This window comes from Ascaphus truei, chromosome 4 (genome assembly GCF_040206685.1).
Source record: "Ascaphus truei isolate aAscTru1 chromosome 4, aAscTru1.hap1, whole genome shotgun sequence".
Classification (NCBI taxonomy): Eukaryota; Metazoa; Chordata; class Amphibia; order Anura; family Ascaphidae; genus Ascaphus; species Ascaphus truei.
Genome location: NC_134486.1, coordinates 3,877,648 through 4,021,826, shown reverse-complemented (window position 1 = coordinate 4,021,826; position 144,179 = coordinate 3,877,648). Strand labels below are relative to the sequence as shown.

Below are 144,179 nucleotides of genomic sequence, written 5' to 3'. Positions count from 1 at the left end.
ACACGCGGTGTGGCCCGGTCACATGTACTGTCCTGTTTCGGACACGCGGCGTGGCCCGGTCACATGTACTGTCCTGTTTCAGACACGAGGCGTGGCCCGTTACATGTACTGTCCTGTTTCGGACACGCGGCGTGGCCCGGACACATGTACTGTCCTGTTTCGGACACGCGGCGTGGCCCGGTCACATGTACTGTCCTGTTTCGGACACGCGGCGTGGCCCGGTCACATGTACTGTCCTGTTTCGGACACGCGGCGTGGCCCGGTCACATGTACTGTCCTGTTTCGGACGCGTGGCCAGGTCACATGTACTGTCCTGTTTCTGACACGAGGCGTGTCCCGGTCACATGTACTATCCTGTTTCGTACACGTGGCGTGGCCCGGTCACATGTACTGTCCTGTTTCGAACACGCGGCGTGGCCCGGTCACATGTACTGTCCTGTTTCGGACACGCGGCGTGGCCCGGTCACATGTACTGTCCTGTTTCGGACACGCGGCGTGGCCCGGTCACATGTACTGTCCTGTTCCGGACACGCGGCGTGGCCCGGTCACATGTACTGTCCTGTTTCGGACACGAGGCGTGGCCCGGTCACATGTACTGTCCTGTTTCGGACACGCGGCGTGGCCCGGTCACGTGTACTGTCCTGTTTCGGACACGAGGCGTGGCCCGGACACATGTACTGTCCTGTTTCGGACACGCGGCGTGGCCCGGTCACATGTACTGTCCTGTTTCGAACACACGGCGTGGCCCGGACACATGTACTGTCCTGTTTCGGACACGAGGCGTTGCCCGGACACATGTACTGTCCTGTTTCGGACACGCGGCGTGGCCCGGACACATGTACTGTCCTGTTTCGGACACGCGCGTGGCCCGGTCACATGTACTGTCCTGTTTCGGACACGCGCGTGGCCCGGTCACATGTACTGTCCTGTTTCGGACACGAGGCGTGGCCCGGTCACATGTACTGTCCTGTTTCGGACACGCGGCGTGGCCCGTTACATGTACTGTCCTGTTTCGGACACGCGGCGTGGCCCGGTCACATGTACTGTCCTGTTTCGGACACGTGGCGTGGCCAGGACACATGTACTGTCCTGTTTCGGACACGCGGCGTGGCCCGGTCACATGTACTGTCCTGTTTCGGACACGCGGCGTGGTCCGTCACATGTACTGTCCTGTTTCGGACACGCGGCGTGGCCCGTCACATGTACTGTCCTGTTTCGGACACGAGGCGTGGCCCGGTCACATGTACTGTCCTGTTTCTGACACGCAGCGTGGCCCGTTACATGTACTGTCCTGTTTCGGACACGCGGCGTGGCCCGGTCACATGTACTGTCCTGTTTCGGACACGTGGCGTGGCCAGGACACATGTACTCTCCTGTTTCGGACACGCGGCGTGGCCCGGTCACATGTACTGTCCTGTTTCGGACACGCGGCGTGGTCCGTCACATGTACTGTCCTGTTTCGGACACGCGGCGTGGCCCGTCACATGTACTGTCCTGTTTCGGACACGAGGCGTGGCCCGGTCACATGTACTGTCCTGTTTCGGACACGCGGTGTGGCCCGGTCACATGTACTGTCCTGTTTCTGACACGCGGCGTGGCCCGGTCACATGTACTGTCCTGTTTCAGACACGAGGCGTGGCCCGTTACATGTACTGTCCTGTTTCGGACACGCGGCGTGGCCCGGACACATGTACTGTCCTGTTTCGGACACGCGGCGTGGCCCGGTCACATGTACTGTCCTGTTTCGGACACGCGGCGTGGCCCGGTCACATGTACTGTCCTGTTTCGGACACGCGGCGTGGCCCGGTCACATGTACTGTCCTGTTTCGGACGCGTGGCCAGGTCACATGTACTGTCCTGTTTCTGACACGAGGCGTGTCCCGGTCACATGTACTGTCCTGTTTCGTACACGTGGCGTGGCCCGGTCACATGTACTGTCCTGTTTCGAACACGCGGCGTGGCCCGGTCACATGTACTGTCCTGTTTCGGATACGCGGCGTGGCCCGGTCACATGTACTGTCCTGTTTCGGACACGCGGCGTGGCCCGGTCACATGTACTGTCCTGTTCCGGACACGCGGCGTGGCCCGGTCACATGTACTGTCCTGTTTCGGACACGAGGCGTGGCCCGGTCACATGTACTGTCCTGTTTCGGACACGCGGCGTGGCCCGTTACATGTACTGTCCTGTTTCGGACACGCGGCGTGGCCCGGTCACGTGTACTGTCCTGTTTCGGACACGAGGCGTGGCCCGGACACATGTACTGTCCTGTTTCGGACACGCGGCGTGGCCCGGTCACATGTACTGTCCTGTTTCGGACACACGGCGTGGCCCGGACACATGTACTGTCCTGTTTCGGACACGCGGCGTGGCCCGGACACATGTACTGTCCTGTTTCGGACACGCGCGTGGCCCGGTCACATGTACTGTCCTGTTTCGGACACGCGCATGGCCCGGTCACATGTACTGTCCTGTTTCGGACACGAGGCGTGGCCCGGTCACATGTACTGTCCTGTTTCGGACACGCGGCGTGGCCCGTTACATGTACTGTCCTGTTTCGGACACGAGGCGTGGCCCGGTCACGTGTACTGTCCTGTTTCGGACACGAGGCGTGGCCCGGACACATGTACTGTCCTGTTTCGGACACACGGCGTGGCCCGGTCACATGTACTGTCCTGTTTCGGACACACGGCGTGGCCCGGTCACATGTACTGTCCTGTTTCGGACACACGGCGTGGCCCGGTCACGTGTACCGTCCTGTTTCGGAAACGCAGCGTGGCCCGGTCACATGTACTGTCCTGTTTCGGACACGCGGCATGGCCCGGTCACATGTACTGTCCTGTTTCGGACACGCGGCGTGGCCCGTCACATGTACTGTCCTGTTTTGGACACGCGGCGTGGCCCGGTCACGTGTACTGTCCTGTTTCGGACACGCGCGTGGCCCGGTCACATGTACTGTCCTGTTTCGGACATGCGGCGTGGCCCGTCACATGTACTGTCCTGTTTCGGACACGCGGCGTGGCCCGTCACATGTACTGTCCTGTTTCGGACACGAGGCGTGGCCCGGTCACATGTACTGTCCTGTTTCAGACACGAGGCGTGGCCCGGTCACATGTACTGTTCTGTTTCGGACACGAGGCGTGGCCCGGTCACATGTACTGTCCTGTTTCAGACACGCGGCGTGGCCTGGACACATGTACTGTCCTGTTTTGGACATGCGCGTGGCCCGGTCACATGTACTGTCCTGTTTCGGACACGCGGCGTGGCCCGTCACATGTACTGTCCTGTTTCAGACACGCGCCGTGGCCCGGTCACATGTACTGTCCTGTTTCGTACACTCGGCGTGGCCCGGTCACATGTACTGTCCTGTTTCGGACACGCGGCGTGGCCTGGTCACATGTACTGTCCTGTTTCTGACACGCGGCGTTGCCCGTTACATGTACTGTCCTGTTTCGGACACGCGCGTGGCCCGGTCACATGTACTGTCCTGTTTCGGTCACGCGGCGTGGTCCGTCACATGTACTGTCCTGTTTCGGACACGCGGCGTGGCCCGTCACATGTACTGTCCTGTTTCGGACACGAGGCGTGGCCCGGTCACATGTACTGTCCTGTTTCGGACACGAGGCGTGGCCCGTCACATGTACTGTCCTGTTTCGTACACGAGGCGTGGCCCGGTCACATGTACTGTCCTGTTTCTGACACGCAACGTGGCCAGTTACATGTACTGTCCTGTTTCGGACACGCGGCATGGCCCGGACACATGTACTGTCCTGTTTCGGACACGCGGTGTGGCCCGGTCACATGTACTGTCCTGTTTCGGACACGCGGCGTGGCCCGGTCACATGTACTGTCCTGTTTCAGACACGAGGCGTGGCCCGTTACATGTACTGTCCTGTTTCGGACACGCGGCGTGGCCCGGACACATGTACTGTCCTGTTTCGGACACGCGGCGTGGCCCGGTCACATGTACTGTCCTGTTTCGGACACGCGGCGTGGCCCGGTCACATGTACTGTCCTGTTTCGGACACGCGGCGTGGCCCGGTCACATGTACTGTCCTGTTTCGGACGCGTGGCCCGGTCACATGTACTGTCCTGTTTCTGACACGAGGCGTGTCCCGGTCACATGTACTGTCCTGTTTCGTACACGTGGCGTGGCCCGGTCACATGTACTGTCCTGTTTCGAACACGCGGCGTGGCCCGTTCACATGTACTGTCCTGTTTCGGACACGCGGCGTGGCCCTGTCACATGTACTGTCCTGTTCCGGACACGCGGCGTGGCCCGGTCACATGTACTGTCCTGTTTCGGACACGCGGCGTGGCCCGGTCACATGTACTGTCCTGTTTCGGACACGCGGCGTGGCCCGGTCACATGTACTGTCCTGTTTCGGACACGCGCGTGGCCCGGTCACATGTACTGTCCTGTTTCGGACACGAGGCGTGGCCCGGTCACATGTACTGTCCTGTTTCGGACACGCGGCGTGGCCCGTTACATGTACTGTCCTGTTTCGGACACGCGGCGTGGCCCGGACACATGTACTGTCCTGTTTCGGACACGCGGTGTGGCCCGGTCACATGTACTGTCCTGTTTCGGACACACGGCGTGGCCCGGTCACATGTACCGTCCTGTTTCGGACACGCGGCGTGGCCCCGTCACATGTACTGTCCTGTTTCGGACACGCGGCGTGGCCCGGTCACATGTACTGTCCTGTTTCGGACACACGGCGTGGCCCGGTCACATGTACCGTCCTGTTTCGGACACGCGGCGTGGCCCCGTCACATGTACTGTCCTGTTTCGGACACGCGGCGTGGCCCGGTCACATGTACTGTCCTGTTTCGGACACGTGGCGTGGCCCGGTCACATGTACCGTCCTGTTTCGTACACGCGGCGTGGCCCGGTCACATGTACTGTCCTGTTTCGGACATGCGGCGTGGCCCGGTCACGTGTACTGTCCTGTTTCGGACACGCGGCGTGGCCCGGTCACGTGTACTGTCCTGTTTCGGACACGAGGCGTGGCCCGGACACATGTACTGTCCTGTTTCGGACACGCGGCGTGGCCCGGTCACATGTACTGTCCTGTTTCGGACACACGGCGTTGCCCGATCACATGTACTGTCCTGTTTCGGACACGCGGCGTGGCCCGGTCACATGTACTGTCCTGTTTCGGACACGCGGCGTGGCCCGGTCACATGTACTGTCCTGTTTCGGACACGCGGCGTGGCCCGTCACATGTACTGTCCTGTTTCGGACACGCGGCGTGGCCCGGTCACATGTACCGTCCTGTTTCGGACACGCGGCGTGGCCCGGTCACATGTACTGTCCTGTTTCGGACACGCGGCATGGCCCGGTCACATGTACTGTCCTGTTTCAGACACGAGGCGTGGCCCGTTACATGTACTGTCCTGTTTCGGACACGCGGCGTGGCCCGGTCACATGTACTGTCCTGTTTCAGACACGCGGCGTGGCCCGTTACATGTACTGTCCTGTTTCGGACACGCGGCGTGGCCCGGACACATGTACTGTCCTGTTTCGGACACGCTGCGTGGCCCGGACACATGTACTGTCCTGTTTCGGACACGCGGCGTGGCCCGGTCACATGTACTGTCCTGTTTCAGACACGCGGCGTGGCCCGGTCACATGTACTGTCCTGTTTCGGACACGTGGCGTGGCCAGTCACATGTACTGTCCTGTTTCGGACACACGGCGTGGCCCGGTCACATGTACTGTCCTGTTTCGTACACGTGGCGTGGCCCGGTCACATGTACTGTCCTGTTTTGGACACGCGGCGTGGCCCGGTCACATGTACTGTCCTGTTTCGGACACGAGGCGTTGCCCGGTCACATGTACTGTAATGTTTCGGACACGCGGCGTGGCCCGGTCACATGTACTGTCCTGTTTCGGACACGCGGCGTGGCCCGGTCACATGTACTGTCCTGTTTCTGACACGAGGCGTGTCCCGGTCACATGTACTGTCCTGTTTCGTACACGTGGCGTGGCCCGGTCACATGTACTGTCCTGTTTCGAACACGCGGCGTGGCCCGGTCACATGTACTGTCCTGTTTCGGACATGCGGCGTGGCCCGGTCACATGTACTGTCCTGTTTCGTACACTCGGCGTGGCCCGGTCACATGTACTGTCCTGTTTCGGACACGCGGCGTGGCCTGGTCACATGTACTGTCCTGTTTCTGACACGCGGCGTTGCCCGTTACATGTACTGTCCTGTTTCGGACACGTGGCGTGGCCCGGACACATGTACTGTCCTGTTTCGGACACGCGCGTGGCCCGGTCACATGTACTGTCCTGTTTCGGACACGCGGCGTGGCCCGTCACATGTACTGTCCTGTTTCGGACACGCGGCGTGGCCCGTCACATGTACTGTCCTGTTTCGGACACGAGGCGTGGCCCGGTCACATGTACTGTCCTGTTTCGGACACGAGGCGTGGCCCGTCACATGTACTGTCCTGTTTCGTACACGAGGCGTGGCCCGGTCACATGTACTGTCCTGTTTCTGACACGCAACGTGGCCAGTTACATGTACTGTCCTGTTTCGGACACGCGGCATGGCCCGGACACATGTACTGTCCTGTTTCGGACACGCGGCGTGGCCCGGTCACATGTACTGTCCTGTTTCGGACACGCGGCGTGGCCCGATCACATGTACTGTCCTGTTTCAGACACGAGGCGTGGCCCGTTACATGTACTGTCCTGTTTCGGACACGCGGCGTGGCCCGGACACATGTACTGTCCTGTTTCGGACACGCGGCGTGGCCCGGTCACATGTACTGTCCTGTTTCGGACACGAGGCGTGGCCCGGTCACATGTACTGTCCTGTTTCGGACACGAGGCGTGGCCCGGTCACATGTACTGTCCTGTTTCGGACATGAGGCGTGGCCCGGACACATGTACTGTCCTGTTTCGGACACATGGCGTACCCCGGTCACATGTACTGTCCTGTTTCGGACACGCGGCGTGGCCCGGACACATGTACTGTCCTGTTTCGGACACGCGGCGTGGCCCGGACACATGTACTGTCCTGTTTCGGACACGCGGCGTGGCCCGGACACATGTACTGTCCTGTTTCGGACACGCGGCGTGGCCCGGACACATGTACTGTCCTGTTTCGGACACGTGGCGTGGCCCCGGTCCTGTTTCGGACACGCGGCGTGGCCCGGACACATGTACTGTCCTGTTTCGGACACGCGGCGTGGCCCGGTCACATGTACTGTCCTGTTTCGGACACGCGGCGTGGCCCGGGTCACATGTACTGTCCTGTTTCGGACACGCGGCGTGGCCCGGTCACATGTACTGTCCTGTTTCCGATACGTGGCGTGGCCCGGTCACATGTACTGTCCTGTTTCGGACACGAGGCGAGCCCCGGTCACATGTACTGTCCTGTTTCGGACACGAGGCGGGCCCCGGTCACATGTTCTCTCCTGTTTCGGACACGAAGCGTGGCCCTGTCACATGTACTGTCCTGTTTCAGACACGCGGCGTGGCCCGGTCACATGTACTGTCCTGTTTCGGACACGCGGCGTGGCCCGGTCACATCTACTGTCCTGTTTCGGATACGTGGCGTGGCCCGGTCACATGTACTGTCCTGTTTCGGACACGTGGCGTGGCCCGGTCACATGTACTGTCCTGTTTCGGACACGAGGCGTGGCCCGGTCACATGTACTGTCCTGTTTCGGACACCAAGCGTGGCCCGGTCACATGTACTGTCCTGTTTCGGACACGCGGCGTGTCCCGGTCACATGTTCTCTCCTGTTTCGGACACGCGGCGTGGCCCTGTCACATGTACTGTCCTGTTTCAGATACGCGGCGTGGCCCGGTCACATGTACTGTCCTGTTTCGGATACGTGGCGTGGCCCAGTCACATGTACTGTCCTGTTTCCGATACGTGGCGTGGCCCGGTCACATGTACTGTCCTGTTTCGGACACGAGGCGTGGCCCGGTCACATGTACTGTCCTGTTTCGGACACGAGGCGTGGCCCGGTCACATGTACTGTCCTGTTTCGGACACGAGGCGGGCCCCGGTCACATGTTCTCTCCTGTTTCGGACACGCGGCGTGGCCCGGTCACATGTACTGTCCTGTTTCGGACATGCGGCGTGGCCCGGTCACATGTACTGTCCTCTTTCGGACATGCGGCGTGGCCCGGTCACATGTACTGTCCTGTTTCGGACACGAGGCGTGGCCCGGTCACATGTACTGTCCTGTTTCGGACACACGGCGTGGCCCGGACACATGTACTGTCCTGTTTCGGACACGCAGCGTGGCCCGGTCACATGTACTGTCCTGTTTCGGACACGCGGCGTGGCCTGGTCACATGTACTGTCCTGTTTCGGACACGCGGCGTGGCCCGGTCACATGTACTGTCCTGTTTCGGACACGCGGCGTGGCCCGGTCACATGTACTGTCCTGTTTCGGACACGCGGCGTGGCCCGGTCACATGTACTGTCCTGTTTCGGACACGCGGCATGGCCCGGTCACATGTACTGTCCTGTTTCGGACACGAGGCGTGGCCCGGTCACATGTACTGTCCTGTTTCTGACACGCGGCGTGGCCCGGTCACATGTACTGTCCTGTTTCGGACACGCGGCGTGGCCCGGTCACATGTACTGTCCTGTTTCGGACACGAAGCGTGGCCCTTTCACATGTACTGTCCTGTTTCAGACACGCGGCGTGGCCCGGTCACATGTACTGTCCTGTTTCGGACAAGTGGCGTGGCCAGTCACATGTACTGTCCTGTTTCGGACACACAGCATGGCCCGGTCACATGTACTGTCCTGTTTCGGACACGCGGCGTGGCCCGGTCACATGTACTGTCCTGTTTCGGACACGAGGCGTGGCCCGGTCACATGTACTGTCATGTTTCGGACACGCGGCGTGGCCCGGTCACATGTACTGTCCTGTTTCGGACACGCGGCGTGGCCCGGTCACATGTACTGTCCTGTTTCGGACACGCGGCGTGGCCCGGTCACGTGTACTGTCCTGTTTCGGACACGAGGCGTGGCCCGGACACATGTACTGTCCTGTTTCGGACACGCGGCGTGGCCCGGTCACATGTACTGTCCTGTTTCGGACACACGGCGTTGCCCGATCACATGTACTGTCCTGTTTCGGACACGCGGCGTGGCCCGGTCACATGTACTGTCCTGTTTCGGACACGCGGCGTGGCCCGGTCACATGTACTGTCCTGTTTCGGACACGCGGCGTGGCCCGTCACATGTACTGTCCTGTTTCGGACACGCGGCGTGGCCCGGTCACATGTACCGTCCTGTTTCGGACACGCGGCGTGGCCCGGTCACATGTACTGTCCTGTTTCGGACACGCGGCATGGCCCGGTCACATGTACTGTCCTGTTTCAGACACGAGGCGTGGCCCGTTACATGTACTGTCCTGTTTCGGACACGTGGCGTGGCCAGTCACATGTACTGTCCTGTTTCGGACACACGGCGTGGCCCGGTCACATGTACTGTCCTGTTTCGTACACGTGGCGTGGCCCGGTCACATGTACTGTCCTGTTTTGGACACGCGGCGTGGCCCGGTCACATGTACTGTCCTGTTTCGGACACGAGGCGTTGCCCGGTCACATGTACTGTAATGTTTCGGACACGCGGCGTGGCCCGGTCACATGTACTGTCCTGTTTCGGACACGCGGCGTGGCCCGGTCACATGTACTGTCCTGTTTCTGACACGAGGCGTGTCCCGGTCACATGTACTGTCCTGTTTCGTACACGTGGCGTGGCCCGGTCACATGTACTGTCCTGTTTCGAACACGCGGCGTGGCCCGGTCACATGTACTGTCCTGTTTCGGACATGCGGCGTGGCCCGGTCACATGTACTGTCCTGTTTCGTACACTCGGCGTGGCCCGGTCACATGTACTGTCCTGTTTCGGACACGCGGCGTGGCCTGGTCACATGTACTGTCCTGTTTCTGACACGCGGCGTTGCCCGTTACATGTACTGTCCTGTTTCGGACACGTGGCGTGGCCCGGACACATGTACTGTCCTGTTTCGGACACGCGCGTGGCCCGGTCACATGTACTGTCCTGTTTCGGACACGCGGCGTGGCCCGTCACATGTACTGTCCTGTTTCGGACACGCGGCGTGGCCCGTCACATGTACTGTCCTGTTTCGGACACGAGGCGTGGCCCGGTCACATGTACTGTCCTGTTTCGGACACGAGGCGTGGCCCGTCACATGTACTGTCCTGTTTCGTACACGAGGCGTGGCCCGGTCACATGTACTGTCCTGTTTCTGACACGCAACGTGGCCAGTTACATGTACTGTCCTGTTTCGGACACGCGGCATGGCCCGGACACATGTACTGTCCTGTTTCGGACACGCGGCGTGGCCCGGTCACATGTACTGTCCTGTTTCGGACACGCGGCGTGGCCCGATCACATGTACTGTCCTGTTTCAGACACGAGGCGTGGCCCGTTACATGTACTGTCCTGTTTCGGACACGCGGCGTGGCCCGGACACATGTACTGTCCTGTTTCGGACACGCGGCGTGGCCCGGTCACATGTACTGTCCTGTTTCGGACACGAGGCGTGGCCCGGTCACATGTACTGTCCTGTTTCGGACACGAGGCGTGGCCCGGTCACATGTACTGTCCTGTTTCGGACATGAGGCGTGGCCCGGACACATGTACTGTCCTGTTTCGGACACATGGCGTACCCCGGTCACATGTACTGTCCTGTTTCGGACACGCGGCGTGGCCCGGACACATGTACTGTCCTGTTTCGGACACGCGGCGTGGCCCGGACACATGTACTGTCCTGTTTCGGACACGCGGCGTGGCCCGGACACATGTACTGTCCTGTTTCGGACACGCGGCGTGGCCCGGACACATGTACTGTCCTGTTTCGGACACGTGGCGTGGCCCCGGTCCTGTTTCGGACACGCGGCGTGGCCCGGACACATGTACTGTCCTGTTTCGGACACGCGGCGTGGCCCGGTCACATGTACTGTCCTGTTTCGGACACGCGGCGTGGCCCGGGTCACATGTACTGTCCTGTTTCGGACACGCGGCGTGGCCCGGTCACATGTACTGTCCTGTTTCCGATACGTGGCGTGGCCCGGTCACATGTACTGTCCTGTTTCGGACACGAGGCGAGCCCCGGTCACATGTACTGTCCTGTTTCGGACACGAGGCGGGCCCCGGTCACATGTTCTCTCCTGTTTCGGACACGAAGCGTGGCCCTGTCACATGTACTGTCCTGTTTCAGACACGCGGCGTGGCCCGGTCACATGTACTGTCCTGTTTCGGACACGCGGCGTGGCCCGGTCACATCTACTGTCCTGTTTCGGATACGTGGCGTGGCCCGGTCACATGTACTGTCCTGTTTCGGACACGTGGCGTGGCCCGGTCACATGTACTGTCCTGTTTCGGACACGAGGCGTGGCCCGGTCACATGTACTGTCCTGTTTCGGACACGAAGCGTGGCCCGGTCACATGTACTGTCCTGTTTCGGACACGCGGCGTGTCCCGGTCACATGTTCTCTCCTGTTTCGGACACGCGGCGTGGCCCTGTCACATGTACTGTCCTGTTTCAGATACGCGGCGTGGCCCGGTCACATGTACTGTCCTGTTTCGGATACGTGGCGTGGCCCAGTCACATGTACTGTCCTGTTTCCGATACGTGGCGTGGCCCGGTCACATGTACTGTCCTGTTTCGGACACGAGGCGTGGCCCGGTCACATGTACTGTCCTGTTTCGGACACGAGGCGTGGCCCGGTCACATGTACTGTCCTGTTTCGGACACGAGGCGGGCCCCGGTCACATGTTCTCTCCTGTTTCGGACACGCGGCGTGGCCCGGTCACATGTACTGTCCTGTTTCGGACATGCGGCGTGGCCCGGTCACATGTACTGTCCTCTTTCGGACATGCGGCGTGGCCCGGTCACATGTACTGTCCTGTTTCGGACACGAGGCGTGGCCCGGTCACATGTACTGTCCTGTTTCGGACACACGGCGTGGCCCGGACACATGTACTGTCCTGTTTCGGACACGCAGCGTGGCCCGGTCACATGTACTGTCCTGTTTCGGACACGCGGCGTGGCCTGGTCACATGTACTGTCCTGTTTCGGACACGCGGCGTGGCCCGGTCACATGTACTGTCCTGTTTCGGACACGCGGCGTGGCCCGGTCACATGTACTGTCCTGTTTCGGACACGCGGCGTGGCCCGGTCACATGTACTGTCCTGTTTCGGACACGCGGCATGGCCCGGTCACATGTACTGTCCTGTTTCGGACACGAGGCGTGGCCCGGTCACATGTACTGTCCTGTTTCTGACACGCGGCGTGGCCCGGTCACATGTACTGTCCTGTTTCGGACACGCGGCGTGGCCCGGTCACATGTACTGTCCTGTTTCGGACACGAAGCGTGGCCCTGTCACATGTACTGTCCTGTTTCAGACACGCGGCGTGGCCCGGTCACATGTACTGTCCTGTTTCGGACAAGTGGCGTGGCCAGTCACATGTACTGTCCTGTTTCGGACACACAGCATGGCCCGGTCACATGTACTGTCCTGTTTCGGACACGCGGCGTGGCCCGGTCACATGTACTGTCCTGTTTCGGACACGAGGCGTGGCCCGGTCACATGTACTGTCATGTTTCGGACACGCGGCGTGGCCCGGTCACATGTACTGTCCTGTTTCGGACACGCGGCGTGGCCCGGTCACATGTACTGTCCTGTTTCGGACACGCGGCGTGGCCCGGTCACGTGTACTGTCCTGTTTCGGACACGAGGCGTGGCCCGGACACATGTACTGTCCTGTTTCGGACACGCGGCGTGGCCCGGTCACATGTACTGTCCTGTTTCGGACACACGGCGTTGCCCGATCACATGTACTGTCCTGTTTCGGACACGCGGCGTGGCCCGGTCACATGTACTGTCCTGTTTCGGACACGCGGCGTGGCCCGGTCACATGTACTGTCCTGTTTCGGACACGCGGCGTGGCCCGTCACATGTACTGTCCTGTTTCGGACACGCGGCGTGGCCCGGTCACATGTACCGTCCTGTTTCGGACACGCGGCGTGGCCCGGTCACATGTACTGTCCTGTTTCGGACACGCGGCATGGCCCGGTCACATGTACTGTCCTGTTTCAGACACGAGGCGTGGCCCGTTACATGTACTGTCCTGTTTCGGACACGCGGCGTGGCCCGGTCACATGTACTGTCCTGTTTCAGACACTCGGCGTGGCCCGTTACATGTACTGTCCTGTTTCAGACACGCGGCGTGGCCCGTTACATGTACTGTCCTGTTTCGGACACGCGGCGTGGCCCGGACACATGTACTGTCCTGTTTCGGACACGCTGCGTGGCCCGGACACATGTACTGTCCTGTTTCGGACACGCGGCGTGGCCCGGTCACATGTACTGTCCTGTTTCAGACACGCGGCGTGGCCCGGTCACATGTACTGTCCTGTTTCGGACACGTGGCGTGGCCAGTCACATGTACTGTCCTGTTTCGGACACGTGGCGTGGCCCGGTCACATGTACTGTCCTGTTTTGGACACGCGGCGTGGCCCGGTCACATGTACTGTCCTGTTTCGGACACGAGGCGTTGCCCGGTCACATGTACTGTAATGTTTCGGACACGCGGCGTGGCCCGGTCACATGTACTGTCCTGTTTCGGACACGCGGCGTGGCCCGGTCACATGTACTGTCCTGTTTCTGACACGAGGCGTGTCCCGGTCACATGTACTGTCCTGTTTCGTACACGTGGCGTGGCCCGGTCACATGTACTGTCCTGTTTCGAACACGCGGCGTGGCCCGGTCACATGTACTGTCCTGTTTCGGACATGCGGCGTGGCCCGGTCACATGTACTGTCCTGTTTCGTACACTCGGCGTGGCCCGGTCACATGTACTGTCCTGTTTCGGACACGCGGCGTGGCCTGGTCACATGTACTGTCCTGTTTCTGACACGCGGCGTTGCCCGTTACATGTACTGTCCTGTTTCGGACACGTGGCGTGGCCCGGACACATGTACTGTCCTGTTTCGGACACGCGCGTGGCCTGGTCACATGTACTGTCCTGTTTCGGACACGCGGCGTGGCCCGTCACATGTACTGTCCTGTTTCGGACACGCGGCGTGGCCCGTCACATGTACTGTCCTGTTTCGGACACGAGGCGTGGCCCGGTCACATGTACTGTCCTGTTTCGGACACGAGGCGTGGCCCGTCACATGTACTGTCCTGTTTCGTACACGAGGCGTGGCCCGGTCACATGTACTGTCCTGTTTCTGACACGCAACGTGGCCAGTTACATGTACTGTCCTGTTTCGGACACGCGGCATGGCCCGGACACATGTACTGTCCTGTTTCGGACACGCGGCGTGGCCCGGTCACATGTACTGTCCTGTTTCGGACACGCGGCGTGGCCCGATCACATGTACTGTCCTGTTTCAGACACGAGGCGTGGCCCGTTACATGTACTGTCCTGTTTCGGACACGCGGCGTGGCCCGGACACATGTACTGTCCTGTTTCGGACACGCGGCGTGGCCCGGTCACATGTACTGTCCTGTTTCGGACACGAGGCGTGGCCCGGTCACATGTACTGTCCTGTTTCGGACACGAGGCGTGGCCCGGTCACATGTACTGTCCTGTTTCGGACATGAGGCGTGGCCCGGACACATGTACTGTCCTGTTTCGGACACATGGCGTACCCCGGTCACATGTACTGTCCTGTTTCGGACACGCGGCGTGGCCCGGACACATGTACTGTCCTGTTTCGGACACGCGGCGTGGCCCGGACACATGTACTGTCCTGTTTCGGACACGCGGCGTGGCCCGGACACATGTACTGTCCTGTTTCGGACACGCGGCGTGGCCCGGACACATGTACTGTCCTGTTTCGGACACGTGGCGTGGCCCCGGTCCTGTTTCGGACACGCGGCGTGGCCCGGACACATGTACTGTCCTGTTTCGGACACGCGGCGTGGCCCGGTCACATGTACTGTCCTGTTTCGGACACGCGGCGTGGCCCGGGTCACATGTACTGTCCTGTTTCGGACACGCGGCGTGGCCCGGTCACATGTACTGTCCTGTTTCCGATACGTGGCGTGGCCCGGTCACATGTACTGTCCTGTTTCGGACACGAGGCGAGCCCCGGTCACATGTACTGTCCTGTTTCGGACACGAGGCGGGCCCCGGTCACATGTTCTCTCCTGTTTCGGACACGAAGCGTGGCCCTGTCACATGTACTGTCCTGTTTCAGACACGCGGCGTGGCCCGGTCACATGTACTGTCCTGTTTCGGACACGCGGCGTGGCCCGGTCACATCTACTGTCCTGTTTCGGATACGTGGCGTGGCCCGGTCACATGTACTGTCCTGTTTCGGACACGTGGCGTGGCCCGGTCACATGTACTGTCCTGTTTCGGACACGAGGCGTGGCCCGGTCACATGTACTGTCCTGTTTCGGACACGAAGCGTGGCCCGGTCACATGTACTGTCCTGTTTCGGACACGCGGCGTGTCCCGGTCACATGTTCTCTCCTGTTTCGGACACGCGGCGTGGCCCTGTCACATGTACTGTCCTGTTTCAGATACGCGGCGTGGCCCGGTCACATGTACTGTCCTGTTTCGGATACGTGGCGTGGCCCAGTCACATGTACTGTCCTGTTTCCGATACGTGGCGTGGCCCGGTCACATGTACTGTCCTGTTTCGGACACGAGGCGTGGCCCGGTCACATGTACTGTCCTGTTTCGGACACGAGGCGTGGCCCGGTCACATGTACTGTCCTGTTTCGGACACGAGGCGTGGCCCGGTCACATGTACTGTCCTGTTTCGGACACGAGGCGTGGCCCGGTCACATGTACTGTCCTGTTTCGGACATGCGGCGTGGCCCGGTCACATGTACTGTCCTCTTTCGGACATGCGGCGTGGCCCGGTCACATGTACTGTCCTGTTTCGGACACGAGGCGTGGCCCGGTCACATGTACTGTCCTGTTTCGGACACACGGCGTGGCCCGGACACATGTACTGTCCTGTTTCGGACACGCAGCGGGGCCCGGTCACATGTACTGTCCTGTTTCGGACACGCGGCGTGGCCCGGTCACATGTACTGTCCTGTTTCGGACACGCGGCGTGGCCCGGTCACATGTACTGTCCTGTTTCGGACACGCGGCGTGGTCACATGTACTGTCCTGTTTCTGACACGAGGCGTGTCCCGGTCACATGTACTGTCCTGTTTCGTACACGTGGCGTGGCCCGGTCACATGTACTGTCCTGTTTCGAACACGCGGCGTGGCCCGGTCACATGTACTGTCCTGTTTCGGACACGCGGCATGGCCCGGTCACATGTACTGTCCTGTTTCGGACACGCGGCGTGGCCCGGTCACATGTACTGTCCTGTTTCGGACACGAGGCATGGCCCGGTCACATGTACTGTCCTGTTTCGGACACGCGGCGTGGCCCGGTCACATGTACTGTCCTGTTTCGGACACGCGGCGTGGCCCGGTCACATGTACTGTCCTGTTTCGGACACGCGGCGTGGCCCGGCCACATGTACTGTCCTGTTTCTGACACGCGGCGTGGCCCGGTCACATGTACTGTCCTGTTTCGGACGCGTGGCCCGGTCACATGTACTGTCCTGTTTCTGACACGAGGCGTGTCCCGGTCACATGTACTGTCCTGTTTCGTACACGTGGCGTGGCCCGGTCACATGTACTGTCCTTTTTCGAACACACGGCGTGGCCCGGTCACATGTACTGTCCTTTTTCGAACACACGGCGTGGCCCGGTCACATGTACTGTCCTGTTTCGGACACGCGGCGTGGCCCGGTCACATGTACTGTCCTGTTTCGGACACGCGGCGTGGCCCGGTCACATGTACTGTCCTGTTTCGGACACGAGGCGTGGCCCGGTCACATGTACTGTCCTGTTTCGGACACGCGGCGTTGCCCGTTACATGTACTGTCCTGTTTCGGACACGCGGCGTGGCCCGGACACATGTACTGTCCTGTTTCGGACACGCGGCGTGGCCCGGTCACATGTACTGTCCTGTTTCGGACACACGGCGTGGCCCGGTCACATGTACTGTCCTGTTTCGGACACGCGGCGTGGCCCGGACACATGTACTGTCCTGTTTCGGACACGCGGCGTGGCCCGGACACATGTACTGTCCTGTTTCAGACACGAGGCGTGGCCCGGTCACATGTACTGTCCTGTTTCGGACACATGGCGTACCCCGGTCACATGTACTGTCCTGTTTCGGACACGCGGCGTGGCCCGGTCACGTGTACCGTCCTGTTTCGGACACGCAGCGTGGCCCGGTCACATGTACTGTCCTGTTTCGGACACGCGGCGTGGCCCGTCACATGTACTGTCCTGTTTCGGACACGAGGCGTGGCCCGGTCACATGTACTGTCCTGTTTCGGACACGCGGCGTGGCCCGTTACATGTACTGTCCTGTTTCGGACCCGAGGCGTGGCCCGGTCACATGTACTGTCCTGTTTCGGACACGCGGCGTGGCCCGGTCACGTGTACTGTCCTGTTTCGGACACGAGGCGTGGCCCGGACACATGTACTGTCCTGTTTCGGACACGCGGCGTGGCCCGGTCACATGTACTGTCCTGTTTCGGACACGCGGCGTGGCCCGGTCACATGTACGGTCCTGTTTCGGACACACGGCGTGGCCCGTTCACATGTACCGTCCTATTTCGGACACGTGGCATGGCCCGTTATATGTACTGTCCTGTTTCGGACACGCGGCGTGGCCCGGACACATGTACTGTCCTGTTTCGGACACGCGCGTGGCCCGGTCACATGTACTGTCCTGTTTCGGACATGCGGCGTGGCCCGTCACATGTACTGTCCTGTTTCGGACACGCGGCGTGGCCCGTCACATGTACTGTCCTGTTTCGGACACGAGGCGTGGCCCGGTCACATGTACTGTTCTGTTTCGGACACGAGGCGTGGCCCGGTCACATGTACTGTTCTGTTTCGGACCCGAGGCGTGGCCCGGTCACATGTACTGTCCTGTTTCGGACACGCGGCGTGGCCCGTTACATGTACTGTCCTGTTTCGGACACGAGGCGTGGCCCGGTCACATGTACTGTCCTGTTTCGGACACGCGGCGTGGCCCGTTACATGTACTGTCCTGTTTCGGACCCGAGGCGTGGCCCGGTCACATGTACTGTCCTGTTTCGGACACGCGGCGTGGCCCGTTACATGTACTGTCCTGTTTCGGACACGCGGCATGGCCCGGTCACATGTACTGTCCTGTTTCGGACACGCGGCGTGGCCTGGTCACATGCACTGTCCTGTTTCTGACACGCGGCGTTGCCCGTTACATGTACTGTCCTGTTTCGGACACGTGGCGTGGCCCGGACACATGTACTGTCCTGTTTCGGACACGCGCGTGGCCCGGTCACATGTACTGTCCTGTTTCGGACACGCGGCGTGGCCCGTCACATGTACTGTCCTGTTTCGGACACGAGGCGTGGCCCGTCACATGTACTGTCCTGTTTCGGACACGAGGCGTGGCCCGGTCACATGTACTGTCCTGTTTCGGACACGAGGCGTGGCCCGTCACATGTACTGTCCTGTTTCGCACACGAGGCGTGGCCCGGTCACATGTACTGTCCTGTTTCTGACACGCAACGTGGCCAGTTACATGTACTGTCCTGTTTCGGACACGCGGCGTGGCCCGGACACATGTACTGTCCTGTTTCGGACACGCGGCGTGGCCCGGTCACATGTACTGTCCTGTTTCGGACACGCGGCGTGGCCCGGTCACATGTACTGTCCTGTTTCTGACACGCAACGTGGCCAGTTACATGTACTGTCCTGTTTCGGACACGCGGCGTGGCCCGGACACATGTACTGTCCTGTTTCGGACACGCGGCGTGGCCCGGTCATATGTACTGTCCTGTTTCGGACACGCGGCGTGGCCCGGTCACATGTACTGTCCTGTTTCGGACACGCGGCGTGGCCCCGGTCTTGTTTCGGACACACGGCGTGGCCCTGGTCCTGTTTCGGACACGTGGCGTGGCCCCGGTCCTGTTTCGGACACGCGGCGTGGCCCGGTCACATGTACTGTCCTGTTTCGGACACGTGGCGTGGCCCGGTCACATGTACTGTCCTGTTTCGGACACGCGGCGTGGCCCCGGTCCTGTTTCGGACACACGGCGTGGCCCTGGTCCTGTTTCGGACACGTGGCGTGGCCCCGGTCCTGTTTCGGACACGCGGCGTGGCCTGGTCACATGTACTGTCCTGTTTCGGACACGTGGCGTGGCCCGGTCACATGTACTGTCCTGTTTCGGACACGTGGCGTGGCCCGGTCACATGTACTGTCCTGTTTCGGACACGCGGCGTGGCCCCGGTCCTGTTTCGGACACGCGGCGTGGCCCCGGTCCTGTTTCGGACACGCGGCGTGGCCCCGGTCCTGTTTCGGACACGTGGCGTGGCCCCGGTCCTGTTTCGGACACGCGGCGTGGCCTGGTCACATGTACTGTCCTGTTTCGGACACGCGGCGTGGCCCGGTCACATGTACTGTCCTGTTTCGGACACGTGGCGTGGCCCGGTCACATGTACTGTCCTGTTTCGGACACGCGGCGTGGCCCCGGTCCTGTTTCGGACACACGGCGTGGCCCTGGTCCTGTTTCGGACACGTGGCGTGGCCCCGGTCCTGTTTCGGACACGCGGCGTGGCCTGGTCACATGTACTGTCCTGTTTCGGACACGCGGCGTGGCCCGGTCACATGTACCGTCCTGTTTCGGACACGCGGCGTGGCCCGGTCACATGTACTGTCCTGTTTCGGACACGCGGCATGGCCCGGTCACATGTACTGTCCTGTTTCAGACACGAGGCGTGGCCCGTTACATGTACTGTCCTGTTTCGGACACGCGGCGTGGCCCGATCACATGTACTGTACTGTTTCAGACACGCGGCGTGGCCCGGTCACATGTACTGTCCTGTTTCGGACACGTGGCGTGGCCAGTCACATGTACTGTCCTGTTTCGGACACGTGGCGTGGCCAGTCACATGTACTGTCCTGTTTCGGACACGCGGCATGGCCCGGTCACATGTACTGTCCTGTTTCAGACACGAGGCGTGGCCCGTTACATGTACTGTCCTGTTTCGGACACGCGGCGTGGCCCGATCACATGTACTGTACTGTTTCAGACACGCGGCGTGGCCCGGTCACATGTACTGTCCTGTTTCGGACACGTGGCGTGGCCAGTCACATGTACTGTCCTGTTTCGGACACACGGCGTGGCCCGGACACATGTACTGTCCTGTTTCGGACACGCTGCGTGGCCCGGACACATGTACTGTCCTGTTTCGGACACGCGGCGTGGCCCGGTCACATGTACTGTCCTGTTTCAGACACGCGGCGTGGCCCGGTCACATGTACTGTCCTGTTTCGGACACGTGGCGTGGCCAGTCACATGTACTGTCCTGTTTCGGACACACGGCGTGGCCCGGTCACATGTACTGTCCTGTTTCGTACACGTGGCGTGGCCCGGTCACATGTACTGTCCTGTTTTGGACACGCGGCGTGGCCCGGTCACATGTACTGTCCTGTTTCGGACACGAGGCGTGGCCCGGTCACATGTACTGTAATGTTTCGGACACGCGGCGTGGCCCGGTCACATGTACTGTCCTGTTTCGGACACGCGGCGTGGCCCGGTCACATGTACTGTCCTGTTTCTGACACGAGGCGTGTCCCGGTCACATGTACTGTCCTGTTTCGTACACGTGGCGTGGCCCGGTCACATGTACTGTCCTGTTTCGGACACGTGGCGTGGCCCGGTCACATGTACTGTCCTGTTTCTGACACGCAACGTGGCCAGTTACATGTACTGTCCTGTTTCGGACACGCGGCGTGGCCCGGACACATGTACTGTCCTGTTTCGGACACGCGGCGTGGCCCGGTCACATGTACTGTCCTGTTTCGGACACGCGGCGTGGCCCGGTCACATGTACTGTCCTGTTTCTGACACGCAACGTGGCCAGTTACATGTACTGTCCTGTTTCGGACACGCGGCGTGGCCCGGACACATGTACTGTCCTGTTTCGGACACGCGGCGTGGCCCGGTCACATGTACTGTCCTGTTTCGGACACGCGGCGTGGCCCGGTCACATGTACTGTCCTGTTTCGGACACGCGGCGTGGCCCCGGTCCTGTTTCGGACACACGGCGTGGCCCTGGTCCTGTTTCGGACACGTGGCGTGGCCCCGGTCCTGTTTCGGACACGCGGCGTGGCCTGGTCACATGTACTGTCCTGTTTCGGACACGCGGCGTGGCCTGGTCACATGTACTGTCCTGTTTCGGACACGTGGCGTGGCCCGGTCACATGTACTGTCCTGTTTCGGACACGCGGCGTGGCCCCGGTCCTGTTTCGGACACACGGCGTGGCCCTGGTCCTGTTTCGGACACGTGGCGTGGCCCCGGTCCTGTTTCGGACACGCGGCGTGGCCTGGTCACATGTACTGTCCTGTTTCGGACACGTGGCGTGGCCCGGTCACATGTACTGTCCTGTTTCGGACACGTGGCGTGGCCCGGTCACATGTACTGTCCTGTTTCGGACACGCGGCGTGGCCCCGGTCCTGTTTCGGACACGCGGCGTGGCCCCGGTCCTGTTTCGGACACGCGGCGTGGCCCCGGTCCTGTTTCGGACACGTGGCGTGGCCCCGGTCCTGTTTCGGACACGCGGCGTGGCCTGGTCACATGTACTGTCCTGTTTCGGACACGCGGCGTGGCCTGGTCACATGTACTGTCCTGTTTCGGACACGCGGCGTGGCCCGGTCACATGTACCGTCCTGTTTCGGACACGCGGCGTGGCCCGGTCACATGTACTGTCCTGTTTCAGACACGAGGCGTGGCCCGTTACATGTACTGTCCTGTTTCGGACACGCGGCGTGGCCCGGTCACATGTACTGTCCTGTTTCAGACACTCGGCGTGGCCCGTTACATGTACTGTCCTGTTTCAGACACGCGGCGTGGCCCGTTACATGTACTGTCCTGTTTCGGACACGCGGCGTGGCCCGGACACATGTACTGTCCTGTTTCGGACACGCTGCGTGGCCCGGACACATGTACTGTCCTGTTTCGGACACGCGGCGTGGCCCGGTCACATGTACTGTCCTGTTTCAGACACGCGGCGTGGCCCGGACACATGTACTGTCCTGTTTCGGACACGCGGCGTGGCCCGGTCACATGTACTGTCCTGTTTCGGACACGCGGCGTGGCCCGGTCACATGTACTGTCCTGTTTCTGACACGCAACGTGGCCAGTTACATGTACTGTCCTGTTTCGGACACGCGGCGTGGCCCGGACACATGTACTGTCCTGTTTCGGACACGCGGCGTGGCCCGGTCACATGTACTGTCCTGTTTCGGACACGCGGCGTGGCCCGGTCACATGTACTGTCCTGTTTCGGACACGCGGCGTGGCCCCGGTCCTGTTTCGGACACACGGCGTGGCCCTGGTCCTGTTTCGGACACGTGGCGTGGCCCCGGTCCTGTTTCGGACACGCGGCGTGGCCTGGTCACATGTACTGTCCTGTTTCGGACACGCGGCGTGGCCTGGTCACATGTACTGTCCTGTTTCGGACACGTGGCGTGGCCCGGTCACATGTACTGTCCTGTTTCGGACACGCGGCGTGGCCCCGGTCCTGTTTCGGACACACGGCGTGGCCCTGGTCCTGTTTCGGACACGTGGCGTGGCCCCGGTCCTGTTTCGGACACGCGGCGTGGCCTGGTCACATGTACTGTCCTGTTTCGGACACGTGGCGTGGCCCGGTCACATGTACTGTCCTGTTTCGGACACGTGGCGTGGCCCGGTCACATGTACTGTCCTGTTTCGGACACGCGGCGTGGCCCCGGTCCTGTTTCGGACACGCGGCGTGGCCCCGGTCCTGTTTCGGACACGCGGCGTGGCCCCGGTCCTGTTTCGGACACGTGGCGTGGCCCCGGTCCTGTTTCGGACACGCGGCGTGGCCTGGTCACATGTACTGTCCTGTTTCGGACACGCGGCGTGGCCTGGTCACATGTACTGTCCTGTTTCGGACACGCGGCGTGGCCCGGTCACATGTACCGTCCTGTTTCGGACACGCGGCGTGGCCCGGTCACATGTACTGTCCTGTTTCAGACACGAGGCGTGGCCCGTTACATGTACTGTCCTGTTTCGGACACGCGGCGTGGCCCGGTCACATGTACTGTCCTGTTTCAGACACTCGGCGTGGCCCGTTACATGTACTGTCCTGTTTCAGACACGCGGCGTGGCCCGTTACATGTACTGTCCTGTTTCGGACACGCGGCGTGGCCCGGACACATGTACTGTCCTGTTTCGGACACGCTGCGTGGCCCGGACACATGTACTGTCCTGTTTCGGACACGCGGCGTGGCCCGGTCACATGTACTGTCCTGTTTCAGACACGCGGCGTGGCCCGGTCACATGTACTGTCCTGTTTCGGACACGTGGCGTGGCCAGTCACATGTACTGTCCTGTTTCGGACACACGGCGTGGCCCGGTCACATGTACTGTCCTGTTTCGTACACGTGGCGTGGCCCGGTCACATGTACTGTCCTGTTTTGGACACGCGGCGTGGCCCGGTCACATGTACTGTCCTGTTTCGGACACGAGGCGTGGCCCGGTCACATGTACTGTAATGTTTCGGACACGCGGCGTGGCCCGGTCACATGTACTGTCCTGTTTCGGACACGCGGCGTGGCCCGGTCACATGTACTGTCCTGTTTCTGACACGAGGCGTGTCCCGGTCACATGTACTGTCCTGTTTCGTACACGTGGCGTGGCCCGGTCACATGTACTGTCCTGTTTCGAACACGCGGCGTGGCCCGGTCACATGTACTGTCCTGTTTCGGACATGCGGCGTGGCCCGGTCACATGTACTGTCCTGTTTCGTACACTCGGCGTGGCCCGGTCACATGTACTGTCCTGTTTCGGACACGCGGCGTGGCCTGGTCACATGTACTGTCCTGTTTCTGACACGCGGCGTTGCCCGTTACATGTACTGTCCTGTTTCGGACACGTGGCGTGGCCCGGACACATGTACTGTCCTGTTTCGGACACGCGCGTGGCCCGGTCACATGTACTGTCCTGTTTCGGACACGCGGCGTGGCCCGTCACATGTACTGTCCTGTTTCGGACACGCGGCGTGGCCCGTCACATGTACTGTCCTGTTTCGGACACGAGGCGTGGCCCGGTCACATGTACTGTCCTGTTTCGGACACGAGGCGTGGCCCGTCACATGTACTGTCCTGTTTCGTACACGAGGCGTGGCCCGGTCACATGTACTGTCCTGTTTCTGACACGCAACGTGGCCAGTTACATGTACTGTCCTGTTTCGGACACGCGGCATGGCCCGGACACATGTACTGTCCTGTTTCGGACACGCGGTGTGGCCCGGTCACATGTACTGTCCTGTTTCGGACACGCGGCGTGGCCCGATCACATGTACTGTCCTGTTTCAGACACGAGGCGTGGCCCGTTACATGTACTGTCCTGTTTCGGACACGCGGCGTGGCCCGGACACATGTACTGTCCTGTTTCGGACACGCGGCGTGGCCCGGTCACATGTACTGTCCTGTTTCGGACACGAGGCGTGGCCCGGTCACATGTACTGTCCTGTTTCGGACACGAGGCGTGGCCCGGTCACATGTACTGTCCTGTTTCGGACATGAGGCGTGGCCCGGACACATGTACTGTCCTGTTTCGGACACATGGCGTACCCCGGTCACATGTACTGTCCTGTTTCGGACACGCGGCGTGGCCCGGACACATGTACTGTCCTGTTTCGGACACGCGGCGTGGCCCGGACACATGTACTGTCCTGTTTCGGACACGCGGCGTGGCCCGGACACATGTACTGTCCTGTTTCGGACACGCGGCGTGGCCCGGACACATGTACTGTCCTGTTTCGGACACGTGGCGTGGCCCCGGTCCTGTTTCGGACACGCGGCGTGGCCCGGACACATGTACTGTCCTGTTTCGGACACGCGGCGTGGCCCGGTCACATGTACTGTCCTGTTTCGGACACGCGGCGTGGCCCGGGTCACATGTACTGTCCTGTTTCGGACACGCGGCGTGGCCCGGTCACATGTACTGTCCTGTTTCCGATACGTGGCGTGGCCCGGTCACATGTACTGTCCTGTTTCGGACACGAGGCGAGCCCCGGTCACATGTACTGTCCTGTTTCGGACACGAGGCGGGCCCCGGTCACATGTTCTCTCCTGTTTCGGACACGAAGCGTGGCCCTGTCACATGTACTGTCCTGTTTCAGACACGCGGCGTGGCCCGGTCACATGTACTGTCCTGTTTCGGACACGCGGCGTGGCCCGGTCACATCTACTGTCCTGTTTCGGATACGTGGCGTGGCCCGGTCACATGTACTGTCCTGTTTCGGACACGTGGCGTGGCCCGGTCACATGTACTGTCCTGTTTCGGACACGAGGCGTGGCCCGGTCACATGTACTGTCCTGTTTCGGACACGAAGCGTGGCCCGGTCACATGTACTGTCCTGTTTCGGACACGCGGCGTGTCCCGGTCACATGTTCTCTCCTGTTTCGGACACGCGGCGTGGCCCTGTCACATGTACTGTCCTGTTTCAGATACGCGGCGTGGCCCGGTCACATGTACTGTCCTGTTTCGGATACGTGGCGTGGCCCAGTCACATGTACTGTCCTGTTTCCGATACGTGGCGTGGCCCGGTCACATGTACTGTCCTGTTTCGGACACGAGGCGTGGCCCGGTCACATGTACTGTCCTGTTTCGGACACGAGGCGTGGCCCGGTCACATGTACTGTCCTGTTTCGGACACGAGGCGGGCCCCGGTCACATGTTCTCTCCTGTTTCGGACACGCGGCGTGGCCCGGTCACATGTACTGTCCTGTTTCGGACATGCGGCGTGGCCCGGTCACATGTACTGTCCTCTTTCGGACATGCGGCGTGGCCCGGTCACATGTACTGTCCTGTTTCGGACACGAGGCGTGGCCCGGTCACATGTACTGTCCTGTTTCGGACACACGGCGTGGCCCGGACACATGTACTGTCCTGTTTCGGACACGCAGCGTGGCCCGGTCACATGTACTGTCCTGTTTCGGACACGCGGCGTGGCCTGGTCACATGTACTGTCCTGTTTCGGACACGCGGCGTGGCCCGGTCACATGTACTGTCCTGTTTCGGACACGCGGCGTGGCCCGGTCACATGTACTGTCCTGTTTCGGACACGCGGCGTGGCCCGGTCACATGTACTGTCCTGTTTCGGACACGCGGCATGGCCCGGTCACATGTACTGTCCTGTTTCGGACACGAGGCGTGGCCCGGTCACATGTACTGTCCTGTTTCTGACACGCGGCGTGGCCCGGTCACATGTACTGTCCTGTTTCGGACACGCGGCGTGGCCCGGTCACATGTACTGTCCTGTTTCGGACACGAAGCGTGGCCCTGTCACATGTACTGTCCTGTTTCAGACACGCGGCGTGGCCCGGTCACATGTACTGTCCTGTTTCGGACAAGTGGCGTGGCCAGTCACATGTACTGTCCTGTTTCGGACACACAGCATGGCCCGGTCACATGTACTGTCCTGTTTCGGACACGCGGCGTGGCCCGGTCACATGTACTGTCCTGTTTCGGACACGAGGCGTGGCCCGGTCACATGTACTGTCATGTTTCGGACACGCGGCGTGGCCCGGTCACATGTACTGTCCTGTTTCGGACACGCGGCGTGGCCCGGTCACATGTACTGTCCTGTTTCGGACACGCGGCGTGGCCCGGTCACATGTACTGTCCTGTTTCGGACACGCGGCGTGGTCACATGTACTGTCCTGTTTCTGACACGAGGCGTGTCCCGGTCACATGTACTGTCCTGTTTCGTACACGTGGCGTGGCCCGGTCACATGTACTGTCCTGTTTCGAACACGCGGCGTGGCCCGGTCACATGTACTGTCCTGTTTCGGACACGCGGCGTGGCCCGGTCACATGTACTGTCCTGTTTCGGACACGAGGCATGGCCCGGTCACATGTACTGTCCTGTTTCGGACACGCGGCGTGGCCCGGTCACATGTACTGTCCTGTTTCGGACACGCGGCGTGGCCCGGTCACATGTACTGTCCTGTTTCGGACACGCGGCGTGGCCCGGCCACATGTACTGTCCTGTTTCTGACACGCGGCGTGGCCCGGTCACATGTACTGTCCTGTTTCGGACGCGTGGCCCGGTCACATGTACTGTCCTGTTTCTGACACGAGGCGTGTCCCGGTCACATGTACTGTCCTGTTTCGTACACGTGGCGTGGCCCGGTCACATGTACTGTCCTTTTTCGAACACACGGCGTGGCCCGGTCACATGTACTGTCCTTTTTCGAACACACGGCGTGGCCCGGTCACATGTACTGTCCTGTTTCGGACACGCGGCGTGGCCCGGTCACATGTACTGTCCTGTTTCGGACACGCGGCGTGGCCCGGTCACATGTACTGTCCTGTTTCGGACACGAGGCGTGGCCCGGTCACATGTACTGTCCTGTTTCGGACACGCGGCGTTGCCCGTTACATGTACTGTCCTGTTTCGGACACGCGGCGTGGCCCGGACACATGTACTGTCCTGTTTCGGACACGCGGCGTGGCCCGGTCACATGTACTGTCCTGTTTCGGACACACGGCGTGGCCCGGTCACATGTACTGTCCTGTTTCGGACACGCGGCGTGGCCCGGACACATGTACTGTCCTGTTTCGGACACGCGGCGTGGCCCGGACACATGTACTGTCCTGTTTCAGACACGAGGCGTGGCCCGGTCACATGTACTGTCCTGTTTCGGACACATGGCGTACCCCGGTCACATGTACTGTCCTGTTTCGGACACGCGGCGTGGCCCGGTCACGTGTACCGTCCTGTTTCGGACACGCAGCGTGGCCCGGTCACATGTACTGTCCTGTTTCGGACACGCGGCGTGGCCCGTCACATGTACTGTCCTGTTTCGGACACGAGGCGTGGCCCGGTCACATGTACTGTCCTGTTTCGGACACGAGGCGGGCCCCGGTCACATGTTCTCTCCTGTTTCGGACACGAAGCGTGGCCCTGTCACATGTACTGTCCTGTTTCAGACACGCGGCGTGGCCCGGTCACATGTACTGTCCTGTTTCGGACACGCGGCGTGGCCCGGTCACATCTACTGTCCTGTTTCGGATACGTGGCGTGGCCCGGTCACATGTACTGTCCTGTTTCGGACACGTGGCGTGGCCCGGTCACATGTACTGTCCTGTTTCGGACACGAGGCGTGGCCCGGTCACATGTACTGTCCTGTTTCGGACACGAAGCGTGGCCCGGTCACATGTACTGTCCTGTTTCGGACACGCGGCGTGTCCCGGTCACATGTTCTCTCCTGTTTCGGACACGCGGCGTGGCCCTGTCACATGTACTGTCCTGTTTCAGATACGCGGCGTGGCCCGGTCACATGTACTGTCCTGTTTCGGATACGTGGCGTGGCCCAGTCACATGTACTGTCCTGTTTCCGATACGTGGCGTGGCCCGGTCACATGTACTGTCCTGTTTCGGACACGAGGCGTGGCCCGGTCACATGTACTGTCCTGTTTCGGACACGAGGCGTGGCCCGGTCACATGTACTGTCCTGTTTCGGACACGAGGCGGGCCCCGGTCACATGTTCTCTCCTGTTTCGGACACGCGGCGTGGCCCGGTCACATGTACTGTCCTGTTTCGGACATGCGGCGTGGCCCGGTCACATGTACTGTCCTCTTTCGGACATGCGGCGTGGCCCGGTCACATGTACTGTCCTGTTTCGGACACGAGGCGTGGCCCGGTCACATGTACTGTCCTGTTTCGGACACACGGCGTGGCCCGGACACATGTACTGTCCTGTTTCGGACACGCAGCGTGGCCCGGTCACATGTACTGTCCTGTTTCGGACACGCGGCGTGGCCTGGTCACATGTACTGTCCTGTTTCGGACACGCGGCGTGGCCCGGTCACATGTACTGTCCTGTTTCGGACACGCGGCGTGGCCCGGTCACATGTACTGTCCTGTTTCGGACACGCGGCGTGGCCCGGTCACATGTACTGTCCTGTTTCGGACACGCGGCATGGCCCGGTCACATGTACTGTCCTGTTTCGGACACGAGGCGTGGCCCGGTCACATGTACTGTCCTGTTTCTGACACGCGGCGTGGCCCGGTCACATGTACTGTCCTGTTTCGGACACGCGGCGTGGCCCGGTCACATGTACTGTCCTGTTTCGGACACGAAGCGTGGCCCTGTCACATGTACTGTCCTGTTTCAGACACGCGGCGTGGCCCGGTCACATGTACTGTCCTGTTTCGGACAAGTGGCGTGGCCAGTCACATGTACTGTCCTGTTTCGGACACACAGCATGGCCCGGTCACATGTACTGTCCTGTTTCGGACACGCGGCGTGGCCCGGTCACATGTACTGTCCTGTTTCGGACACGAGGCGTGGCCCGGTCACATGTACTGTCATGTTTCGGACACGCGGCGTGGCCCGGTCACATGTACTGTCCTGTTTCGGACACGCGGCGTGGCCCGGTCACATGTACTGTCCTGTTTCGGACACGCGGCGTGGCCCGGTCACATGTACTGTCCTGTTTCGGACACGCGGCGTGGTCACATGTACTGTCCTGTTTCTGACACGAGGCGTGTCCCGGTCACATGTACTGTCCTGTTTCGTACACGTGGCGTGGCCCGGTCACATGTACTGTCCTGTTTCGAACACGCGGCGTGGCCCGGTCACATGTACTGTCCTGTTTCGGACACGCGGCATGGCCCGGTCACATGTACTGTCCTGTTTCGGACACGCGGCGTGGCCCGGTCACATGTACTGTCCTGTTTCGGACACGAGGCATGGCCCGGTCACATGTACTGTCCTGTTTCGGACACGCGGCGTGGCCCGGTCACATGTACTGTCCTGTTTCGGACACGCGGCGTGGCCCGGTCACATGTACTGTCCTGTTTCGGACACGCGGCGTGGCCCGGCCACATGTACTGTCCTGTTTCTGACACGCGGCGTGGCCCGGTCACATGTACTGTCCTGTTTCGGACGCGTGGCCCGGTCACATGTACTGTCCTGTTTCTGACACGAGGCGTGTCCCGGTCACATGTACTGTCCTGTTTCGTACACGTGGCGTGGCCCGGTCACATGTACTGTCCTTTTTCGAACACACGGCGTGGCCCGGTCACATGTACTGTCCTTTTTCGAACACACGGCGTGGCCCGGTCACATGTACTGTCCTGTTTCGGACACGCGGCGTGGCCCGGTCACATGTACTGTCCTGTTTCGGACACGCGGCGTGGCCCGGTCACATGTACTGTCCTGTTTCGGACACGAGGCGTGGCCCGGTCACATGTACTGTCCTGTTTCGGACACGCGGCGTTGCCCGTTACATGTACTGTCCTGTTTCGGACACGCGGCGTGGCCCGGACACATGTACTGTCCTGTTTCGGACACGCGGCGTGGCCCGGTCACATGTACTGTCCTGTTTCGGACACACGGCGTGGCCCGGTCACATGTACTGTCCTGTTTCGGACACGCGGCGTGGCCCGGACACATGTACTGTCCTGTTTCGGACACGCGGCGTGGCCCGGACACATGTACTGTCCTGTTTCAGACACGAGGCGTGGCCCGGTCACATGTACTGTCCTGTTTCGGACACATGGCGTACCCCGGTCACATGTACTGTCCTGTTTCGGACACGCGGCGTGGCCCGGTCACGTGTACCGTCCTGTTTCGGACACGCAGCGTGGCCCGGTCACATGTACTGTCCTGTTTCGGACACGCGGCGTGGCCCGTCACATGTACTGTCCTGTTTCGGACACGAGGCGTGGCCCGGTCACATGTACTGTCCTGTTTCGGACACGCGGCGTGGCCCGTTACATGTACTGTCCTGTTTCGGACCCGAGGCGTGGCCCGGTCACATGTACTGTCCTGTTTCGGACACGCGGCGTGGCCCGGTCACGTGTACTGTCCTGTTTCGGACACGAGGCGTGGCCCGGACACATGTACTGTCCTGTTTCGGACACGCGGCGTGGCCCGGTCACATGTACTGTCCTGTTTCGGACACGCGGCGTGGCCCGGTCACATGTACGGTCCTGTTTCGGACACACGGCGTGGCCCGTTCACATGTACCGTCCTATTTCGGACACGTGGCATGGCCCGTTATATGTACTGTCCTGTTTCGGACACGCGGCGTGGCCCGGACACATGTACTGTCCTGTTTCGGACACGCGCTTGGCCCGGTCACATGTACTGTCCTGTTTCGGACATGCGGCGTGGCCCGTCACATGTACTGTCCTGTTTCGGACACGCGGCGTGGCCCGTCACATGTACTGTCCTGTTTCGGACACGAGGCGTGGCCCGGTCACATGTACTGTTCTGTTTCGGACACGAGGCGTGGCCCGGTCACATGTACTGTTCTGTTTCGGACCCGAGGCGTGGCCCGGTCACATGCACTGTCCTGTTTCGGACACGCGGCGTGGCCCGTTACATGTACTGTCCTGTTTCGGACACGAGGCGTGGCCCGGTCACATGTACTGTCCTGTTTCGGACACGCGGCGTGGCCCGTTACATGTACTGTCCTGTTTCGGACCCGAGGCGTGGCCCGGTCACATGTACTGTCCTGTTTCGGACACGCGGCGTGGCCCGTTACATGTACTGTCCTGTTTCGGACACGCGGCATGGCCCGGTCACATGTACTGTCCTGTTTCGGACACGCGGCGTGGCCTGGTCACATGCACTGTCCTGTTTCTGACACGCGGCGTTGCCCGTTACATGTACTGTCCTGTTTCGGACACGTGGCGTGGCCCGGACACATGTACTGTCCTGTTTCGGACACGCGCGTGGCCCGGTCACATGTACTGTCCTGTTTCGGACACGCGGCGTGGCCCGTCACATGTACTGTCCTGTTTCGGACACGAGGCGTGGCCCGTCACATGTACTGTCCTGTTTCGGACACGAGGCGTGGCCCGGTCACATGTACTGTCCTGTTTCGGACACGAGGCGTGGCCCGTCACATGTACTGTCCTGTTTCGCACACGAGGCGTGGCCCGGTCACATGTACTGTCCTGTTTCTGACACGCAACGTGGCCAGTTACATGTACTGTCCTGTTTCGGACACGCGGCGTGGCCCGGACACATGTACTGTCCTGTTTCGGACACGCGGCGTGGCCCGGTCACATGTACTGTCCTGTTTCGGACACGCGGCGTGGCCCGGTCACATGTACTGTCCTGTTTCTGACATGCAACGTGGCCAGTTACATGTACTGTCCTGTTTCGGACACGCGGCGTGGCCCGGACACATGTACTGTCCTGTTTCGGACAAGCGGCGTGGCCCGGTCACATGTACTGTCCTGTTTCGGACACGCGGCGTGGCCCGGTCACATGTACTGTCCTGTTTCGGACACGCGGCGTGGCCCCGGTCCTGTTTCGGACACACGGCGTGGCCCTGGTCCTGTTTCGGACACGTGGCGTGGCCCCGGTCCTGTTTCGGACACGCGGCGTGGCCTGGTCACATGTACTGTCCTGTTTCGGACACGCGGCGTGGCCCGGTCACATGTACTGTCCTGTTTCGGACACGTGGCGTGGCCCGGTCACATGTACTGTCCTGTTTCGGACACGCGGCGTGGCCCCGGTCCTGTTTCGGACACACGGCGTGGCCCTGGTCCTGTTTCGGACACGTGGCGTGGCCCCGGTCCTGTTTCGGACACGCGGCGTGGCCTGGTCACATGTACTGTCCTGTTTCGGACACGTGGCGTGGCCCGGTCACATGTACTGTCCTGTTTCGGACACGTGGCGTGGCCCGGTCACATGTACTGTCCTGTTTCGGACACGCGGCGTGGCCCCGGTCCTGTTTCGGACACGCGGCGTGGCCCCGGTCCTGTTTCGGACACGCGGCGTGGCCCCGGTCCTGTTTCGGACACGCGGCGTGGCCTGGTCACATGTACTGTCCTGTTTCGGACACGTGGCGTGGCCCGGTCACATGTACTGTCCTGTTTCGGACACGTGGCGTGGCCCGGTCACATGTACTGTCCTGTTTCGGACACGCGGCGTGGCCCCGGTCCTGTTTCGGACACGCGGCGTGGCCCCGGTCCTGTTTCGGACACGCGGCGTGGCCCCGGTCCTGTTTCGGACACGTGGCGTGGCCCCGGTCCTGTTTCGGACACGCGGCGTGGCCTGGTCACATGTACTGTCCTGTTTCGGACACGCGGCGTGGCCCGGTCACATGTACTGTCCTGTTTCGGACACGTGGCGTGGCCCGGTCACATGTACTGTCCTGTTTCGGACACGCGGCGTGGCCCCGGTCCTGTTTCGGACACACGGCGTGGCCCTGGTCCTGTTTCGGACACGTGGCGTGGCCCCGGTCCTGTTTCGGACACGCGGCGTGGCCTGGTCACATGTACTGTCCTGTTTCGGACACGTGGCGTGGCCCGGTCACATGTACTGTCCTGTTTCGGACACGTGGTGTGGCCCGGTCACATGTACTGTCCTGTTTCGGACACGCGGCGTGGCCCCGGTCCTGTTTCGGACACGCGGCGTGGCCCCGGTCCTGTTTCGGACACGCGGCGTGGCCCCGGTCCTGTTTCGGACACGTGGCGTGGCCCCGGTCCTGTTTCGGACACGCGGCGTGGCCTGGTCACATGTACTGTCCTGTTTCGGACACGCGGCGTGGCCCGGTCACATGTACTGTCCTGTTTCGGACACGTGGCGTGGCCCGGTCACATGTACTGTCCTGTTTCGGACACGCGGCGTGGCCCCGGTCCTGTTTCGGACACACGGCGTGGCCCTGGTCCTGTTTCGGACACGTGGCGTGGCCCCGGTCCTGTTTCGGACACGCGGCGTGGCCTGGTCACATGTACTGTCCTGTTTCGGACACGTGGCGTGGCCCGGTCACATGTACTGTCCTGTTTCGGACACGTGGTGTGGCCCGGTCACATGTACTGTCCTGTTTCGGACACGCGGCGTGGCCCCGGTCCTGTTTCGGACACGCGGCGTGGCCCCGGTCCTGTTTCGGACACGCGGCGTGGCCCCGGTCCTGTTTCGGACACGTGGCATTGTCCATGTTTTGCGGACACCACATTGATTGATTTATTTTGGAACAGACACAAATATTTATGTGCAATATAAAAGGTTTTAATAAAGACCCCGGGGACCCCTCAGGGAGCTCAATGTGAGCGCCCCACGCAGGGGGCGGCCCGCGCTATATACATATATATATACCCACCCAGCAGGCAGGACACATCGCGACAACACGCCACAGGTGGAGGAGTACAATGGGTGGAGGCGTGTGCACATATACGTACACAGAGCACGGACATTACATTGACTTGCTGCCTCGGGAAAGAAAGATGGCAGTTGCCTCTGACGCCATTTTAACTATTGGCAATATATTGTACAGCTCTCCGGCAGTGAAGGGGTTAGCAGATTTGGGTTTTCTTGGTGAGGGTCGGAGATGATGCAGGGAGGGGGAGAAACACAGCACCTTACTGCAAAGCTGTCCTCTTCCACACGCACCGCTCTGCACTGCTACACACACACACACACACACACACACACACACACACACCGCACTGCTTCCCCCCCCCCACACACACCGCTCTGCACTGCTACACACACACACACACACCGCACTGCTTCCCCCCCCCCACACACACCGCTCTGCACTGCTACACACACACACACACACCGCTCTGCACTGCTACACACACCGCTATGCACTGCTTCCCCCCCCCCACACACACACACCGCTCTGCACTGCTTCCCCCACACACACCGCTTTGCACTGCTTCCACTCACACACACACAGCTCTGCTCCCACACACACACCGCTCTGCACTGCTTCCCCCACACACACCGCTCTGCACTGCTACACACACACACACACACACACCGCTCTGCACTGCTACACACACCGCTATTCACTGCTTCCCCCCCCCCACACACACACACCGCTCTGCACTGCTTCCCCCACACACACCGCTTTGCACTGCTTCCACTCACACACACACAGCTCTGCTCCCACACACACACCGCTCTGCACTGCTTCCCACACACACACCGCTCTGCACTGCTTCCCCAACACACACCGCTCTGCAGTGCTTCCCCCACACACACACACCGCTCTGCACTGCTTCCCCCCCACACACACACACACACCGCTCTGCACTGCTTCCCCCACACACACCGCTTTGCATTGCTCCCACTCACACACACACAGCTCTGCACTGCTACACACACACACCGCTCTGCACTGCTACACACACACACCGCTCTGCATTGCTTCCCCCCCACACATACACACCGCTCTGCACTGCTTCCCCCACACCGCTCTGCACTGCTTCCCCAACACACACCGCTCTGCACTGCTACGCACACACACACACACACACACACACACACACACACACACACACACACACACACACCGCTCTGCACTGCTTCCCCCCCCCACACACACACACACCGCTCTGCACTGCTTCCCCCACACACACCGCTTTGCATTGCTCCCACTCACACACACACAGCTCTGCACTGCTACACACACACACCGCTCTGCACTGCTACACACACACACCGCTCTGCATTGCTTCCCCCCCACACACATACACACCGCTCTGCACTGCTTCCCCCACACCGCTCTGAACTGCTCCCACTCACACAGCTCTGCTCCCACACACACCGCTCTGCACTGCTTCCCCAACACACACCGCTCTGCACTGCTACGCACACACACACACCGCTCTGCACTGCTTCCCCGAACACACACCGCACTGCACTGCTACACACACACACACACACACCGCTCTGCACTGCTCCCACACCGCTCTGCACTGCTCCCACAACGCTCTGCACTGCTACACACACACACACACACACATACACCGCTCTGCACTGCTACACACACACACACACATACACCGCTCTGCACTGCTTCCCCCCCCACACACACCGCTCTACACTGCTTCCCCTACACACACCGCTCTGCACTGCTACACACACACACCGCTCTGCACTGCTACACACACACACCGCTCTGCACTGCTACACACACACCGCTCTGCACTAATACACACACACCGCTCTGCACTGCTACACACACACACACACACAGCTCTGCTCCCACACACACACCACTCTGCACTACTACACACACACAGCTCTGCACTAATACACACACCGCTCTGCTCCACACACAGCTCTGCTCCACACACACACCGCTCTGCACTGCTACACACACACAAGCTCTGCACTGCTACACACACACAAGCTCTGCACTGCTACACACACACACACACACACACACACACACACACACACACACACACAGCTCTGCACTGCTTCCCCCACTGCACACAAAGCTCTGCACTGCTTCACACACACACACACAGCTCTGTACTGCGGAACTCACTGTCAGAATACACGTCTCTCTCTGTACGGGCGTCAGAATACACGTCTCTCTCTGTACGGGCGTCAGAATACACGTCTCTCTCTGTACGGGCGTCAGAATACACGTCTCTCTCTGTACGGGGGCAGAATACACGTCTCTCTCTGTGCGGGGGCAGAATACACGTCTCTCTCTGTACGGGGGCAGAATACACGTCTCTCTCTGTACGGGGGCAGAATACACGTCTCTCTCTGTACGGGGCAGAATACACGTCTCTCTCTGTACGGGGCAGAATACACGTCTCTCTCTGTACGGGGCAGAATACACGTCTCTCTCTGTACGGGGGCAGAATACACGGCTCTCTCTGTACGGGGGCAGAATACACGTCTCTCTCTGTACGGGGGCAGAATACACGTCTCTCTCTGTACGGGGGCAGAATACACGTCTCTCTCTGTACGGGGGCAGAATACACGTCTTTCTCTGTACGGGGCGTCAGAATACACGTCTCTCTCTGTACGGGGGCAGAATACACGTCTCTCTGTACGGGGGCAGAATACACGTCTCTCTCTGTACGGGGGCAGAATACACGTCTCTCTCTGTACGGGCGTCAGAATACACGTCTCTCTCTGTACGGGGGCAGAATACACGTCTCTCTCTGTACGGGCGTCAGAATACACGGCTCTCTCTGTACGGGGCGTCAGAATACACGTCTCTCTCTGTACGGGGGCAGAATACACGTCTCTCTCTGTACGGGGGCATAATACACGTCTCTCTGTACGGGGGCAGAATACACGTCTCTCTCTGTACGGGGGCAGAATACACGTCTCTCTCTGTACGGGGCGTCAGAATACACGTCTCTCTGTACGGGGGCAGAATACACGTCTCTCTCTGTACGGGCGTCAGAATACACGTCTCTCTCTGTACGGGGCGTCAGAATACACGTCTCTCTCTGTACGGGGCGTCAGAATACACGGCTCTCTCTGTGCGGGGGCAGAATACACGTCTCTCTCTGTACGGGCGTCAGAATACACGGCTCTCTGTACGGGCGTCAGAATACACGTCTCTCTCTGTACGGGGGCAGAATACACGTCTCTCTGTACGGGGGCAGAATACACGTCTCTCTCTGTACGGGGGCAGAATACACGTCTCTCTCTGTACGGGGGCAGAATACACGTCTCTCTGTACGGGCGTCAGAATACACGGCTCTCTCTGTACGGGGGCAGAATACACGTCTCTCTCTGTACGGGGCGTCAGAATACACGTCTCTCTCTGTACGGGGCGTCAGAATACACGTCTCTCTCTGTACGGGGCGTCAGAATACACGTCTCTCTCTGTACGGGGGCAGAATACACGTCTCTCTCTGTACGGGGCGTCAGAATACACGTCTCTCTGTACGGGGGCAGAATACACGTCTCTCTTTGTACGGGGGCAGAATACACGTCTCTCTCTGTACGGGGCGTCAGAATACACGGCTCTCTCTGTACGGGGGCAGAATACACGTCTCTCTGTACGGGGGCAGAATACACGTCTCTCTGTACGGGCGTCAGAATACACGTCTCTCTCTGTACGGGCGTCAGAATACACGTCTCTCTGTACGGGGCGTCAGAATACACGTCTCTCTCTGTACGGGGGCAGAATACACGTCTCTCTCTGTACGGGGGCAGAATACACGTCTCTCTCTGTACGGGGCGTCAGAATACATGTCTCTCTCTGTACGGGGGCAGAATACACGTCTCTCTCTGTACGGGCGTCAGAATACACGTCTCTCTGTACGGGGGCAGAATACACGTCTCTCTCTGTACGGGGGCAGAATACACGTCTCTCTGTACGGGCGTCAGAATACACGTCTCTCTCTGTACGGGGGCAGAATACACGTCTCTCTGTACGGGGCGTCAGAATACACGTCTCTCTCTGTACGGGGGCGTCAGAATACACGGCTCTCTCTGTGCGGGGCGTCAGAATACACGGCTCTCTCTGTGCGGGCGTCAGAATACACGTCTCTCTCTGTACGGGCGTCAGAATACACGTCTCTCTCTGTATGGGGGCAGAATACACGTCTCTCTCTGTATGGGGGCAGAATACACGTCTCTCTCTGTACGGGCGTCAGAATACACGTCTCTCTCTGTACGGGCGTCAGAATACACGTCTCTCTGTACGGGGGCAGAATACACGTCTCTCTCTGTACGGGGCGACAGAATACACGTCTCTCTCTGTACGGGCGTCAGAATACACGTCTCTCTGTACGGGGGCAGAATACACGTCTCTCTCTGTACGGGCGTCAGAATACACGTCTCTCTCTGTATGGGGGCAGAATACACGTCTCTCTCTGTATGGGGGCAGAATACACGTCTCTCTCTGTACGGGGGCAGAATACACGGATCTCTCTGTACGGGGGCAGAATACACGTCTCTCTGTACGGGCGTCAGAATACACGCCTCTCTCTGTACGGGGCGTCAGAATACACGTCTCTCTCTGTACGGGCGTCAGAATACACGTCTCTCTCTGTACGGGGCGTCAGAATACACGGCTCTCTCTGTACGGGGGCAGAATACACGTCTCTCTCTGTACGGGGCGTCAGAATACACGGCTCTCTCTGTACGGGGCGTCAGAATACACGTCTCTCTCTGTACGGGTGTCAGAATACACGTCTCTCTCTGTACGGGCGTCAGAATACACGTCTCTCTCTGTACGGGCGTCAGAATACACGTCTCTCCCTGTACGGGGCGTCAGAATACACGTCTCTCTGTACGGGGGCAGAATACACGTCTCTCTCTGTACGGGCGTCAGAATACACGGCTCTCTCTGTACGGGGGCAGAATACACGTCTCTCTCTGTACGGGCGTCAGAATACACGTCTCTCTCTGTACGGGGCGTCAGAATACACGTCTCTCTGTACGGGGGCAGAATACACGGCTCTCTCTGTACGGGCGTCAGAATACACGGCTCTCTCTGTACGGGCGTCAGAATACACGTCTCTCTCTGTATGGGCGTCAGAATACACGTCTCTCTCTGTACGGGCGTCAGAATACACGGCTCTCTCTGTACGGGCGTCAGAATACACGGCTCTCTCTGTACGGGGGCAGAATACACGTCTCTCTCTGTACGGGCGTCAGAATACACGTCTCTCTCTGTACGGGGCGTCAGAATACACGTCTCTCTCTGTACGGGCGTCAGAATACACGGATCTCTCTGTACGGGGCGTCAGAATACACGTCTCTATCTGTACGGGCGTCAGAATACACGCCTCTCTCTGTACGGGGGCAGAATACACGTCTCTCTGTATGGGGGCAGAATACACGTCTCTCTCTGTACGGGCATCAGAATACACGTCTCTCTCTGTACGGGCGTCAGAATACACGTCTCTCTCTGTACGGGCGTCAGAATACACGTCTCTCTCTGTACGGGCGCCAGAATACACGTCTCTCTCTGTACGGGGCGTCAGAATACACGGCTCTCTCTGTACGGGGGCAGAATACACGTCTCTCTCTGTACGGGGCGTCAGAATACACGGCTCTCTCTGTACGGGGCGTCAGAATACACGTCTCTCTCTGTACGGGCGTCAGAATACACGTCTCTCTGTACGGGGGCAGAATACACGTCTCTCTGTACGGGGGCAGAATACACGTCTCTCTCTGTATGGGGGCAGAATACACGTCTCTCTGTACGGGGGCAGAATACACGGCTCTCTCTGTACGGGCGTCAGAATACACGTCTCTCTCTGTACGGGCGTCAGAATACACGTCTCTCTCTGTACGGAAGTCAGAATACACGTCTCTCTCTGGAAGGGGAAGGAAATGCATGACTTCAAGGCATCCTGCTGCTTCTCCCGCCCCCACAGTTTGCCCACGGTACAGGTACAATGGGCCCAGTTAAACTGCCCGCCTGTTTTATATATCACCTGTAACTGCTTAATGGTGTAATATCGATGGATACTGTTTGAAGCAATAAACATGGAAACTACGCCCAAATCTAGAGACCCACAGAGAAAGCACGCACGGGCAAGAGGACAAAGAGGGGTCATCTCTCCGGCTGACCAGCCCCAGGAAAGGGGAATTGTATCAGCTATTGATCCCCAGCACCCAACGCTGTGGCACTGAAGGGGGTGTCTACAAAAATCCACAGCGTGTGCCCCTTTCAGAGGGGCAATAAGAACATAATGTGGCCAGAGCCAATTCACAGAAGGTCAGGGAGCAGTTACTGCCCTGTCAGGGGTCAGCAGGCAGTGCAACGTCTTGTGATACGTCTCTGTGCCCCCTACATTAGGTAGCACAGCAAAGGAAGCTGATCCGGGGCAGTGGGAAGTCACTGGGTGGCCTGCTCGCAGAGCAGCGATTCAATGGAGCAGGGTGCGCGTGGGACGCCACTGGCCATAGTCAACGTATCTTCCCAACAGGGAAACATTGCAGGCGTGACTGCCACCTCCTCTCCTTCTGTGGTCCCTTACGTGGAGCTGCCCTTCCTCGGAGAAGCAGCAGACGGGAGTGTGTAGTGGTCGCTACACCTGCACCACGCAGTGCTGCACCTCGGGGCTATAGTCCGACTCCCGCACGGTGCCAGCCTCCTCGTGCATGGCTCGGAACAGGGCGCTCCTCTCCTGGATCAGCTTCCATCCCACAGGGGAGGTCAGGCCCTGGATGCAGTGTATTCGGATCAGGCCGGAGTGACCCGCTGAGGCCAACCAGGCGTAGGAGTCCAGGTTAGGGTTGAAACGGACCTGCGAGAGGAACGGAAAAGATTATTAAAGAGTCCTTACAATTCTCTCTCTATATATTCTCTCTCGCTGGGTGATCCCTGACCCATTTGGATCCGCCCATCATCTGTATGCTAATGATACACAATTATATGTATTTACGCCGGACCTTGCACCTGCTGACCAGTGACAGAGCGCCTATCAGCTATCTCAGCCTGGACGGGCCCCCGTCGCCTCAAGCGTAACATGGCTACATCAGAGTTCCTCATATTCCCTCACACACCAGGTCCCATTGCTCCCTTCTCCATTACCGTCAATAACACCAACATCCCCCCAGTCTGGAAAGCCGCTTGGTTACATGTCCCGCCCCCTTTTCCTTCTGCCCACATGTAAAAGTTATTACTAAATCTTTCCATCTGTTCAACACTGTGACGATACGTCCCTCCTATGTTCCACTAACACACCAATGCCTGCCCTCATCCTCTCCCGCAGTGATTACTGCCACACTGTGACGATACGCCCCTCCTATGTTCCACTAACACACCAATACCTGCCCTCATCCTCTCCCGCAGTGATTACTGCCACACTGTGACGATATGTCCCTCCTATGTTCCACTAACACACCAATACCTGCCCTCATCCTCTCCCGCAGTGATTACTGCCACTCTGTGACGATACGCCCCATCTATGTTCCACTAACACACTAATACCTGCCCTCATCCTCTCCCGCAGTGATTACTGCCACTCTGTGACGATACGTCCCTCCTATGTTCCACTCCCACTAACACACCAATGCCTGCCCTCATCCTCTCCCGTAGTGATTACTGCCACTCTGTGACGATACACCCCTCCTATGTTCCACTCCCACTAACACACCAATACCTGCCCTCATCCTCTCCCGTAGTGATTACTGCCACAATGTGACGATACGTCCCTCCTATGTTCCACTCCCACTAACACACCAATACCTGCCCTCATCCTCTCCCGCAGTGATTACTGCCACACTGTGACGATACGTCCCTCCTATGTTCCACTAACACACCAATGCCTGCCCTCATCCTCTCCCGCAGTGATTACTGCCACACTGTGACGATACGCCCCTCCTATGTTCCACTAACACACCAATGCCTGCCCTCATCCTCTCCCGTAGTGATTACTGCCACAATGTGACGATATGCCCCTCCTATGTTCCACTCCCACTAACACACCAATACCTGCCCTCATCCTCTCCCGTAGTGATTACTGCCACACGGTGACGATACGCCCCTCCTATGTTCCACTCCCACTAACACACCAATGCTTGCCCTCATCCTCTCCCGCAGTGATTACTGCCACATTATTTTACATGGCCTCCCGCCTCTCTTCCTTTACAGCCCATTAAACATGCCGCTGCCTGAATCATCTCCGGCTCTTCTAGGCGCCATTCTGCTTCCGACCTCCTGAACTCTCGCTGCTGCTTCCTAATCATCTCCGTACAAACCACAACATTCTCCTCCTTTCTTTAATGGCTTTATACCCATAAATCTCACCTCTGCACCCCCATATATCTCACCTCTGCACCTCCATATATCTCACCTCTGCACCCCCATATATCTCACCTCTGCACCTCCATATATCTCACCTCTGCACCTCCATATATCTCACCTCTGCATCCCCATATATCTCCCCTCTGCACCCCCCATATATCTCCCCTCGGCACCTCCATATATCTCACCTCTGCACCCCTATATATCTCACCTTTGCACCTCCATATATCTCACCTCTGCACCCCCATATATATCACCTCTGCACCTCCATATATCTCCCCTCTGCACCTCCATATATCTCCCCTCTGCACTTCCATATATCTAACCTCTGCACCCCCATATATCCCCCTCCGATCTCTCGTTATACTCCTCTTCGCCTCCATATATCTCACCTCTGCACCCCCATATATCTCACCTCTGCACCTCCATATATCTCACCTCTTCATCCCCATATATCTCCCCTCTGCACCCCCCATATATCTCCCCTCTGCACCTCCATATATCTCACCTCTGCACCTCCACATATCTCACCTCTGCACCTCCATATATCTCACCTCTGCACCTCCATATATCTCACCTCTGCACCGCCATATATCTCACCTCTACACCTCCATATATCTCACCTCTGCATCCCCATATATCTCCCCTCTGCACCCCCCATATATCTCCCCTCTGCACCCCCCATATATCTCCCTTCTGCACCCCCATATATCTCCCCTCTGCACCCCCATATATCTCACCTCTGCACCGCCATATATCTCCCCTCTGCACCTCCATATATCTCCCCTCTGCACCGCCATATATCTCACCTCTGCACCGCCATATATCTCACCTCTGCACCTCCATATATCTCACCTCTGCACCTCCATATATCTCACCTCTGCACCGCCATATATCTCACCTCTGCACCTCCATATATCTCACCTCTGCACCGCCATATATCTCACCTCTGCACCTCCATATATCTCACCTCTGCACCTCCATATATCTCCCCTCTGAACCGCCATATATCTCCCCTCTGCACCGCCATATATCTCCCCTCTGCACCGCCATATATCTCACCTCTGCACCCCCATAAATCTCCCCTCGGCACCCCCATATATCTCACCTCTGCACCCCCATAAATCTCCCCTCGGCACCGCCATATATCTCACCTCTGCACCCCCATAAATCTCCCCTCGGCACCCCCATATATCTCACCTCTGCACCTCCATATATCTCCCCTCTGAACCGCCATATATCTCCCCTCTGCACCGCCATATATCTCCCCTCTGCACCGCCATATATCTCACCTCTGCACCCCCATAAATCTCCCCTCGGCACCCTCATATATCTCACCTCTGCACCTCCATGTATCTCACCTCTGCTATCTCACCTCTGCACCTCCATATATCTCACCTCTGCACCTCCATATATTTCACCTCTGCACCTCCATATATCTCACCTCTGCACCTCCATATATCTCACCTCTGCACCGCCATATATCTCACCTCTGCACCTCCATATATCTCACCTCTGCACCGCCATATATCTCACCTCTGCACCTCCATATATCTCACCTCTGCACCTCCATATATCTCACCTCTGCACCTCCATATATCTCCCCTCTGCACCGCCATATATCTCCCCTCTGCACCGCCATATATCTCACCTCTGCACCTCCATGTATATCACCTCTGCACCTCCATGTATCTCACCTCTGCACCTCCATGTATCTCACCTCTGCACCCCCATGTATCTCCCCTCTGCACCTCCATATATCTCCCCTCTGCACCTCCATATATCTCACCTCTGCACCTCCATATATCTCACCTCTGCACCGCCATATATATCACCTCTGCATCCCCATATATCTCACCTCTGCACCCCCATATATCTCCCCTCTGCACCCCCATATATCTCACCTCTGCACCTCCACATATCTCACCTCTGCACCTCCATATATCTCACCTCTGCACCTCCATATATCTCACCTCTGCACCGCCATATATCTCACCTCTGCACCGCCATATATCTCACCTCTGCACCCCCATATATCTCACCTCTGCACCTCTATATATATCTCCCCTCTGCACCTCCATATATATCTCCCCTCTGCACTTCCATATATCTCACCTTTGCACCCCCATATATCTCCCCTCTGCAGCCCCATATATCTCACCTCTGCACCGCCATATATCTCAACCTCTGCACCTCCATATATCTCACCTCTGCACCCCCATATATCTCACCTCTGCACCTCCATATATCTCACCTCTGCCCCGCCATATATCTCCCCTCTGCACCTCTATATATATCTCCCCTCTGCACCTCCATATATATCTCCCCTCTGCACCTCCATATATCTCACCTTTGCACCCCCATATATCTCCCCTCTGCAGCCCCATATATCTCACCTCTGCACCTCCATATATCTCACCTCTGCACCGCCATATATCTCAACCTCTGCACCTCCATATATCTCACCTCTGCACCTCCATATATCTCACCTCTGCACCTCCATATATCTCACCTCTGCACCCCCATATATCTCCCCTCTGCACCGCCATATATCTCCCCTCTGCACCTCCATATATCTCCCCTCTGCACCTCCATATATCTCACCTCTGCACCTCCATATATCTCACCTCTGCACCGCCATATATCTCCCCTCTGCACCGCCATATATCTCACCTCTGCACCTCCATATATCTCCCCTCTGCACCGCCATATATCTCACCTCTGCATCCCCATATATCTCCCCTCTGCACCCCCATATATTTCCCCTCTGCATCGCCATATATCTCACCTCTGCACCCCCTTATATCTCCCCTCTGCACCGCCATATATCTCACCTCTGCACAGCCATATATCTCACCTCTGCACCCCCATATATCTCACCTCTGCACCTCCATATATCTCCCCTCTGCACCCCCATATATCTCCCCTCTGCACCGCCATATATCTCCCCTCTGCACCGCCATATATCTCCCCTCTGCACCTCCATATATCTCCCCTCTGCACCTCCATATATCTCACCTCTGCACCTCCATATATCTCACCTCTGCACCGCCATATATCTCCCCTCTGCACCGCCATATATCTCACCTCTGCACCTCCATATATCTCCCCTCTGCACCGCCATATATCTCACCTCTGCATCCCCATATATCTCCCCTCTGCACCCCCATATATCTCCCCTCTGCATCGCCATATATCTCACCTCTGCACCCCCTTATATCTCCCCTCTGCACCGCCATATATCTCACCTCTGCACAGCCATATATCTCACCTCTGCACCCCCATATATCTCACCTCTGCACCGCCATATATCTCACCTCTGCACCGCCATATATCTCACCTCTGCACCGCCCATATATCTAACCTCTGCACCCCCATATATCTAACCTCTGCACCCCCATATATCTCACCTCTGCACCCCCTTATATCTCCCCTCTGCACCGCCATATATCTCACCTCTGCACAGCCATATATCTCACCTCTGCACCCCCATATATCTCACCTCTGCACCGCCATATATCTCACCTCTGCACCGCCATATATCTCACCTCTGCACCGCCATATATCTCACCTCTGCACCGCCCATATATCTAACCTCTGCACCCCCATATATCTCACCTCTGCACCCCCATATATCTCCCCTCTGCACCCCCATATATCTCACCTCTGCACCTCCATATATCTCACCTCTGCACCTCCATATATCTCACCTCTGCACCGCCATATATCTCACCTCTGCACCCCCATATATCTCACCTCTGCACCGCCATATATCTCCCCTCTGCACCCCCATATATCTCACCTCTGCACCTCCATATATCTCACCTCTGCACCTCCATATATCTCACCTCTGCACCGCCATATATCTCACCTCTGCACCGCCATATATCTCACCTCTGCACCCCCATATATCTCACCTCTGCACCCCCATATATCTCACCTCTGCACCCCCATATATCTCACCTCTGCACCGCCATATATCTCACCTCTGCACCGCCATATATCTCACCTCTGCACCGCCATATATCTCCCCTCTGCACCCCCATATATCTCCCCTCTGCACCCCCATATATCTCCCCTCTGCACCTCCATATATCTCCCATCTGCACCGCCATATATCTCACCTCTGCACCTCCATATATCTCACCTCTGCACCTCCATATATCTCCCCTCTGCACCCCCATATATCTCACCTCTGCACCTCCATATATCTCCCCTCTGCACCGCCATATATCTCACTTCTGCACCGCCATATATCTCCCCTCTGCACCTCCATATATCTCCCCTCTGCACCTCCATATATCTCCCCTCTGCACCTCCATATATCTCACCTCTGCACCTCCATATATCTCACCTCTGCATCCCCATATATCTCCCCTCTGCACCTCCATATATCTCCCCTCTGCACCTCCATATATCTCACCTCTGCACCTCCATATATCTCACCTCTGCATCCCCATATATCTCACCTCTGCACCTCCATATATCTCCCCTCTGCACCGCCATATATCTCCCCTCTGCACCTCCATATATCTCCCCTCTGCACCTCCATATATCTCACCTCTGCACCTCCATATATCTCACCTCTGCATCCCCATATATCTCCCCTCTGCACCTCCATATATCTCCCCTCTGCACCTCCATATATCTCACCTCTGCACCTCCATATATCTCACCTCTGCATCCCCATATATCTCACCTCTGCACCTCCATATATCTCCCCTCTGCACCCCCATATATCTCACCTCTGCACCTCCATATATCTCCCCTCTGCACCGCCATATATCTCACTTCTGCACCGCCATATATCTCCCCTCTGCACCGCCATATATCTCCCCTCTGCACCTCCATATATCTCCCCTTTGCACCTCCATATATCTCACCTCTGCACCTCCATATATCTCACCTCTGCATCCCCATATATTTCCCCTCTGTACCTCCATATATCTCACCTCTGCAACTCCATATATCTCACCTCTGCATCCCCATATATCGCACCTCCATATATCTCCCCTCTGCACCTCCATATATCTCCCCTCTGCACCCCAATATATCTCACCTCTGCACCTCCATATATCTCACCTCTGCACCCCCATATATCTCACATCTGCACCGCCATATATCTCCCCTCTGCACCTCCATATATCTCACCTCTGCATCCCCATATATTTCCCCTCTGTACCTCCATATATCTCACCTCTGCACCTCCATATATCTCACCTCTGCATCCCCATATATCTCACCTCTGCATCCCCATATATCTCACCTCTGTACCTCCATATATCTCCCCTCTGCACCTCCATATATCTCCCCTCTGCACCCCAATATATCTCCCCTCTGCACCGCCATATATCTCCCCTCTGCACCTCCATATATCTCCCCTCTGCACCTCCATATATCTCCCCTCTGCACCGCCATATATCTCCCCTCTGCACCGCCATATATCTCACCTCTGCACCTCCATATATCTCACCTCTGCACCTCCATATATCTCACCTCTGCACCTCCATATATCTCACCTCTGCACAGCCATATATCTCACCTCTGCACCCCCATATATCTCACCTCTGCACCTCCATATATCTCACCTCTGCACCTCCATATATCTCACCTCTGCACCTCCATATATCTCACCTCTGCACCTCCATATATCTCACCTCTGCACCTCCATATATCTCCCCTCTGCACCTCCATATATCTCCCCTCTGCACCGCCATATATCTCCCCTCTGCACCGCCATATATCTCACCTCTGCACCGCCATATATCTCACCTCTGCACCGCCATATATCTCACCTCTGCACCTCCATATATCTCACCTCTGCACCTCCATATATCTCACCTCTGCACCTCCATATATCTCCCCTCTGCACCTCCATATATCTCCCCTCTGCACCGCCATATATCTCCCCTCTGCACCGCCATATATCTCCCCTCTGCACCTCCATATATCTCACCTCTGCACCTCCATATATCTCACCTCTGCACCTCCATATATCTCACCTCTGCACCTCCATATATCTCACCTCTGCACCTCCATATATCTCCCCTCTGCACCTCCATATATCTCCCCTCTGCACCGCCATATATCTCCCCTCTGCACCTCCATATATCTCACCTCTGCACCTCCATATATCTCACCTCTGCACCTCCATATATCTCACCTCTGCACCTCCATATATCTCACCTCTGCACCTCCATATATCTCCCCTCTGCACCGCCATATATCTCCCCTCTGCACCGCCATATATCTCACCTCTGCACCGCCATATATCTCACTTCTGCACCGCCATATATCTCACTTCTGCACCGCCATATATCTCCCCTCTGCACCGCCATATATCTCACCTCTGCACCTCTATATATCTCACCTCTGCACCTCCATATATCTCACCTCTGCACCTCCATATATCTCACCTCTGCACCGCCATATATCTCCCCTCTGCACCGCCATATATCTCCCCTCTGCACCGCCATATATCTCCCCTCTGCACCCCCATATATCTCCCCTCTGCACCCCCATATATCTCACCTCTGCACCTCCATATATCTCCCCTCTGCACCGCCATATATCTCACCTCTGCACCTCCATATATCTCCCCTCTGCACCTCCATATATCTTACCTCTGCACCGCCATATATCTCCCCTCTGCACCGCCATATATCTCCCCTCTGCACCCCCATATATCTCCCCTCTGCACCCCCATATATCTCACCTCTGCACCTCCATATATCTCCCCTCTGCACCGCCATATATCTCACCTCTGCACCGCCATATATCTCCCCTCTGCACCGCCATATATCTCCCCTCTGCACCCCCATATATCTCCCCTCTGCACCCCCATATATCTCACCTCTGCACCTCCATATATCTCCCCTCTGCACCTCCATATATCTCCCCTCTGCACCGCCATATATCTCACCTCTGCACCTCCATATATCTCCCCTCTGCACCGCCATATATCTCCCCTCTGCACCGCCATATATCTCACCTCTGCACCTCCATATATCTCCCCTCTGCACCGCCATATATCTCACCTCTGCACCTCCATATATCTCCCCTCTGCACCGCCATATATCTCCCCTCTGCACCGCCATATATCTCCCCTCTGCATCACCATATATCTCACCTCTGCACCCCCTTATATCTCCCCTCTGCACCGCCATATATCTCCCCTCTGCACAGCCATATATCTCACCTCTGCACCCCCTTATATCTCCCCTCTGCACCGCCATATATCTCCCCTCTGCACAGCCATATATCTCCCCTCTGCACCGCCATATATCTCACCTCTGCACCTCCATATATCTCACCTCTGCACCCCCATATATCTCACCTCTGCACCGCCATATATCTCACCTCTGCACCGCCATATATCTCCCCTCTGCACCCCTATATATCTCCCCTCTGCACCCCTATATATCTCCCCTCTGCACCCCTATATATCTCCCCTCTGCACCCCCATATATCTCACCTCTGCACCTCCATATATCTCACCTCTGCACTCCCATATATCTCACCTCTGCACCCCCATATATCTCACCTCTGCACCTCCATATATCTCACCTCTGCACCTCCATATATCGCACCTCTGCACCCCCATATATCTCCCCTCCGATCTCTCGTTATACTCTTCTGCACCGCCATATATCTCCCCTCTGCACCGCCATATATCTCACCTCTGCACCTCTATATATCTCACCTCTGCACCTCCATATATCTCACCTCTGCACCTCCATATATCTCACCTCTGCACCGCCATATATCTCCCCTCTGCACCGCCATATATCTCCCCTCTGCACCGCCATATATCTCCCCTCTGCACCCCCATATATCTCCCCTCTGCACCCCCATATATCTCACCTCTGCACCTCCATATATCTCCCCTCTGCACCGCCATATATCTCACCTCTGCACCTCCATATATCTCCCCTCTGCACCTCCATATATCTTACCTCTGCACCGCCATATATCTCCCCTCTGCACCGCCATATATCTCCCCTCTGCACCCCCATATATCTCCCCTCTGCACCCCCATATATCTCACCTCTGCACCTCCATATATCTCCCCTCTGCACCGCCATATATCTCACCTCTGCACCGCCATATATCTCCCCTCTGCACCGCCATATATCTCCCCTCTGCACCGCCATATATCTCCCCTCTGCACCCCCATATATCTCCCCTCTGCACCCCCATATATCTCACCTCTGCACCTCCATATATCTCCCCTCTGCACCTCCATATATCTCCCCTCTGCACCGCCATATATCTCACCTCTGCACCTCCATATATCTCCCCTCTGCACCGCCATATATCTCCCCTCTGCACCGCCATATATCTCACCTCTGCACCTCCATATATCTCCCCTCTGCACCGCCATATATCTCACCTCTGCACCTCCATATATCTCCCCTCTGCACCGCCATATATCTCCCCTCTGCACCGCCATATATCTCCCCTCTGCATCACCATATATCTCACCTCTGCACCCCCTTATATCTCCCCTCTGCACCGCCATATATCTCCCCTCTGCACAGCCATATATCTCACCTCTGCACCCCCTTATATCTCCCCTCTGCACCGCCATATATCTCCCCTCTGCACAGCCATATATCTCCCCTCTGCACCGCCATATATCTCACCTCTGCACCTCCATATATCTCACCTCTGCACCCCCATATATCTCACCTCTGCACCGCCATATATCTCACCTCTGCACCGCCATATATCTCCCCTCTGCACCCCTATATATCTCCCCTCTGCACCCCTATATATCTCCCCTCTGCACCCCTATATATCTCCCCTCTGCACCCCCATATATCTCACCTCTGCACCTCCATATATCTCACCTCTGCACTCCCATATATCTCACCTCTGCACCGCCATATATCTCACCTCTGCACCCCCATATATCTCACCTCTGCACCTCCATATATCTCACCTCTGCACCTCCATATATCGCACCTCTGCACCCCCATATATCTCCCCTCCGATCTCTCGTTATACTCTTCTGCACCCCCATATATCTCACCTATGCACCCCCATATATCTCACCTCTGCACCCCCATATACCTCACCTCTGCACCTCCATATATCTCACCTCTGATCTCGTTACACCCCTAATTGTCTCTTTCGCTGAACCCAATGTGGTCTCATCTTCGCACATTTTACACCTACAGCCCTCTCCTGCCTTACCGACCTGCGACTGAGATCAGCGAGAAAGCGCGCTCAGCAATCAGCAGGGCCACTAGCAGGGCCACTAGCAGGGCCACTAGCAGGGCCACTAACAGGGCCACTAGCAGGGTCTAATGAATTCTTCGGGGAACTGCTGAAGTCCCACAGACGGGGGAATAGAACCCATAACACTTTGTGTTCAACATTCAAGACAAACACCTTAACCACTACACCACAACTCCCCAGAACTGGAAGGTGGTGCCTCTGAACATACAGAGGGAAGGGCAGGAACACCCCAATCTCCTGCGCCTCAGAGAAGCCACATAGAGTCATGTTGTTAACATGGAATGACACAGAGACGCCCCCACCGAACACGCATCTCGTGCCCGCAGAGACGGGATCCGGGAGCTCACCTTGTGGATTCCCTCCAGCTGCACACGCTCCATGTTGAGGTCCCCCTTCGTCTCATTGGCATGCATCCTCTTCACTGGCTCTCGGCTCGGCAAGTGATGGAAGTTCCTCTGTGTGTGGGAGAGACGGGGGACAACCATTCACACTCACAATAAGGGTGTGTGTAACTCTGTACATCACAAGCACAATGAGACCTGGCCCCAGAGCACTCACAAGCCAAATGCAAGGCCTTATGTAGCACTCTACCCATAACCTCTCCCATAAAACTAATGCATACCCATAACCTCTCACATAAAACTAATGCATACCCACAACCTCCCCCATAGAACTAATGCATACCCATAACCTCTCCCATAAAACTAATGCATACCCATAACCTCTCCCATAAAACTAATGCATACCCATAACCTCTCCCATAAAACTAATGCATACCCATAAACTATCCCATAAAACTAATGCATACCCATAACCTCCCCCATAAAACTAATGCATACCCATAACCTCTCCCATAAAACTAATGCATACCCATAACCTCTCCCATAAAACTAATGCATACCCATAACCTCCCCCATAAAACTAATGCATACCCATAACCTCTCCCATAAAACTAATGCATACCCATAACCTCTCCCATAAAACTAATGCATACCCATAACCTCTCCCATAAAACGAATGCATACCCATAACCTCTCCCATAAAACTAATGCATACCCATAACCTCTCCCATAAAACTAATGCATACCCATAACCTCTCCCATAAAACTAATGCATACCCATAACCTCTCCCATAAAACTAATGCATACCCATAACCTCTCCCATAAAACTAATGCATACCCATAACCTCTCCCATAAAACTAATGCATACCCATAACCTCTCCCATAAAACTAATGCATACCCATAACCTCTCCCATAAAACTAATGCATACCCATAACCTCTCCCATAAAACTAATGCATACCCATAACCTCTCCCATAAAACTAATGCATACCCATAACCTCTCCCATAAAACTAATGCATACCCATAACCTCTCCCATAAAACTAATGCATACCCATAACCTCTCCCATAAAACTAATGCATACCCATAACCTCTCCCATAAAACTAATGCATACCCATAACCTCTCCCATAAAACTAATGCATACCCATAACCTCTCCCATAAAACTAATGCATACCCATAACCTCCCCCATAAAACTAATGCATACCCATAACCTCTCCCATAAAACTAATGCATACCCATAACCTCCCCCATAATACTAATGCATACCCATAACCTCTCCCATAAAACTAATGCATACCCACAACCTCTCCCATAAAACTAATGCATACCCATAACCTCTCCCATAAAACTAATGCATACCCATAACCTCTCCCATAAAACTAATGCATACCCATAACCTCTCCCATAAAACTAATGCATACCCATAACCTCTCCCATAAAACTAATGCATACCCATAACCTCTCCCATAAAACTAATGCATACCCATAACCTCTCCCATAAAACTAATGCATACCCATAACCTCTCCCATAAAACTAATGCATACCCACAACCTCTCCCATAAAACTAATGCATACCCACAACCTCTCCCATAAAACTAATGCATACCCATAACCTCTCCCATAAAACTAATGCATACCCATAACCTCTCCCATAAAACTAATGCATACCCATAACCTCTCCCATAAAACTAATGCATACCCATAACCTATCCCATAAAACTAATGCATACCCATAACCTATCCCATAAAACTAATGCATACCCACAACCTCTCCCATAAAACTAATGCATACCCATAACCTCTCCCATAAAACTAATGCATACCCATAACCTCTCCCATAAAACTAATGCATACCCATAACCTCCCCCATAAAACTAATGCATACCCATAACCTATCCCATAAAACTAATGCATACCCATAACCAGTGTTCGACAAACATATACAGGCATACCCCGCTTTAAGTACACTCACTTTAAGTACACTCGCGAGTAAGTACACATCGCCCAATAGGCAAACGGCAGCTCACGCATGCGCCTGTCATCACGCCCTGAACAGCAATACCGGCTCCCTACCTGTACCGAAGCTGTGCGCAAGCGGGGAGACTATAGAGCCTGTTACAAATGCGTTATTTACATCAGTTATGCACGTGTATAACGATTGCAGTACAGTACATGCATCAATAAGTGGGGAAAAGGTAGTGCTTCACTTTAAGTACATTTTCGCTTTACATACATGCTCCGGTCCCATTGCGTATGTTAATGCGGGGTATGCCTGTACATTTGCTCGCCCCGGGCGAGTGGATTTAACCCCCGGGCGAGTAAATATTGGCCCAAGCAGCACACGTTTGGTACTAGGTGGGGAGTAGATTTTTTTGTGTGGCGAGTAGATTTTTTGGTGATTTGTCAACCACTGCCCATAACCTATCCCATAAAACTAATGCATACCCATAACCTCTCACATAAAACTAATGCATACCCACAACCTCCCCCATAAAACTAATGCATACCCATAACCTATCCCATAAAACTAATGCATATCCATAACCTCTCCCATAAAACTAATGTATACCCATAACCTCTCCCATAAAACTAATGCATACCCATAACCTCTCCCATAAAACTAATGTATACCCATAACCTCCCCCATAAAACTAATGCATACCCATAACCTATCCCATAAAACTAATGCATACCCATAACCTATCCCATAAAACTAATGCATACCCATAACCTCTCCCATAAAACTAATGCATACCCTTAACCTCTCCCATAAAACTAATGCACACCCATAACCTCTCCCATAAAACTAATGCATACCCATAACCTCCCCCATAAAACTAATGCATACCCACAACCTCTCCCATAAAACTAATGCATACCCATAACCTATCCCATAAAACTAATGCATACCCATAACCTATCCCATAAAACTAATGCATACCCATAACCTCTCCCATAAAACTAATGCATACCCATAACCTCTCCCATAAAACTAATGCATACCCATAACCTATCCCATAAAACTAATGCATACCCATAACCTATCTGATAAAACGAATGCATACCCATAACCAGTGGTTGACAAATCACCAATAAATCTACTCGCCACACAAAAAAATCTACTCGCCACCTAGTACCAAACGTGTGCTGCTTGGGCCAATATTTACTCGCCCAGGGGTTAAATCACTCGCCCGGGGCGAGCAAATGTATAGGTTTGTCGAACACTGCCCATAACCTTTCCCATAAAACTAATGCATACCCATAACCTCTCCCATAAAACTAATGCATACCCATAACCTCTCCCATAAAACTAATGCATACCCATAACCTCTCCCATAAAACTAATGCATACCCATAACCTATCCCATAAAACTAATGCATACCCATAACCTCTCCCATAAAACTAATGCATACCCATAACCTCTCCCATAAAACTAATGCATACCCATAACCTATCCCATAAAACTAATGCATACCCATAACCTATCTGATAAAACGAATGCATACCCATAACCAGTGGTTGACAAATCACCAATAAATCTACTCGCCACACAAAAAAATCTACTCGCCACCTAGTACCAAACGTGTGCTGCTTGGGCCAATATTTACTCGCCCAGGGGTTAAATCACTCGCCCGGGGCGAGCAAATGTATAGGTTTGTCGAACACTGCCCATAACCTTTCCCATAAAACTAATGCATACCCATAACCTCTCCCATAAAACTAATGCATACCCATAACCTCTCCCATAAAACTAATGCATACCCACAACCTCCCCCATAAAACTAATGCATACCCATAACCTCTCCCATAAAACTAATGCATACCCACAACCTCTCCCATAAAACTAATGCATACCCATAACCTCTCCCATAAAACTAATGCATACCCACAACTTCTCCCATAAAACTAATGCATACCCACAACCTCTCCCATAAAACTAATGCATACCCATAACCTCTCCCATAAAACTAATGCATACCCACAACCTCTCCCATAAAACTAATGCATACCCATAACCTCTCCCATAAAACTAATGCATACCCATAACCTCTCCCATAAAACTAATGCATACCCACAACCTCCCCCATAAAACTAATGCATACCCATAACCTCTCCCATAAAACTAATGCATACCCACAACCTCTCCCATAAAACTAATGCATACCCATAACCTCTCCCATAAAACTAATGCATACCCACAACTTCTCCCATAAAACTAATGCATACCCACAACCTCTCCCATAAAACTAATGCATACCCATAACCTCTCCCATAAAACTAATGCATACCCACAACCTCTCCCATAAAACTAATGCATACCCATAACCTCTCCCATAAAACTAATGCATACCCATAACCTCTCCCATAAAACTAATGCATACCCACAACCTCTCCCATAAAACTAATGCATACCCATAACCTCTCCCATAAAACTAATGCATACCCTTAACCTCTCCCATAAAACTAATACATACCCATAACCTCTCCCATAAAACTAATGCATACCCACAACCTCTCCCATCAATCTAATGCATACCTATAACCTATCCCATAAAACTAATGCATACCCATAACCTCTCCCATAAAACTAATACATACCCATAACCTCTCCCATAAAACTAATGCATACCCATAACCTCTCCCATAAAACTAATGCATACCCATAACCTCTCCCATAAAACTAATGCATACCCACAACCTCTCCCATAAAACTAATGCATACCCATAACCTCTCCCATAAAACTAATGCATACCCACAACCTCTCCCATAAAACTAATGCATACCCATAAACTATCCCATAAAACTAATGCATACCCATAACCTCTCCCATAAAACTAATGCATACCCACAACCTCTCCCATAAAACTAATGCATACCCATAACCTCTCCCATAAAACTAATGCATACCCACAACCTCTCCCATAAAACTAATGCATACCCACAACCTCTCCCATAAAACTAATGCATACACATAACCTCTCCCATAAAACTAATGCATACCCATAACCTCTCCCATAAAACTAATGCATACCCACAACCTCTCCCATAAAACTAATGCATACCCATAACCTCTCCCATAAAACTAATGCATACCCACAACCTCTCCCATAAAACTAATGCATACCCACAACCTCTCCCATAAAACTAATGCATACACATAACCTCTCCCATAAAACTAATGCATACCCACAACCTCTCCCATAAAACTAATGCATACCCATAACCTCTCCCATAAAACTAATGCATACCCATAACCTCTCCCATTGTGACTATTGCAATATTTCCAGTATCGGATGTTCCTGCCTCACAGACTATATCCTGCTGCTAAAACTCAGATCAGTCCCTCACTCGCTCCTCCAGAAATCACTGTACTGGTCTTTAACTAAACGATATATTAGATACAAAACGTTCCTCCTCTTTCATCTCTGCTCTCCCGTGATAAAGCCGCCCACTTATTGTACGTACTGTATGCCTGTAAGTCTCCCGCTATATCTCCCCCTGTAAGTCTCCCGCTATATCTCCCCCAGTAAGTCTCCCGCTATATCTCCCCCTGTAAGTCTCCCGCTATATCTCCCCCTGTAAGTCTCCCGCTATATCTCCCCCTGTAAGTCTCTCTATATCTCCCCCTGTAAGTCTCTCTATATCTCCCCCTGTAAGTCTCTCTCTATATCTCCCCCTGTAAGTCTCTCTATATCTCCCCCTGTAAGTCTCTCTATATCTCCCCCTGTAAGTCTCTCTATATCTCCCCCTGTAAGTCTCTCTATATCTCCCCCTGTAAGTCTCTCTATATCTCCCCCTGTAAGTCTCTCTATATCTCCCCCTGTAAGTCTCTCTATATCTCCCCCTGTAAGTCTCTCTATATCTCCCCCTGTAAGTCTCTCTATATCTCCCCCTGTAAGTCTCTCTATATCTCCCCCTGTAAGTCTCTCTATATCCCCCCTGTAAGTCTCTCTATATCTCCCCCTGTAAGTCTCTCTATATCTCCCCCTGTAAGTCTCTCTATATCTCCCCCTGTAAGTCTCCCGCTATATCTCCCCCTGTAAGTCTCTCTATATCTCCCCCTGTAAGTCTCTCTATATCTCCCCCTGTAAGTCTCTCTCTATATCTCCCCCTGTAAGTCTCTCTATATCTCCCCCTGTAAGTCCCTCTATATCTCCCCCTGTAAGTCTCTCTATATCTCCCCCTGTAAGTCTCTCTATATCTCCCCCTGTAAGTCTCTCTATATCTCCCCCTGTAAGTCTCTCTATATCTCCCCCTGTAAGTCTCTCTATATCTCCCCCTGTAAGTCTCTCTATATCTCCCCCTGTAAGTCTCTCTATATCTCCCCCTGTAAGTCTCTCTATATCTCCCCCTGTAAGTCTCTCTATATCCCCCCTGTAAGTCTCTCTATATCTCCCCCTGTAAGTCTCTCTATATCTCCCCCTGTAAGTCTCTCTATATCTCCCCCTGTAAGTCTCTCTATATCTCCCCCTGTAAGTCTCTCTATATCTCCCCCTGTAAGTCTCTCTATAACTCCCCTTGTAAGTCTCTCTATATCTCCCCCTGTAAGTCTCTCTATAACTCCCCTTGTAAGTCTCTCTATATCTCCCCCTGTAAGTCTCTCTATATCTTCCCCTGTAAGTCTCTCTATATCTCCCCCAGTAAGTCTCCCGCTATATCTCCCCCTGTAAGTCTCCCGCTATATCTCCCCCTGTAAGTCTCTCTATATCTCCCCCTGTAAGTCTCTCTATATCTCCCCCTGTAAGTCTCCCGCTATATCTCCCCCTGTAAGTCTCTCTCTATATCTCCCCCTGTAAGTCTCTATCTACTGTATATCTCCCCCTGTAAGTCCCTCAATATCCCCCCTGTAAGCCTCTCTCTATATCTCCTCCTGGAAGTCTCTCTATATCTCTCCCTGTCAGTCTCTATATCCCCCCTGTAAGTCTCTCTCTATATCTTCCCCTGTAAGTTTCTCTATATCTCCCCTGTAAGTCTCTATATCCCCCCTGTAAGTCTCTATATCTCCCCCTGTAAGTCTCCTATCCCTCCCCTGTAAGTCTCTGTATATCTCCCCCTGTAAGTCTCTATATCTCCCCCTGTAAGTCTCTATATCTCCCCCTGTAAGTCTCTATATCTCCCCCTGTAAGTCTCTATATCTCCCCCTGTAAGTCTCCTATCCCTCCCCTGTAAGTCTCTCTCTATATTTCCCCCTGTAAGTTTCCTATCCCTCCCCTGTAAGGCTCTCTATATCTCCCCCTGTAAGTCCCTCTATATCCCCCCTGTAAGTCTCTCTCTATATCTCCCCCTGTAAGTCCCTCTATATCTCCCCCTGTAAGTCTCCTATCCCTCCCCTGTAAGTCTCTCTATATCTCCCCCTGTAAGTCTCCTATCCCTCCCCTGTAAGTCTCTCTCTATATCTCCCCCTGTAAGTCTCTCTATATCTCCCCCTGTAAGTCTCTCTATATCTCCCCCTGTAAGTCTCTATATCCCCCCTGTACAGTAAGTCTCTATATCTCCCCCTGTAAGTCTCCTATCCCTCCCCTGTAAGTCCCTCTATATCTCCCCCTGTAAGTCTCTATATCCCCCCTGTAAGTCTCTATATCTCCCCCTGTAAGTCTCCTATCCCTCCCCTGTAAGTCCCTCTATATCTCCCCCTGTAAGTCTCTCTATATTTCCCCCTGTAAGTCTCTCTATATCTCCCCCTGTAAGTCTCCTATCCCTCCCCTGTAAGGCTCTCTATATCTCCCCCTGTAAGTCTCCTATCCCTCCCCTGTAAGTCCCTCTATATCTCCCCCTGTAAGTCTCTCTATATCTCCCCCTGTAAGTCTCCTATCCCTCCCCTGTAAGGCTCTCTATATCTCCCCCTGTAAGTCTCTCTATATCTCCCCCTGTAAGTTTCTCTATATCTCCCCCTGTAAGTCTCTCTATATCTCTCCCTGTAAGTCTCTCTATATCTCCCCCTGTAAGTCTCCTATCCCTCCCCTGTAAGTCTCTCTATATCTCCCCCTGTAAGTCTCTCTATATCTCCCCCTGTAAGTCTCTCTATATCTCCCCCTGTAAGTCTCCTATCCCTCCCCTGTAAGTCTCCCTATATCTCCCCCTGTGTCACTGTTCTCCCAATGTTTTCTTTGACTTATTGCCCCTATTCCTATGTTGTCCCATGTTCCCCTGTGTTACACCTGTTACACACGATCTATTCACCAGTATACTAGTAACCTCTGCAGTGCTAATATTATATATTACATTACATTGAGCCCTACCCTTCAGCCTCCATATCCCATGAGATCCTAATCCTAAAAACTCCTCTATCAGTCGCTGACTCCTCGCAGCACCTATTCAGGTACCCGGGTTACTCAGGGATCCCCCCACACCTCTCTGTGTTCCCCTAGCACAGCCCGCCCTGCCGGGGTCTCCGGAGCGGAGGCTCGCCTCCCTTACCAGATCCATGTCCCGGAAGACGAGGCTGAATCTCCCCACTGCGGCCCGGAAGGATTTGGGTTTGAAATGGTCCCAGTCGCTGCTCTCCGCCAGGGGTCCGGCTGGCAGCTCTGTGCCGGAGTGCGGGTCCTCGGGGGGTGAGGGGGCATGCGGCAGGAAGTCTGCTTTGTATATAGGCTAAGAGACGGGAGAAGAAATGGGAACAGTCACACAAGGAACCTGCAAACCAGGTGCACAGCGGGGAAATTCTCAGTTTTCAGCCAAAATTCAACTATGAAGTTAATGGGGAAATCTGTCCGAGAATGTCTAGACAAGGAATAAGATTCAACGTGTCCCGTCCCCGTACATCACGGTCTCTGGTGGGAGGGACAGACCCCATGGGACATATGTCCTTTACGTCGGTCAAGGACACCCTGTGGTGGGAGGTTAGGCCTAATGGGCCACAAGTCTCTTCTGTGTCACCCTGCGGTGGGAGGGTCACAGGTCTCTTCTGTGACACCCTGCGGTGGGAGTGTCACAGGTCTCTTCTGTGTCCCCCTGCGGTGGGAACGCCACAGGTCTCTTCTGTGACACCCTGCGGTGGGAGGGCCACAGGTCTCTTCTGTGTCGCCCTGCGGTGGGAGGGTCACAGGTCTCTTCTGTGTCACCCTGCGGTGGGAGGGTCACAGGTCTCTTCTGTGTCACCCTGCGGTGGGAGGGTCACAGGTCTCTTCTGTGTCACCCTGCGGTAGGAGGGCCACAGGTCTCTTCTGTGTCACCCTGCAGTGGGAGGGTCACGGTCTCTTCTGTGTCACCCTGCGGTGGGAGGGTCACAGGTCTCTTCTGTCACCCTCCGGTGGGAGGGTCACAGGTCTCTTCTGTGTCACCCTGCGGTGGGAGGGCCACAGGTCTCTTCTGTCACCCTGTGGTGGGAGGGTCACAGGTCTCTTCTGTGTCACCCTGCGGTGGGAGGGCCAAAGGTCTCTTCTGTCACCCTGCGGTGGGAGGGTCACAGGTCTCTTCTGTGTCACCTTGCGGTGGGAGAGCCACAGGTCTCTTCTGTGTCACCCTGCAGTGGGAGGGTCACAGGTCTCTTCTGTGTCACCCTGCGGTGGGAGGGCCACAGGTCTCTTCTGTGTCACCCTGCGGTGGGAGGCTCACAGGTCTCTTCTGTGTCACCCTGCGGTGGGAGGCTCACAGGTCTCCTCTGGGTCACCCTGTGGTGGGAGTGTCACAGGTCTCTCCTGTCACCCTGCGGTGGGAGGCTCACAGGTCTCCTCTGTGTCACCCTGCAGTGGGAGGGTCACAGGTCTCCTCTGTGTCACCCTGCGGTGGGAGTGTCACAGGTCTCTTCTGTGTCACCCTGTGGTGGGAGGGTCACAGGTCTCTTCTGTGTCACCCTGCGGTGGGAGGGTCACAGGTCTCTTCTGTGTCACCCTGCGGTGGGAGGGTCACAGGTCTCTTCTGTGTCACCCTGCGGTGGGAGGGTCACAGGTCTCTTCTGTGTCACCCTGCGGTGGGAGGGCTACAGGTCTCTTCTGTGTCACCCTGCGGTGGGAGGGTCACAGGTCTCTTCTGTGTCACCCTGCGGTGGGAGGGTCACAGGTCTCTTCTGTGTCACCCTGCGGTGGGAGGGCTACAGGTCTCTTCTGTGTCACCCTGCGGTGGGAGGGTCACAGGTCTCTTCTGTGTCAACCTGCGGTGGGAGGGCTACTGGTCTCTTCTGTGTCACCCTGCGGTGGGAGTGCCACAGGTCTCTTCTGTGTCACCCTGCGGTGGGAGGGCCTGTCACGGTAACTTGTGATAGGTTATAATAATACACACCAAAATATATCTCAGGGTTGAATTGAACATGACTTAGATATAATAAATACAGTTTATTCCTTAAAGAAGGTGAACACACAAGATATACAAATAACAGGCAAAATATACACTTACTTAGGGTTGGAATGATGAAGTAATCAGGTTACACGATTAGCAATTCATGCAGCAATCACGAAAATACACAAAAGACAACAGAGGATAGGCTGGACACTGGTTTATATGCAATTCCAGTCTATACCTTATTATTGAGTGCAGGCCATTGGAGAACAATTACCTGCACCCAATCTCTCCTTGCCACCTCACCTGAGGGGCACCTTAATACCCGCCCACTGGGTGGATATTATTCTAATCAGGGGCTTATTTCCCTAGCCCCCCACCCACAAGCTTGGCGTCTTAAAGTCTGGCTTTGCCAGGATACCCTTTGTCCAAGGTGTGAAGTACAACACTTAATATCAAGTACCCATGTCCTGCATTCCTTTGTGTTCGCACACACAGCAGGGTGGGGGGAGTCTTTGATCAGGAGTTTATGATAGACCACTTGTCTCCCTCCCTGACCATTAACATAACATATGGGCTCTGGGTTTTTATACCAGACCCAAAATACAATTCACTCTTTAATATCTTCACATATTAAAATAATCCGTTCTGCTGGGCCCAGTGGGCTGAAACTCACCAGTCCCTCATGCCGGAGGTGACTCTTCATGGTGGCCAAGTTTCAGCTCTCTGCGACCCCCAGAACCGGAGATACAAAAAACAAGTTAAAATTCTTATTACTTTAATGCAGGATTCTCCGCTCTAAAAATGAATCTCTGCTTTTCACTCTTTCCCATTGAAATCAACGGGCTCCACCGCTATAGGCATCCAATGGAGCAACTCCGAAGTTGAAGTCAATGGGCTTCGCCGCTATAGGCTTTCAATGGGGCAACTCCGCCATTGAAGTCTATGGGCTCCGCCGCTAAAGACTTTCAATGGAGCAACTCCGCCATTGAAATCTATAGGAAAACCACAGTTCTTTACATTTGCCCATACTCCATCTGGTTGTTCGGAGAGGGCTGGAAATGGCCATGCAGTCATGCCGGAGCAGTGACTACCTGCGACCCAAATCCCAGCCCTCTTGTCCTCGCAGAACCGGAGATATGGACTTACACATTCTACAGTTTCGGACTTAGCCGTTTTAATGCCACGCGACTTTCTCCCATTGGAATCAATGGCCGGTGCCGCCATAGGCAATGCATGGGCCTGGCGCCGCCATTGGATTCAATGGGACCTCCGCTCCGCCATTAGAGTCAATGGCGCGACCCTCCTGCTGAGCTCGATCCTTTACGTGGGTCCCTCATTCTCGGACCCGGTGGTGGTTCCAAGGGGCTAGGGGCAAAAAGAATTTTTATTTCTGGGTGCCCTAGAACCTAGGGTTCCCACGCCAATTGTAGTTGACCTTGAACTAGTAGTGATAAAAGCTCTCTTTAAGAAAATGTATCCGCTTTTGCGGTCTGGATGGCTGCCAACCCGTTCCTGGAGGTCGGCGTCGAGGAATCCCCATTGAAGTCAATAGCCCCATTGACTTACAATGGGAAACCGCCGCTCCTCCTCTCGGACGCCACCTGCTGGTCTTCAATGGAAACAGGCCCAAAACCGCTGGATTCGCCATTGGATTGAATGGAACTGCAATGGCGACCTATGGGACACTACAAAATGGAGCCTGATAAGGCGGGAACAAGGAACAAAGGGCTATAATCACTGCCTAACTATTAACCCTTCTCCTCCCGAACGGATCCCAGTAAGTGTGTGGTGCAAACACTGAAATGGTGACAATGCCTTATAACAGGGGAATACACATTTTGATGTTGCAGCAAGGTAAAAACCACATTCCTGGACCGCAGTCCAGTTAACCCCTTGCCTCCCTGGTGAGGTCAGGGGGTGGCCATATGGGGTGCAACCCCTTTAATACCGGGCCATTCTCCCTCTACAAAATCACAAGTCTCTTCTGTGTCACCCTGTGGTGGGAGGGTCACAGGTCTCTTCTGTCACCCTGCGGTGGGACGGTCACAGGTCTCTTCTGTGTCACCCTGCGGTGGGAGGGTCACAGGTCTCTTCTATGTCACCCTGCGGTGGGAGGGTCACAGGTCTCTTCTGTGTCACCCTGCGGTGGGAGGGTCACAGGTCTCTTCTGTGTCACCCTGCGGTGGGAGGGTCACAGGTCTCTTCTGTGTCACCCTGCGGTGGGAGGGTCACAGGTCTCTTCTGTGTCACCCTGCGGTGGGAGGGTCACAGGTCTCTTCTGTGTCACCCTGCGGTGGGATGGTCACAGGTCTATTCTGTGTCACCCTGCGGTGGGAGGGTCACAGGTCTCTTCTGTGTCACCCTGCGGTGGGAAGGTCACAAGTCTCTTCTGTCACCCTGCGGTGGGAGTGCCACAGGTCTCCTCTGGGTCACCCTGCTGTGGGAGAGTCACAGGTCTCTTCTGTGTTACCCTGCTGTGGGAGGGTCACAGGGAAAGATCTAGTGAGGGTTATTCCACTCGTTCAGAACGCCACAATATCCCCCAGAACGTGTCAGGGGGAGCACGGACCCTGCTACATCTGCACCTCTGAGAAACGGGTCGGGCGGTGCAAGAGGATTACAGCAAAAGCGCACATCAGAACCAAAATAACCACAATACGTACGAATCTGCGGTTGGCCGGGCGCTTGGTGTTTATGGAATGGACGTTCAGGTTGGGGAGAACGATCACAATCACCTCCCCGGTGACGTCCCCAGCGGAGAGCGCACTGAGCCAGTCCGAGCCCGAAATACTCTGAGGACAGGAACAGACAGAGGTCAAAGCTGGAAATAGGGGTCAAGGAAGAGACAGAGGTCAGTGTGACCGCACGTACAGACAGAAACAGAACGGACCAGCACCAACTGGGTCAGAACATCACAGGGAGAGGAGACGTTAGCACACACACACAGACACACACAGACACACACAGACACACACAGACACACACAGACACACACCGGGACCGGCACATACTGGGTCAGAACTCCCAGAAAATCAGAGAAAATAAAGGACTTAAGTTCTGCTCTTAGTCTCACAAAGTTTTTTCTTTAAAAAAAGCAGCAATACAGAAAATCTCAGAACGCGCACACGCACACACGCACACACGCACACACGCACGCACACGCACACGCACACACGCACACACACACACACACGCACGCACAGTATAAGTATCTTACCCAGACGGTTCCTTTCCGTGGTGTTACAAAGTAAGGCTTGTACCCCAGGAAGCCGGAGTCCACGTAATGAATGCCACACAGTCCGTGCCTGGAGTCAGGGACAAGGCACAAGGACACGTTTCCGGTTACAATTTTTACGCTCTCCTGCGCTAACGTAAACAGCACCTCTCTTATACAGATCACGGACAGTGTACGCAGGTACAACCAGTCCCTTCCCCGAAGAGCTTGCAATCTAATGTTAGCGTCTAAGACACAAGGAGAGGGCAAATGGAGCAGTACAGGGTTAGTGGCAGGTCCCCGTGTGAGACATGTGGGGGGATCATGATGTGACAGTCACACAGACAGACAGTGTTAGAGACGGAGGTGTCCTTATTTACCCGGGATCCTCATTACATAAGCCACAGATCTCAGCGTAAAGGGAAGGGATACAAACAGCGCACTGCAAGGGAGAGCCCGCAAACGCACTCCAAGGGAGAGCCCACCAACGCACTGCAAGGGACAGCCCGCCAACGCACTGCAAGGGAGAGCCCACCAACGCACTGCAAGGGAAAGCCCACCACCGCACTGCAAGGGACAGCCCACCACCGCACTGCAAGGGAGAGCCCGCCAACGCACTCCAAGGGAGAGCCCACCAACGCACTGCAAAGGAGACCCCGCCAACGCACTGCAAGGGAGAGCCCACCAACGCACTGCAAGGGACAGCCCGCCAACGCACTGCAAGGGAGAGCCCACCAACGCACTGCAAGGGAAAGCCCGCCAACGCACTGCAAGGGAGAGCCCGCCAACGCACTGCAGGGGAGAGCCCACCAACGCACTGCAGGGGAGAGCCCACCAACGCATTGCAAGGGAGAGCCCACCAACGCACTGCAAGGGAAAGCCCACCAACGCATTGCAAGGGAGAGCCCACCAACACACTGCAAGGGAGAGCCCACCAACGCACTGCAAGTGAGAGCCTGCGAACGCACTGCAGGGGAGAGCCCGCCAACGCACTGCAAGGGAGAGCCCGCCAACGCACTGCAAGGGAGAGCCCGCCAACGCACTGCAAGGGAGAGCTCGCCAACGCACTGCAAGGGAGAGACCTCGCCAATGCACTGCCAAGGAGAGACGTCCAAAGCACTGCAAGGGAGAGCCCGCCAACGCACTGCAGGGGAGAGCCCGCCAACGCACTGCAAGGGAGAGCCCACCAACGCATTGCAAGGGAGAGCCCACCAACGCACTGCAAGGGAGAGCCCACCAACGCACTGCAAGGGAGAGCCCACCAACGCACTGCAGGGGAGAGCCCACCAACGCATTGCAAGGGAGAGCCCACCAACGCACTGCAAGGGAGAGCCCACCAACGCATTGCAAGGGGAGCCCACCAACGCACTGCAAGGGAGAGCCCACCAACGCACTGCAAGGGAGAGCCCACCAACGCACTGCAAGGGAGACCTCACCAACGCACTGCAAGGGAGAGCCCGCCAACGCACTGCAAGGGAGAGCCCGCCAACGCACTGCAAGGGAGAGCCCACCAACGCACTGCAAGGGAAACCCCACCAACGCACTGCAAGGGAAAGCCCACCAACGCACTGCAGGGGAGACCTCGCCAACGCACTGCAAGGGAGAGCCCGCCAACGCACTGCAGGGGAGACCTCGCCAACGCACTGCAAGGGAGAGCCCCCAACGCACTGCAAGGGAGAGCCCGCCAACGCACTGCAAGGAAGAGCCCGCCAACGCACTGCAAGGGAGAGCCCCCAACGCACTGCAAGGGAGAGCCCACCAACGCACTGCAAGGGAGAGCCCGCCAACGCACTGCAAGGGAGAGCCCGCCAACGCGCTGCAAGGGAGAGCCCGCCAACGCGCTGCAAGGGAGAGCCCGCCAACGCACTGCAAGGGAGAGCCCGCCAACGCACTGCAAGGGAGAGCCCGCCAACGCACTGCAAGGGAGAGCCCGCCAACGCGCTGCAAGGGAGAGCCCGCCAACGCGCTGCAAGGGAGAGCCCGCCAACGCACTGCAAGGGAGAGCCCGCCAACGCACTGCAAGGGAGAGCCCGCCAACGCACTGCAAGGGAGAGCCCGCCAACGCGCTGCAAGGGAGAGCCCGCCAACGCGCTGCAAGGGAGAGCCCGCCAACGCACTGCAAGGGAGAGCCCGCCAACGCACTGCAAGGGAGAGCCCGCCAACGCACTGCAAGGGAGAGCTCGCCAACGCACTGCAAGGGAGAGACCTCGCCAATGCACTGCCAAGGAGAGACGTCCAAAGCACTGCAAGGGAGAGCCCGCCAACGCACTGCAAGGGAGAGCCCACCAACGCACTGCATGGGAGAGCCCACCAATGCACTGCATGGGAGAGCCCGCCAACGCACTGCAAGGGAGAGCCCGCCAACGCACTGCAAGGGGAGAGCCCGCCAACGCACTGCAAGGGAGAGCCCGCCAACGCACTGCAAGGGAGAGCCCACCAACGCACTGCAAGGGAGAGCCCGCCAACGCATTGCAAGGGAGAGCCCGCCAACGCACTGCAAGGGAGAGCCCGCCAACGCACTGCAAGGGAGAGCCCGCCAACGCACTGCAAGGGAGAGCCCGCCAACGCACTGCAAGGGAGAGCCCGCCAACGCACTGCAAGGGAGAGCCCGCCAACGCGCTGCAAGGGAGAGCCCACCAATGCACTGCAAGGGAGAGCCCGCCAACGCACTGCAAGGGAGAGCCCGCCAACGCACTGCAAGGGAGAGCTCGCCAACGCACTGCAAGGGAGAGACCTCGCCAACGCACTGCCAAGGAGAGACGTCCAAAGCACTGCAAGGGAGAGCACGCCAACGCACTGCAAGGGAGAGCCCACCAACGCACTGCATGGGAGAGCCCACCAACGCACTGCATGGGAGAGCCCGCCAACGCACTGCAAGGGAGAGCCCGCCAACGCACTGCAAGGGAGAGCCCGCCAACGCACTGCAAGGGAGAGCCCGCCAACGCACTGCAAGGGAGAGCCCGCCAACGCACTGCAAGGGAGAGCCCGCCAACGCACTGCAAGGGAGAGCCCGCCAACGCACTGCAAGGGAGAGCCCGCCAACGCACTGCAAGGGAGAGCCCGCCAACGCACTGCAAGGGAGAGCCCGCCAACGCACTGCAAGGGAGAGCCCGCCAACGCACTGCATGGGAGAGCCCGCCAACGCACTGCAAGGGAAAGCCCGCCAACGCACTGCAAGGGAGAAACCCGCCAACGCACTGCATGGGAGAGCCCTCAACGCACTGCAAGGGAGAGCCCACCAACGCACTGCAAGGGAGAGCCCGCCAACGCACTGCAAGGGAGAGCCCGCCAACGCGCTGCAAGGGAGAGCCCGCCAACGCGCTGCAAGGGAGAGCCCGCCAACGCACTGCAAGGGAGAGCCCGCCAACGCACTGCAAGGGAGAGCCCGCCAACGCACTGCAAGGGAGAGCTCGCCAACGCACTGCAAGGGAGAGACCTCGCCAATGCACTGCCAAGGAGAGACGTCCAAAGCACTGCAAGGGAGAGCCCGCCAACGCACTGCAAGGGAGAGCCCACCAACGCACTGCATGGGAGAGCCCACCAATGCACTGCATGGGAGAGCCCGCCAACGCACTGCAAGGGAGAGCCCGCCAACGCACTGCAAGGGGAGAGCCCGCCAACGCACTGCAAGGGAGAGCCCGCCAACGCACTGCAAGGGAGAGCCCACCAACGCACTGCAAGGGAGACCCCGCCAACGCATTGCAAGGGAGAGCCCGCCAACGCACTGCAAGGGAGAGCCCGCCAACGCACTGCAAGGGAGAGCCCGCCAACGCACTGCAAGGGAGAGCCCGCCAACGCACTGCAAGGGAGAGCCCGCCAACGCACTGCATGGGAGAGCCCGCCAACGCACTGCAAGGGAAAGCCCGCCAACGCACTGCAAGGGAGAGCCCCCAACGCACTGCAAGGGAGAGCCCACCAACGCACTGCAAGGGAGAGCCCGCCAACGCACTGCAAGGGAGAGCCCGCCAACGCGCTGCAAGGGAGAGCCCACCAACGCACTGCAAGGGAGAGCCCGCCAACGCACTGCAAGGGAGAGCCCGCCAACGCACTGCAAGGGAGAGCCCGCCAACGCACTGCAAGGGAGAGCTCGCCAACGCACTGCAAGGGAGAGACCTCGCCAACGCACTGCCAAGGAGAGACGTCCAAAGCACTGCAAGGGAGAGCACGCCAACGCACTGCAAGGGAGAGCCCACCAACGCACTGCATGGGAGAGCCCACCAACGCACTGCATGGGAGAGCCCGCCAACGCACTGCAAGGGAGAGCCCGCCAACGCACTGCAAGGGAGAGCCCGCCAACGCACTGCAAGGGAGAGCCCACCAACGCACTGCAGGGGAGACCTCGCCAATGCACTGCAAGGGAGACCTCACCAACGCACTGCAAGGGAGAGCCCACCAATGCACTGCAAGGAAGAGCCCGCCAACGCACTGCAAGGGAGACCTCACCAACGCACTGCAAGGGAGAGCCCACCAACGCACTGCAAGGGAGAGCCCACCAACGCACTGCAAGGGAGAGCCCACCAACGCACTGCAGGGGAGAGCCCGCCAACGCACTGCAAGGGAGAGCCCGCCAACACACTGCAAGGGAGACCTCACCAACGCACTGCAAGGGAGAGCCCGCCAACGCACTGCAAGGGAGACCTCACCAACGCACTGCAAGGGAGACCTCACCAACGCACTGCAAGGGAGAGCCCACCAACGCACTGCAAGGGAGACCTCACCAACGCACTGCAAGGGAGAGCCCGCCAACGCACTGCAGGGGAGACCTCACCAACGCACTGCAAGGGAGACCTCACCAACGCACTGCAAGGGAGAGCCCACCAACGCACTGCAAGGGAGACCTCACCAACGCACTGCAAGGGAGACCTCACCAACGCACTGCAAGGGAGAGCCCACCAACGCACTGCAAGGGAGACCTCACCAACGCACTGCAAGGGAGAGCCCGCCAACGCACTGCAAGGGAGACCTCACCAACGCACTGCAAGGGAGACCTCACCAACGCACTGCAATGGAGAGCCCACCAACGCACTGCAAGGGAGACCTCACCAACGCACTGCAAGGGAGAGACCTCGCCAATGCACTGCAAGGGAGAGACCTCGCCAATGCACTGCAGGGGAGAGCCCACCAATGCACTGCAAGGGAGAGCCCACAACGCACTGCAAGGGAGACCTCACCAACGCACTGCAAGGGAGAGCCCGCCAACGCACTGCAGGGGAGAGCCCGCCAACGCACTGCAGGGGAGAGCCCACCAACGCACTGCAAGGGAGAGCCCGCCAACGCACTGCAGGGGAGACCTCGCCAATGCACTGCAAGGGAGACCTCACCAACGCACTGCAAGGGAGAGCCCGCCAACGCACTGCAAGGGAGACCTCACCAACGCACTGCAAGGGAGAGCCCACCAACGCACTGCAGGGGAGAGCCCACCAACGCACTGCAAGGGAGAGCCCGCCAACGCACTGCAAGGGAGAGCCCGCCAACGCACTGCCAAGGAGAGACGTCCAAAGCAAAGGGCTGAACTTTGTCCGATTCCTGGAATAACGGAGGATGTCAGTTTGGTGTAAAGTTTTAACTCCCTCAGATCCGCGTCTCTTCCCCAACAAACCCTGCAGACTTCACCTCTCCCATCTCCTCGTTTATATTCACCGCCTGACCACAGAACTATGACTCAATTAAAATGTAATTACCTCCTTAATTTAACCAATTAAATGTATCATTGTTATTGCAGTGACCCCAGAGGACTTCACCACTGATAATCACATCACAAGTGTCCGAGCCAATCAGAGCCCGGCATGTATAAGAGCTGTGCATGAGGCCCCCATTCTATCACTGTAAGACGTCTGAGCAAGGCGGGATCAAGCGCTCTGATTGGCTAGTGTCGGACACACATGGCGCCCGTGTACTTACGAGGCGTAGCAATTGTCCTGAGCCACCACCACTCCGCAGTACGGCAGCAGCCAGCTGATCTCCGTGCTCTGGAAGCGCTTGATGTTGTTGATCGGCTCATAGAGACGCCGCAGGTCCCAGAACTTCAGACGCCGGTCACTGCCGCCCGTCACCAGGAAGTTACTGCGAGGATAAGGACAGCGCACTGACCTTCCATACCAATATACCACGTACATACTCACGGAGCAGCACAACCGTGGCTAGGAGGGGTAAAAGGCAACGAAGCCACACTACCATTGTGTTTCCCTGTGTATTACAGAGGCGGCGAGAGGTGGAAAGGAGAAGCGCGGACAGAAGAACACTGTGTTTCCCTGTGTATTACAGAGACAGCGAGAGGTGGAAGGCTGAAGGAGAAGCGCGGACAGAAGAACATGGTGTGTTCCTGTGTATTACAGAGACAGCGAGAGGTGGAAGGCTGAAGGAGAAGCGCGGACAGAAGAACATTGTGTTTCCCTGTGTATTACAGAGACAGCGAGAGGTGGAAGGCTGAAGGAGAAGCACGGACAGAAGAACATTGTGTTTCCCTGTGTATTACAGAGACAGCGAGAGGTGGAAGGCTGAAGGAGAAGCGCGGAGAGAAGAACATGGTGTGTTCATGTGTATTACAGAGACAGCGAGAGGTGGAAGGCTGAAGGAGAAGCGCGGACAGAAGAACATTGTGTTTCCCTGTGTATTACAGAGACAGCGAGAGGTGGAAGGCTGAAGGAGAAGCGCGGACAGAAGAACATGGTGTGTTCCTGTGTATTACAGAGACAGCGAGAGGTGGAAGGCTGAAGGAGAAGCGCGGACAGAAGAACATTGTGTTTCCCTGTGTATTACAGAGACAGCGAGAGGTGGAAGGCTGAAGGAGAAGCGCGGACAGAAGAACATGGTGTTTTCCTGTGTATTACAGAGACAGCGAGAGGTGGAAGGCTGAAGGAGAAGCGCGGACAGAAGAACATTGTGTGTTCCTGTGTATTACAGAGACAGCGAAAGGTGGAAGGCTGAAGGAGAAGCGCGGACAGAAGAACATTGTGTTTCCCTGTGTATTACAGAGACAGCGAGAGGTGGAAGGCTGAAGGAGAAGCGCGGACAGAAGAACATGGTGTGTTCCTGTGTATTACAGAGACAGCGAAAGGTGGAAGGCTGAAGGAGAAGCGCGGACAGAAGAACATGGTGTTTCCCTGTGTATTACAGAGACAGCGAGAGGTGGAAGGCTGAAGGAGAAGCGCGGACAGAAGAACATTGTGTGTTCCTGTGTATTACAGAGACAGCGAGAGGTGGAAGGCTGAAGGAGAAGCGGGGACAGAAGAACATTGTGTGTTCCTGTGTATTACAGAGACAGCGAGAGGTGGAAGGCTGAAGGAGAAGCGCGGACAGAAGAACATTGTGTTTCCCTGTGTATTACAGAGACAGCGAGAGGTGGAAGGCTGAAGGAGAAGCGCGGACAGAAGAACATTGTGTTTCCCTGTGTATTACAGAGACAGCGAGAGGTGGAAGGCTGAAGGAGAAGCGCGGACAGAAGAACATGGTGTGTTCCTGTGTATTACAGAGACAGCGAGAGGTGGAAGGCTGAAGGAGAAGCGCGGACAGAAGAACATTGTGTTTCCCTGTGTATTACAGAGACAGCGAGAGGTGGAAGGCTGAAGGAGAAGCGCGGACAGAAGAACATGGTGTTTTCCTGTGTATTACAGAGACAGCGAGAGGTGGAAGGCTGAAGGAGAAGCACGGACAGAAGAACATTGTGTTTCCCTGTGTATTACAGAGACAGCGAGAGGTGGAAGGCTGAAGGAGAAGCGCGGACAGAAGAACATGGTGTGTTCCTGTGTATTACAGAGACAGCGAGAGGTGGAAGGCTGAAGGAGAAGCGCGGACAGAAGAACATTGTGTTTCCCTGTGTATTACAGAGACAGCGAGAGGTGGAAGGCTGAAGGAGAAGCGCGGACAGAAGAACATGGTGTTTTCCTGTGTATTACAGAGACAGCGAGAGGTGGAAGGCTGAAGGAGAAGCGCGGACAGAAGAACATTGTGTGTTCCTGTGTATTACAGAGACAGCGAAAGGTGGAAGGCTGAAGGAGAAGCGCGGACAGAAGAACATTGTGTTTCCCTGTGTATTACAGAGACAGCGAGAGGTGGAAGGCTGAAGGAGAAGCGCGGACAGAAGAACATTGTGTGTTCCTGTGTATTACAGAGACAGCGAGAGGTGGAAGGCTGAAGGAGAAGCGCGGACAGAAGAACATTGTGTTTCCCTGTGTATTACAGAGACAGCGAGAGGTGGAAGGCTGAAGGAGAAGCGCGGACAGAAGAACATTGAGAACATGATTCAATCCCAGTGTCAGGTCTCCTTGTGATCTTGGTCACCGAAGTTAGATTGTAAGCTCTTAGGGACAGGGATAGATGAGAACAATTCTTCTCAAGGGCAATAAACTGGAGTATACGCAAGGAAGAGAGAGCGCAAACTAAGCCAAGAGAGCTGACAATCTAATGGAATGGCGGGAGACATACAGTAGGTTATACACACGTGTGTGACATAAGGTGGCCGCTTGTACATCATGCAACTGACATGTCTCCATTAAAGCTGCAGTTCCCTCACTGTGACCGGCAGTGAAAGGGATCTCCACGAGTTTGCAGCAGAACAGCCGGCCTTATCTCTCCTTGCTCCTAATATCTTTGTTATTTTAATGTGTATGTAAAAGGGCCCAAATCTTCACAAAATATGCAGGAGGAACAGACTCAGGGGGTTGGCCGATCTGGAATTTCTCCATTACGTCAACATGGAGGATCTGTATCTTCTAGCTTAGGTCCCATGGGGGATCTGGAACGTCTCTCTTCCGTCCCATGGGGGATCTGGAAGGTCTCTTTTGTCCCCATGGGGGATCTGCTTCTTCTCTATTCCTTCCCTATGGGGCATCTGCAAATTCTATCTTCCGCCCCCATGGATGATCTGGAACGTCTCTCTTCCGTCCCTATGGGGGATATGGAACATCTCTAATCTGTCCCTATGGGGATCTGGAACTTCTCTTTTCCGTCCCCATGGGGGATCTGGAACGTCTCTCTTCCATCCCTGTTTGGGATCTGGAACGTCTCTCTTCCATCTTTATGGGGGATCTGGAACGTCTCTCTTCCATCCCTATGAGGGATTTGGAACATCTCTCTTCCGTCCCTATGCGGGATCTGGAACGTCTCTCTTCCGTCCCCATTGCGTTGAGCAGGAGATCACATGAAAGCACTCACTCCTGTAACATCTTCCCTGTTTTGTATTAGTTTCCCTGTCACACCTATTATTTGTTATAGGATAAGCAGGTCTAAGAACAAACCCAGTCGCTTCCCCCCGTACCTGTTTCCACTCTTCCTCCCTTATAGATAGGAAGCTCCTGCAAGAAGGGCCTATATACCTTCGGTCCCAGTGTATGTGCATGCAATGCTTTCCCCTCTATTGCACTGCGCTGGGGACTATGTTGGCTGCAGTATTTTATTCTTTGGGCAGTAGGGTAAAATGGGCGTCTCCAAGTTGCAAAGTGGACTTTAACCCATTTGCTCCAAGCTGGGGCGATAACCACTTACCTGTCTGCTTTGCACCACTCTATGCTGCGTACGGCGTGGTCGTGCGCGAGGAAACTGTGGAACGGATACTGTTTTATTACCCGGCCCTGTCTTACTCGCTGCAGCACAGACGTTGTCTTCAGGTCCCAGATGGACACAGTACCTGTGAGGGGGACACACAGTGGGGGTATGAAGTCAGTATACCTGTGAGGGGGACACACAGTGGGGGTATGAAGTCAGTATACATGTGAGGGGGACACACAGTGGGGGTATGAAGTCAGTATACCTGTGAGGGGAGGGACACAGCGGGGGTATGAAGTCAGTATACCTGTGAGGGGAGGGACACAGCGGGGGTATGAAGTCAGAATACCTGTGATGGGGACACACAGTGGGAGTATGAGGCACGGAGAAGAAGCCGGGCACAGGTACGGAGGGGAAGCCGGGCACAGGTACGGAGGGAAGCCGGGCACAGGTACGGAGGGGAAGCCGAGCACAGGTACGGAGGGGAAGCCGGGAACAGGAACGGAGGGGAAGCCGGGCACAGGTACGGAGGGAAGCCGGGCACAGGTACGGAGGGGAAGCCGAGCACAGGTACGGAGGAAAGCCGCGCACAGGTACGGAGGGGAAGCCGGGCACAGGTACGGAGGGAAGCCGGGCACAGGTACGGAGGGAAGCCGGGCACAGGTACGGAGGGGAAGCCGGGCACAGGTACGGAGGGGAAGCCGAGCACAGGTACGGAGGGGAAGCCGGGCACAGGTACGGAGGGGAAGCCGCGCACAGGTACGGAGGGGAAGTCGAGCACAGGTACGGAGGGGAAGCCGGGCACAGGTACGGAGGAAAGCCGCGCACAGGTACGGAGGGAAGCCGGGCACAGGTACGGAGGGGAAGCCGGGCACAGGTACGGAGGGGAAGCCGGGCACAGGTACGGAGGGAAGCCGGGCACAGGTACGGAGGGGAAGTCGAGCACAGGTACGGAGGGGAAGCCGGGCACAGGTACAGAGGGAAGCCGGGCACAGGTACGGAGGGGAAGCCGAGCACAGGTACGGAGGAAAGCCGCGCACAGGTACGGAGGGGAAGCCGGGCACAGGTACGGAGGGAAGCCGGGCACAGGTACGGAGGAAAGCCGCGCACAGGTACGGAGGGAAGCCGGGCACAGGTACGGAGGGGAAGCCGGGCACAGGTACGGAGGGGAAGCCGAGCACAGGTACGGAGGGGAAGCCGGGCACAGGTACGGAGGGGAAGCCGGGCACAGGTACGGAGGGGAAGCCGCGCACAGGTACGGAGGAAAGCCGCGCACAGGTACGGAGGGAAGCCGCACACAGGTACGGAGGGAAGCCGGGCACAGGTACGGAGGGAAGCCGGGCACAGGTACGGAGGGGAAGCCGGGCACAGGTACGGAGGGGAAGCCGGGCACAGGTACGGAGGGAAGCCGGGCAGAGGTACGGAGGGAAGCCGGGCACAGGTACGGAGGGGAAGCCGGGCACAGGTACGGAGGGGAAGCCGAGCACAGGTACGGAGGAAAGCCGCGCACAGGTACGGAGGGGAAGCCGGGCACAGGTACGGAGGGAAGCCGGGCACAGGTACGGAGGAAAGCCGCGCACAGGTACGGAGGGAAGCCGGGCACAGGTACAGAGGGGAAGCCGGGCACAGGTACGGAGGGGAAGCCGGGCACAGGTACGGAGGGAAGCCGGGCACAGGTATGGAGGGGAAGCCGGGCACAGGTACGGAGGGGAAGCCGGGCACAGGTACGGAGGGAAGCCGGGCACAGGAACGGAGGGGAAGCCGCGCACAGGAACGGAGGGGAAGCCGGGCACAGGTACGGAGGGAAGCCGGGCACAGGTACGGAGGGAAGCCGGGCAGAGGTACGGAGGGGAAGCCGGGCACAGGTACGGAGGGGAAGCCGAGCACAGGTACGGAGGGGAAGCCGGGAACAGGAACGGAGGGGAAGCCGGGCACAGGTACGGAGGGAAGCCGGGCACAGGTACGGAGGGGAAGCCGAGCACAGGTACGGAGGGAAGCCGCGCACAGGTACGGAGGGGAAGCCGGGCACAGGTACGGAGGGGAAGCCGGGCACAGGTACGGAGGGAAGCCGGGCACAGGTACGGAGGAAAGCCGCGCACAGGTACGGAGGGGAAGCCGGGCACAGGTACGGAGGGGAAGCCGGGCACAGGTACGGAGGGGAAGCCGGGCACAGGTACGGAGGGAAGCCGGGCACAGGTATGGAGGGGAAGCCGGGCACAGGTACGGAGGGGAAGCCGGGCACAGGTACGGAGGGGAAGCCGAGCACAGGTACGGAGGAAAGCCGCGCACAGGTACGGAGGGGAAGCCGGGCACAGGTACGGAGGGAAGCCGGGCACAGGTACGGAGGAAAGCCGCGCACAGGTACGGAGGGGAAGCCGGGCACAGGTACGGAGGGAAGCCGGGCACAGGTACGGAGGGAAGCCGGGCACAGGTACGGAGGGAAGCCGGGCACAGGTACGGAGGGGAAGCCGGGCACAGGTACGGAGGAAAGCCGCGCACAGGTACGGAGGGAAGCCGGACACAGGTACGGAGGGGAAGCCGGGCACAGGTACGGAGGGAAGCCGGGCACAGGTACGGAGGGGAAGCCGGGCACAGGTACGGAGGGAAGCCGGGCACAGGTACGGAGGGAAGCCGGGCACAGGTACGGAGGGAAGCCGGGCAAAGGTACGGAGGGGAAGCCGGGCACAGGTACGGAGGGAAGCCGAGCACAGGTACGGAGGGAAGCCGCGCACAGGTACGGAGGGAAGCCGGGCACAGGTACGGAGGGGAAGCCGGGCACAGGTACGGAGGGGAAGCCGCGCACAGGTACGGAGGGAAGCCGGGCACAGGTACGGAGGGGAAGCCGAGCACAGGTACGGAGGGGAAGCCGGGCACAGGTACGGAGGGGAAGCCGCGCACAGGTACGGAGGGGAAGCCGCGCACAGGTACGGAGGGGAAGCCGGGCACAGGTACGGAGGGGAAGCCGGGCACAGGTACGGAGGGGAAGCCGCGCACAGGTACGGAGGGGAAGCCGGGCACAGGTACGGAGGGGAAGCCGGGCACAGGTACGGAGGGGAAGCCGAGCACAGGTACGGAGGGGAAGCCGGGCACAGGTACGGAGGGGAAGCCGCGCACAGGTACGGAGGGAAGCCGGGCACAGGTACGGAGGGGAAGCCGGGCACAGGTACGGAGGGAAGCCGGGCACAGGTACGGAGGGGAAGCCGCGCACAGGTACGGAGGAAAGCCGCGCACAGGTACGGAGGGAAGCCGGGCACAGGTACGGAGGGGAAGCCGGGCACAGGTACGGAGGGGAAGCCGCGCACAGGTACGGAGGGAAGCCGCGCACAGGTAAGGAGGGAAGCCGGGCACAGGTACGGAGGGGAAGCCGCGCACAGGTACGGAGGGAAGCCGGGCACAGGTACGGAGGGGAAGCCGGGCACAGGAACGGAGGGGAAGCCGGGCACAGGTACGGAGGGAAGCCGGGCACAGGTACAGAGGAGAAGCCGGGCACAGGTACAGAGGAGAAGCCGGGCACAGGTACGGAGGGGAAGCCGGGCACAGGTACGGAGGGGAAGCCGGGCACAGGTACGGAGGGAAGCCGCGCACAGGTACGGAGGGAAGCCGCGCACAGGTAAGGAGGGGAAGCCGGGCACAGGTACGGAGGGGAAGCCGGGCACAGGTACGGAGGGAAGCCGCGCACAGGTACGGAGGGGAAGCCGCGCACAGGTACGGAGGGAAGCCGGGCACAGGTACGGAGGGAAGCCGGGCACAGGTACGGAGGGAAGCCGGGCACAGGTACGGAGGGAAGCCGGGCACAGGTACGGAGGGGAAGCCGGGCACAGGTACGGAGGGAAGCCGGGCACAGGTACGGAGGGAAGCCGGGCACAGGTACGGAGGGAAGCCGCGCACAGGTACGGAGGGGAAGCCGCGCACAGGTACGGAGGGAAGCCGGGCACAGGTACGGAGGGAAGCCGCGCACAGGTCCGGAGGGGAAGCCGCGCACAGGTACGGAGGGAAGCCGCGCACAGGTACGGAGGGAAGCCGGGCACAGGTACGGAGGGAAGCCGGGCACAGGTACGGAGGGAAGCCGCGCACAGGTACGGAGGGGAAGCCGGGCACAGGTACGGAGGGGAAGCCGGGCACAGGTACGGAGGGAAGCCGGGCACAGGTACGGAGGGAAGCCGGGCACAGGTACGGAGGGAAGCCGCGCACAGGTCCGGAGGGGAAGCCGGGCACAGGTACGGAGGGAAGCCGGGCACAGGTACGGAGGGGAAGCCGCGCACAGGTACGGAGGGAAGCCGCGCACAGGAACGGAGGGAAGCCGGGCACAGGTACAGAGGGGAAGCCGCGCACAGGTACGGAGGGAAGCCGGGCACAGGTACAGAGGGAAGCCGGGCACAGGTACGGAGGGAAGCCGGGCACAGGTACGGAGGGAAGCCGGGCACAGGTACGGAGGGGAAGCCGCGCACAGGTACGGAGGGGAAGCCGCGCACAGGTACGGAGGGAAGCCGGGCACAGGTACGGAGGGGAAGCCGCGCACAGGTACGGAGGGAAGCCGCGCACAGGAACGGAGGGAAGCCGGGCACAGGTACGGAGAGAAGCCGGGCACAGGTACGGAGGGGAAGCCGGGCAGAGGTACGGAGGGAAGCCGGGCACAGGTACGGAGGGAAGCCGGGCACAGGTACGGAGGGGAAGCCAGGCACAGGTACGGAGGGGAAGCCGCGCACAGGTACGGAGGGGAAGCCGCGCACAGGTACGGAGGGGAAGCCGCGCACAGGTACGGAGGGGAAGCCGCGCACAGGTACGGAGGGGAAGCCGGGCACAGGAACGGAGGGGAAGCCGGGCACAGGTACGGAGGGAAGCCGGGCACAGGTACGGAGGGGAAGCCGGGCACAGGTACGGAGGGGAAGCCGGGCACAGGTACAGAGGGGAAGCCGGGCACAGGTACGGAGGGGAAGCCGCGCACAGGTACGGAGGGGAAGCCGGGCACAGGTACGGAGGGGAAGCCGGGCACAGGAACGGAGGGGAAGCCGGGCACAGGTACGGAGGGAAGCCGGGCACAGGTACAGAGGGAAGCCGGGCACAGGTACGGAGGGAAGCCGGGCACAGGTACGGAGGGAAGCCGCGCACAGGTACAGAGGGAAGCCGGGCACAGGTAAGGAGGGGAAGCCGGGCACAGGCACGGAGGGAAGCCGGGCACAGGTATGGAGGGGAAGCCGGGCACAGGTACGGAGGGAAGCCGCGCACAGGTACGGAGGGGAAGCCGCGCACAGGTACGGAGGAAAGCCGCGCACAGGTACGGAGGGGAAGCCGGGCACAGGTACGGAGGGGAAGCCGGGAATAGGTACAGAGGGAAGCCGGGCACAGGAACGGAGGGAAGCCGGGCACAGGTACGGAGGGGAAGCCGCGCACAGGTACGGAGGGAAGCCGCGCACAGGAACGGAGGGAAGCCGGGCACAGGTACGGAGAGAAGCCGGGCACAGGTACGGAGGGGAAGCCGGGCAGAGGTACGGAGGGAAGCCGGGCACAGGTACGGAGGGAAGCCGGGCACAGGTACGGAGGGGAAGCCGCGCACAGGTACGGAGGGGAAGCCGCGCACAGGTACGGAGGGAAGCCGCGCACAGGTACGGAGGGGAAGCCGGGCACAGGTACGGAGGGGAAGCCGGGCACAGGTACGGAGGGAAGCCGGGCACAGGTACGGAGGGAAGCCGGGCACAGGTACGGAGGGAAGCCGCGCACAGGTACAGAGGGAAGCCGGGCACAGGTACGGAGGGGAAGCCGAGCACAGGTACGGAGGGAAGCCGCGCACAGGTACGGAGGGGAAGCCGCGCACAGGTACGGAGGGGAAGCCGGGCACAGGAACGGAGGGGAAGCCGGGCACAGGTACGGAGGGAAGCCGGGCACAGGTACGGAGGGGAAGCCGGGCACAGGTACGGAGGGGAAGCCGGGCACAGGTACGGAGGGGAAGCCGGGCACAGGTACGGAGGGGAAGCCGGGCACAGGTACGGAGGGAAGCCGGGCACAGGTACGGAGGGGAAGCCGCACACAGGTACGGAGGGGAAGCCGGGCACAGGTACGGAGGAAAGCCGGGCACAGGGGAGGGAAGCCGCGCACAGGTACGGAGGGAAGCCGGGCACAGGTACGGAGGGAAGCCGGGCACAGGAACGGAGGGAAGCCGGGCACAGGTACAGAGGGGAAGCCGAGCACAGGTACGGAGGGAAGCCGGGCACAGGTACGGAGGGAAGCCGCGCACAGGTACAGAGGGGAAGCCGGGCACAGGTACGGAGGGGAAGCCGGGCACAGGTACGGAGGGAAGCCGGGCACAGGTACGGAGGGGAAGCCGGGCACAGGTACGGAGGGGAAGCCGCGCACAGGTACGGAGGGGAAGCCGGGCACAGGTACGGAGGGAAGCCGCGCACAGGTACGGAGGGAAGCCGCGCACAGGTACAGAGGGAAGCCGTGCACAGGTACAGAGGGAAGCCGGGCACAGGTAAGGAGGGGAAGCCGGGCACAGGCACGGAGGGAAGCCGGGCACAGGTATGGAGGGGAAGCCGGGCACAGGAACGGAGGGAAGCCGGGCACAGGTACGGAGGGAAGCCGCGCACAGGTACGGAGGGGAAGCCGCGCACAGGTACGGAGGAAAGCCGCGCACAGGTACGGAGGGGAAGCCGGGCACAGGTACGGAGGGGAAGCCGGGAATAGGTACAGAGGGAAGCCGGGCACAGGAACGGAGGGAAGCCGGGCACAGGTACGGAGGGGAAGCCGCGCACAGGAACGGAGGGGAAGCCGCGCACAGGTACGGAGGAAAGCCGGGCACAGGTACGGAGGGGAAGCCGCACACAGGTACGGAGGGGAAGCCGGGCACAGGTACGGAGGAAAGCCGGGCACAGGGGAGGGAAGCCGCGCACAGGTACGGAGGGAAGCCGGGCACAGGTACGGAGGGAAGCCGGGCACAGGAACGGAGGGAAGCCGGGCACAGGTACAGAGGGGAAGCCGCGCACAGGAACGGAGGGGAAGCCGCGCACAGGTACGGAGGGAAGCCGGGCACAGGCACGGAGGGAAGCCGGGCACAGGTACGGAGGGAAGCCGGGCACAGGTACGGAGGGAAGCCGGGCACAGGTACGGAGGGAAGCCGCGCACAGGTACGGAGGGGAAGCCGGGAATAGGTACAGAGGGAAGCCGGGCACAGGAACGGAGGGAAGCCGGGCACAGGTACGGAGGGGAAGCCGGGCACAGGTACGGAGGGAAGCCGGGCACAGGTACGGAGGGAAGCCGCGCACAGGTACGGAGGGGAAGCCGCGCACAGGAACGGAGGGGAAGCCGCGCACAGGTACGGAGGGGAAGCCAGGCACAGGTACGGAGGGGAAGCCGGGCACAGGTACGGAGGGAAGCCGCGCACAGGTACAGAGGGAAGCCGGGCACAGGTACGGAGGGAAGCCGCGCACAGGTACAGAGGGAAGCCGGGCACAGGTACGGAGGGAAGCCGCGCACAGGTACGGAGGGAAGCCGGGAATAGGTACAGAGGGAAGCCGGGCACAGGTACGGAGGGGAAGCCGCGCACAGGTACGGAGGGGAAGCCGCGCACAGGAACGGAGGGGAAGCCGCGCACAGGTACGGAGGGAAGCCGGGCACAGGTCCGGAGGGGAAGCCGGGCACAGGTACGGAGGGGAAGCCGCGCACAGGAACGGAGGGGAAGCCGCGCACAGGTACGGAGGGGAAGCCGGGCACAGGTACGGAGGGGAAGCCGCGCACAGGTACGGAGGGAAGCCGGGCACAGGTACGGAGGGAAGCCGGGCACAGGTACGGAGGGGAAGCCGGGCACAGGTACGGAGGGGAAGCCGAGCACAGGTACGGAGGGAAGCCGGGCACAGGAACGGAGAGAAGCCGGGCACAGGTACGGAGGAAAGCCGCGCACAGGTACGGAGGGAAGCCGGACACAGGTACGGAGGGGAAGCCGGGCACAGGTACGGAGGGGAAGCCGAGCACAGGTACGGAGGGGAAGCCGGGCACAGGTACGGAGGGGAAGCCGGGCACAGGTACGGAGGGAAGCCGGGCACAGGTACGGAGGGGAAGCCGGGCACAGGAACGGAGGGAAGCCGGGCACAGGTACGGAGGGAAGCCGGGCACAGGTACGGAGGGAAGCCGCGCACAGGTACGGAGGGAAGCCGGGCACAGGTACGGAGGGGAAGCCGGGCACAGGTACGGAGGGGAAGCCGGGCACAGGTACAGAGGAGAAGCCGGGCACAGGTACGGAGGGAAGCCGCGCACAGGAACGGAGGGGAAGCCGGGCACAGGAACGGAGGGAAGCCGGGCACAGGTACGGAGGGAAGCCGGGCACAGGTACGGAGGGGAAGCCGGACACAGGTACGGAGGGGAAGCCGGGCACAGGTACGGAGGGGAAGCCGCGCACAGGTACGGAGGGAAGCCGCGCACAGGTACGGAGGGAAGCCGCGCACAGGTACTGAGGGGAAGCCGCGCACAGGTACGGAGGGGAAGCCGGGCACAGGTACGGAGGGGAAGCCGCGCACAGGTTTGGAGGGGAAGCCGCGCACAGGTACGGAGGGGAAGCCGGGCACAGGAACGGAGGGAAGCCGCGCACAGGTACGGAGGGGAAGCCGCGCACAGGTACGGAGGGGAAGCCGCGCACAGGTTTGGAGGGGAAGCCGGGCACAGGTACGGAGGGAAGCCGCGCACAGGTACGGAGGAAAGCCGCGCACAGGTTTGGAGGGGAAGCCGGGCACAGGTACGGAGGGAAGCCGGGCACAGGTACGGAGGGGAAGCCGGGCACAGGTACGGAGGAGAAGCCGGGCACAGGTACGGAGGAAAGCCGGGCACAGGTACGGAGGAAAGCCGCGCACAGGTACGGAGAAGCCGGGCACAGGTACGGAGGGGAAGCCGGGCACAGGTACGGAGGGGAAGCCGGGCACAGGTACGGAGGAAAGCCGGGCACAGGTACGGAGGGGAAGCCGCGCACAGGTACGGAGGGGAAGCCGCGCACAGGTACGGAGGGAAGCCGGGCACAGGAACGGAGGGGAAGCCGCGCACAGGTACGGAGGGAAGCCGCGCACAGGTACGGAGGGAAGCCGCGCACAGGTACGGAGGGGAAGCCGCGCACAGGTACGGAGGGAAGCCGCGCACAGGTACGGAGGGAAGCCGCGCACAGGTACGGAGGGGAAGCCGGGCACAGGTACGGAGGAAAGCCGGGCACAGGTACGGAGGAAAGCCGGGCACAGGTACGGAGGGGAAGCCGGGCACAGGTACGGAGGGAAGCCGCGCACAGGTACGGAGGGGAAGCCGGGCACAGGTACGGAGGGAAGCCGGGCACAGGAACGGAGGGAAGCCGGGCACAGGTACAGAGGAGAAGCCGGGCACAGGTACGGAGGAAAGCCGGGCACAGGTACGGAGGGGAAGCCGGACACAGGTACGGAGGGAAGCCGGGCACAGGTACGGAGGGAAGCCGGGCACAGGTACAGAGGGGAAGCCGGACACAGGTACGGAGGGGAAGCCGGGCACAGGTACGGAGGGAAGCCGGGCACAGGTACAGAGGGAAGCCGGGCACAGGTACGGAGGGAAGCCGGGCACAGGAACGGAGGGAAGCCGGGCACAGGTACGGAGGGAAGCCGGGCAGAGGTACGGAGGGGAAGCCGGGCAGAGGTACGGAGGGAAGCCGGGCACAGGAACGGAGGGAAGCCGGGCACAGGTACGGAGGGAAGCCGGGCACAGGAACGGAGGGGAAGCCGGGCACAGGTACGGAGGGAAGCCGGGCACAAGAACGGAGGGGAAGCCGGGCACAGGTACGGAGGAAAGCCGGGCACAAGAACGGAGGGGAAGCCGGGCACAGGTACGGAGGGGAAGCCGGGCACAGGTACGGAGGAAAGCCGGGCACAGGAACGGAGGGAAGCCGGGCACAGGTACGGAGGGGAAGCCGGGCACAGGAACGGAGGGGAAGCCGGGCACAGGTACGGAGGAAAGCCGGGCACAGGTATAGAGGGAAGCCGGGCACAGGAACGGAGGGGAAGCCGGGCACAGGTACGGAGGAAAGCCGGGCACAGGTACGGAGGAAAGCCGGGCACAGGTATAGAGGGAAGCCGGGCACAGGTACGGAGGGGAAGCCGGACACAGGTACGGAGGGAAGCCGGGCACAGGTACGGAGGGGAAGCCGGGCACAGGAACGGAGGGAAGCCGGGCACAGGTACAGAGGGAAGCCGGGCACAGGTACGGAGGAAAGCCGCGCACAGGTACGGAGGAAAGCCGCGCACAGGAACGGAGGGAAGCCGGGCACAGGTACAGAGGGAAGCCGGGCACAGGTACGGAGGGAAGCCGGGCACAGGAACGGAGGGAAGCCGGGCACAGGAACGGAGGGAAGCCGAGCAGAGGTACGGAGGGAAGCCGGGCAGAGGTACGGAGGGAAGCCGGGCACAGGTACGGAGGGAAGCCGGGCACAGGAACGGAGGGAAGCCGGGCACAGGTACGGAGGGGAAGCCGGGCACAGGCCTGATATTGTCAGCGGTAACATAACAGTGTATTGCACTGAACACATTGTCAGCGGTAACATAACAGTGTATAGCACTGAACACATTGTCAGCGTTAACATAACAGTGTATAGCACTATGGAAGTATAATATTTTCACATTATTTTCTATGTATAACTATAACCAGACTTTTCCCCCCATAGCTATAAAGACAGTTATGCTTTGTGTTACAGTGCATTATGGGTATCAGTGAAACAGTGTGAATATGTCAAGGAAGTTTTTTATTCTTTGAACTTTCCTTCCCCTTATTAAAAATGCTGAATCTGTTATTTCTTTGTAGAACTCTGGCTCCCTTATCTGCTAACCCCCCCCCCCATGAGGAGTCAAGCGAGGAAGGGGTGCAGCTGTGGGCTTTTGGGAAGAATTGGTGGGAGATAAGTGTGCTATGCACCATCTTTGCTTGTCCTTGCTAAAATATATAGCAAAATGTATAAATCAGTAACTATGTGGAAAAAAGAAAGAAGCAGAATGCCCAAAGAAGTTATATGGAATGATATTGTGAAATTATGCATGACGCCCCTTTTCAGGTAAAAAACACAATGTTTAGAGCTTATATGGCAGTGCCTTCGTGTTAAATCAGACAGCAGTGTTTGGATTTGAATATAAATACTCCCTTGCTACAGCTGTTGCAATAAAAGTCTCTAGAGAAATTGCTTTACCTAATGGACAAGTGTGGAACGCAGTTTTTCCATGACAATTTGGTGCCGTGACTCGGATGGCTAAAGCGCCATGAGGATCCCAGCAATATCAGCACGACTTTTTACCAGAACACAAGGCACCCGGTAAGGGGACCTTGTTTTTTTTTTAAACAAAACATTTCATTGTTCGTGTGGGTTTTGGATAAGGGAGTGAATAGATCATTTGAAAATATCCTCATGTTAAGTTGACGCCAACCATTTAAAAAAAGCAATTTGTTGGACAACTTATTTTTTTATTTTGGTAAAACCGGTTAAAAACCCTTGCACGTGGGATTATCTGAGGTGGGGGTTTTTAACCGGGAAAACACCCAGGCTCTGGACCCCACGGGGGGGGCTGGTTGGCTAGCAACTCTGGTGGTCCGCGGACCCCAAGAGGGTATTCCCCGCCGGGATTAAGAATCTAAGGTTGAGAGTCTCAAATATTGGGAATCTCAGAGGGGCACACGCCCTAGGTATAGGTCCAAGGTAGGGAAAATTAGTTTCCCCAAAACATTTTGTTAGTTTCAGTCATACTGTATGTTAAAAGTTTGTTTGCAATAAATTATTATGGGAAGAAGTATATAAACTATACACATCAGCAACCGTAAGAAGGCGAAGGCACGGGGGGTACAGCTGAACCTCCAGACCTCGAGTAACCCCCGTGTGTTTGTGGAAGTATAAGTCTCTAGATTTTAGGAGGCCTTTGTAGTGGCGGTTAAGCATGAACAAACACGAGAGGTTAAGTATGGCATCGCCCGGCTAATCAAAGCAGCAGGGTTAGGAATGTTAGAATAAACCTTACCTCCCCTTCTCCCCACAGCAATAAGGGGGTTATGGGTCAGGTTCTGATAACGGAAGTACTCTCGGTGCCGTCAATTCATATTGCTGTGCCCTTGATGAAACTGTAAGACGGACCTGAACACCCCGATAAATCCTACCTTATGTGCAAGCCCTGTGTGAGAGCTGAATCATGGGAAAAGGAGGGTCAAAATCAGATCAAACTCCTCTGAGAGGAACGCCGGCTTATTACATGTATACAAATTACCCTCCAGAAACTTGCACGTTCTTACAAACATTGAATATAATTAATTGCTCGCGATTAAGTTTTATTTTTATTTAAAGGTGTAACCCCCACACCAATACGAACTAACCAAAACTGGGCAGAGGAGGGCTTGGGTGTCCCGTGGAGAGAGAAGAGGACACAGAAGGGGCAATGTTGGTAAAACGTTTTGGTCTTTGCCATTTTTGTAATCAGCCCGGTCACTGGAGAAATGAGGGTCCTTATCGCACTGGAGAAATGAGGGCCCTCATCGCACTGGGGAAATGAGGGTCCTTATTGCACCGGAGAAATGAGGGTCCTTATCACACCGGAGAAATGAGGGTCCTTATCGCACTGGAGAAATGAGGGCCCTCATCGCACTGGAGAAATGAGGGTCCTTATCGCACTGGAGAAATGAGGGTCCTTATCACACTGGAGAAATGAGGGTCCTTATCGCACCGGAGAAATGAGGGTCCTTATCACACTAGAGAAATGAGGGTCCTTATCACACTGGAGAAATGAGGGTCCTTATCACACCGGAGAAATGAGGGTCCTTATCGCACTGGAGAAATGAGGGCCCTCATCCCACTGGAGAAATGAGGGTCCTTATCGCACTGGAGAAATGAGGGTCCTTATCACACTGGAGAAATGAGGGTCCTTATCGCACTGGAGAAATGAGGGCCCTCATCGCACTGGAGAAATGAGGGTCCTTATTGCACTGGAGAAATGAGGGTCCTTATCACACCGGAGAAATGAGGGTCCTTATCGCACCGGAGAAATGAGGGTCCTTATCGCACTGGAGAAATGAGGGTCCTTATCGCACCGGAGAAATGAGGGTCCTTATCGCACTGGAGAAATGAGGGTCCTTATCGCACTGGAGAAATGAGGGTCCTTATCGCACCGGAGAAATGAGGGTCCTTATCACACCGGAGAAATGAGGGTCCTTATCACACTGGAGAAATGAGGGTCCTTATCACACCAGAGAAATGAGGGTCCTTATCGCACTGGGGAAATGAGGGTCCTTATCGCACCAGAGAAATGAGGGTCCTTATCACACTGGAGAAATGAGTGTCCTATCGCACTGGAGAAATGAGGGTCCTTATCACACTGGAGAAATGAGGGTCCTTATCACACTGGGGAAATGAGGGTCCTTATTGGACTGGAGAAATGAGGGTCCTTATCGCACTGGAGAAATGCGGGTCCTTATCGCACTGGAGAAATGAGGGTCCTTATCGCACTCGAGAAATGAGGGTCCTTATCGCACTGGAGAAATGAGGGTCCTTATCGCACTGGGGAAATGAGGGTCCTTATCGCACCAGAGAAATGAGGGTCCTTATCGCACTGGGGAAAATGAGGGTCCTTATCGCACCAGAGAAATGAGGGTCCTTATCGCACTGGGGAAATGAGGGTTCTTATCGCACTGGAGAAATGAGGGTCCTTATCGCACCAGATAAATGAGGGTCCTTATCACACCGGAGAAATGAGGGTCCTTATCGCACTGGAGAAATGAGGGTCCTTATCGCACTGGGGAAATGAGGGTCCTTATCACACCGGAGAAATGAGGGTCCTTATCGCACTGGAGAAATGAGGGTCCTTATCCCACTGGAGAAATGAGGGTCCTTATCGCACTGGGGAAATGAGGGTCCTTATCGCACTGGGGAAATGAGGGTCCTTATGACACCGGAGAAATGAGGGTCCTTATCGCACTGGAGAAATGAGGGTCCTTATCACACTGGAGAAATGAGGGTCCTTATCGCACCGGAGAAATGAGGGTCCTTATCGCACTGGAGAAATGAGGGTCCTTATCGCACCGGAGAAATGAGGGTGCTTATCGCACCGGAGAAATGAGGGTCCTTATCGCACTGGAGAAATGAGGGTCCTTATCGCACCAGAGAAATGAGGGTCCTTATCGCACCGGAGAAATGAGGGTCCTTATCGCACCGGAGAAATGAGGGTCCTTATCGCACCAGAGAAATGAGGGTCCTTATCGCACTGGGGAAATGAGGGTCCTTATCGCACCGGAGAAATGAGGGTCCTTATCGCACCAGAGAAATGAGGGTCCTTATCGCACCGGAGAAATGAGGGTCCTTATCGCACTGGGGAAATGAGGGTCCTTATCGCACCAGAGAAATGAGGGTCCTTATCGCACTGGGGAAATGAGGGTCCTTATCGCACCAGAGAAATGAGGGTCCTTATCGCTCTGGGGAAATGAGGGTCCTTATCGCACTGGAGAAATGAGGGTCCTTATCGCACCGGAGAAATGAGGGTCCTTATCGCACCGGAGAAATGAGGGTCCTTATCACACTGGAGAAATGAGGGTCCTTATCGCACCGGAGAAATGAGGGTCCTTATCGCACTGGAGAAATGAGGGTCCTTATCGCACTGGAGAAATGAGGGTCCTTATCGCACCGGAGAAATGAGGGTCCTTATCGCACTGGAGAAATGAGGGTCCTTATCGCACTGGAGAAATGAGGGTCCTTATCGCACCGGAGAAATGAGGGTCCTTATCGCACTGGAGAAATGAGGGTCCTTATCGCACTGGCGAAATGAGGGTCCTTATCGCACAGGAGAAATGAGGGTCCTTATCGCACCAGAGAAATGAGGGTCCTTATCGCACCGGAGAAATGAGGGTCCTTATCGCACCGGAGAAATGAGGGTCCTTATCGCACTGGAGAAATGAGGGTCCTTATCGCACTGGAGAAATGAGGGTCCTTATCGCACCGGAGAAATGAGGGTCCTTATCGCACCAGAGAAATGAGGGTCCTTATCGCACCGGAGAAATGAGGGTCCTTATCGCACTGGAGAAATGAGGGTCCTTATCGCACTGGAGAAATGAGGGTCCTTATCGCACTGGAGAAATGAGGGTCCTTATCGCACTGGAGAAATGAGGGTCCTTATCGCACTGGAGAAATGAGGGTCCTTATCGCACTGGGGAAATGAGGGTCCTTATCACACCGGAGAAATGAGGGTCCTTATCGCACCGGAGAAATGAGGGTCTTTATCGCACTGGGGAAATGAGGGTCCTTATCGCACTGGAGAAATGAGGGTCCTTATCGCACTGGAGAAATGAGGGTCCTTATCGAAATGGAGAAATGAGGGTCCTTATCGCACTGGAGAAATGAGGGTCCTTATCGCACTGGAGAAATGAGGGTCCTTATCGCACCGGAGAAATGAGGGTCCTTATCGCACCGGAGAAATGAGGGTCCTTATCGCACTGGGGAAATGAGGGTCCTTATCGCACTGGAGAAATGAGGGTCCTTATCGCACTGGAGAAATGAGGGTCCTTATCGAAATGGAGAAATGAGGGTCCTTATCGCACTGGAGAAATGAGGGTCCTTATCGCACTGGAGAAATGAGGGTCCTTATCGCACCGGAGAAATGAGGGTCCTTATCGCACCGGAGAAATGAGGGTCCTTATCGCACCGGAGAAATGAGGGTCCTTATCGCACCGGAGAAATGAGGGTCCTTATCGCACCGGAGAAATGAGGGTCCTTATCGCACCGGAGAAATGAGGGTCCTTATCGCACCGGAGAAATGAGGGTCCTTATCGCACCGGGGAAATGAGGGTCCTTATCGCACTGGGGAAATGAGGGTCCTTATCGCACCGGAGAAATGAGGGTCCTTATCGCACTGGGGAAATGAGGGTCCTTATCGCACTGGGGAAATGAGGGTCCTTATCGCACTGGGGAAATGAGGGTCCTTATCGCACCGGGGAAATGAGGGTCCTTATCGCACCGGGGAAATGAGGGTCCTTATCGCACCGGAGAAATGAGGGTCCTTATTGCAATGGAGAAATGAGGGTCTTTATCGCACTGGGGAAATGAGGGTCCTTATCGCACCGGAGAAATGAGGGTCCTTATCTCACTGGAGAAATGAGGGTCCTTATCGCACTGGAGAAATGAGGGTCCTTATCGCACCGGAGAAATGAGGGTCCTTATCGCACCGGAGAAATGAGGGTCCTTATCGCACCGGAGAAATGAGGGTCTTTATCGCACCAGAGAAATGAGGGTCCTTATCGCCCTGGAGAAATGAGGGTCTTTATCGCACTGGGGAAATGAGGGTCCTTATCGCACCGGAGAAATGAGGGTCCTTATCTCACTGGAGAAATGAGGGTCCTTATCGCACTGGAGAAATGAGGGTCCTTATCGCACCGGAGAAATGAGGGTCCTTATCGCACCGGAGAAATGAGGGTCCTTATCGCACCGGAGAAATGAGGGTCCTTATCGCACTGGCTGAAGACCTTTTCAAGCCTAAATAATAAAGATGGTACATTCTCTATATACATATTCAGCATGTAACTAGTTAAAATTAGTCATTTAGTATCAAGTTAGAAACGATATTGGAAAATGATTAGCTGCCTCTGAAAAGATAATAAGATAAATGGAGATAAGAACCGGGCTGGGGACTATTTGATATATATTGAAAGGTGGGACATTTATTTGCACCCATCTAATGAGCGAGAGTTCATTTGGCGAGCCAACTAGCCCGGGGCCTCGTACACTTCCAAAGGGGGGAAAGAAGCCCACAAAAGATCGTGAGAGGGGGTGCACCTTGTGGCACGGAAGACTCTCCAGGTAACCCTCCAGACCTTGATGTAAGAGTACGGTCACCGCGTGACACAGAAGGATACCGGGGAGGCACCAGTTGATTTAAGACACTTTCCTGAAGTAGATCAGTTCGCAAGAAGGATCTTCAGGACTATACCAATGAAATATCGGAGGGATTTCTGACCAGGAAGAGACTTATCGGTGGCCACCGAGACCAAAGCGATCAAGGAGAGACACTCCAGGTCTGTTCCAGTGTACCATGTTAAATAAATGCATTTATAAATAACATTTTGCCTCTGTTTCTATTGAGAGTACTACACCACAGACGAATCACCAGAGCTTCAAACAGAAGAGACCCCAGGCAAGGACCCACCTATCCTGAACCTGCTCATTTCTATCAAACAGAAGAGATCCCAGGCAAGGACACACCTATCCTGAACCTGCTCATTTCTATCAAACAGAAGAGACCCCAGGCAAGGACCCACCTATCCTGAACCTGCTCATTTCTATCAAACAGAAGAGACCCCAGGCAAGGACCCACCTATCCTGAACCTGCTCATTTCTATCAAACAGAAGAGACCCCAGGCAAGGATCCGCCTATCCTGAACCTGCTCATTTCTATCAAACAGAAGAGACCCCAGGCAAGGACCCACCAATCCTGAACCTGCTCATTTCTATCAAACAGAAGAGACCCCAGGCAAGGACCCACCTATCCTGAACCTGCTCATTTCTATCAAACAGAAGAGACCCCAGGCAAGGACCCACCTATCCTGAACCTGCTCATTTCTATCAAACAGAAGAGACCCCAGGCAAGGACCCACCTATCCTGAACCTGCTCATTTCTATCAAACAGAAGAGACCCCAGGCAAGGACCCACCTATCCTGAACCTGCTAATTTCTATCAAACAGAAGAGACCCCAGGCAAGGACCCGCCTATCCTGAACCTGCTCATTTCTATCAAACAGAAGAGACCCCAGGCAAGGACCCGCCTATCCTGAACCTGCTCATTTCTATCAAACAGAAGAGACCCCAGGCAAGGACCAACCTATCCTGAACCTGCTCATTTCTATCAAACAGAAGAGACCCCAGGCAAGGACCAACTTATCCTGAACCTGCTAATTTCTATCAAACAGAAGAGACCCCAGACAAGAACCCACCTATCCTGAACCTGCTCATTTCTATCAAACAGAAGAGACCCCAGGCAAGGACCCACCTATCCTGAACCTGCTCATTTCTTTCAAACAGAAGAGATCCCAGGCAAGGACCCACCTATCCTGAACCTGCTCATTTCTATCAAACAGAAGAGACCCCAGGCAAGGACCAACCTATCCTGAACCTGCTAATTTCTATCAAACAGAAGAGACCCCAGGCAAGGACCCACCTATCCTGAACGTGCTCATTTCTATCAAACAGAAGAGACCCCAGGCAAGGACCCACCTATCCTGAACCTGCTCATTTCTTTCAAACAGAAGAGATCCCAGGCAAGGACCCACCTATCCTGAACCTGCTCATTTCTATCAAACAGAAGAGACCCCAGGCAAGGACCAACCTATCCTGAACCTGCTAATTTCTATCAAACAGAAGAGACCCCAGACAAGGACCCACCTATCCTGAACGTGCTCATTTCTATCAAACAGAAGAGACCCCAGGCAAGGACCCACCTATCCTGAACCTGCTCATTTCTATCAAACAGAAGAGAAGCCAGGCAAGGACCCACCTATCCTGAACCTGCTCATTTCTATCAAACAGAAGAGATCCCAGGCAAGGACCCACCTATCCTGAACCTGCTTATTTCTACCAAACAGAAGAGACCACAGGCTAGGACCCACCTATCCTGAACCTGCTCATTTCTATCAAACAGAAGAGATCCCAGGCAAGGACCCGCCTATCCTGAACCTGCTCATTTCTATCAAACAGAAGAGACCCCAGGCAAGGACCCACCTATCCTGAACCTGCTCATTTCTATCAAAAAGAAGAGACCCCAGGCAAGGACCCACCTATCCCGAACCTGCTCATTTCTATCAAACAGAAGAGACCCCAGGCAAGGACCCACCTATCCTGAACCTGCTCATTTCTATCAAACAGAAGAGACCCCAGGCAAGGACCCACCTATCCTGAACCTGCTCATTTCTATCAAACAGAAGAGACCCCAGGCAAGGACCCACCTATCCTGAACCTGCTCATTTCTATCAAACAGATGAGACCCCAGGCAAGGACCCACCTATCCTGAACCTGCTCATTTCTATCAAACAGAAGAGACCACAGAAAAGGACCCACCTATCCTGAACCTGCTCATTTCTATCAAACAGAAGAGACCCCAGGCAAGGACCCACCTATCCTGAACCTGCTCATTTCTATCAAACAGAAGAGACCCCAGGCAAGGACCCGCCTATCCTAAACCTGCTCATTTCTATCAAACAGAAGAGACCCCAGGCAAGGACCCGCCTATCCTGAACCTGCTCATTTCTATCAAACAGAAGAGACCCCAGGCAAGGACCCGCCTATCCTGAACCTGCTCATTTCTATCAAACAGAAGAGACCACAGGCAAGGACCCGCCTATCCTGAACCTGCTCATTTCTATCAAACAGAAGAGACCCCAGGCAAGGACCCGCCTATCCTGAACCTGCTCATTTCTATCAAACAGAAGAGATGCCAGGCAATGACCCACCTATCCCGAACCTGCTCATTTCTATCAAACAGAAGAGACCCCAGGCAAGGACCCACCTATCCTGAACCTGCTCATTTCTATCAAACAGAAGAGGCCCCAGGCAAGGACCCACCTATCCTGAACCTGCTCATTTCTATCAAACAGAAGAGACCCCAGGCAAGGACCCACCTATCCTGAACCTGCTCATTTCTATCAAACAGAAGAGACCCCAGGCAAGGACCCACCTATCCCGAACCTGCTCATTTCTATCAAACAGAAGAGACCCCAGGCAAGGACCCACCTATCCTGAACCTGCTCATTTCTATCAAACAGAAGAGACCCCAGGCAAGGACCCACCTATCCTGAACCTGCTCATTTCTATCAAACAGAAGAGACCCCAGGCAAGGACCCACCTATCCTGAACCTGCTCATTTCTATCAAACAGAAGAGACCCCAGGCAAGGACCCACCTATCCTGAACCTGCTCATTTCTATCAAACAGAAGAGACCCCAGGCAAGGATCCGCCTATCCTGAACCTGCTCATTTCTATCAAACAGAAGAGACCCCAGGCAAGGACCCACCTATCCTGAACCTGCTCATTTCTATCAAACAGAAGAGACCCCAGGCAAGGACCCACCTATCCTGAACCTGCTCATTTCTATCAAACAGAAGAGACCCCAGGCAAGGACCCACCTATCCTGAACCTGCTCATTTCTATCAAACAGATGAGACCCCAGGCAAGGACCCACCTATCCTGAACCTGCTCATTTCTATCAAACAGAAGAGACCACAGAAAAGGACCCACCTATCCTGAACCTGCTCATTTCTATCAAACAGAAGAGACCCCAGGCAAGGACCCACCTATCCTGAACCTGCTCATTTCTATCAAACAGAAGAGACCCCAGGCAAGGACCCGCCTATCCTAAACCTGCTCATTTCTATCAAACAGAAGAGACCCCAGGCAAGGACCCGCCTATCCTGAACCTGCTCATTTCTATCAAACAGAAGAGACCCCAGGCAAGGACCCGCCTATCCTGAACCTGCTCATTTCTATCAAACAGAAGAGACCCCAGGCAAGGACCCGCCTATCCTGAACCTGCTCATTTCTATCAAACAGAAGAGACCCCAGGCAAGGACCCACCTATCCTGAACCTGCTCATTTCTCTCAAACAGAAGAGACCCCAGGCAAGGACGCTCCTATCCTGAACCTGCTCATTTCTATCAAACAGAAGAGATGCCAGGCAATGACCCACCTATCCCGAACCTGCTCATTTCTATCAAACAGAAGAGACCCCAGGCAAGGACCCACCTATCCTGAACCTGCTCATTTCTATCAAACAGAAGAGGCCCCAGGCAAGGACCCACCTATCCTGAACCTGCTCATTTCTATCAAACAGAAGAGACCCCAGGCAAGGACCCACCTATCCTGAACCTGCTCATTTCTATCAAACAGAAGAGACCCCAGGCAAGGACCCACCTATCCCGAACCTGCTCATTTCTATCAAACAGAAGAGACCCCAGGCAAGGACCCACCTATCCTGAACCTGCTCATTTCTATCAAACAGAAGAGACCCCAGGCAAGGACCCACCTATCCTGAACCTGCTCATTTCTATCAAACAGAAGAGACCCCAGGCAAGGACCCACCTATCCTGAACCTGCTCATTTCTATCAAACAGAAGAGACCCCAGGCAAGGACCCACCTATCCTGAACCTGCTCATTTCTATCAAACAGAAGAGACCCCAGGCAAGGATCCGCCTATCCTGAACCTGCTCATTTCTATCAAACAGAAGAGACCCCAGGCAAGGACCCACCTATCCTGAACCTGCTCATTTCTATCAAACAGAAGAGACCCCAGGCAAGGACCCACCTATCCTGAACCTGCTCATTTCTATCAAACAGAAGAGACTCCAGGCAAGGACCCACCTATCCTGAACCTGCTCATTTCTATCAAACAGAAGAGACCCCAGGCAAGGACCCACTTATCCTGAACCTGCTCATTTCTATCAAACAGAAGAGACCCCAGGCAAGGACCCACCTATCCTGAACCTGCTCATTTCTATCAAACAGAAGAGAAGCCAGGCAAGGACCCACCTATCCTGAACCTGCTCATTTCTATCAAACAGAAGAGATCCCAGGCAAGGACCCACCTATCCTGAACCTGCTTATTTCTACCAAACAGAAGAGACCACAGGCTAGGACCCACCTATCCTGAACCTGCTCATTTCTATCAAACAGAAGAGATCCCAGGCAAGGACCCGCCTATCCTGAACCTGCTCATTTCTATCAAACAGAAGAGACCCCAGGCAAGGACCCACCTATCCTGAACCTGCTCATTTCTATCAAACAGAAGAGACCCCAGGCAAGGACCCACCTATCCTGAACCTGCTCATTTCTGTCAAACAGAAGAGACCCCAGGCAAGGACCCACCTATCCTGAACCTGCTCATTTCTATCAAACAGAAGAGACCCCAGGCAAGGACCCACCTATCCTGAACCTGCTCATTTCTATCAAACAGAAGAGACCCCAGGCAAGGACCCACCTATCCTGAACCTGCTCATTTCTATCAAACAGATGAGACCCCAGGCAAGGACCCACCTATCCTGAACCTGCTCATTTCTATCAAACAGAAGAGACCACAGAAAAGGACCCACCTATCCTGAACCTGCTCATTTCTATCAAACAGAAGAGACCCCAGGCAAGGACCCACCTATCCTGAACCTGCTCATTTCTATCAAACAGAAGAGACCCCAGGCAAGGACGCACCTATCCTGAACCTGCTCATTTCTATCAAACAGAAGAGATCCCAGGCAAGGACCCACCTATCCTGAACCTGCTCATTTCTATCAAACAGAAGAGACCCCAGGCAAGGACCCGCCTATCCTGAACCTGCTCATTTCTATCAAACAGAAGAGACGCCAGGCAAGGACCCGCCTATCCTGAACCTGCTCATTTCTATCAAACAGAAGAGACCCCAGGCAAGGACCCGCCTATCCTGAACCTGCTCATTTCTATCAAACAGAAGAGACCCCAGGCAAGGATCCGCCTATCCTGAACCTGCTCATTTCTATCAAACAGAAGAGACCCCAGGCAAGGACCCACCTATCCTGAACCTGCTCATTTCTCTCAAACAGAAGAGACCCCAGGCAAGGACGCACCTATCCTGAACCTGCTCATTTCTATCAAACAGAAGAGATGCCAGGCAATGACCCACCTATCCCGAACCTGCTCATTTCTATCAAACAGAAGAGACCCCAGGCAAGGACCCACCTATCCTGAACCTGCTCATTTCTATCAAACAGAAGAGACCCCAGGCAAGGACCCACCTATCCTGAACCTGCTCATTTCTATCAAACAGAAGAGACCCCAGGCAAGGACCCACCTATCCTGAACCTGCTCATTTCTATCAAACAGAAGAGATCCCAGGCAAGGACCCACATATCCTGAACCTGTTCATTTCTATCAAACAGAAGAGACCCCAGGCAAGGACCCGCCTATCCTGAACCTGCTCATTTCCATCAAACAGAAGAGACCCCAGGCTAGGACGCACCTATCCTGAACCTGCTCATTTCTATCAAACAGAAGAGACCCCAGGCAAGGACCCACCTATCCTGAACCTGCTCATTTCTATCAAACAGAAGAGACCCCAGGCAAGGACCCACCTATCCTGAACCTGCTCATTTCTATCAAACAGAAGAGATCCCAGGCAAGGACCCACCTATCCTGAACCTGCTCATTTCTATCAAACAGAAGAGACCCCAGGCAAGGACCCACCTATCCTGAGCGTGCTCATTTCTATCAAACAGAAGAGACCCCAGGCAAGGACCCGCCTATCCTGAACCTGCTCATTTCTATCAAACAGAAGAGAACCCAGGCAAGGACCCACCTATCCTGAACCTGCTCATTTCTATCAAACAGAAGAGACCCCAGGCAAGGACCCACCTATCCTGAACCTGCTCATTTCTATCAAACAGAAGAGATCACTGGCAAGGACCCACCTATCCTGAACCTGCTCATTTCTATCAAACAGAAGAGATCCCGGGCAAGGACCCACATATCCTGAACCTGCTCATTTCTATCAAACAGAAGAGATCCCAGGCAAGGACCCACCTATCCTGAACCTGCTCATTTCTATCAAACAGAAGAGATCACTGGCAAGGACCCACCTATCCTGAACCTGCTCATTTCTATCAAACAGAAGAGATCCCGGGCAAGGACCCACATATCCTGAACCTGCTCATTTCTATCAAACAGAAGAGACCCCGGGCAAGGACCCACCTATCCTGAACCTGCTCATTTCTATCAAACAGAAGAGACCCCAGGCAAGGACCCACCTATCCTGAACCTGCTCATTTCTATCAGACAGAAGAGACCCCAGGCAAGGACCCACCTATCCTGAACCTGCTCATTTCTATCAAACAGAAGAGACCCCAGGCAAGGACCCACCTATCCTGAACCTGCTCATTTCTATCAAACAGAAGAGACCCCAGGCAAGGACCCACCTATCCTGAACCTGCTAATTTCTATCAAACAGAAGAGACCCCAGGCAAGGACCCACCTATCCTGAACCTGCTCATTTTTATCAAACAGAAGAGACCCCAGGCAAGGACCCACCTATCCTGAACCTGCTAATTTCTATCAAACAGAAGAGACCCCAGGCAAGGACCCACCTATCCTGAAACTGCTCATTTCTATCAAACAGAAGAGATCCCAGGCAAGGACCCACCTATCCTGAACCTGCTAATTTCTATCAAACAGAAGAGACCCCAGGCAAGGACCCACCTATCCTGAACCTGCTCATTTCTATCAAACAAAAGAGACCCCAGGCAAGGACCCATCTATACTGAACCTGCTCATTTCTATCAAACAGAAGAGACCCCAGGCAAGGACCCACCTATCCTGAACCTGCTCATTTCTATCAAACAGAAGAGACCCCAGGCAAGGACCCGCCTATCCTGAACCTGCTCATTTCTATCAAACAGAAGAGGCCTCAGGCAAGGACCCACCTATCCTGAACCTGCTCATTTCTATCAAACAGAAGAGACCCCAGGCAAGGACCCACCTATCCTGAACCTGCTCATTTCTATCAAACAGAAGAGACCCCAGGCAAGTACCCACCTATCCTGAACCTGCTCATTTCTATCAAACAGAAGAGACCCCAGGCAAGGACCCACCTATCCTGAAACTGCTCATTTCTATAAAACAGAAGAGACCCCAGGCAAGGACCCACCTATCCTGAACCTGCTCATTTCTATCAAACAGAAGAGACCCCAGGCAAGGACACACCTATCCTGAACCTGCTCATTTCTATCAAACAGAAGAGACCCCAGGCAAGGACACACCTATCCTGAACCTGCTCATTTCTATCAAACAGAAGAGACCCCAGGCAAGGACCCACCTATCCTGAACCTGCTCATTTCTATCAAACAGAAGAGACCCCAGGCAAGGACCCGCCTATCCTGAACCTGCTCATTTCTATCAAACAGAAGAGATCCCAGGCAAGGACCCACCTATCCTGAACCTGCTCATTTCTATCAAACAGAAGAGACCCCAGGCAAGGACCCACCTATCCTGAACCTGCTCATTTCTATCAAACAGAAGAGACCCCAGACAAGGACACACCTATCCTGAACCTGCTCATTTCTATCAAACAGAAGAGATCCCAGGCAAGGACCCACCTATCCTTAACCTGCTCATTTCTATCAAACAGAAGAGATCCCAGGCAAGGACCCACCTATCCTGAACCTGCTCATTTTTATCAAACAGAAGAGACCCCAGGCAAGGACCCACCTATCCTGAACCTGCTCATTTCTATCAAACAGAAGAGACCCCAGGCAAGGACCCACCTATCCTGAACCTGCTCATTTCTATCAAACAGAAGAGATCCCAGGCAAGGACCCACCTATCCTGAGCCTGCTCATTTCTATCAAACAGAAGAGACCCCAGGCAAGGACCCACCTATCCTGAACCTGCTCATTTCTATCAAACAGATGAGACCCCAGGCAAGGACCCACCTATCCTGAACCTGCTAATTTCTATCAAACAGAAGAGACCCCAGGCAAGGACCCACCTATCCTGAACCTGCTCATTTCTATCAAACAGAAGAGACCCCAGGCAAGGACCCACATATCCTGAACCTGCTCATTTCTATCAAACAGAAGAGACCCCAGGCAAGGACCCGCCTATCCTGAACCTGCTCATTTCTATCAAACAGAAGAGACCCCAGGCAAGGACCCGCCTATCCTGAACCTGCTCATTTCTATCAAACAGAAGAGACCCCAGGCAAGGACCCGCCTATCCTGAACCTGCTCATTTCTATCAAACAGAAGAGACCCCAGGCAAGGACCCACCTATCCTGAACCTGCTTATTTCTATCAAACAGAAGAGACCCCAGGCAAGGACCCACCTATCCTGAACCTGCTCATTTCTATCAAACAGAAGAGGCCACAGGCAAGGACCCACCTATCCTGAACCTGCTCATTTCTATCAAACAGAAGAGATCCCAGGCAAGGACCCACCTATCCTGAACCTGCTCATTTCTATCAAACAGAAGAGATCCCAGGCAAGGACCCACCTATCCTGAACCTGGTCATTTCTATCAAACAGAAGAGATCCCAGGCAAGGACACACCTATCCTGAACCTGCTCATTTCTATCAGACAGAAGAGATCCCAGGCAAGGACCCACCTATCCTGAACCTGCTCATTTCTATCAAACAGAAGAGACCCCAGGCAAGGACCCACCTATCCTGAACCTGCTCATTTCTATCAAACAGAAGAGACCCCAGGCAAGGACCCACCTATCCTGAGCCTGCTCATTTCTATCAAACAGAAGAGACCCCAGGCAAGGACCCACCTATCCTGAACCTGCTCATTTCTATCAAACAGAAGAGACCCCAGGCAAGGACCCACCTATCCTGAACCTGCTCATTTCTATCAAACAGAAGAGATCACTGGCAAGGACCCACCTATCCTGAACCTGCTCATTTCTATCAAACAGAAGAGATCCCGGGCAAGGACCCACATATCCTGAACCTGCTCATTTCTATCAAACAGAAGAGACCCCGGGCAAGGACCCACCTATCCTGAACCTGCTCATTTCTATCAAACAGAAGAGACCCCAGGCAAGGACCCACCTATCCTGAACCTGCTCATTTCTATCAGACAGAAGAGACCCCAGGCAAGGACCCACCTATCCTGAACCTGCTCATTTCTATCAAACAGAAGAGACCCCAGGCAAGGACCCACCTATCCTGAACCTGCTCATTTCTATCAAACAGAAGAGACCCCAGGCAAGGACCCACCTATCCTGAACCTGCTAATTTCTATCAAACAGAAGAGACCCCAGGCAAGGACCCACCTATCCTGAACCTGCTCATTTTTATCAAACAGAAGAGACCCCAGGCAAGGACCCACCTATCCTGAACCTGCTCATTTCTATCAAACAGAAGAGACCCCAGGCAAGGACCCACCTATCCTGAAACTGCTCATTTCTATCAAACAGAAGAGATCCCAGGCAAGGACCCACCTATCCTGAACCTGCTCATTTCTATCAAACAGAAGAGACCCCAGGCAAGGACCCACCTATCCTGAACCTGCTCATTTCTATCAAACAGAAGAGACCCCAGGCAAGGACCCATCTATACTGAACCTGCTCATTTCTATCAAACAGAAGAGACCCCAGGCAAGGACCCACCTATCCTGAACCTGCTAATTTCTATCAAACAGAAGAGACCCCAGGCAAGGACCTGCCTATCCTGAACCTGCTCATTTCTATCAAACAGAAGAGGCCTCAGGCAAGGACCCACCTATCCTGAACCTGCTCATTTCTATCAAACAGAAGAGACCCCAGGCAAGGACCCACCTATCCTGAACCTGCTCATTTCTATCAAACAGAAGAGACCCCAGGCAAGTACCCACCTATCCTGAACCTGCTCATTTCTATCAAACAGAAGAGACCCCAGGCAAGGACCCACCTATCCTGAACCTGCTCATTTCTATCAAACAGAAGAGACCCCAGGCAAGGACCTGCCTATCCTGAACCTGCTCATTTCTATCAAACAGAAGAGGCCTCAGGCAAGGACCCACCTATCCTGAACCTGCTCATTTCTATCAAACAGAAGAGACCCCAGGCAAGGACCCACCTATCCTGAACCTGCTCATTTCTATCAAACAGAAGAGACCCCAGGCAAGTACCCACCTATCCTGAACCTGCTCATTTCTATCAAACAGAAGAGACCCCAGGCAAGGACCCACCTATCCTGAACCTGCTCATTTCTATAAAACAGAAGAGACCCCAGGCAAGGACCCACCTATCCTGAACCTGCTCATTTCTATCAAACAGAAGAGACCCCAGGCAAGGACACACCTATCCTGAACCTGCTCATTTCTATCAAACAGAAGAGACCCCAGGCAAGGACACACCTATCCTGAACCTGCTCATTTCTATCAAACAGAAGAGACCCCAGGCAAGGACCCACCTATCCTGAACCTGCTCATTTCTATCAAACAGAAGAGACCACAGGCAAGGACCCAACTATCCTGAACCTGCTCATTTCTATCAAACAGAAGAGATCCCAGGCAAGGACCCACCTATCCTGAACCTGCTCATTTCTATCAAACAGAAGAGACCCCAGGCAAGGACCCACTTATCCTGAACCTGCTCATTTCTATCAAACAGAAGAGACCCCAGACAAGGACCCACCTATCCTGAACCTGCTCATTTCTATCAAACAGAAGAGATCCCAGGCAAGGACCCACCTATCCTGAACCTGCTCATTTCTATCAAACAGAAGAGATCCCAGGCAAGGACCCACCTATCCTGAACCTGCTCATTTTTATCAAACAGAAGAGACCCCAGGCAAGGACCCACCTATCCTGAACCTGCTCATTTCTATCAAACAGAAGAGACCCCAGGCAAGGACCCACCTATCCTGAACCTGCTCATTTCTATCAAACAGAAGAGATCCCAGGCAAGGACCCACCTATCCTGAGCCTGCTCATTTCTATCAAACAGAAGAGACCCCAGGCAAGGACCCACCTATCCTGAACCTGCTCATTTCTATCAAACAGATGAGACCCCAGGCAAGGACCCACCTATCCTGAACCTGCTCATTTCTATCAAACAGAAGAGACCCCAGGCAAGGACCCACCTATCCTGAACCTGCTCATTTCTATCAAACAGAAGAGACCCCAGGCAAGGACCCGCCTATCCTGAACCTGCTCATTTCTATCAAACAGAAGAGACCCCAGGCAAGGACCCGCCTATCCTGAACCTGCTCATTTCTATCAAACAGAAGAGGCCCCAGGCAAGGACCCGCCTATCCTGAACCTGCTCATTTCTATCAAACAGAAGAGACCCCAGGCAAGGACCCGCCTATCCTGAACCTGCTCATTTCTATCAAACAGAAGAGACCCCAGGCAAGGACCCACCTATCCTGAACCTGCTTATTTCTATCAAACAGAAGAGACCCCAGGCAAGGACCCACCTATCCTGAACCTGCTCATTTCTATCAAACAGAAGAGGCCACAGGCAAGGACCCACCTATCCTGAACCTGCTCATTTCTATCAAACAGAAGAGGCCCCAGGCAAGGACCCACCTATCCTGAACCTGCTCATTTCTATCAAACAGAAGAGATCCCAGGCAAGGACCCACCTATCCTGAACCTGGTCATTTCTATCAAACAGAAGAGATCCCAGGCAAGGACACACCTATCCTGAACCTGCTCATTTCTATCAGACAGAAGAGATCCCAGGCAAGGACCCACCTATCCTGAACCTGCTCATTTCTATCAAACAGAAGAGACCCCAGGCAAGGACCCACCTATCCTGAACCTGCTCATTTCTATCAAACAGAAGAGACCCCAGGCAAGGACCCACCTATCCTGAGCCTGCTCATTTCTATCAAACAGAAGAGACCCCAGGCAAGGACCCACCTATCCTGAACCTGCTCATTTCTATCAAACAGAAGAGACCCCAGGCAAGGACCCACCTATCCTGAACCTGCTCATTTCTATCAAACAGAAGAGATCCCATGCAAGGACCCACCTATCCTGAACCTGCTCATTTCTATCAAACAGAAGAGATCCCAGGCAAGGACCCACCTATCCTGAACCTGCTAATTTCTATCAAACAGAAGAGACCCCAGGCAAGGACCCACCTATCCTGAACCTGCTCATTTCTATCAAACAGAAGAGACCCCAGGCAAGGACCCACCTATCCTGAACCTGCTCATTTCTATCAAACAGAAGAGACCCCAGGCAAGGACCCACCTATCCTTAACCTGCTCATTTCTATCAAACAGAAGAGATCCCAGGCAAGGACCCGCCTATCCTGAACCTGCTCATTTCTATCAAACAGAAGAGACCCCAGGCAAGGACCCACCTATCCTGAACCTGCTCATTTCTATCAAACAGCGTTTTGGGATATGCTGATTTGTTGCTAAGAAAATGAACCACTGCACTATGCAACTGCTGCCCCTTAACTCTTTCACTGCCAGGACTGGCCCACCCCTCGCTCCCTTTCAGTGCAGGACAGCATGTTCTAACTCCTCTTTCCCCCTCCTGTACGGGAGGAGACCTGTGGTACCTGAGGGCTCCGGTCTCTCTGGGGGGTGTGAACGTTCCGATTCTGACGGCTATCCCGAGACGCTGCTCGGTGCAAACCCGGCAGCTCTGTATCTGCTCTGCCTACCGTCCATCAGGAGTCGTGTCCAGAACCATTAGAAATCCATTTATTATATTAAAGTGTAAGGATTAGAACTTATAGCAAAACAATTGAATGTGAAGAAGTGTTCAGGTTTAACCATATGTCGAGTTGCGTTCTAGTGCAGGTTTGATGCCCAGCAGGTGTGGGAGGCTGGATGCACAGCAGATGTGGGAGGCTGGATGCCCAGCAGATGTGGGAGGCTGGATGCCCAGCAGATGTGGGAGGCTGGATGCACAGCAGGTGTGGGAGGCTGGATGCACAGCAGATGTGGGAGGCTGGATGCACAGCAGATGTGGGAGGCTGGATGCCCAGCAGATGTGGGAGGCTGGATGCCCAGCAGGTGTGGGAGGCTGGATGCACAGCAGATGTGGGAGGCTGGATGCACAGCAGGTGTGGGAGGCTGGATGCCCAGCAGATGAGGGAGGTTTGGGAGGCTGGATGCCCAGCAGATGTGGGAGGCTGAATGCCCAGCAGATGAGGGAGGTTTGATGCACAGCAGATGTGGGAGGCTGGGTGCCCAGCAGATGTGGGAGGCTGGGTGCCCAGCAGATGTGGGAGGCTGGATGCCCAGCAGATGTGGGAGGCTGGATGCCCAGCAGATGTGGGAGGCTGGATGCACAGCAGATGTGGGAGGCTGGATGCACAGCAGATGTGGGAGGCTCGATGCACAGCAGATGTGGGAGGCTGGATGCACAGCAGATGTGGGAGGCTGGATGCACAGCAGATGTGGGAGGCTCGATGCACAGCAGATGTGGGAGGCTGGATGCACAGCAGGTGTGGGAGGCTGGATGCACAGCAGGTGTGGGAGGCTGGATGCACAGCAGGTGTGGGAGGCTGGATGCACAGCAGGTGTGGGAGGCTGGATGCCCAGCAGATGTGGGAGGCTGGATGCCCAGCAGATGTGGGAGGCTGGATGCACAGCAGATGTGGGAGGCTGGATGCACAGCAGATGTGGGAGGCTGGATGCACAGCAGGTGTGGGAGGCTGGATGCACAGCAGGTGTGGGAGGCTGGATGCACAGCAGGTGTGGGAGGCTGGATGCACAGCAGGTGTGGGAGGCTGGATGCCCAGCAGATGTGGGAGGCTGGATGCCCAGCAGATGTGGGAGGCTGGATGCACAGCAGATGTGGGAGGCTGGATGCACAGCAGGTGTGGGAGGCTGGATGCCCAGCAGATGTGGGAGGCTGGATGCCCAGCAGATGTGGGAGGCTGGATGCACAGCAGGTGTGGGAGGCTGGATGCCCAGCAGGTGTGGGAGGCTGGATGCACAGCAGATGTGGGAGGCTGGATGCCCAGCAGGTGTGGGAGGCTGGATGCACAGCAGATGTGGGAGGCTGGATGCACAGCAGATGTGGGAGGCTGGATGCACAGCAGGTGTGGGAGGCTGGATGCACAGCAGGTGTGGGAGGCTGGATGCACAGCAGGTGTGGGAGGCTGGATGCACAGCAGGTGTGGGAGGCTGGATGCACAGCAGGTGTGGGAGGCTGGATGCACAGCAGGTGTGGGAGGCTGGATGCACAGCAGGTGTGGGAGGCTGGATGCACAGCAGGTGTGGGAGGCTGGATGCACAGCAGGTGCGGGAGGCTGGATGCACAGCAGGTGCGGGAGGCTGGATGCACAGCAGGTGCGGGAGGCTGGATGCACAGCAGGTGCGGGAGGCTGGATGCACAGCAGGTGCGGGAGGCTGGATGCACAGCAGGTGCGGGAGGCTGGATGCACAGCAGGTGCGGGAGGCTGGATGCACAGCAGGTGCGGGAGGCTGGATGCACAGCAGGTGCGGGAGGCTGGATGCACAGCAGGTGTGGGAGGCTGGATGCACAGCAGGTGTGGGAGGCTGGATGCACAGCAGGTGTGGGAGGCTGGATGCACAGCAGGTGTGGGAGGCTGGATGCACAGCAGGTGTGGGAGGCTGGATGCACAGCAGGTGCGGGAGGCTGGATGCACAGCAGGTGCGGGAGGCTGGATGCCCAGCAGATGTGGGAGGCTGGATGCCCAGCAGATGTGGGAGGCTGGATGCACAGCAGATGTGGGAGGCTGGATGCACAGCAGATGTGGGAGGCTGGATGCACAGCAGGTGTGGGAGGCTGGATGCACAGCAGGTGTGGGAGGCTGGATGCACAGCAGGTGTGGGAGGCTCGATGCACAGCAGATGTGGGAGGCTGGATGCACAGCAGGTGCGGGAGGCTGGATGCACAGCAGGTGCGGGAGGCTGGATGCACAGCAGGTGCGGGAGGCTGGATGCACAGCAGATGCGGGAGGCTGGATGCCCAGCAGATGAGGGAGGTTTGATGCACAGAAGATGTGGGAGGCTGGGTGCCCAGCAGATGTGGGAGGCTGGATGCCCAGCAGATGTGGGAGGCTCGATGCACAGCAGATGTGGGAGGCTGGATGCCCAGCAGATGAGGGAGGTTTGATGCACAGCAGGTGTGGGAGGCTGGATGCACAGCAGGTGTGGGAGGCTGGATGCACAGCAGGTGTGGGAGGCTGGATGCACAGCAGGTGTGGGAGGCTGGATGCACAGCAGGTGTGGGAGGCTGGATGCACAGCAGGTGTGGGAGGCTGGATGCACAGCAGGTGTGGGAGGCTGGATGCACAGCAGGTGTGGGAGGCTGGATGCACAGCAGGTGTGGGAGGCTGGATGCACAGCAGGTGTGGGAGGCTGGATGCACAGCAGGTGTGGGAGGCTGGATGCACAGCAGGTGTGGGAGGCTGGATGCACAGCAGGTGTGGGAGGCTGGATGCACAGCAGGTGTGGGAGGCTGGATGCACAGCAGATGTGGGAGGCTGGATGCCCAGCAGATGTGGGAGGCTGGATGCCCAGCAGATGAGGGAGGTTTGATGCACAGCAGGTGTGGGAGGCTGGATGCACAGCAGGTGCGGGAGGCTGGATGCACAGCAGGTGCGGGAGGCTGGATGCACAGCAGGTGCGGGAGGCTGGATGCACAGCAGGTGCGGGAGGCTGGAGCACAGCAGATGTGGGAGGCTGGATGCACAGCAGATGTGGGAGGCTGGATGCACAGCAGATGTGGGAGGCTGGATGCCCAGCAGATGAGGGAGGTTTGATGCACAGCAGATGTGGGAGGCTGGGTGCCCAGCAGATGTGGGAGGCTGGATGCCCAGCAGATGTGGGAGGCTGGATGCACAGCAGATGTGGGAGGCTGGATGCCCAGCAGATGAGGGAGGTTTGATGCACAGCAGGTGTGGGAGGCTGGATGCACAGCAGATGTGGGAGGCTGGATGCACAGCAGATGTGGGAGGCTGGATGCCCAGCAGATGTGGGAGGCTGGATGCACAGCAGATGTGGGAGGCTGGATGCACAGCAGGTGTGGGAGGCTGGATGCACAGCAGGTGTGGGAGGCTGGATGCACAGCAGGTGTGGGAGGCTGGATGCACAGCAGGTGTGGGAGGCTGGATGCACAGCAGATGTGGGAGGCTGGATGCACAGCAGATGTGGGAGGCTGGATGCACAGCAGATGTGGGAGGCTGGATGCACAGCAGATGTGGGAGGCTGGATGCACAGCAGGTGTGGGAGGCTGGATGCACAGCAGGTGTGGGAGGCTGGATGCACAGCAGATGTGGGAGGCTGGATGCACAGCAGGTGTGGGAGGCTGGATGCACAGCAGATGTGGGAGGCTGGATGCACAGCAGATGTGGGAGGCTGGATGCACAGCAGATGTGGGAGGCTGGATGCACAGCAGATGTGGGAAGCTGGATGCACAGCAGATGTGGGAGGCTGGATGCACAGCAGATGTGGGAGGCTGGATGCACAGCAGATGTGGGAGGCTGGATGCCCAGCAGGAGTGGGAGGCTGGATGCACAGCAGGTGTGGGAGGCTGGATGCAAAGCAGGTGTGGGAGGCTGGATGCACAGCAGATGTGGGAGGCTGGATGCACAGCAGGTGTGGGAGGCTGGATGCACAGCAGGTGTGGGAGGCTGGATGCACAGCAGATGTGGGAGGCTGGATGCACAGCAGGTGTGGGAGGCTGGATGCACAGCAGGTGTGGGAGGCTGGATGCACAGCAGATGTGGGAGGCTGGATGCACAGCAGATGAGGGAGGTTTGATGCACAGCAGGTGTGGGAGGCTGGATGCACAGCAGGTGTGGGAGGCTGGATGCACAGCAGGTGTGGGAGGCTGGATGCACAGCAGGTGTGGGAGGCTGGATGCACAGCAGGTGTGGGAGGCTGGATGCACAGCAGGTGTGGGAGGCTGGATGCAAAGCAGATGTGGGAGGCTGGATGCACAGCAGATGTGGGAGGCTGGATGCACAGCAGGTGTGGGAGGCTCGATGCACAGCAGATGTGGGAGGTTTGATGCACAGCAGATGTGGGAGGCTGGATGCACAGCAGATGTGGGAGGCTGGATGCACAGCAGATGTGGGAGGCTGGATGCACAGCAGATGTGGGAGGCTCGATGCACAGCAGATGTGGGAGGCTGGATGCACAGCAGATGTGGGAGGCTGGAGCACAGTAGGTGTGGGAGGCTGGATGCACAGCAGATGTGGGAGGCTGGATGCACAGCAGATGTGGGAACCTGGATGCACAGCAGATGTGGGAGGCTGGATGCACAGCAGATGTGGGAGGCTGGATGCACAGCAGATGTGGGAGGCTGGATGCACAGCAGATGTGGGAGGCTGGAGCACAGCAGGTGTGGGAGGCTGGATGCACAGCAGATGTGGGAGGCTGGATGCACAGCAGATGTGGGAAGCTGGATGCACAGCAGATGTGGGAGGCTGGATGCACAGCAGATGTGGGAGGCTGGAGCACAGCAGGTGTGGGAGGCTGGATGCACAGCAGATGTGGGAGGCTGGATGGTGATCCAGTGGCTAATGCTGTCCGAGAGGCACTACACAAAAATGATTCTTCTATAGTAAAAAGGGCTCCTCCTGATGCTGTGGCCTCCCCCCGATGCTGTGGCCTCCTCCTGATGCTGTGGGCCTCCTCATGAGGGAATGGTATAAATTTGAGATGGATAACGGCCTTCTCTATAGAGTTGTTCGATATCACGACCATCCTGACAGACGACAACTGTTTCTACTCCGGCGTCTACAAGGCCTCGTTTTAAGATCACTACATGATGATCACGGACATTTGGGGGTGGATAAAACCTTCGGCTTAGTGAGGGATCGGTTCTTCTGGCCTAGAATGTGGGAGTCAGTGGAGCAACACTGCAGGAAATGTCTACGGTGCATTCATAGAAAGACACTGCCCACCTGTGCTGCCCCAATGGGACATCTCAAAAGCTCCGGTCTTGGATTTAGTATGTATGGACTTTCTGTGTATAGAACCCGATTCAAAAGGCATCGGTGATGTGCTGGTAGTGACAGATCACTACACTCGATACGCCCAAGCGTTTCCCACTAAAGATCAAAAAGCCATCACTGTGGCCAAAGTATTGTGGGAGAAGTATTTCACGCACTATGGCTTGCCTAATAGAATGCGCTCTGACCAGGGAGGAGACTGAGAGTAAGCTTATCAAAGAACTGCTCAAGCTACTAAACGTTCAAAAGTCTAGAACCACTCCCTACCACCCGGGGGAGAAGACCTTCCTGAAAGATTCAATCGGACATTGTTGGATATGTTAGGCACGCTGCAAGACTCCAAGAAGGGAGAGTGGAACAAGCATGTGGGGGCCTTAGAACATGTGGGGGCCTTAGTACATGTGGGGGCCTTAGTACATGTGGGGGCCTAAGTACATGTGGGGGCCTAAGTACATGTGGGGGCCTAAGTACATGTGGGGGCCTAAGTACATGTGGGGGCCTAAGTACATGTGGGGGCCTAAGTACATGTGGGGGCCTTAGTACATGTGGGGGCCTTAGTACATGTGGGGGCCTTAGTACATGTGGGGGCCTTAGTACATGTGGGGGCCTTAGTACATGTGGGGGCCTTAGTACATGTGGGGGCCTTAGTACATGTGGGGGCCTTAGTACATGTGGGGGCCTTAGTACATGTGGGGGCCTTAGTACATGTGGGGGCCTTAGTACATGTGGGGGCCTTAGTACATGTGGGGGCCTTAGTACATGTGGGGGCCTTAGTACATGTGGGGGCCTTAGTACATGTGGGGGCCTTAGTACATGTGGGGGCCTTAGTACATGTGGGGGCCTTAGTACATGTGGGGGCCTTAGTACATGTGGGGGCCTTAGTACATGTGGGGGCCTTAGTACATGTGGGGGCCTTAGTACATGTGGGGGCCTTAGTACATGCATACAACTGCACCCGGCACGAATGAACAGGATACACACCGTACTTCCTCATGTTTGGGCGAGAAGCACGCTTACCGGTGGATATTCGTCTACGGGTATCTACCGATGGGGTACCCAATACAACACACTTTCGCTATGTAAAAGACAGTGTACATCGTGCCTATCAGCTCGCCGAAAGCGTGTGGCCTGAGGGACGGCCATTCCCAGTTAGGTCAGAAAGTCACGATCCAGCGGTAAGTACAACCCCAGGGACGTTACGCTTAGCGTTCCTGTGAGTGACCGCGGCTGAGAATGGCCGTCACAGGAGGAGCTCCTCGGGCTCAGGGAGACGTGGGTTTATTAAGTGGGGTTCTGCTGTAAGACACGGAATGGCCCATTCACTCCCAATGCCAGAAAGTGTCCCATGCCATAGCACTGCTTAGTAAAGAAGGGCTACAATGTAATAACTCGCACATCATGGGGCCGTCTGTCAGGTCACCCGGGGAAGAGACACAGCCACATTCCCAATGGGAAAGGTCCACAGAGGGGGTGAGAACAACTGTGAGAGAAAGGGGGAGCGAGAGAAAGGGGGAGCGAGAGAAAGGGGGAGCGAGAGAAAGGGGGAGCGAGAGAAAGGGGGAGCGAGAGAAAGAAAGGGGGAGCGAGAGAAAGAAAGGGGGAGAGAGAGAGAAAGGGGGAGCGAGAGAGAGAGAGAGAAAGGGGGAGCGAGAGAGAGAGAGAGAAAGGGGGAGCGAGAGAGAGAGAAAGGGGGAGCGAGAGAGAGACAGGGGGAGCGAGAGAGAGAGAGAAAGGGGGAGCGAGAGAGAGAGAGAGAAAGGGGGAGCGAGAGAAAGGGGGAGCGAGAGAAAGAAAGGGGGAGCGAGAGAGAGAGAGAAAGGCGGAGCGAGAGAGAGAGAGAAAGGCGGAGCGAGAGAGAGAGAGAAAGGCGGAGCGAGAGAGAGAGAAAGGGGGAGCGAGAGAGAGAAAGGGGGAGCGAGAGAGAGAGAGAGAAAGGGGGAACGAGAGAGAGAGAGAGAAACGGGGAGCGAGAGAGAGAGAGAGAAAGGGGGAGCGAGAGAGAGAGAGAGAAAGGGGGAGCGAGAGAGAGAGAGAAAGGGGGAGAGAGAGAAAGAAAGGGGGAGCGAGAGAGAGAGAGAAAGGCGGAGCGAGAGAGAGAGAGAGAAAGGCGGAGCGAGAGAGAGAGAGAAAGGCGGAGCGAGAGAGAGAGAAAGGGGGAGCGAGAGAGAGAAAGGGGGAGCGAGAGAGAGAGAGAGAAAGGGGGAACGAGAGAGAGAGAGAGAAACGGGGAGCGAGAGAGAGAGAGAGAAAGGGGGAGCGAGAGAGAGAGAGAGAAAGGGGGAGCGAGAGAGAGAGAGAGAAAGGGGGAGCGAGAGAGAGAGAAAGGGGGAGCGAGAGAGAGAGAGAGAAAGGGGGAGCGAGAGAGAGAGAGAGAGAGAGAAAGGGGGAGCGAGAGAGAGAGAGAGAGAAAGGGGGAGCGAGAGAGAGAAAGGGGGGGAGAGAGAGAGAGAGAGAGAAAGAAAGGGGGGGAGAGAGAGAGAGAGAGAAAGAAAGGGGGAGAGAGAGAAAGGGGGAGAGAGAGAAAGGGGGAGAGAGAGAAAGGGGGAGAGAGAGAGAAAGGGGGAGAGGGAGAAAGGGGGAGAGAGAGAAAGGGGGAGAGGGAGAAAGGGGGAGAGAAAGAGAGAGAAAGGGGAGCGAGAGAGAGAGAGAGAAAGGGGGAGCGAGAGAGAGAGAGAGAAAGGGGGAGAGAGAGGGAGAGAGAGAGAGAAAGGGGGAGCGAGAGAGAGAGAGAGAGAGAGAAAGGGGGAGCGAGAGGAAGGGGGAGCGAGAGAAAGGGGGGGAGAGAGAGAGAAAGAGAGAGAGAGAGAAAGAGAGAGAAAGAAAGAGAAAGAGAGAGAGAGAAAGAGAGAGAAAGAGAGAGAAAGAGAGAGAGAAAGAGAGAGAGAGAGAAAGAGAGAGAGAGTTGTGGCCAGAGGGTAAGACCATGAGATGAGGAGGAGGGAACAGTGTTGACGGAGGGACCCACCATCGTAGAATCCAGCTGCCAGGTATTGGTGGGGTTTGGAGGGTAGCCAGGCCAAAGTGAAACATTGCCCGTTCTCCCCGGGGGTGGCCGCCCTGATGGAACCCATCTGCAGTCTCGCTACACAGTCCACCTGGAAGACAAGAGAGGGGACAGCTGAGAAGTGACCACAAGGCGGGTGGCACACAGCCACTGAGCCGGGGTTCTGGCCTACAAACATTTCCAGTGGAACCTGGCCTTACGTGGAGGTTTCCCCTAATGAGACCGGCTGGAGTATACAAGAAGAATCACTGATGTAGGTGGAAGGAGTAGCTTGGTGGCACTGATGTAGGGGCGAAGGAGTAGCTTGGTGGCACTGATGTAGGGGCGAAGGAGTAGCTTGGTGGCACTGATGTAGGGGCGAAGGAGTAGCTTGGTGGCACTGATGTAGGGGCGAAGGAGTAGCTTGGTGGCACTGATGTAGGGGCGAAGGAGTAGCTTGGTGGCACTGATGTAGGGGCGAAGGAGTAGCTTGGTGGCACTGATGTAGGGGGAAGGAGTAGCTTGGTGGCACTGATGTAGGGGCGAAGGAGTAGCTTGGTGGCACTGATGTAGGGGTGAAGGAGTAGCTTGGTGGCACTGATGTAGGGGCGAAGGAGTAGCTTGGTGGCACTGATGTAGGGGCGAAGGAGTAGCTTGGTGGCACTGATGTAGGGACGAAGGAGTAGCTTGGTGGCACTGATGTAGGGGCGAAGGAGTAGCTTGGTGGCACTGATGTAGGGGCGAAGGAGTAGCTTGGTGGCACTGATGTAGGGGTGAAGGAGTAGCTTGGTGGCACTAATGTAGGGGTGAAGGAGTAGCTTGGTGGCACTGATGTAGGGGTGAAGGAGTAGCTTGGTGGCACTGATGTAGGGGTGAAGGAGTAGCTTGGTGGCACTGATGTAGGGGTGAAGGAGTAGCTTGGTGGCACTGATGTAGGGGCGAAGGAGTAGCTTGGTGGCACTGATGTAGGGGTGAAGGAGTAGCTTGGTGGCACTGATGTAGGGTGAAGGAGTAGCTTGGTGGCACTGATGTAGGGGCGAAGGAGTAGCTTGGTGGCACTGATGTAGGGGTGAAGGAGTAGCTTGGTGGCACTGATGTAGGGGGAAGGAGTAGCTTGGTGGCACTGATGTAGGGGGAAGGAGTAGCTTGGTGGTACTGATGTAGGGGTGAAGGAGTAGCTTGGTGGCACTGATGTAGGGGCGAAGGAGTAGCTTGGTGGCACTGATGTAGGGGGAAGGAGTAGCTTGGTGGCACTGATGTAGGGGGAAGCAGTTGCTTGGTGGCACTGATGTAGGGGTGAAGGAGTAGCTTGGTGGCACTGATGTAGGGGTGAAGGAGTAGCTTGGTGGCACCGCCCTTGAAACGTGTGAACACGGTTTAAATCCCAGTGTCAACAACTTGTAGCCTTGGCCAGGGGTCTCTATCCCAGTCCTCAAGACCCCCAAAAACACAAGGTTTTAAGGTTATCCCTGCTTCAGCACAGGTGGCTCAATCAGTGTCGCAGTCGAAGACTGACCATATCTCAGGAAGCACAAGATGACACTGTCCAAGTGCCTAGCTGGATATGTCCTCCCCCCATACCACGCTAAGGCTCTTTGTATTGTGTAGTGAGGCGTTTCCCGTCTCCTGGCGCCCAATAAACATGATTTGTCTGGTAACGCTCCAGCGACTCTAATTAAAAAGGATGAGTTGATGGGAAAGTGAATATTGACCCTGGGAGTGACACAACGAGATAGCGTTTTAATGGTGGGGACGCGGGGATTTATGGAGTTGAGCAGGCTGTGCTGGTGACCTGTAACGCTGACCTCAGACCTGAGCAGCATGTAATCACTGGGAAATCTTTCCATTCATGGAGCTCACTGCTGTGAACTGAGAGCCAGGTCTCAGGCAGGACTATCACACCGTCTGCATAGCGCATACACCGGTCTCAGGCAGGACTATCACACTGTCTGCATAGCGCATACACAGGTCTCAGGCAGGACTATCACACTGTCTGCATAGCACATACACAGGTCTCAGGCAGGACTATCACACCGTCTGCAAGCGCATACACCGGTCTCAGGTAGGACTATCACACTGTCTGCATAGCGCATACACAGGTCTCAGGCAGGACTATCACACTGTCTGCATAGCGCATACACAGGTCTCAGGCGGGACTATCACACTGTCTGCATAGCGCATACACAGGTCTCAGGCGGGACTATCACACTGTCTGCATAGCGCATACACAGGTCTCAGGCGGGACTATCACACTGTCTGCATAGCGCATACACAGGTCTCAGGCGGGACTATCACACTGTCTGCATAGCGCATACACAGGTCTCAGGCGGGACTATCACACTGTCTGCATAGCGCATACACCGGTCTCAGGCAGGACTATCACACTGTCTGCATAGCGCATACACCGGTCTCAGGCAGGACTATCACACTGTCTGCATAGCGCATACACCGGTCTCAGGCAGGACTATCACACTGTCTGCATAGCGCATACACAGGTCTCAGGCAGGACTATCACACTGTCTGCATAGCGCATACACAGGTCTCAGGCAGGACTATCACACTGTCTGCATAGCGCATACACAGGTCTCAGGCAGAACTATCACACTGTCTGCATAGCGCATACACAGGTCTCAGGCAGGACTATCACACTGTCTGCATAGCGCATACACAGGTCTCAGGCAGGACTATCACACTGTCTGCATAGCCCATACACACGTCTCAGGCGGGACTATCACACTGTCTGCATAGCGCATACACAGGTCTCAGGCAGGACTATCACACTGTCTGCATAGCGCATACACAGGTCTCAGGCAGGACTATCACACTGTCTGCATAGCGCATACACCGGTCTCAGGCAGGACTATCACACTGTCTGCATAGCGCATACACAGGTCTCAGGCAGGACTATCACACTGTCTGCATAGCGCATACACAGGTCTCAGGCAGGACTATCACACCGTCTGCATAGCGCATACACAGGTCTCAGGCAGGACTATCACACCGTCTGCATAGCGCATACACCGGTCTCAGGCAGGACTATCACACTGTCTGCATAGCGCATACACAGGTCTCAGGCAGGACTATCACACTGTCTGCATAGCGCATACACAGGTCTCAGGCAGGACTATCACACTGTCTGCATAGCGCATACACAGGTCTCAGGCAGGACTATCACACTGTCTGCATAGCGCATACACAGGTCTCAGGCAGGACTATCACACTGTCTGCATAGCGCATACACAGGTCTCAGGCAGGACTATCACACTGTCTGCATAGCGCATACACAGGTCTCAGGCAGGACTATCACACTGTCTGCATAGCGCATACACCGGTCTCAGGCAGGACTATCACACTGTCTGCATAGCGCATACACAGGTCTCAGGCAGGACTATCACACTGTCTGCATAGCGCATACACAGGTCTCAGGCAGGACTATCACACTGTCTGCATAGCGCATACACCGGTCTCAGGCAGGACTATCACACTGTCTGCATAGCGCATACACAGGTCTCAGGCAGGACTATCACACTGTCTGCATAGCGCATACACAGGTCTCAGGCAGGACTATCACACTGTCTGCATAGCGCATACACAGGTCTCAGGCAGGACTATCACACTGTCTGCATAGCGCATACACCGGTCTCAGGCAGGACTATCACACCGTCTGCATAACGCATACACCGGTCTCAGGCAGGACTATCACACTGTCTGCATAGTGCATACACAGGTCTCAGGCAGGACTATCACACTGTCTGCATAGCGCATACACCGATCTCAGACAGGACTATCACACTGTCTGCATAGCGCATACACAGGTCTCAGGCAGGACTATCACACTGTCTGCATAGCGCATACACAGGTCTCAGGCAGGACTATCACACTGTCTGCATAGCGCATACACCGGTCTCAGGCAGGACTATCACACTGTCTGCATAGCGCATACACCGGTCTCAGGCAGGACTATCACACTGTCTGCATAGCGCATACACCGGTCTCAGGCAGGACTATCACACTGTCTGCATAGCGCATACACCGGTCTCAGGCAGGACTATCACACTGTCTGCATAGCGCATACACAGGTCTCAGGCAGGACTATCACACTGTCTGCATAGCGCATACACCGGTCTCAGGCAGGACTATCACACTGTCTGCATAGCGCATACACCGGTCTTAGGCAGGACTATCACACTGTCTGCATAGCGCATACACCGGTCTCAGGCAGGACTATCACACTGTCTGCATAGCGCATACACAGGTCTCAGGCAGGACTATCACACTGTCTGCATAGCGCATACACATGTCTCAGGCAGGACTATCACACTGTCTGCATAGCGCATACACAGGTCTCAGGCAGGACTATCACACTGTCTGCATAGCGCATACACCGGTCTCAGGCAGGACTATCACACTGTCTGCATAGCGCATACACAGGTCTCAGGCAGGACTATCACACTGTCTGCATAGCGCATACACCGGTCTCAGGCAGGACTATCACACTGTCTGCATAGCGCATACACAGGTCTCAGGCAGGACTATCACACTGTCTGCATAGCGCATACACAGGTCTCAGGCAGGACTATCACACTGTCTGCATAGCGCATACACAGGTCTCAGGCAGGACTATCACACTGTCTGCATAGCGCATACACCGGTCTCAGGCAGGACTATCATACTGTCTGCATAGCGCATACACCGGTCTCAGGCAGGACTATCACACTGTCTGCATAGCGCATACACAGGTCTCAGGCAGGACTATCACACTGTCTGCATAGCGCATACACCGGTCTCAGGCAGGACTATCACACTGTCTGCATAGCGCATACACAGGTCTCAGGCAGGACTATCATACTGTCTGCATAGCGCATACACCGGTCTCAGGCAGGACTATCACACTGTCTGCATAGCGCATACACAGGTCTCAGGCAGGACTATCACAGTCTGCATAGCGCATACACAGGTCTCAGGCAGGACTATCACACTGTCTGCATAGCACATACACAGGTCTCAGGCAGGACTATCACACTGTCTGCATAGCGCATACACAGGTCTCAGGCGGGACTATCACACTGTCTGCATAGTGCATACACAGGTCTCAGGCAGGACTATCACACTGTCTGCATAGCGCATACACAGGTCTCAGGCAGGACTATCACACTGTCTGCATAGCGCATACACAGGTCTCAGGCAGGACTATCACACTGTCTGCATAGCGCATACACCGGTCTCAGGCAGGACTATCACACTGTCTGCATAGCGCATACACCGGTCTCAGGCAGGACTATCACAGTCTGCATAGCGCATACACAGGTCTCAGGCAGGACTATCACACTGTCTGCATAGCACATACACAGGTCTCAGGCAGGACTATCACACTGTCTGCATAGCGCATACACAGGTCTCAGGCGGGACTATCACACTGTCTGCATAGTGCATACACAGGTCTCAGGCAGGACTATCACACTGTCTGCATAGCGCATACACCGGTCTCAGGCAGGACTATCACACTGTCTGCATAGCGCATACACATGTCTCAGGCAGGACTATCACACTGTCTGCATAGCGCATACACAGGTCTCAGGCAGGACTATCACACTGTCTGCATAGCGCATACACAGGTCTCAGGCGGGACTATCACACTGTCTGCATAGTGCATACACAGGTCTCAGGCAGGACTATCACACTGTCTGCATAGCGCATACACCGGTCTCAGGCAGGACTATCACACTGTCTGCATAGCGCATACACATGTCTCAGGCAGGACTATCACACTGTCTGCATAGCGCATACACAGGTCTCAGGAGGACTATCACACTGTCTGCATAGCGCATACACAGGTCTCAGGCAGGACTATCACACTGTCTGCATAGCGCATACACCGGTCTCAGGCAGGACTATCACACTGTCTGCATAGCGCATACACCGGTCTCAGGCAGGACTATCACACTGTCTGCATAGCGCATACACAGGTCTCAGGCAGGACTATCACACTGTCTGCATAGCGCATACACAGGTCTCAGGCAGGACTATCATACTGTCTGCATAGCGCATACACAGGTCTCAGGCAGGACTATCACACTGTCTGCATAGCGCATACACAGGTCTCAGGCAGGACTATCACACTGTCTGCATAGCGCATACACAGGTCTCAGGCAGGACTATCACACTGTCTGCATAGCGCATACACAGGTCTCAGGCAGGACTATCACACTGTCTGCATAGCGCATACACAGGTCTCAGGCAGGACTATCACACTGTCTGCATAGCGCATACACAGGTCTCAGGCAGGACTATCACACTGTCTGCATAGCGCATACACCGGTCTCAGGCAGGACTATCACACTGTCTGCATAGCACATACACAGGTCTCAGGCAGGACTATCACACTGTCTGCATAGCGCATACACCGGTCTCAGGCGGGACTATCACACTGTCTGCATAGCGCATACACAGGTCTCAGGCAGGACTATCACACTGTCTGCATAGCGCATACAGTACACCGGTCTCAGGCAGGACTATCACACTGTCTGCATAGCGCATACACAGGTCTCAGGCAGGACTATCACACTGTCTGCATAGCGCATACACAGGTCTCAGGCAGGACTATCACACTGTCTGCATAGCGCATACACCGGTCTCAGGCAGGACTATCACACTGTCTGCATAGCGCATACACAGGTCTCAGGCAGGACTATCACACTGTCTGCATAGCGCATACACAGGTCTCAAGCAGGACTATCACACTGTCTGCATAGCGCATACACAGGTCTAAGGCAGGACTATCACACTGTCTGCATAGCGCATACACCGGTCTCAGGCAGGACTATCACACTGTCTGAATAGCGCATACACCGGTCTCAGGCAGGACTATCACACTGTCTGCATAGCGCATACACAGGTCTCAGGCAGGACTATCACACTGTCTGCATAGCGCATACACCGGTCTCAGGCAGGACTATCACACTGTCTGAATAGCGCATACACCGGTCTCAGGCAGGACTATCACACTGTCTGCATAGCGCATACACAGGTCTCAAGCAGGACTATCACACTGTCTGCATAGCGCATACACAGGTCTCAGGCAGGACTATCACACTGTCTGCATAGCGCATACACAGGTCTCAGGCGGGACTATCACACTGTCTGCATAGCGCATACACCGGTCTCAGGCAGGACTATCACACTGTCTGCATAGCGCATACACAGGTCTCAGGCAGGACTATCACACTGTCTGCATAGCGCATACTGTACACCGGTCTCAGGCAGGACTATCACACTGTCTGCATAGCGCATACAGTACACCGGTCTCAGGCAGGACTATCACACTGTCTGCATAGCGCATACACAGGTCTCAGGCAGGACAATCACACTGTCTGCATAGCACATACACAGGTCTCAGGTAGGACTATCACACTGTCTGCATAGCGCATACACAGGTCTCAGGCAGGACTATCACACTGTCTGCATAGCACATACACCGGTCTCAGGCAGGACTATCACACTGTCTGCATAGCGCATACACCGGTCTAAGGCAGGACTATCACACTGTCTGCATAGCGCATACACAGGTCTCAGGTAGGACTATCACACTGTCTGCATAGCACATACACAGGTCTCAGGTAGGACTATCACACTGTCTGCATAGCGCATACACAGGTCTCAGGCAGGACTATCACACTGTCTGCATAGCGCATACACCGGTCTCAGGCAGGACTATCACACTGTCTGCATAGCGCATACACCGGTCTAAGGCAGGACTATCACACTGTCTGCATAGCGCATACACCGGTCTAAGGCAGGACTATCACACTGTCTGCATAGCACATACACAGGTCTCAGGTAGGACTATCACACTGTCTGCATAGCACATACACAGGTCTCAGGTAGGACTATCACACTGTCTGCATAGCGCATACACAGGTCTCAGGCAGGACTATCACACTGTCTGCATAGCGCATACACCGGTCTCAGGCAGGACTATCACACTGTCTGCATAGCGCATACACCGGTCTCAGGCAGGACTATCACACTGTCTGCATAGCGCATACACAGGTCTCAGGCAGGACTATCACACTGTCTGCATAGCGCATACACCGGTCTCAGGCAGGACTATCACACTGTCTGCATAGCGCATACACAGGTCTCAGGCAGGACTATCACACTGTCTGCATAGCGCATACACAGGTCTCAGGCAGGACTATCACACTGTCTGCATAGCGCATACACAGGTCTCAGGCGGGACTATCACACTGTCTGCATAGCGCATACACCGGTCTCAGGCAGGACTATCACACTGTCTGCATAGCGCATACACAGGTCTCAGGCAGGACTATCACACTGTCTGCATAGCGCATACACAGGTCTCAGGCAGGACTATCACACTGTCTGCATAGCGCATACACAAGTCTTAGGCGGGACTATCACACTGTCTGCATAGCGCATACACAGGTCTCAGGCAGGACTATCACACTGTCTGCATAGCGCATACTGTACACCGGTCTCAGACAGGACTATCACACTATCTGCATAGCGCATACAGTACACCGGTCTCAGGCGGGACTATCACACTGTCTGCATAGCGCATACACCGGTCTCAGGCGGGACTATCACACTGTCTGCATAGCGCATACACAGGTCTCAGGCAGGACTATCACACTGTCTGCATAGCGCATACACAGGTCTCAGGCGGGACTATCACACTGTCTGCATAGCGCATACACCGGTCTCAGGCAGGACTATCACACTGTCTGCATAGCGCATACACCGGTCTCAGGCAGGACTATCACACTGTCTGCATAGCGCATACACAGGTCTCAGGCAGGACTATCACACTGTCTGCATAGCACATACACAGGTCTCAGGCAGGACTATCACACTGTCTGCATAGCGCATACACCGGTCTCAGGCAGGACTATCACACTGTCTGCATAGCGCATACACAGGTCTCAGGCAGGACTATCACACTGTCTGCATAGCGCATACACCGGTCTCAGGCAGGACTATCACACTGTCTGCATAGCGCATACACAGGTCTCAGGCAGGACTATCACACTGTCTGCATAGCGCATACACAGGTCTCAGGCAGGACTATCACACTGTCTGCATAGCGCATACACAGGTCTCAGGCAGGACTATCACACTGTCTGCATAGCGCATACACAGGTCTCAGGCAGGACTATCACACTGTCTGCATAGCGCATACACAGGTCTCAGGCAGGACTATCACACTGTCTGCATAGCACATACACCGGTCTCAGGCACGACTATCACACTGTCTGCATAGCACATACACAGGTCTCAGGCAGGACTATCACACTATCTGCATAGCGCATACACAGGTCTCAGGCAGGACTATCACACTGTCTGCATAGCGCATACACCGGTCTCAGGTAGGACTATCACACTGTCTGCATAGCACATACACAGGTCTCAGGCAGGACTATCACACTGTCTGCATAGCGCATACACCGGTCTCAGGCAGGACTATCACACTGTCTGCATAGCGCATACACCGGTCTCAGGCAGGACTATCACACTGTCTGCATAGCGCATACACCGGTCTCAGGCAGGACTATCACACTGTCTGCATAGCGCATACACGGGTCTCAGGCAGGACTATCACACTGTCTGCATAGCGCATACACAGGTCTCAGGCAGGACTATCACACTGTCTGCATAGCGCATACACCGGTCTCAGGCAGGACTATCACACTGTCTGCATAGCGCATACACCGGTCTCAGGCAGGACTATCACACTGTCTGCATAGCGCATACACCGGTCTCAGGCAGGACTATCACACTGTCTGCATAGCGCATACAGTACAACGGTCTCAGGCAGGACTATCACACTGTCTGCATAGCGCATACACAGGTCTCAGGCAGGACTATCACACTGTCTGCATAGCGCATACACAGGTCTCAGGCAGGACTATCACACTGTCTGCATAGCGCATACACCGGTCTCAGGCAGGACTATCACACTGTCTGCATAGCGCATACACCGGTCTCAGGCAGGACTATCACACTGTCTGCATAGCGCATACACGGGTCTCAGGCAGGACTATCACACTGTCTGCATAGCGCATACACAGGTCTCAGGCAGGACTATCACACTGTCTGCATAGCGCATACACCGGTCTCAGGCAGGACTATCACACTGTCTGCATAGCGCATACACCGGTCTCAGGCAGGACTATCACACTGTCTGCATAGCGCATACAGTACAACGGTCTCAGGCAGGACTATCACACTGTCTGCATAGCGCATACACAGGTCTCAGGCAGGACTATCACACTGTCTGCATAGCGCATACACAGGTCTCAGGCAGGACTATCACACTGTCTGCATAGCACATACACAGGTCTCAGGTAGGACTATCACACTGTCTGCATAGCGCATACACAGGTCTCAGGCAGGACTATCACACTGTCTGCATAGCACATACACCGGTCTCAGGCGGGACTATCACACTGTCTGCATAGCGCATACACAGGTCTCAGGCAGGACTATCACACTGTCTGCATAGCGCATACACAGGTCTCAGGCAGGACTATCACACTGTCTGCATAGCGCATACACCGGTCTCAGGCAGGACTATCACACTGTCTGCATAGCGCATACACCGGTCTCAGGCAGGACTATCACACTGTCTGCATAGCGCATACACAGGTCTCAGGCAGGACTATCACACTGTCTGCATAGCATATACACAGGTCTCAGGTAGGACTATCACACTGTCTGCATAGCGCATACACAGGTCTCAGGCAGGACTATCACACTGTCTGCATAGCGCATACACAGGTCTCAGGCAGGACTATCACACTGTCTGCATAGCGCATACACCGGTCTCAGGCAGGACTATCACACTGTCTGCATAGCGCATACACAGGTCTCAGGCAGGACTATCACACTGTCTGCATAGCGCATACACCGGTCTCAGGCAGGACTATCACACTGTCTGCATAGCGCATAAACAGGTCTCAGGCAGGACTATCACACTGTCTGCATAGCGCATACACAGGTCTCAGGCAGGACTATCATACTGTCTGCATAGCGCATACACCGGTCTTAGGCAGGACTATCACACTGTCTGCATAGCGCATACACAGGTCTCAGGCAGGACTATCATACTGTCTGCATAGCGCATACACCGGTCTTAGGCAGGACTATCACACTGTCTGCATAGCGCATACACCGGTCTTAGGCAGGACTATCACACTGTCTGCATAGCGCATACAAAGGTCTCAGGCAGGACTATCACACTGTCTGCATAGCGCATACACAGGTCTCAGGCAGGACTATCACACTGTCTGCATAGCGCATACACCGGTCTCAGGCAGGACTATCACACTGTCTGCATAGCGCATACACCGGTCTCAGGCAGGACTATTACACTGTCTGCATAGCGCATACACAGGTCTCAGGCACGACTATCACACTGTCTGCATAGCGCATACACAGGTCTCAGGCAGGACTATCACACTATCTGCATAGCGCATACACAGGTCTCAGGCAGGACTATCACACTATCTGCATAGCGCATACACAGGTCTCAGGCAGGACTATCACACTGTCTTCATAGCGCATACACTGGTCTCAGGCAGGACTATCACACTGTCTGCATAGCACATACACAGGTCTCAGGTAGGACTATCACACTGTCTGCATAGCACATACAAAGGTCTCAGGCAGGACTATCACACTGTCTGCATAGCACACACAGGTCTCAGGCAGGACTATCACACTGTCTGCATAGCGCATACACCGGTCTCAGGCAGGACTATCACACTGTCTGCATAGCGCATACACCGGTCTCAGGCAGGACTATCACACTGTCTGCATAGCGCATACACCGGTCTCAGGCAGGACTATCACACTGTCTGCATAGCGCATACACAGGTCTCAGGCAGGACTATCACACTGTCTGCATAGCCCATACACAGGTCTCAGGCAGGACTATCACACTGTCTGCATAGCACATACACCGGTCTCAGGCAGGACTATCACACTGTCTGCATAGCGCATACACAGGTCTCAGGCAGGACTATCACACTGTCTGCATAGCACATACACCGGTCTCAGGCAGGACTATCACACTGTCTGCATAGCACATACACCGGTCTCAGGCAGGACTATCACACTGTCTGCATAGCGCATACACAGGTCTCAGGCAGGACTATCACACTGTCTGCATAGCGCATACACCGGTCTCAGGCAGGACTATCACACTGTCTGCATAGCGCATACACAGGTCTCAGGCAGGACTATCACACTGTCTGCATAGCGCATACACCGGTCTCAGGCAGGACTATCACACTGTCTGCATAGCGCATACACCGGTCTCAGGCAGGACTATCACACTGTCTGCATAGCGCATACACCGGTCTCAGGCAGGACTATCACACTGTCTGCATAGCGCATACAGTACAACGGTCTCAGGCAGGACTATCACACTGTCTGCATAGCGCATACACAGGTCTCAGGCAGGACTATCACACTGTCTGCATAGCGCATACACAGGTCTCAGGCAGGACTATCACACTGTCTGCATAGCGCATACACCGGTCTCAGGCAGGACTATCACACTGTCTGCATAGCACATACACAGGTCTCAGGTAGGACTATCACACTGTCTGCATAGCGCATACACAGGTCTCAGGCAGGACTATCACACTGTCTGCATAGCACATACACAGGTCTCAGGTAGGACTATCACACTGTCTGCATAGCGCATACACAGGTCTCAGGCAGGACTATCACACTGTCTGCATAGCACATACACCGGTCTCAGGCGGGACTATCACACTGTCTGCATAGCGCATACACAGGTCTCAGGCAGGACTATCACACTGTCTGCATAGCGCATACACAGGTCTCAGGCAGGACTATCACACTGTCTGCATAGCACATACACAGGTCTCAGGTAGGACTATCACACTGTCTGCATAGCGCATACACAGGTCTCAGGCAGGACTATCACACTGTCTGCATAGCACATACACCGGTCTCAGGCGGGACTATCACACTGTCTGCATAGCGCATACACAGGTCTCAGGCAGGACTATCACACTGTCTGCATAGCGCATACACAGGTCTCAGGCAGGACTATCACACTGTCTGCATAGCGCATACACCGGTCTCAGGCAGGACTATCACACTGTCTGCATAGCGCATACACCGGTCTCAGGCAGGACTATCACACTGTCTGCATAGCGCATACACAGGTCTCAGGCAGGACTATCACACTGTCTGCATAGCATATACACAGGTCTCAGGTAGGACTATCACACTGTCTGCATAGCGCATACACAGGTCTCAGGCAGGACTATCACACTGTCTGCATAGCGCATACACAGGTCTCAGGCAGGACTATCACACTGTCTGCATAGCGCATACACCGGTCTCAGGCAGGACTATCACACTGTCTGCATAGCGCATACACAGGTCTCAGGCAGGACTATCACACTGTCTGCATAGCGCATACACCGGTCTCAGGCAGGACTATCACACTGTCTGCATAGCGCATAAACAGGTCTCAGGCAGGACTATCACACTGTCTGCATAGCGCATACACAGGTCTCAGGCAGGACTATCATACTGTCTGCATAGCGCATACACCGGTCTTAGGCAGGACTATCACACTGTCTGCATAGCGCATACACAGGTCTCAGGCAGGACTATCATACTGTCTGCATAGCGCATACACCGGTCTTAGGCAGGACTATCACACTGTCTGCATAGCGCATACACCGGTCTTAGGCAGGACTATCACACTGTCTGCATAGCGCATACAAAGGTCTCAGGCAGGACTATCACACTGTCTGCATAGCGCATACACAGGTCTCAGGCAGGACTATCACACTGTCTGCATAGCGCATACACCGGTCTCAGGCAGGACTATCACACTGTCTGCATAGCGCATACACCGGTCTCAGGCAGGACTATTACACTGTCTGCATAGCGCATACACAGGTCTCAGGCAGGACTATCACACTATCTGCATAGCGCATACACAGGTCTCAGGCAGGACTATCACACTATCTGCATAGCGCATACACAGGTCTCAGGCAGGACTATCACACTGTCTTCATAGCGCATACACTGGTCTCAGGCAGGACTATCACACTGTCTGCATAGCACATACACAGGTCTCAGGTAGGACTATCACACTGTCTGCATAGCACATACAAAGGTCTCAGGCAGGACTATCACACTGTCTGCATAGCACACACAGGTCTCAGGCAGGACTATCACACTGTCTGCATAGCGCATACACCGGTCTCAGGCAGGACTATCACACTGTCTGCATAGCGCATACACCGGTCTCAGGCAGGACTATCACACTGTCTGCATAGCGCATACACCGGTCTCAGGCAGGACTATCACACTGTCTGCATAGCGCATACACAGGTCTCAGGCAGGACTATCACACTGTCTGCATAGCCCATACACAGGTCTCAGGCAGGACTATCACACTGTCTGCATAGCACATACACCGGTCTCAGGCAGGACTATCACACTGTCTGCATAGCGCATACACAGGTCTCAGGCAGGACTATCACACTGTCTGCATAGCACATACACCGGTCTCAGGCAGGACTATCACACTGTCTGCATAGCACATACACCGGTCTCAGGCAGGACTATCACACTGTCTGCATAGCGCATACACAGGTCTCAGGCAGGACTATCACACTGTCTGCATAGCGCATACACCGGTCTCAGGCAGGACTATCACACTGTCTGCATAGCGCATACACAGGTCTCAGGCAGGACTATCACACTGTCTGCATAGCGCATACACCGGTCTCAGGCAGGACTATCACACTGTCTGCATAGCGCATACACCGGTCTCAGGCAGGACTATCACACTGTCTGCATAGCGCATACACCGGTCTCAGGCAGGACTATCACACTGTCTGCATAGCGCATACAGTACAACGGTCTCAGGCAGGACTATCACACTGTCTGCATAGCGCATACACAGGTCTCAGGCAGGACTATCACACTGTCTGCATAGCGCATACACAGGTCTCAGGCAGGACTATCACACTGTCTGCATAGCACATACACAGGTCTCAGGTAGGACTATCACACTGTCTGCATAGCGCATACACAGGTCTCAGGCAGGACTATCACACTGTCTGCATAGCACATACACCGGTCTCAGGCGGGACTATCACACTGTCTGCATAGCGCATACACAGGTCTCAGGCAGGACTATCACACTGTCTGCATAGCGCATACACAGGTCTCAGGCAGGACTATCACACTGTCTGCATAGCGCATACACCGGTCTCAGGCAGGACTATCACACTGTCTGCATAGCGCATACACCGGTCTCAGGCAGGACTATCACACTGTCTGCATAGCGCATACACAGGTCTCAGGCAGGACTATCACACTGTCTGCATAGCATATACACAGGTCTCAGGTAGGACTATCACACTGTCTGCATAGCGCATACACCGGTCTTAGGCAGGACTATCACACTGTCTGCATAGCGCATACACCGGTCTCAGGCAGGACTATCACACTGTCTGCATAGCGCATACACAGGTCTCAGGTAGGACTATCACACTGTCTGCATAGCGCATACACAGGTCTCAGGTAGGACTATCACACTGTCTGCATAGCGCATACACAGGTCTCAGGCAGGACTATCACACTGTCTGCATAGCATATACACAGGTCTCAGGTAGGACTATCACACTGTCTGCATAGCACATACACAGGTCTCAGGTAGGACTATCACACTGTCTGCATAGCACATACACAGGTCTCAGGCAGGACTATCACACTGTCTGCATAGCGCATACACCGGTCTCAGGCAGGACTATCACACTGTCTGCATAGCGCATACACGGGTCTCAGGCAGGACTATCACACTGTCTGCATAGCGCATACACAGGTCTCAGGCAGGACTATCACACTGTCTGCATAGCGCATACACCGGTCTCAGGCAGGACTATCACACTGTCTGCATAGCGCATAAACAGGTCTCAGGCAGGACTATCACACTGTCTGCATAGCGCATACACAGGTCTCAGGCAGGACTATCATACTGTCTGCATAGCGCATACACCGGTCTTAGGCAGGACTATCACACTGTCTGCATAGCGCATACACAGGTCTCAGGCAGGACTATCATACTGTCTGCATAGCGCATACACCGGTCTTAGGCAGGACTATCACACTGTCTGCATAGCGCATACACCGGTCTTAGGCAGGACTATCACACTGTCTGCATAGCGCATACAAAGGTCTCAGGCAGGACTATCACACTGTCTGCATAGCGCATACACAGGTCTCAGGCAGGACTATCACACTGTCTGCATAGCGCATACACCGGTCTCAGGCAGGACTATCACACTGTCTGCATAGCGCATACACCGGTCTCAGGCAGGACTATTACACTGTCTGCATAGCGCATACACAGGTCTCAGGCACGACTATCACACTGTCTGCATAGCGCATACACAGGTCTCAGGCAGGACTATCACACTATCTGCATAGCGCATACACAGGTCTCAGGCAGGACTATCACACTATCTGCATAGCGCATACACAGGTCTCAGGCAGGACTATCACACTGTCTTCATAGCGCATACACTGGTCTCAGGCAGGACTATCACACTGTCTGCATAGCACATACACAGGTCTCAGGTAGGACTATCACACTGTCTGCATAGCACATACAAAGGTCTCAGGCAGGACTATCACACTGTCTGCATAGCACACACAGGTCTCAGGCAGGACTATCACACTGTCTGCATAGCGCATACACCGGTCTCAGGCAGGACTATCACACTGTCTGCATAGCGCATACACCGGTCTCAGGCAGGACTATCACACTGTCTGCATAGCGCATACACCGGTCTCAGGCAGGACTATCACACTGTCTGCATAGCGCATACACAGGTCTCAGGCAGGACTATCACACTGTCTGCATAGCCCATACACAGGTCTCAGGCAGGACTATCACACTGTCTGCATAGCACATACACCGGTCTCAGGCAGGACTATCACACTGTCTGCATAGCGCATACACAGGTCTCAGGCAGGACTATCACACTGTCTGCATAGCACATACACCGGTCTCAGGCAGGACTATCACACTGTCTGCATAGCGCATACACAGGTCTCAGGCAGGACTATCACACTGTCTGCATAGCGCATACACAGGTCTCAGGCAGGACTATCACACTGTCTGCATAGCGCATACACCGGTCTCAGGCAGGACTATCACACTGTCTGCATAGCGCATAAACAGGTCTCAGGCAGGACTATCACACTGTCTGCATAGCGCATACACAGGTCTCAGGCAGAACTATCACACGGTCTGCATAGCGCATACACAGGTCTCAGGCAGGACAATCACACTGTCTGCATAGCGCATACACAGGTCTCAGGCAGGACTATCACACTGTCTGCATAGCGCATACACAGGTCTCAGGCAGGACTATCATACTGTCTGCATAGCGCATACACCGGTCTTAGGCAGGACTATCACACTGTCTGCATAGCGCATACACCGGTCTCAGGCAGGAATATCACAGTCTGCATAGCGCATACACAGGTCTCAGGCAGGACTATCATACTGTCTGCATAGCGCATACACCGGTCTTAGGCAGGACTATCACACTGTCTGCATAGCGCATACACAGGTCTCAGGCAGGACTATCACACTGTCTGCATAGCGCATACACAGGTCTCAGGCAGGACTATCACACTGTCTGCATAGCGCATACACAGGTCTCAGGCAGGACTATCACACTGTCTGCATAGCGCATACACCGGTCTCAGGCGGGACTATCACACTGTCTGCATAGCGCATACACAGGTCTCAGGCAGGAGTATCATACTGTCTGCATAGCGCATACACCGGTCTTAGGCAGGACTATCACACTGTCTGCATAGCGCATACACCGGTCTCAGGCAGGACTATCACACTGTCTGCATAGCGCATACACAGGTCTCAGGCAGGACTATCACACTGTCTGCATAGCGCATACACCGGTCTCAGGCACGACTATCACACTGTCTGCATAGCACATACACAGGTCTCAGGCAGGACTATCACACTATCTGCATAGCGCATACACAGGTCTCAGGCAGGACTATCACACTGTCTTCATAGCGCATACACTGGTCTCAGGCAGGACTATCACACTGTCTGCATAGCGCATACACAGGTCTCAGGCGGGACTATCACACTGTCTGCATAGCACATACACAGGTCTCAGGTAGGACTATCACACTATCTGCATAGCGCATACACAGGTCTCAGGCAGGACTATCACACTGTCTGCATAGCGCATACACAGGTCTCAGGCAGGACTATCACACTGTCTGCATAGCGCATACACAGGTCTCAGGCAGGACTATCACACTGTCTGCATAGCGCATACACAGGTCTCAGGCAGGACTATCACACTGTCTGCATAGCGCATACACAGGTCTCAGGTAGGACTATCACACTGTCTGCATAGCGCATACACAGGTCTCAGGCAGGACTATCACACTGTCTGCATAGCGCATACACAGGTCTCAGGCAGGACTATCACACTGTCTGCATAGCGCATACACAGGTCTCAGGCAGGACTATCACACTGTCTGCATAGCGCATACACAGGTCTCAGACAGGACTATCATACTGTCTGCATAGCGCATACACAGGTCTCAGGCAGGACTATCACACTGTCTGCATAGCGCATACACAGGTCTCAGGCAGGACTATCACACTGTCTGCATAGCGCATACACAGGTCTCAGGCAGGACTATCACACTGTCTGCATAGCGCATACACAGGTCTCAGGCAGGACTATCACACTGTCTGCATAGCGCATACACAGGTCTCAGGCAGGACTATCACACTGTCTGCATAGCGCATACACAGGTCTCAGGCAGGACTATCACACTGTCTGCATAGCGCATACACAGGTCTCAGGCAGGACTATCACACCGTCTGCATAGCGCATACACCGGTCTCAGGCAGGACTATCACACTGTCTGCATAGCGCATACACCGGTCTCAGGCAAGACTATCACACTGTCTGCATAGCGCATACACCGGTCTCAGGCAGGACTATCACACTGTCTGCATAGCGCATACACCGGTCTCAGGCAGGACTATCACACTGTCTGCATAGCGCATACACCGGTCTCAGGCAAGACTATCACACTGTCTGCATAGCGCATACACAGGTCTCAGGCAGGACTATCACACTGTCTGCATAGCGCATACACAGGTCTCAGGCAGGACTATCACACGGTCTGCATAGCGCATACACCGGTCTCAGGCAGGACTATCACACTGTCTGCATAGCGCATACACCGGTCTCAGGCAGGACTATCACACTGTCTGCATAGCGCATACACAGGTCTCAGGCAGGACTATCACACTGTCTGCATAGCGCATACACAGGTCTCAGGCAGGACTATCACACTGTCTGCATAGCGCATACACAGGTCTCAGGCAGGACTATCACACTGTCTGCATAGCGCATACACAGGTCTCAGGCAGGACTATCACACTGTCTGCATAGCGCATACACCGGTCTCAGGCAGGACTATCACACTGTCTGCATAGCGCATACACAGGTCTCAGGCAGGACTATCACACTGTCTGCATAGCGCATACACAGGTCTCAGGCAGGACTATCACACTGTCTGCATAGCGCATACACAGGTCTCAGGCAGGACTATTACACTGTCTGCATAGCGCATACACAGGTCTCAGGCAGGACTATCACACTGTCTGCATAGCACATACACCGGTCTCAGGCAGGACTATCACACTGTCTGCATAGCGCATACACAGGTCTCAGGCAGGACTATCACACTGTCTGCATAGCGAATACACCGGTCTCAGGCAGGACTATCACACTGTCTGCATAGCGCATACACAGGTCTCAGGCAGGACTATCACACTGTCTGCATAGCACATACACAGGTCTCAGGCAGGACTATCACACTGTCTGCATAGCGCATACACAGGTCTCAGGCAGGACTATCACACTGTCTGCATAGCGCATACACAGGTCTCAGGCAGGACTATCACACTGTCTGCATAGCGCATACACAGGTCTCAGGCGGGACTATCACACTGTCTGCATAGCGCATACACAGGTCTCAGGCAGGACTATCACACTGTCTGCATAGCGCATACACGGGTCTCAGGCAGGACTATCACACTGTCTGCATAGCGCATACACAGGTCTCAGGCAGGACTATCACACTGTCTGCATAGCGCATACACAGGTCTCAGGCAGGACTATCACACTGTCTGCATAGCGCATACACCGGTCTCAGGCAGGACTATCACACTGTCTGCATAGCGCATACACCGGTCTCAGGCAGGACTATCACACTGTCTGCATAGCGCATACACCGGTCTCAGGCAGGACTATTACACTGTCTGCATAGCGCATACACAGGTCTCAGGCAGGACTATCACACTGTCTGCATAGCGCATACACCGGTCTCAGGCAGGACTATCACACTGTCTGCATAGCGCATACACAGGTCTCAGGCAGGACTATCACACTGTCTGCATAGCGCATACACCGGTCTCAGGCAGGACTATCACACTGTCTGCATAGCCCATACACACGTCTCAGGCGGGACTATCACACTGTCTGCATAGCGCATACACAGGTCTCAGGCGGGACTATCACACTGTCTGCATAGCGCATACACAGGTCTCAGGCAGGACTATCACACTGTCTGCATAGCGCATACACAGGTCTCAGGCAGGACTATCACAGTCTGCATAGCGCATACACAGGTCTCAGGCAGGACTATCACAGTCTGCATAGCGCATACACAGGTCTCAGGCAGGACTATCACACTGTCTGCATAGCGCATAAACAGGTCTCAGGCAGGACTATCACACTGTCTGCATAGCACATACACAGGTCTCAGGCAGGACTATCACACTGTCTGCATAGCGCATACACAGGTCTCAGGCAGGACTATCACACTGTCTGCATAGCGCATACACAGGTCTCAGGCAGGACTATCACAGTCTGCATAGCGCATACACAGGTCTCAGGCAGGACTATCACACTGTCTGCATAGCGCATAAACAGGTCTCAGGCAGGACTATCACACTGTCTGCATAGCGCATAAACAGGTCTCAGGCAGGACTATCACACTGTCTGCATAGCGCATACACCGGTCTCAGGCAGGACTATTACACTGTCTGCATAGCGCATACACAGGTCTCAGGCAGGACTATCACACTGTCTGCATAGCGCATACACAGGTCTCAGGCAGGACTATCACACTGTCTGCATAGCGCATACACCGGTCTCAGGCAGGACTATTACACTGTCTGCATAGCGCATACACAGGTCTCAGGCAGGACTATCACACTGTCTGCATAGCGCATACACAGGTCTCAGGCAGGACTATCACACTGTCTGCATAGCGCATACACAGGTCTCAGGCAGGACTATCACAGTCTGCATAGCGCATACACAGGTCTCAGGCAGGACTATCACACTGTCTGCATAGCGCATAAACAGGTCTCAGGCAGGACTATCACACTGTCTGCATAGCGCATACACCGGTCTCAGGCAGGACTATCACACTGTCTGCATAGCGCATACACAGGTCTCAGGCAGGACTATCACACTGTCTGCATAGCGCATACACAGGTCTCAGGCAGGACTATCACACTGTCTGCATAGCGCATACACAGGTCTCAGGCAGGACTATCACACTGTCTGCATAGCGCATACACAGGTCTCAGGCAGGACTATCACACTGTCTGCATAGCGCATACACCGGTCTCAGGCAGGACTATCACACTGTCTGCATAGCGCATACACAGGTCTCAGGCAGGACTATCACACTGTCTGCATAGCGCATACACCGGTCTCAGGCAGGACTATCACACTGTCTGCATAGCGCATACACCGGTCTCAGGCAGGACTATCACACTGTCTGCATAGCGCATACACCGGTCTCAGGCAGGACTATCACACTGTCTGCATAGCGCATACACAGGTCTCAGGCAGGACTATCACACTGTCTGCATAGCGCATACAGTACACCGGTCTCAGGCAGGACTATCACACTGTCTGCATAGCACATACACAGGTCTCAGGCAGGACTATCACACTGTCTGCATAGCGCATACACAGGTCTCAGGCAGGACTATCACACTGTCTGCATAGCGCATACAGTACACAGGTCTCAGGCAGGACTATCACACTGTCTGCATAGCGCATACACAGGTCTCAGGCAGGACTATCACACTGTCTGCATAGCGCATACACCGGTCTCAGGCAGGACTATCACACTGTCTGCATAGCGCATACAGTACACCGGTCTCAGGCAGGACTATCACACTGTCTGCATAGCACATACACAGGTCTCAGGTAGGACTATCACACTGTCTGCATAGCGCATACAGTACACCGGTCTCAGGCAGGACTATCACACTGTCTGCATAGCGCATACACAGGTCTCAGGCAGGACTATCACACTGTCTGCATAGCGCATACACAGGTCTCAGGCAGGACTATCACACTGTCTGCATAGCACATACACAGGTCTCAGGTAGGACTATCACACTGTCTGCATAGCACATACACCGGTCTCAGGCAGGACTATCACACTGTCTGCATAGCACATACACAGGTCTCAGGCAGGACTATCACACTGTCTGCATAGCACATACACCGGTCTCAGGCAGGACTATCACACTGTCTGCATAGCGCATACACCGGTCTCAGGCAGGACTATCACACTGTCTGCATAGCGCATACACAGGTCTCAGGCAGGACTATCACACTGTCTGCATAGCACATACACCGGTCTCAGGCAGGACTATCACACTGTCTGCATAGCGCATACAGTACACCGGTCTCAGGCAGGACTATCACACTGTCTGCATAGCGCATACACAGGTCTCAGGCAGGACTATCACACTGTCTGCATAGCGCATACACCGGTCTCAGGCAGGACTATCACACTGTCTGCATAGCGCATACACCGGTCTCAGGCAGGACTATCACACTGTCTGCATAGCGCATACACCGGTCTCAGGCAGGACTATCACACTGTCTGCATAGCGCATACACCGGTCTCAGGCAGGACTATCACACTGTCTGCATAGCACATACACCGGTCTCAGGCAGGACTATCACACTGTCTGCATAGCGCATACACAGGTCTCAGGCAGGACTATCACACTGTCTGCATAGCGCATACACCGGTCTCAGGCAGGACTATCACACTGTCTGCATAGCGCATACACCGGTCTCAGGCAGGACTATCACACTGTCTGCATAGCGCATACACAGGTCTCAGGCAGGACTATCACACTGTCTGCATAGCGCATACACAGGTCTCAGGCAGGACTATCACACTGTCTGCATAGCGCATACACCGGTCTCAGGCAGGACTATCACACTGTCTGCATAGCGCATAAACAGGTCTCAGGCAGGACTATCACACTGTCTGCATAGCGCATACACAGGTCTCAGGCAGGACTATCATACTGTCTGCATAGCGCATACACCGGTCTTAGGCAGGACTATCACACTGTCTGCATAGCGCATACACAGGTCTCAGGCAGGACTATCATACTGTCTGCATAGCGCATACACCGGTCTTAGGCAGGACTATCACACTGTCTGCATAGCGCATACACCGGTCTCAGGCAGGACTATCACACTGTCTGCATAGCGCATACACAGGTCTCAGGCAGGACTATCACACTGTCTGCATAGCGCATACACAGGTCTCAGGCAGGACTATCACACTGTCTGCATAGCGCATACACCGGTCTCAGGCAGGACTATCACACTGTCTGCATAGCACATACACAGGTCTCAGGCAGGACTATCACACTGTCTGCATAGCGCATACACCGGTCTCAGGCGGGACTATCACACTGTCTGCATAGCGCATACACAGGTCTCAGGCAGGACTATCACACTGTCTGCATAGCGCATACACCGGTCTCAGGCAGGACTATCACACTGTCTGCATAGCGCATACACCGGTCTCAGGCAGGACTATCACACTGTCTGCATAGCGCATACACAGGTCTCAGGCAGGACTATCACACTGTCTGCATAGCACATACACCGGTCTCAGGCAGGACTATCACACTGTCTGCATAGCGCATACACAGGTCTCAGGCAGGACTATCACACTGTCTGCATAGCGCATACACCGGTCTCAGGCAGGACTATCACACTGTCTGCATAGCGCACACACAGGTCTCAGGCAGGACTATCACACTGTCTGCATAGCACATACACCGGTCTCAGGCAGGACTATCACACTGTCTGCATAGCGCATACACAGGTCTCAGGCAGGACTATCACACTGTCTGCATAGCACATACACCGGTCTCAGGCAGGACTATCACACTGTCTGCATAGCGCATACACCGGTCTCAGGCAGGACTATCACACTGTCTGCATAGCGCATACACAGGTCTCAGGCAGGACTATCACACTGTCTGCATAGCGCATACACAGGTCTCAGGCAGGACTATCACACTGTCTGCATAGCGCATACACAGGTCTCAGGCAGGACTATCACACTGTCTGCATAGCGCATACACAGGTCTCAGGCAGGACTATCACACTGTCTGCATAGCGCATACACAGGTCTCAGGCAGGACTATCACACTGTCTGCATAGCGCATACACCGGTCTCAGGCAGGACTATCACATTGTCTGCATAGCGCATACACAGGTCTCAGGCAGGACTATCACACTGTCTGCATAGCGCATACACAGGTCTCAGGCAGGACTATCACACTGTCTGCATAGCGCATACACGGGTCTCAGGCAGGACTATCACACTGTCTGCATAGCGCATACACCGGTCTCAGGCAGGACTATCACACTGTCTGCATAGCGCATACACAGGTCTCAGGCGGGACTATCACACTGTCTGCATAGCGCATACACCGGTCTCAGGCAGGACTATCACACTGTCTGCATAGCACATACACAGGTCTCAGGCAGGACTATCACACTGTCTGCATAGCGCATACACAGGTCTCAGGCGGGACTATCACACTGTCTGCATAGCGCATACACAGGTCTCAGGCAGGACTATCACACTGTCTGCATAGCGCATACACGGGTCTCAGGCAGGACTATCACACTGTCTGCATAGCGCATACACAGGTCTCAGGCAGGACTATCACACTGTCTGCATAGCGCATACACCGGTCTCAGGCAGGACTATCACACTGTCTGCATAGCGCATACACAGGTCTCAGGCAGGACTATCACACTGTCTGCATAGCACATACACCGGTCTCAGGCGGGACTATTACACTGTCTGCATAGCGCATACACAGGTCTCAGGCAGGACTATCACACTGTCTGCATAGCGCATACACCGGTCTCAGGCAGGACTATCACACTGTCTGCATAGCGCATACACCGGTCTCAGGCAGGACTATCACACTGTCTGCATAGCGCATACACCGGTCTCAGGCAGGACTATCACACTGTCTGAATAGCGCATACACCGGTCTCAGGCAGGACTATCACACTGTCTGCATAGCGCATACACAGGTCTCAGGCAGGACTATCACACTGTCTGCATAGCGCATACACAAGTCTTAGGCGGGACTATCACACTGTCTGCATAGCGCATACACAGGTCTAAGGCGGGACTATCACACTGTCTGCATAGCGCATACACAGGTCTCAAGCAGGACTATCACACTGTCTGCATAGCGCATACACAGGTCTCAGGCAGGACTATCACACTGTCTGCATAGCGCATACACCGGTCTCAGGCGGGACTATCACACTGTCTGCATAGCGCATACACAGGTCTAAGGCGGGACTATCACACTGTCTGCATAGCGCATACACAGGTCTCAGGCAGGACTATCACACTGTCTGCATAGCGCATACACCGGTCTCAGGCAGGACTATCACACTGTCTGCATAGCGCATACACAGGTCTCAGGCAGGACTATCACACTGTCTGCATAGCGCATACACCGGTCTCAGGCAGGACTATCACACTGTCTGCATAGCGCATACACAGGTCTCAGGCAGGACTATCACACTGTCTGCATAGCGCATACACAGGTCTCAGGCAGGACTATCACACTGTCTGCATAGCGCATACAGTACACCGGTCTCAGGCAGGACTATCACACTGTCTGCATAGCGCATACAGTACACCGGTCTCAGGCAGGACTATCACACTGTCTGCATAGCACATACACAGGTCTCAGGTAGGACTATCACACTGTCTGCATAGCGCATACACCGGTCTCAGGCAGGACTATCACACTGTCTGCATAGCGCATACACAGGTCTCAGGCAGGACTATCACACTGTCTGCATAGCGCATACACAGGTCTCAGGCAGGACTATCACACTGTCTGCATAGCGCATACACCGGTCTCAGGCAGGACTATCACACTGTCTGCATAGCGCATACACAGGTCTCAGGCAGGACTATCACACTGTCTCCATAGCGCATACACAGGTCTCAGGCAGGACTATCACACTGTCTGCATAGCGCATACACAGGTCTCAGGTAGGACTATCACACTGTCTGCATAGCGCATACAGTACACCGGTCTCAGGCAGGACTATCACACTGTCTGCATAGCACATACACAGGTCTCAGGTAGGACTATCACACTGTCTGCATAGCGCATACACCGGTCTCAGGCAGGACTATCACACTGTCTGCATAGCGCATACACAGGTCTCAGGCAGGACTATCACACTGTCTGCATAGCGCATACACAGGTCTCAGGCAGGACTATCACACTGTCTGCATAGCGCATACACCGGTCTCAGGCAGGACTATCACACTGTCTGCATAGCGCATACACAGGTCTCAGGCAGGACTATCACACTGTCTCCATAGCGCATACACAGGTCTCAGGCAGGACTATCACACTGTCTGCATAGCGCATACAGTACACCGGTCTCAGGCAGGACTATCACACTGTCTGCATAGCACATACACAGGTCTCAGGTAGGACTATCACACTGTCTGCATAGCGCATACAGTACACCGGTCTCAGGCAGGACTATCACACTGTCTGCATAGCACATACACAGGTCTCAGGTAGGACTATCACACTGTCTGCATAGCGCATACAGTACACCGGTCTCAGGCAGGACTATCACACTGTCTGCATAGCGCATACACCGGTCTCAGGCAGGACTATCACACTGTCTGCATAGCGCATACACAGGTCTCAGGCAGGACTATCACACTGTCTGCATAGCGCATACACAGGTCTCAGGCAGGACTATCACACCGTCTGCATAGCGCATACACAGGTCTCAGGCAGGACTATCACACTGTCTGCATAGCGCATACACAGGTCTCAGGCAGGACTATCACACTGTCTGCATTACGCATACACAGGTCTCAGGCAGGACTATTACACTGTCTGCATAGCGCATACACAGGTCTCAGGCAGGACTATCACACTGTCTGCATAGCACATACACCGGTCTCAGGCAGGACTATCACACTGTCTGCATAGCGCATACACAGGTCTCAGGCAGGACTATCACACTGTCTGCATAGCGCATACACAGGTCTCAGGCAGGACTATCACACTGTCTGCATAGCGCATACACAGGTCTCAGGCAGGACTATCACACTGTCTGCATAGCGCATACACAGGTCTCAGGCGGGACTATCACACTGTCTGCATAGCGCATACACCGGTCTCAGGCAGGACTATCACACTGTCTGCATAGCGCATACACAGGTCTCAGGCAGGACTATCACACTGTCTGCATAGCACATACACCGGTCTCAGGCAGGACTATCACACTGTCTGCATAGCGCATACACAGGTCTCAGGCAGGACTATCACACTGTCTGCATAGCGCATACACAGGTCTCAGGCGGGACTATCACACTGTCTGCATAGCGAATACACCGGTCTCAGGCAGGACTATCACACTGTCTGCATAGCACATACACCGGTCTCAGGCAGGACTATCACACTGTCTGCATAGCGCATACACAGGTCTCAGGCAGGACTATCACACTGTCTGCATAGCACATACACAGGTCTCAGGCAGGACTATCACACTGTCTGCATAGCGCATACACAGGTCTCAGGCAGGACTATCACACTGTCTGCATAGCGCATACACCGGTCTCAGGCAGGACTATCACACTGTCTGCATAGCGCATACACCGGTCTCAGGCAGGACTATCACACTGTCTGCATAGCGCATACACAGGTCTCAGGCAGGACTATCACACTGTCTGAATAGCGCATACACCGGTCTCAGGCAGGACTATCACACTGTCTGCATAGCGCATACACAGGTCTCAGGCAGGACTATCACACTGTCTGCATAGCGCATACACAAGTCTTAGGCGGGACTATCACACTGTCTGCATAGCGCATACACAGGTCTCAAGCAGGACTATCACACTGTCTGCATAGCGCATACACAGGTCTCAGGCAGGACTATCACACTGTCTGCATAGCGCATACACCGGTCTCAGGCGGGACTATCACACTGTCTGCATAGCGCATACACAGGTCTAAGGCGGGACTATCACACTGTCTGCATAGCGCATACACAGGTCTCAGGCAGGACTATCATACTGTCTGCATAGCGCATACACAGGTCTCAGGCAGGACTATCACACTGTCTGCATAGCGCATACACAGGTCTCAGGCAGGACTATCACACTGTCTGCATAGCGCATACACAGGTCTCAGGCAGGACTATCACACTGTCTGCATAGCGCATACACCGGTCTCAGGCAGGACTATCACACTGTCTGCATAGCGCATACAGTACACCGGTCTCAGGCAGGACTATCACACTGTCTGCATAGCGCATACACAGGTCTCAGGTAGGACTATCACACTGTCTGCATAGCGCATACACAGGTCTCAGGCAGGACTATCATACTGTCTGCATAGCGCATACACAGGTCTCAGGCAGGACTATCACACTGTCTGCATAGCGCATACACAGGTCTCAGGCAGGACTATCACACTGTCTGCATAGCGCATACACAGGTCTCAGGCAGGACTATCACACTGTCTGCATAGCGCATACACCGGTCTCAGGCAGGACTATCACACTGTCTGCATAGCGCATACAGTACACCGGTCTCAGGCAGGACTATCACACTGTCTGCATAGCACATACACAGGTCTCAGGTAGGACTATCACACTGTCTGCATAGCGCATACAGTACACCGGTCTCAGGCAGGACTATCACACTGTCTGCATAGCACATACACAGGTCTCAGGTAGGACTATCACACTGTCTGCATAGCACATACACCGGTCTCAGGCAGGACTATCACACTGTCTGCATAGCGCATACACAGGTCTCAGGCAGGACTATCACACTGTCTGCATAGCGCATACACCGGTCTCAGGCAGGACTATCACACTGTCTGCATAGCGCATACACCGGTCTCGGGCAGGACTATCACACTGTCTGCATAGCGCATACACAGGTCTCAGGCAGGACTATCACACTGTCTGCATAGCATATACACAGGTCTCAGGTAGGACTATCACACTGTCTGCATAGCACATACACAGGTCTCAGGTAGGACTATCACACTGTCTGCATAGCACATACACAGGTCTCAGGCAGGACTATCACACTGTCTGCATAGCGCATACACAGGTCTCAGGCAGGACTATCACACTGTCTGCATAGCGCATACACAGGTCTCAGGCAGGACTATCACACTGTCTGCATAGCGCATACACGGGTCTCAGGCAGGACTATCACACTGTCTGCATAGCGCATACACAGGTCTCAGGCAGGACTATCATACTGTCTGCATAGCGCATACACAGGTCTCAGGCAGGACTATCACACTGTCTGCATAGCGCATACACAGGTCTCAGGCAGGACTATCACACTGTCTGCATAGCGCATACACCGGTCTCAGGCAGGACTATTACACTGTCTGCATAGCGCATACACAGGTCTCAGGCAGGACTATCACACTGTCTGCATAGCGCATACACAGGTCTCAGGCAGGACTATCACACTGTCTGCATAGCGCATACACAGGTCTCAGGCAGGACTATCACACTGTCTGCATAGCGCATACACCGGTCTCAGGCAGGACTATCACACTGTCTGAATAGCGCATACACCGGTCTCAGGCAGGACTATCACACTGTCTGCATAGCGCATACACAGGTCTCAGGCAGGACTATCACACTGTCTGCATAGCGCATACACAGGTCTAAGGCGGGACTATCACACTGTCTGCATAGCGCATACACAGGTCTCAGGCAGGACTATCACACTGTCTGCATAGCGCATACACAGGTCTCAGGCAGGACTATCACACTGTCTGCATAGCACATACACCGGTCTCAGGCAGGACTATCACACTGTCTGCATAGCGCATACACCGGTCTCAGGCAGGACTATCACACTGTCTGCATAGCGCATACACAGGTCTCAGGCAGGACTATCACACTGTCTGCATAGCGCATACACCGGTCTCAGGCAGGACTATCACACTGTCTGCATAGCGCATACACAGGTCTCAGGCAGGACTATCACACTGTCTGCATAGCGCATACACCGGTCTCAGGCAGGACTATCACACTGTCTGCATAGCGCACGCATACAGTACACCGGTCTCAGGCAGGACTATCACACTGTCTGCATAGCGCATACACAGGTCTCAGGTAGGACTATCACACTGTCTGCATAGCGCATAC

At 55.6% G+C, this 144,179-nt stretch overlaps 1 protein-coding gene across 1 annotated transcript; it reads right to left on the bottom strand.

Moving 5' to 3' along the window:
• Positions 1–38,545: 38,545 nt before the first annotated feature.
• GTF3C2 (general transcription factor IIIC subunit 2) lies at positions 38,546–113,691 on the bottom strand. Its single transcript, XM_075595206.1, has 8 exons — positions 113,452–113,691; positions 75,101–75,242; positions 71,519–71,680; positions 65,621–65,708; positions 65,067–65,195; positions 60,601–60,777; positions 52,179–52,286; positions 38,546–41,086 (listed from the first exon to the last, which is right to left on the bottom strand). The coding sequence occupies exons 1-8, from the start codon at positions 113,666–113,668 to the stop codon at positions 40,868–40,870; spliced, it is 1,242 nt and encodes a 413-aa protein (XP_075451321.1). The 5' UTR covers positions 113,669–113,691; the 3' UTR covers positions 38,546–40,867.
• Between the last annotated feature and the right edge of the window lie 30,488 nt (positions 113,692–144,179).

Bases quoted from the DNA above. Each gene is read 5' to 3' on its own strand.
- GTF3C2 (XM_075595206.1), bottom strand. From the start codon at position 113,668: ATGTTTGTAGGCCAGAACCCCGGCTCAGTGGCTGTGTGCCACCCGCCT. The intron at 75,243-113,451 runs GTGGGTCCCTCC...TCCCCCTCACAG, and splicing joins GGCAGCTGGATTCTACGATG to GTACTGTGTCCATCTGGGAC. The intron at 71,681-75,100 runs GTAAGTGGTTAT...TTATCCTCGCAG, and splicing joins GAGTGGTGCAAAGCAGACAG to TAACTTCCTGGTGACGGGCG.